Genomic DNA, 144,179 nt, shown 5'->3' with positions numbered 1-144,179 from the left:
CCGTGTCAGTGCAGCAAGAGTTCTACTGGGCCTCTTCCCCTCCCAGTATATCCTTGCCATAGCATGTTTTCCTAGATATTTAACTTCTTGCTTAGTCACCACAGCAAACTCTACTAATTTAGTCTTTATGTCAACTAGGACCTGAGTATTTATTCTTTGCGTAGGATGTTTCCAAAGAACAAATTTTGCTATCTGTGAAGGTTACTGTGGAGTGTCTTTTGGATGCATGATGTTTGCATATACATACACCTCTAATGAATGCTTTTTAAGCATCCTAGATGGTGCCTGCCTGACTTACAGAGACTAAGTAAAAGTATTGATTGATCTATTTTAACTCTTCATGGAATGCTGTGACATTGAGTGCCAATGGTGTTAGCCCCTAGATGAATGCACTGTGTTGGGGGGATGGACACTAGTTTGACTGGGAAGTGCTCTGAAGATGTACATAAGAGGCGCTCAATAGAGTTGGTCTATGTCCAAATGTCCCAGGTTCCCAGCCAGTAATCTAGATGTAACCAAGAGTTGTGGGGGAGAGTTGTGCCCTCTCTTCAGTTGAAATATCTGCTGCCCTACATATCTGACAAGCCATATGTCTCTTTAAAGTCTAGAGATTCTGTGCCAGTGAATAATATGCCTGGTGTGAATGATGTAGTTGTTTAATGAGCACAAAGATAAATTCACCCGCCCACAAAACAGTCTGAAGCATAAGGAAAAAAACAAAAAACATTCCAGGTCTGCTCCATGAATGCCAGGTCTTTTATGCTAGTGCCATAGATTTTTATGACCTTGATATGTTTACTGTGGGGCATAGCCTGCACTATATTATACCAACCTTGGAAGTCGCATTTAGTCTTAAGAATCAAAAGGGAATGCAACAGTTACTTAGGACAGGTGTGCTACTGGCATACAAGGATTAGGTTGCCAGAGTATTGTATGCACTGCATTTCAGAAAAGCTTTAGGGATATCTGCACTGCCAAGATGTGTCTCTTGAAGGAGCGCTATATCTATTTTGTGGTGGTCTAAGTATGAGATCATCTGCCTATTTTTGTTGGGATTGTTTAGGGCCAGTGCATTAAAGGTTAATCTACTGACAGGCATCATTTCTCTACCCGCCATCTATCACCAAAAAGATCATCAAGAGAGCACATAGGTGAGTACCATGTGTCTTCACATACAATCTAGTGATGATATCCAAAGCAGAAGGCTTATTACCGTAAGGGAGGTTCCAAACACTGTACTACAAGAAAATGTGCCCAACATCTCTACCCTCCACGCTCACCAGCACCCCAACCAGCTAGTGGACACTACCCAACCACGGAATTATATAAACACAATAAAATCCAGAGATTACGATTCCATCATAATATATACATCCTACGATTACAGGTTGAAATTACAGAAAAGATCCGGATGTGGTATAGAATTAAAACTAACCAATGTTAATAATTATACAAAACAAATTATTTAGGAAAAATAATCTCCAAAAAACACATTTAAAATACCAAATACACGTAAATACCAATAAGAAATCACGGGCTACATGTACGTAGCATTTTTCACATCGCAAACAGCGAATCGGGCCGTTTGCGATGTGCAAAATGCACTTTGGCATATTTTAATCTCTTTTTGCGATTCGATAAATAGTTTACCGAATCGCAAAAATGGGTTGGGAGTTGCCTTCTGTAAGGAAATGCCTCCTTGGCATGGTTACCCCCTGACTTTTTGCTGATGCTATGTTTTGAATTGAAAGTGTGCTGAGGCCTGCTAACCAGGCCCCAGCACCAGTCTTTCCCTAACCTGTACTTTTGATTCCACAATTGGCACACCCTGGCATCCAGGTAAGTCCCTTGTAACTGGTACCCCTGGTACCAAGGGCCCTGATGCCAGGGAAGGTCTCTAAGGGCTGCAGCATATCTTATGCCACCCTGGGGACCCCTCACTCAGCACAGACACACTGCTTGCCAGCTTGTGTGTGCTGGTGAGGACAAAACGAGTAAGTCGACATGGCACTCCCCTCAGGGTGCCATGCCAACCTCACACTGCCTATGCAGTATAGATAAGTCACCCCTCTAGTAGGCCTTACAGCCCTAAGGCATGGTGCACTATACTATAGGTGAGGGCACCAGTGCATGAGCACTGTGCCCCTACAGCGTCTAAGCCAAACCTTAGACATTGTAAGTGCAGGGTAGCCATAAGAGTATATGGTCTGGGAGTCTGTCAAACACGAACTCCACAGCACCATAATGGCTACACTGAAAACTGGGAAGTTTGGTATCAAACTTCTCAGCACAATAAATGCACACTGATGCCGGTGTACATTTGATTGTAAACTACACCCCAGAGGGCACCTTAGAGGTGCCCCCTGAAACTTAAACCAACTACCCGTGTAGGCTGACTGGTTCTAGCAGCCTGCCACACTCGAGACCTGTTGCTGGCCACATGGGGAGACTGCCTTTGTCACTCTGTGGCCAGTAACAAAGCCTGCACTGGGTGGAGATGCTATCACCTCCCCCAGGCAGGAGCTGTAACACCTGGCGTGAGCCTCAAAGGCTTACCCCCTTTGTTCCAGCACCGCAGGGCACTCCAGCTAGTGGAGTTGCCCGGCCCCTCCGGCCACGGCCCCACTTTTGGCGGCAAGGCCGGAGGAGATAATGAGAATAACAAGGAGGAGTCACTGCTACAGGGTAAAAGATAGAAGATTTGTGGGCTCTTACTATCGCAGATGCTCTATGTTGTAATAATAACTGGCTTTTAGTAATCTACGAGGAATTCAACAAATTTGCCAACAGTACTCCCAGGCAATCAAACCCCTTCACTCCCTCCAATGCAGTCCCCACCCCCACCCCAAGTATATCTTTCTCCTAAAGGATCTGTGAATATTTATCAAATAAGATTTGCAGATCCATTGGAGTTTTTGATATTAATAAAGTGTAATCTGCAAATGAGAGTAGGGATATTCTGGTCACCCAGAGTAGGCAAATCATTGTTACAGTCACATAATTGGTCAATTACCTCATGTATATAAAGTTTAAACAATGTGGGTGCTATAATGCAACCCTGATGGACCCTGCTTTCTAAATGAATTCTGTCAGCTCGCCCTTCGTGCCCCATCTTACTTGAGCATAAATGTTACTGTAGAGATGCATAATTCTTCTGGCATTACCCTATTTGTCAGTACAAATCACATCTTTGCCCAGGGAACCAAGTAAAAGGCTGTCAAAGTCCATAAAGATCACATACAGATGTTATCAACTTTCCAAACCAATATAATGAAAAAGAAAACTTGATCTGTAGTGCCTGTGTGGGGCCTAAAGCTTGCCGAAGAGGAGATGAAACATGTGATCCCTTTATCCAATCCTGTACTTTTTCTCAAATTTGTCTGCTAAAGATCTTTTGGATGGTATCAATCACACTAATTGGTTTATAATTTGCAGGACGATCTACTCCGTTTCTCAAACATAGGGATAATCTCTGCACATCTCCAAATACCTATAATCTCGGTTTCTGTCGCAGTTCCATTCGTCCGCACATTAATATAAGGCACTCGGACAACAGGCTCAGGATGATAAAGATCCACAGGAATCATACCCATTCCATTAGCTTTTTACACCTTCACAGACTCTATAGCTGAAATTGTATCTTCCAGTGAAAAATAAGTGTGATTTGATTTTCTGTGCTAAGGGAAGAACACTGGGCACCCACATCTTGATCTTGGGCTTTATAGCGGTCTATAAAAAGTGATCGCCATATCTGTGGTTTTATATCAAATTATTCTTCCCTATGTCCCTCTTGGTTAAGATCGGAGAAGACCTGCCAACATCCCTGGTTTCTGTACTTTTTTATTGTGTCAACCAAATTTTGCATTTGTCTTCCATCCACTGCATCTTGATAGTATTATGTACATACTTGTAGTCTTTCCTAGAGGTCACTATTGATTCCTTGTTACCAAGTTTACAGCCTCAATTATTTTGGCTTTAGTTTGCCTACAGCTATTATTGTACCAAAGGCTTTCCTTGTCTTTATACTTCTAGATTGGGGGCTTTTTTTTTAAATTGCTCTCAGAATCAGCCATTGTTATTAGGGTTACTACAATAAGGTCCTAGTAGTAGAGCTGCTATGGAATAAATGGTGAGGTATTTTCTAGGCCATTCCAAAATATGTGACCGTCGTTGACGCTCCTCGTTACTAGTGTAATAGATAGGCATTACTGGGGCATCCCAAGCTGAAAGATCTAGAAACGGAATGTTCATTAATTGAGAGAGGGGGAATTATTGTCACTATCACCTCTAATTCAATCAAATTGCTCACATTTGACCACAAGCTTAACAGTATATAGTTAATATTACTTATTGACTTAACTCTTTTAAAGGTATGCATAGTTTATCGGTCGGATACACAAAGTGTATTGGAAGCCCAAATCCCATGAAGGAGGGAAAATTATATTTGTAGGTCTACTGGGTTTGCTTTATTTAGGAATGGGGCTTTTATCTTGGGAATATTAAATTCTTTATCCTCCTATTTCATTAGGGCATGGATTTGCACTTGGGGGATCAAGGGTCTCACTGAAATCGTCTGCAATCAACGGACAAGTTATGTTATGTTTCAAATATTCATCCAGGATCTAATGGTAGGTGATTCATTATTCCCTCTGGCGCTATGGTTGTACACATTAAAAAAATATGCAGATGACACGTTATTAATATCCCTGGACAAAGAAACGAGTAATTCAACTATACCAGGAGACCTTATTTAAAGGAGTTTCACTTTTAATAGCAAGGCAAGTCTTTATCCAAATAGTTAATCCTCCTGACAGGTGCCCAAATTATGATAGTTTTGCTTCAACACTAACATTGATATACTCCGATCTGTAGATGTTACTGCCCACATTTCTTGGAAAAGGCATATTTGGTATTCTTCAATAAAGTCACCCTTATGTGTGGCCCTCAGACCAGCCACATTCCAAGATAGCAGCCTAATCTTGTAAAAATCTGATATTGGTTCAGAATCATTTAGGTTGAGGCATTGATGCTTGCAGCTCTTACTATTTGGAACTAGAATTCCACACCCAGTGATATAATCCCTAATCCTATCAAATATTCCCCCTCCCCACTGTTTTCAGTTAGTAATAAGCTCAAATAATACTTACAAGTGTCCTTTTACTAGATAGCTAGTGGGAATGAGTCAACTGAGTCAATCCATGTTTAAATTTGGACTCAGTCAGCATCGCATTGGGGTGTTTACTAAAGTTGCTCAGCAATCTCATGGCGATCACTCCTAGATGCAAAGGTAGCTGCGTGGATGGGTAGACTTTCATGTGTGTGACATCCTTCATTCCTGGCAACACCAATAATTTTATAGACACCATCTATGCTGACATGGCCCGAACAGTCTTTGCACCTTGTGCGACTAGTTTAGGAGGAGTCAAGTGTTTTCTCTTCCCATCTGTCTCTGGTTCAATGATACTACAGGGCACACCACCCTGTACCTCATTTGAATTCTTGTCATTAGTTATCAAGCCTTGTAGTTTTGCTCACATTAACAGACAGTTCAAGAACAAAGTCTCTCAATTGCCTAATTTCACTCCTGAGGGGTATTAAAAATATTCAAGTCCCCATTAATAAAATGAACGGCTACACTATCACACTGCCCCCCGTCTCTTTGTCCTGTATTTCAACACTGGGGGACTCTTGTCATGAATATTTCAAATCTGTTATGGCACTTGACATTTGGGACACTTTCAATTTCAAGAGTTACAGGCAATTCATGGAGCAAGCCTATACTTCTTACATGCAAATCATTTGGTCTTGAGATAGACTCTAAATAATTAGTAATGTGCTCAGCCCTCTCTGAGTGACCCTTTTGAGCACTGTGGGCCATCTTACTCTCAGTTATCTTCATCTGAGTAGAGATATCAGCAAGCCTAGGGCACTTTGGTGGGACTTTCATAATTTTCCAGAGGGTTTAAAACTGATTTGACCTCTTCTATTAGGTCATCTATAAAATAATTCATACAATTACAAGCTGCATGTCTCACTGTTTCTTTTAGTATTCTCTGCCCCCGGGGGCTATCATCCACTTTCCTTTTACGCATCTTACACTCCAGGGAGTAGAGTAAAACAAAATACCTCCTCAAAGGAGGCAAGAGAGTTTGACACTCTAATGTCAAGAAAAGTGACCACCACTTCAGCAACATCAGACGGTTCCTCAAATTACAAACTGGCAGTGTAAAGAACCTTATCCGTGAAGAAAGTACTGCCTTATAACAAGAGACAGAAGATTGGCAAATAGTTAGATCAAGAGGGGTGCACTTCCCTGCCCCTTCCTGTTGCTGATTGGTACAAACAGGCCCTCTCTTGGCCCGGTAACACGCCTGGGAACGTGCTGCACTGCAGGTAGTGCTTTAGTGGTGCATCATTGAAGCCCACCTCCTGGGCTCAAGCAGTGAACTGTGGGGATTGAGTCCCCACACAGCGGTGTTAAAAATCACATGCTGAGGGCTGTCCACAGTTCTTCAGTAGTGTGTCGTTGGAGCCCTTCCTTTGACTCAAGCAATGAACTGTGGGGGATGAGTCCCCACACTGCAAATATATTGTAAGTGGGAGGTTCATGCGTACTGTTTGTGCAGCTGCCTCTGTATAGCCAGCGTGGTTGTGTAATAACAAGGTCTTGTGAATCGTAGAGATCATGTTGATGAATGTAGGAAGGGGGCTGTAGACATAGAAAATATATACATATATATATTTCCTATTACCTACTGGAGGTCGCCAGTATGTAGTTATAGTTAGGACCTAGTTTCCATAGCAAAATCGGTTTTCGTTTTGCCAATAACTTTGGTGGCGTTTGACGAATCTTCACAACATTTTCGAAAACTAGATTGCAACTCACTTCAGCTGCTGCATTGAAAGTTTCAGGGTGATTTGTCAAGCGGGGCTAGAGAAAAAGGGGGTTGGGAGATCCCAAAAGGTGTTTTTCCCATAGGGTCTTTAGACACGACTACAGCCTGAATCGCTGAATGGAATTACACCAAAGTCGGAAGAAGGCTAGATCCTGGTGTGCATATTGTGCTTTTTGTTATTTGGAGTAAATGTGTTCAGTACCTTTAGAGTATTTAAAGGAAAACCAGATTCATATATCTAGAGGCGCAGATACTCTGTGGATCACGGAGATCTCATGTTGAGATATGATTGGCTGCCAATACTTCAACCAGAAAGTGTTAGCTGCCATTTTTGGAACCTGCCTCAGCTAAGTCACCATAAAAAAGGAAATAAAAAATAAAAGGGGGCAAGATAGGAATACCCTGGCCCCCAAACCTTGGTGCTAAAATCCTCCTGACCCCACCAGGGCCAAACATTTTTTATTTCACCAAAAATTGCAGAAGATCCGCAAATCTGGTGAAAATTAAAACACGGTTGTTAAACATTTAGCCCCCAGTTGGCCAGGTCTCAAGAGCATGCCAGTATAAAACAAAAAAAGGAAGTGGGGCCTGAGGCCTCCCCTCCTAGCGCTCTTTTGAGCCCCGGGTCCACCACCTCCCTGGGGCTTTTCCCAGATATTGGAGAGGAGCCACCCGTTCCCCCTCCACTGAGCTCTTATACTACTAATAAATCTGCATTACAATATGTAAGTGGACAAGCAGGCACAGGCGGTAACGCTTTGTTATTAAAGTAATTACTGCTTATGTGCATAAAGTTACAAGCTCTAATTTATCTTGTGTAATTGCTGCTCCTACTGGCTTAGTAACATCAAAAGAATTACCTTACATCAGCTACTCTTCCTACCTGTGGAGCATGATAAACTGGAATACTTAACAATTATACTAAATCATGCCAAGAAATTTGTAGAGTCCTTCTAAAATAAAAAGTTCATGATGGCTACTACCATATGATCATCCTGAACTGGAAATGTTTTAAATGATGACACAGTAACAGGAATGGTAGTTGTGTGAAAACACATAAAAGGGGAAAACAATGATGGATTGATTGTGTTAGGTTTATTAAATAAAATCAGGTATCAATGTAGTAGTCTATTATTAACCTACAGTCTACTAAGTAGCGACCATAAGGCACATGTGTAACTCACCTTATACGTACCATTTAGCTCTCAATTATTTACAATTTCGTATTTTCAATATCTGAAAATATATGGTTAATATTGGTAGCTCGTTATCTTTTACGTTTTTTGGTTAGTTTGCAAAAAACTTTCTTTTTTCACATTTTGACTGAAAATTTTTTTTTTACAATGTCAACATGACCAATCAAAAACAACAGTCGGAACAGGAGGCCAACAATAGCACAAAAAAAATAATAAGGCTCTTGGGAAGGACACTGGTGAGCCATGACAAGCTAATGATAGATGGTCAAATTTCTCTCTGGCAACAATGACATTATTGCAGGACACAGTATGTCGCTGTACTGCTACACTGCTCTTTAATTTCCCGATTCTGCCTCAAAAGATGTATTGGCACCGTGGTGCCAAAAGCAGGTACCGGTGGAGGGACAGATTCAGCGGGTGTTGGTGAAGGTCTTGATGGACCACAAGAATTAGAAGGTGCTACTGGAGGGACAGATGCAGCAGGTAGTGGTGGAAGTGCTGACAAAGCAGAAGACGTTCAAGGTCTTGAAGCAACCAAAGAAGTGGCCACTGCCAATGTTCCTGCTTCATCCTCTTCCATCTCCTTTGGATGCCTTTTTAAGCATGTCCTTGCTTAACTTATGAAATGAGGTGGAGATTGCAGGTAACAATTTTTAAGTCCCCCTTTCCTCTCTAGGTGGCAATGAAAAACCACCCCTCTGCTCCACCTCTGCTTCCTACTCCACCTTGAGACCCTCACAAGTGAGTAGTGCGCTTTACAAATCCTCTTGCAACAACACAGGATAATCTTCTTCAGCCATTCCAGTTCTCCAAAAGTTCAAAGGTGGCTTCAGAAAAAAGATATTCACTTAGCAAAAGAGTACAACCTTCTCTTTTGAAGGTATGAAATTGAATGGTGCTAATGGGTGTACACTTCTTGTTTCCCACAATAGACAGATTTCTAAGAAAATGAAATACTGTTTTACAAAAGTGAAAGTACCACAGTAGTATCTATAGTAGTACTATTGCAGTACCCATATAATTAACAAACACAACCAACACTTAAAATATTAACACACATACCACTAAAACATAACTAGTCACGAAACCCTGAATCCATTAAAAAAAATACAAAATATTTCTTGCGTGTAAGTATCACATGACAATTTACGGAGGTACTTTGGTACTTTTGATGAAATGTAAGTGAAAGCAACACAATCATGCAGATGAAGCAGACGCGCTTAATGAACTCTGACCGTTCTCAAAAGTACTACGGTACCAAAAAATATATTTTTTTTAAACAATACCATAATAAACAACATTTTATAATTAATAAACTTTGTTAAACCAAAAATACAAATTCAATAAAAACAAAAAAAAACCAAAGGTTTACAAATACTTAGAGGTTAGGAAAACAGTTTATATTTTCTACACAAAGCCAACTTAAACTGCACAAACCTTGGAAATTCAAAAGTTCTAGCTATAACTTAATAGTTATATACCCACACCTTCCCCAGGTAGTGCTACTACACCTTCATATTACATCACTTGTAGCATATTAAATCATAGTATTCATAACAACACTCTTGACATTGACAATCACATCATTTATGATAGCACTGTGCATGGTAGAGGGACAAGTTCAGCTAATTTAGTCTGGCTAGCAAGTTAACAACACTGTGCACCAATGTGCTAGAGTTAAAGTAAGTTTTGCTTGGGGTGTAAAGTATAACTTTGTTATAACTATGAAAGTTAAAACATAACTTTTGAATTTCTAAGATGGAGTTTAAGTTGGTTTTGTATAGAGATAATACAATTAATTTCTAACTATGACTAATCTTGACCCTTTGTTCTTTTTCAATATATATATGCATACATACACACACACACTCACCAGTTGCAGTTATCTCAAGTAACTGTAACTCATGCTCTAAATTAACTATAATTCAAGCCTCGCCATGCATACTGTTGCCACCAATGATGTAATTTCAAATGTTGCAGCCATGTTATCAATGATGTCATAGAACTTGCCACAAGTGATGTAATATGGGAGGTCATTAGTGCATGTCGAGGGTGTTATCACTGGTTAGCAGCGTTGTTTGAGGTTGATAGAATCTGTCTAATAAAAGGGTAAGCTCTGGGGTATTGAGAATACATGTGTTTTTTTCCAAAGGGTGATCCTAAGATTTGCAAAATAGCACCACATACTGTATTCCCACCTGTCGCAGTTTGCGTTTTAGAGGTAGATATTCATGCCATGCTTCTTGGACAGCCATGTAGAACCTGGATACATTTCTATATAGTTTATCTCATCAGAAAGTGTTCAGTTTCTCACACTCCATGTTTCAAATCTTGTCTTGAGGAACCCTGCTATAAAGGGATGGGGAAGAACCCCGGCAGGAGGTAAGAAGCAGTGCATCCTCCTGATCTCGAGCAGGCGGAAAAAGAGGGCTTCACCAAATAACTCCATTAGTAAAGGTTTGACACAGTCCAGTACATTACCAGTATTGATGGAATCCAGAAGGCCAACAAGGCACAAGTTATTACATCTGGATCAGGCTTCCAGGTCCTCATTTTTAACTTTGATAACATCCAGGACTTTCTCCACGTTCAGCAATTCTTTATTTGACTGCAATGTATGGTCTTGCAGTATAGATAAGATAGTTTCTACTGCTGAAATTCTTCCTTTGTGTCTTACCTAGTGTTGCTTTCATATGGCCTACACACAATATGTTATCAATTATTCTTGGACTTCTCAGCAGGCCTGTTCGCAATGACGAAACATCAGATTCCCTTATATACTCTTGCAGCTCTGGAGTATCATCAGGCTCACCTGTGGTCAAGGATTCCGCCAAGCGCTGGGGGGGTCAAGTAACAGTTTAGCCAGTTTAGGTTCATGTTTATCAGCATTAGGTCCCAAAAGTGCAACCATGTAACTGCATACCTCTACACACTGCTAAATAGTTGAAGTTGGGGAAATCTAACCCTACTATTCAATAATATGGTATGCATTACAAGTACAAGCTTGCTGATTTATAGTGTTCATACAGGTGATATCAGAGGACATAATTGCACCCTATTGTCTACTGGACAATAATATCCCTCTTCCAGAGCCTCAATAGGCATCAAACAGTTTGTGGCCTCTTTTGTGGTCCCTTAAGTACTTTGTGGACCCGCAGGGAGGACAGGCACTTTGGGAGTCCTTCTCATAACTGTGAAGAGAAGCTGTATTGCAATTTAAGTCTACAGAAATGGTCAGGTATTGTGATGCTGGCTTATTAATTACAAAACAAATGATGACCCTCTACCGCCATAAGCCATGCACATATCTGATGATATGGCATGCAGTCCTGGTTCATTTATATGTTTGCATGTGGAAGGGCCACAGAGATCTACACAAACCAGATTATTATTATTATTATTTTTTTTAAATGTGAGCTCCGACTCCAGCTTACAGAACTTGCATTCCCCAGGGAACCATCCTTTGAGGTCAGCGCAGCCCCACCCTTCGCCGTTACAGAGACTCCGAAGTGCATGACCCACTGCCCCTGAACAAAGGGCATTACTCACTATGGAGTTGTAGGATGATATTCACCAGGATTCCAGCATCTACTCCATCAGCAGCCCCTAATCCATCAGGAGTTTTCAGTCTCCAACCCTGCTCAGCAACCTCAGACAGTCTCATCTCTACTGGGCTTGGATGTTTCCCAGGCACCTCTTGGGGGAGGGACTTACTAGAAGCACCTCACACCCCCTTGTCTGGGTCAGATCTGAAAAGGGATGATCACCCCTGCTAAGACACCTGTTGTCTCTGCACAGATCAGGCCCGGGATGTACAGTCTTGTCAACTCTCGCCATCTTTTTATAGTAAAATAAAATAAAAATAAAAATAAAAAACAGGCCACCTTCTGTAAGGGGCATTCACACCACCCAGGAAAGACAAGTAATACAGAATATACACAATATGACTAGGATATTAACGGATCTTTATCCTGGAGCAAGGAGCCTCAGACCAGTGTGGCCATCTTGAAATAGGCACTCAGGCACCCCACTTACAATGATGGTTCAACGGGCAATGCCTTAGTCAATTCAGCTGCTAAGAATGCCACACTGTCTAAAACTGCTGATGTTACTATACAGGTAATAGGAACCGATACATTTCCTGTACCCACTTTAAAATCCTGGTCTCAATTGCAGGAGCAAGCCTCCAAAAACTAACAAGCATTTGCTATGCAATAGGTCTAGCATTTGCAAGAGTTAGAGCTATTGGTGTTGTAAATTATAATGTATTTTACCCACGTGTTTTTGTTTGGTGTGTTGTGGATTTGTGTGGAGTGGAAGTAGGCGGTACAGAAATACTGTAAAACCAATTAACATATGTTCCTTGTCGATAGGGCTGGGGACAAAGCAGGCATTAATACAGCATATACATATAATAAACCACTGTTTTTTAATAGTGGTGGAGATGCGACTATTGCCACTTCTGGCAAAGGCCTGTAAAGCAAGTGAAAGGCAGTGAATTGTGAGCAGAATGGGTATCCGGTAACCCATGCAAGGTTTAATAAACCAATATTATTTCTTCATAAGAGGCTTTTAAAGGATACCCGATGAAATAAGAACAGAAAACTAAACAGAACAAGTTATACGTAATGGATGCAGCGTCTCTCAAAAGCAGTAAAGCTGTATATACTTAAAGAATTTTAATGAAAACCTCTGCTGGGTAAGTAGGTATGTGGAGGAAGAAGATAGTTCTAATTCAGTTATATATAACAAACCACTGCTACTGAAGAGGCAAAAGGGGTGGGAATGTTAAAAATACAACATCTTACAACGGCCTTTAAAGCAATTTGAAAAGAAACGGAACATGCAGGGCAGAACCAAATATATGCAATGGATGCAGCATCTCAAAAAAGCGTTAAAGCTGCACAAAGATAAAGAATGTATTAATACTGTTAGACAACACTTTGTAAACAGTAACTGATTATATCAAAACTGGAAACATAAGCATAACTTGTATGGTCATAGGTCATAGACATAGCCTTTAGTTATACAGCCTTGTTCCATCCTGTAGCACCTCCATGGCATGTAGAAAGAGGTGTCAACGATTCCTTGTCAACTGTGTTTAAGAAAGACAAAAGGCTGGCTTCTACAGAAAGGTGGAGAGCAACCTCCTGCAGCACCCTTTTTCCACCAAATGCATTTACTTTAAAAAAAGTAGTTTTTTTACAGGGTGTATTGTCTGGCTACTAGATATTTCCTTAGCATCTGTAAAGGGAGAGCTTGTGTACGACTTTAAGCGACACTGCGTTTAAATGGGAGGTATTATTGAGTCTAATTATTAATCTAAGTAAATTTTTGTTAAACGGTGCAGCCAAAGGAAAAAAATAACTATTTACTATGACTATGAGAAAGATTTGTGTAGTAGTAAATATTTATTGAAAAAAAAGTATCTTTGCCAGCTTTGTGTGGCAATGGAAGAAGTAGGCACTATTATGGGTGGAAGTAAATAAATTAAATGTGTATGCAGCTTAAGGAACATTGCTGTGGAGTTAGTAAGTGTTGAACTCGATTTGAGATTTATTATTATGTTAACATTCTGTGTTTTTGGGTAAACTAGTTAATATTCCTCTGACTACTAAAACGGAACATGTACTTTATTAATGTAATTGGTGCTTATGTAATTCGCACCCAGCATCTTGGAAAACCCAGTAAAACTGTGCAAACGTAAACAGTTCTAAAGACTACCTCAGCCCTGTCAGTAGAGGTGGGGGACGAAGCAGGCACTAATAAAGCATTTAAATATACTAAACTGCTGCTTTTAAATGGTCAGTAGTGTTCTGGATGTGAGATTTGCCGCTTGAAGCAAAGGCCAGTAAAACAACTGAAAGTTAGTGAATTGTGAGCAGAATGGGCATCTATTAACTCAATGGGAGCAGGGCTGTCCCAGCATGTGTATTTTGCTCTGTTTAACTATGACTAATCACGGCACGATTAGCATGTTCTGTTTCAGCAATAAACAGCTTACTGCGTGATCACAGCAGTTCTGCAAATAACAATGGTGTATGCGGCTCGTGCCTGGAACGGGTGTCAGTAGTTGCATAAGTCACAATGAAGGTGTGGTGGCACCCTTCAGTGGACAGAATGGTGAACTGTAGGGAAGCCTTGGCTGACTCATTTGTCGACTAACCACGTATCGTGGTGTGTTGAATAATAAACAAACAAATGGAAGGATAAAACAAACTGTGATGAGGGCGTTTGTTTTATGACCCCAGTGTCTGAATGATTAGCAAATGTGACCCACATAACAGGCTGATTTACAGCCTTGTTTCCTGAAACAGCGTTGCATCGCAGCTAAGCAGAGAGCAAGAATGCTCTGTAATTGAAAAGGGAAGATTCACAGAACACCAGCAGGAAACAAAGAAAAAAAACATAAGTCCCCCAAAGGACAGATAAACATGACAAAGTGTAATTATTCAGAAGCTGGTCCCTGCTCCTAAAGAGAAAGGGTGGGGGTGGGGGGGACAAAGAGGCATGACTGACCACTGGCAAGCAAGGATTTTTAAATGACACTGAAACAAACAAATGAAAGGCCTTTAAGCCCACAGAAGTATACTTAAAAGTATATGAGAGGTCGTACGCTTACACTCAACCTAAAAATAGCTCAGGATCAAGAAGCAATGTAAAAGAGACCTTGAGGTTATGTGGATAGACAGTACTAGGAGTGTGTTTGCACCAAAATTGCTACCACTAACCTCGCCAGGTTGTCTCATGGTACAACATATGTTGACAGTGACGGCGTAATACATGCTGCTGTAACCCACTGGTATGCACCATTCTTTTCCTCTATAGCACAGTTAGTGCCAATAATGTGCTACATGCCTGTCACACAATGCTGGAAAAAAGGGTTTAAGCTACCTCTGCTGTTCATACTCCCCCTTGGGGCCACTTCCTGCACATCCAGATAAACTTTATTTAGATGCCCAAACATGCATATTATTCCTATGTCCTTGTGCTGGGTATCTTTTCAGGATATATGGGGGCATTTCCTTGTGCCTATGCAGATGCCAACACAGTAGCAAAGCAGTATCCCTCGTTTGGGGTGATAAGCTGACTCAGTGGTAATCAAGGAACGCACTTCGTGTCAGCACTACTGCAGACAGTTTATAAGGCAGCAGGAATATACCAATATTTTCATTGTGCCTTTCAATCAGAGTCCCATGCAAGGGGAAAAAAAAGAATAATAGAACCCTGAAGAACAAGAGAGCTAAAATATGTTCAGCGACCAACTCAAAATGGTGAGATGATCTGCAATCAGCACTTTGGTCTCCAAATGCGATCCCTTCCCAGAAGGCAAAAATGAGTTGGATGAAATAGTCATGGGCCATCTCATGATGCTTCCATTGAATCCCTGTATTTCTCTTCTGCCAATAAGATTCATAGTTAAACGATGTTGCTGCCTTTCAGTATTGCAGAAAGCATATGAGGTCTCTACAGTTTCCATTCCAAGGTTCAAGTAACCTTAGCTCAGTGTCCAATTGAGGCCTCCAAGTTCCTCCTGCCCAGGGAGTGGATCCAAGTTTTTTTTTTCTTTTCTAGAAGAACGCCTTATAGTCCCACAGGCACAGATCATACCAGATCTTGCTCATCACTAGCTGTTAAATGCTGTGGTTTGGCACCAGGGGTCAACACATTTCACTACAAACGAGGTACTTCTGCTACAGTGCCTGTAACTGGATTATCAGTTACAGTTTCTACAGCAGTCTCATCTATTAGTCTCAGTGCTCACCTTCTTTGCTACTCTACCACCAGAGCCAGATGCTCCATCACCAGCCTCTCACAGCAGCTGCCTCCAGTCTAATATACTATTTTCAGTGCGTGTTAGCTTTCTTGGTAGTTTGGCAGATGGCTGGAAAACACTTTCTTTCAAGGGTAAACTCATTATTACTATTGCTACTGCCTTTCAACAGATCCTTTTTGTTGGAAAGACATTACTAAATTATCTATTATTGCTCAGTGGTACAAGATATCCTTTAATTAAATGGTCATTAAAAATTCCTGTTTGTGGTCATGTTTTCCCTTCTCAGAATATGCCAAAATATTCCTAATTGTACAACGTTAAAATTGCTAAGCCTTCACACTAATTTACTGGTGCTGTTCATTTTTGGTTAATTTAGTAATTGTTTCCAAGATTTACATCCTGATTGCCATATTTTTCTTCCCTTACTTTTGTAGGTAAATTGAACATCCTAATCTCTCTCCTCTTTTCCCAATAACATTTAATCGTTTTCTCTTTGCATTTATTACATTGGTCGTTCTTAAGTCAAGTAATTATTTTTGTATTCATGCTTTTTTAGGTCACAACTTACCAGACAGCGCAGCTATCTGGTTTGCTAAAGACATCTTGGGGACATTCAGAAAGCAGACCTTTGAATGCATTCTGCCAGCTGTTTTTCATTGGCTTTCGGGTTTGTAACTCACATTTTCTTGCTTTCTATTTGCTGGCTTTGTTTTAGGTTCTCCAGCTTGAGTTCGTACCTTCCCATACCCAAACCTTATGTACAGTATATCTTTCCTTTAAATCTTGTTCTTATCTTGTCACATTTGCTGGTCATTCAAAGACCGAGTGGCAAGAGGCAAAAAGACAGGGGAACCCATGCCAAGGACGCCAGGCCTAACACATGTCCCCCCCCCCCTAAGCTGAAAGTGGGGAGAACTACCCAACCACATGGGAGTTCTCATCACTGAGGTGGAAGAAACTGGACAGACCATCACCATATGCCTGTTCTGTACCAGGGCGGTGTTCCACTGTTAAGTCCATTCCCTGAAGAGAGATGGATCACCTCAACAGTTTTGGATACTGCATTTACCATCTGAGGTGCCTGTGGTCTGTCTGAACCCAGAACTGAGTCCCAAACAAGTAGGATCTTAGCTACTTCAGTGCTCAGACTACAGCAAAAGCTTCTCTCCCAAATGCACTCCACTTCTGTTCCCTGGGGAGTAACCTCCTATAAATGAAGGCTGCAGGCTGGTCTAGGCCCTCTTCGTTTAGCTGGGCACCAAGCTCTGTAGTGTCAGTCTGCACAACAAATTTCTTGGAGAAGTCGGGTGCCTTCAGCACGGTTGCCATGCACATGGCTGCCTTCAGGCCATCAAAAGCGGTCTGACAAGCCTCAGTCCAGATCACTTTCTTGGGCTAATTCCTGGAAGTCAGCTCTGTCAAGGGAGCAACAATGGTGCGATACCCCTTGACAAACCTCCTGCCGTAACTGGTGAGACCTAAGAAGGCTCTCACCTCTGTCTTGGTCTTTGGGTGTTCCCAAGCCAGAATGGCATCAATTATGAGTTGTAGGGTGGCCACCTGTCCACTCTCCACCTGGTGTCCCAGGAGAACCACAGATCCCTGCCCTATTTGGCACTTATTAGCCTTAATAAAGAGGCCTGTTTCTGCAGGACCTTCATCACTTCACAGAGGTGCTGCATGTGTTCCTCCCAGCTGGAGTTGAGTATTGCAATATCATACAGGTAGACTACGCTGAAATCCTGTAGCCTAGCCAAAACCTAGTTGACCAACCTCTGAAAGGTGGCAGGGGCATTTTCAACCCAAATGGCATGACCCTGAACTGGTAGTGCCCCTCTGGTGTTGAAAATGGTGAGCTCTCTTTGGCCCCATCAGTCAAGACAATCTGCCAGTTCCCAGACGTTAAGTCAAACGTGCTAAGGAGGACTGTCACCAGTGTCCACATCATGTGCACACAAATGGGGGACCCCTGTGGTCAAGGAAAACAGATGCAAACTGTTCCAGCAACTGGTCACAGTCCATCTGCTGTTCCAGGGTCAGTGTTCACATCCTCCACAGACCCATCTTCGTCTTGAGCAGACAGAAGGTCAGGAAGAGATTCGCACCTCTTCCTACTCCTCCTCCTCCTCCTCCTCCTCCAGCCCATCATCTGTTGCCAAGAGCATGGTCAGTTCAGACCTCTCAAAATGTGGTTTGAGGCGGTTCACATGTAGGACCCTCAAAGGGTTCCTGGGAGTCTCCAAGTTCACCAGATAGGTGATGTTACTTTTGCGCTCTACCACCTCAAAAGGCCCAGTCCACATGTCCTGGAGAGCATGAGGCTCCACTGGAGCCATGACCCACACTTTCTGGCCAGGCTGAAACTCAGAGTGGCCATTCTGGTTGTACCACCGTTTCATGTCCTCCTGGCTGGCTTCTCGGTTCGCCCGAGTGAGTTTTCTAAAGCGGGCAGCCTGGTTCCTAAAGACCATCACATACCTAAATACGCCCCGGGGTCGGTGGGGAAGCTACTGGGAGCTGCCTACCAGTTCTCCTTCACCAGACGCATAGGTCCTCTCACAGGGTACCCATACAGCAGCTCAAAGGGGCTAAAACCAAATCCCTTCCTGAATGTAAAGAGAAGGCATGGGAAGAGGACGCCTCCCTTATGCCTCAGACCCACAATCATGCCTTTCAGGGTGTGGTTGAACTTTTAAACCAATCTATTTCTTTGGGAGTGGTAAGGAAGGGTGACCTTGTAGGTTACCCCACATTCCTTCCACAGAGACTTCATATAGGGAGATATGAAGTTGGTACCCCAGTCAGATATCACTTCCTTGGGGAACCCGTGCGGGTAAACATCCCCATCAATGTCCAGCCCACCAGAGGCTGTCACTGACCTCAGAGGGATGGCCTTCGGGTACCGGGTGCCATGGTCCACCAAGATTAGGATAAACCTGTAGCCCATGGCTGTCTTGGGGCCTAGAGGCCCCACCATGTCAATTCCCACACACTCAAAATGGGTGCTGACAACAGGGAATGGTTTGAGGGGAGTCTTGCATCTCCCCCATTCTTGCCACTTGCCTGGCAAGTCTAGCAAAACCTACAATAGGTGTCACAGTGCCTGAGCATTTGGGGCCCGTAAAAGTGGGTGACAATCCTCTCAAACGTTTTGTCCTGCCCCAAATGTCCTGCCAAAGTTACATCATGAGCCAGCCCCAGTAGAAAGGTTCTGAAGTGCTCGGGTACCACCAGCACATGGGCTGCCCCAGGCTCAGTAACCTTTGGTTCACTATACAGGAGGCCATCCTTCCAGTAAAGCCAGTGTGATCCAGACTCCTTGCCAGATGTCTGGTCTGCAGCCTGTCGCTGCAGACCCTCAAGAGAAGGGCATGACTTCTGCACTTCGCAAAACTTCCTGGTGGTACCCCCTTCCTGCTGCCAATAGGTCAGCTCAGGCACATCCCCCATTTCACCCACTGTTCCCCTGAGGACTCTGGGGCGTCCCCTTCAGGTGCACCCTCCTCCCAGAGCATGCGAACTCCAGGGGCAGGTTTCCCGCACCCCTTGCCCTTTCCTCTTCCTCTCCCTCTCCCTGGCAGGCACCGGGGCCCCTCTTTCAGGCTCCAGGGACTCTGAATCACACTGACTGGCTGCCATAGACTGGATGGTAACGCATGCCCACCCAGGCAGACCCAACATCTCCAAGTGTGACCGGCGCTCCACTTCATTCCAAAGGGAATCCGCCAGGTCATTACCTAGCAGACAATCAACAGGCATGGTCAGACTCACAGCTACCCTCAAGGGACCAGAGACCCACCCCCCATTCAAAGGGAACCTGCACTACCTGACACAGGCACTCTGAGTTGTCTACTGCAACTATTTGGTAAAGCACATTGGGGACCACTTGCTCTTGAGACACCAGGTGATACCTGGCAGTAGTCACCCCGACTCCAGTGTGTCTCGGATCCTCCACCTTCTGTCCATTGATGGTCACCCACTCCCTGTATTTCTCAGTGTTCTCCGGCATGAGGGCCCTCTGGACCATCTACTAGTCCCCCTGTGAGACATGGGTCATCTCAGCTGGCTCCCACACTTCTCCTGGAACCAACTCCTCTCCAAGCGCTACACTGACCAAACCCTGTGACTGTGCACCAGGATCCCCCTCATGTGACCCTCCTAATCCATGCATGGGACGTACGGGGACCCCTCTCTGCAGCCTTCCCTGTAGAGATCCATGGCTTTTTCTCACCTGGGGGAGGGGAATCATTATCCTGGGAACGAGGTTGGGGCCCTTTAGAGTACTCCCCTGTTTACCCTTACCCCCCCTCTTCTTCTGATGGGGACCCTGCCCACCCTTGTGGAGTCTCCTCCATACTTCTTTTGAACCCTGGTGCTCTCCCACAGGTCTGCCTCTTGGGCAAGCTTCCTGGGGTCAGTCAGCTTGCTGTCAATCAGGTGTTGGCGCAGCTCTGGAAAACAAAGAGTATACAAGTGTTCCCATGCAATCAGACTGTAAAGCCTCTCATCCAGTGCTCTGCAAAAAGAATCAACACATTCCAACCAGGTCTGAGAACCCTCCCCCCCTCATTTGCGTAAGACCTGAATCTCTTCTTGTACTACTGTGAAGCGAGACCATATCTAATGAGTAGGGCATCCTTCATGGTAGAGTAGGTGAGCCCCTGAATATCCCCTAAGGCTGTCAAGGTGTCCCTCCCTTCTACCTCAAAGTGCTTCCACAGACCCACCCCCAAGTGTGCCTCCGGGACCACATTCATGTGAAGAGCTGACTCATACCCCTTAAAGCACAAGTGTATGTCATGCTCCCACTTATAATCCTTTTCCAGATCTTTGGGAATGTGCACTGTCTTCTCAGGTTGCACTGGGGTACTGCTGCCACCATCTGTGCTGGAACTGCCTTTCCGATCCAGCTCCTTTAAGCTCAGCTCATGAGGTAACAATATGTTTCTCTCCTCCATGGGCATTGACATTTTCTTTGCCTCTGCCTCTCTATCTAGTTTGGCCAACTCCAGCTTGAGCTTCTTGAGTTCCAAATGATGCTTTCTCTCTGCTTGTCTGCCCCTCAGTTTCTCCGTGGTCAGACCTCTACAAGAAACATTGCTACCTGCCTTGGAGGCCCTCCCTCCAGGCAGGTCCAGGTTACCCAACGAATTACCATGCATGCTCTGTACCTCCTTAAGCACAGCCTTATTCTCCTCTGCTGTGTGCCCCTCAGCCTCCTTTCCTACCAACCGCCTTTTGCATCTCAACCTTTTTGATAGAGCTTTTGATTGGGCATTGGAACTCCTTACAAAATTGCTTGAGCTGAACCACTGTGTAATTTTCCAATTTCCCCAGCCCAAACAATGCTTTTGCAACAACTGTTTGTGGACAAAAGGTTAAAAAAGGTGCAACGTCTCAAAAGGCAGAGAGATTCCAAAAAGGACAAAAAGAAAAACAAAATAAATCCAAGAGAAAAAAAAAAACAGTACACGTTTCTGTAATAGCCTGCAATAAAACAGTAGTGTACACCAATCACTGTATGTCAAGTACAAATACAAGTCCTATCTTCACTGCTAATCATTAATATTGGAATTTGGGTCTCTAGTTGGCAGTCTGTTTTCACCCTGTCCAAGCAGGGACCCTCACTCTAGTCAGAGAGATACACAGCTCAGATAACTCCTGCTCTTCCCCCCTTGATAGCCTGCCACAAGCAGCCAGGCTTATTTCAGAGACAACGTGTAAAGTATTTGTACCAACACATACAGTAACACAGTGAAAGCACCACAAAAACACTCAACACCAGTTTAAAAGTGGCCAATATTTATCTGAGCAAAGAAATACCAAAACGACAAACATCAAACATACACAAGCAAAGATACAAATTTTCAAAGTTTAAACTTCACTATAGCGCTTAGAAACACAACAGCTCCAACTTGGGCTATCACAGCGTCGTTGACAGAGTCGTTCCCAACAATCTGACCCAACTAGTGAGGAGGGTGGCGCTGGTCACGGAGTCACACAAACCCCCAGGTACAGAACCTTTAGAAATGAGGAAGCAAGGTGGTGCACGGAGTCGGGGAGGTGAGGCAAAGCTGGATCCGGTACGGCGTCGTTTCCTTACTGCAGAGCAGAGGAGGTGATGCAGCGTCGGGATGAGGCAGCAGTCCGTGACGATCTGGCAGGTCAAGTTGCGATGGGTGACCTCTCGGGGTCGCAGTCACGCCACGGTGCTAAAGCCCTGCTGCGGAGTCACAGACATCGGTTACACAGTACTCAGGACTCACTAAGTTGCATGATGTCAGTGGGGCTGTAGCGGCGTCGGGCCTGCAGTGTGTCTCGGTTGTCACATTCCAGCAGGGATCACCGCTTCGGGTGAAGGCAGCATCGCAGAGTCGTGCAGCCGTGTCAGTCCTGGAGTCATCTACAGTCTGTACACCTGGTTCTTCTTGTTTTCAGGCCAGCTTCCACTCCCTACGGCCCAGAAACTGGAATAGGCTTCACCTGGTGAGTTACGGCCCACAGCAAGCAAACCCAGAGGTTGGGAGGTGAAGTCTTTGATGTCCCTGAGACTTCGTAACACAGGGCAAGCTCAGTCCAAGTCCTTGGAGAAACTTCACAAGCAGGATGAACAGCAAAGTCCAGTCTTTGTCCTCTCTAAGGCAGAAGCAGCAACTGCAGGCCAACCCAGCAAAGCACACACAGCAAAGGGGCAGTACTCCTCCTCCATCTCTTCTCCTTGGCAAAAGTTCGACTTATTCCAGAAGTGTTCTAACAATCTGTGGTTTTGGTCCACTACTTATAGTCATTTCTGCCTTTGAAGTAGGCAAACTTCAAAGGGAAGTGCTGCTGTTCACAAGATCCTGCCTTGCCCAGGCCTGACCCCAGACACACACCAGGGGGTTGGATACTGCATTGTGTGAGGGCAGGATCCTCCCTCTAGTCCAGGAAGACTCATCAAGATATGCAGGACACACTTCAGCTCCCGTTGTGTCACTGTCTAGAGGGAATTCACAAAAAGCCCAACTGTCAGTCAGACCCAGACGTGGATTCCACAGGCAGGCAGAGGCACAGAGTGGTAATGCAAGAAAATGCCCACTTTCTAAAAGTGGCATTTTCAAGCTGACAAACAAAGATTTATTTTTAAATTATGAGTTCAGAGACCCTAAACTCCACATCTCTTTCTGCTTCCAATGGGAAACTGCACTTAAAAGGTAAAGGCAGTCCCCATGTAAACGTATGGGAGAGATAGGCCTTGCAATAATGGAAAACAAATTTGGCAGTATTTCACTATTAGGACATGTAAAACACACCAGTACATGTCCTACCTTTTAAATACCCTGCACCCTGCCCATGGATTACCTAGGACCTACGTTAGGGGTGACTTACATGTAGTAAAAGGTAAGGTTTGGGCCTGCCTGTTAAGTGGGTACACTTGCCGGGTCGAATTGACAGTGCAAAACTGCACAAACAGAAAATGCAGTCTCAAATCTGAGACATGTTTACAGGGCTACTTGTGTGGTAGCACAATCAGTGCTGCAGACCCACTATTAGCATTTGATTTACAGGCCCCGGGCACCTGTAGTGCACTTTAGTAGGGGCTTACTAGTAAATCAAATATGCCAATCAGGGATAACCATTCATAATCACAATGTATACAGGGAGCACTTGCACTTTAGCACTGGTCAGCAGAGGTAAAGTGACCAGAGTATCAAAAACCAGCAAAAACAAAGTCCAGCACACAGTCAAAAAGAAAGGAAGCAGAGGCAAAAAGACATGGGAAACCACACCAAGGATGCCAGGTCTAACATCGAGGGGGTGCTTGTTTACTTTTTTCTGTGACTGCAAAGTGATGTGATAATCTTCATGGATACTGAGGGAGGAAAGAGTTTTTTTTTTCAAGCACACAACAACACATAAATGAGCTGTTTAAGTATTTCAGAATACATCAGAATTAGGAACTTAAAGCAAATTTTTTGTTATTTCTGCAGTGTTTTGGAAACAAATACTTTAATATGATCAAAACAAATCATTACACTAGGTGATGTAATTTCCAATCGTTTTCGTCTGTGCACTTTATAGTTTTATTAGTAAGACTGTATGTCTGTGCAAATGTAATGGTCATTTCGATTGAAACTGTTATGTCTGTAACGGCGGTGTGCTACCACACAAATACTTTACTCTGCACCACTGAGCACCACTGCACTCTGCACCACTCCACTCTATGTCACTTAACATTATGCTCTCTACTCCACCCTGTACCACTCCACTATATGCCAATGCACTCTTCTCTACTCAATAGCAATGCACTCTTTACCGCTGCAGTCTACACCCCCTCCCCCCCCCCCCCCCAGCCTAGGCCACACCAATCTACTCTACACCACTGCACTCTACACCACTTTACTCTGATATTACACTAGATGCTACTCTATGCAACTGCAATCTACCCTGCACCACTCCACTCTACTTCACACTACTCTGAAACAATCTACTCTATGACACTGCACTATATGCCAGTCTACTCCACTCTGTGCCACTCCACTCTACGCAAAATGCACTGTCACTGCTATCTACTCTGCATCACTGTACTTTATGCCACTGCTTTCTACGCCACTCTACACTATTGTGCTCTGACACTCTACTCTGCAACTCTGCGCTCTCCGCCACTGAACTATCCGCCACTCTACTCTGCACTACTCCACTCTATGCTACTTCACTCTACGGCACAATACACTACTCTGCACCACTCTAAGACATTACACTCTATCCCACTCGACTCTACTCTGCGTCACAGCCCTCTGCATCACTCAACTCTATGCCACTCCATTCTGGAACACTCTATGTCACTTCTCTATGCCATTGCACTCTACTCTGCACCGCTGCATTCCACTGTACACCACTCTTATCTACACCACTACATTCTATGATGCTGCATTGTACACTGCTGAACTCAATGCCACTGCACTCTACACCACTATACGCTACAGCACTCTACGCTAACACATCTACACTAGTCCACTCTACGTGACTCCATACTATGCCAGTCCAATTCATGACACTCTCTGGCACTCCACAACACTTTACTCCACTCTTCGCCATTTCACTCTATGACACTCCAGCCTACTCTCCCCTACGGCACTAACATTTAGCCATGCTGAACAGCATCCACGCTGGTGTACAACATGGCTAAGACACATTGGCAAAGCCAAAAACTCTTGCACAGGCAAGAGCTTTTGGCTTTGCCAAAGCTTGTTATGATGATGCTTCTCTTTTTTCTTTGTAATGTGTTTTACTACTCTGGACAGCTCGATTTGTATTGGTTTATACTATTTTCTAATGGTAAAAATTGTTTAAAACAAAAAAATAATGCATTTGAATATATACTAAAATTGTTTCATAGGAAAATCAACAATGCACTTAAGAGTTTGAGCTTTGTTTTTCAGTTTCATCACCATGTTGTTCTCCAATCCTGTGTATAAAAACATTGGATATTGTTGGTCAAAATGCCATTCATAGACATGATCAAAGCTAAGGGGGGGGAGGAGGGGGTTATTCGCTTCATTCACATTTTAGCCTTTTTATGATCACGGTGTCTGGTTTTTCAAATGGGTAGTGCCAGGTAGTCAACAATTGGAGGATTGTGTAATATGTTGGTGCCCCCTTTAAGCTTCTACAGTTCTTATACTTCACCACAGAACACAGGGTGGAGGATCCAATTTCAACAACTTGTCAGGGAGCTAAAGAAAATATAGCTTATGGGAACCACATGGCACATCTTAATGCTCAGGTTAACCGCTATGTTTCTCCTTGTATGCCTCACAACAGACATTTCCTAAAAATAATAATCTACTACAAACCGTATCATTTGTTGGAAGGCAAAATAAAACAGAGTTAATGACATCCACAATTCATCGCGAGAAAATTCAAGGTGAGGTTTTAGCAAAGGAGATGGGAAGGCAAGACAAGGAGGTGAATCTCAGGGTCATCCAAGGCAGAGGCATCGTTAGCCACATGACTCAGCAGGTACCACAGGCATGGCGTTTTCTTTACAGGCCTCTTCTGTCAGCTATTGGGCAGACAAAAGCTCATAATTAATGTTGTAAGAACAATGGGTTGATTGAAAAGGGAGAGAAAGCTGGAAGGTTGAAAAGAAGGAAATGTGAAAGTAACTATGGGATAAAGAAAGGTAGGAAGTGTGATGGGAACGATGGAGGAGTGGGTGAAAATATGGGTGAAGGGACAGGTGGATGCACAGATGGAAGGAGGGCAGAGTAAAGGGAAATCAGTATGAATGGACAGACGGAGGGTTTTACTGATGAATAGGTGTGTCAAAGGATGGGCTGTACAGATGGATGGACACATGCATAGAAGAATGTGTGGAGAGATGGATAGAATAGCCAGTGGATAGATGGAATGGAGAAAGACTGAATGACAGATGAAAGAATGAAGGGATGACATTATGTAAAGGTGAACTGGTGGATGAAAGGGTGAAAGGATGAATGAAGAGACACTTGGATGGAAGAGACAAGGAAGCTCTTCTAGGGAGGGTAGGGCTCACTTTCTTAGCTTGTTTGGTGCCATGAAAGCTCTGGTTGAAAATTAGGGATATTTTATTTTTCTGGACACATCTGTGATTTAAGGCTAGCGAGACTGTGGGCCTGCCCAAAAGTGTCAGTATTCTCAGAATGCTAGGTAATCTCCAGAGTGCTGAACAGTTTTATGCAGTATTTTAGATTCTTGTGGCATTAAGCTTCATGAACACCTTAAAGGCACAGTTATTCATTTGACCAGAACAAAATGCCTATGAAAATACATTTTTTCTAAACCCTTGCCCCTAGAAATGCATCTTGCAAGGACTGGCATAAGTGCTTTTCATCTTTCTGACACTCGACCATACTACTCAGTTTATTTTGCACTCTTGACCAATAATACTTTTTAACACAAGCATAATGATGCAATATTTGTTCTTCAAATTACAGTTGTGCTCTATAATTGAAAGCAACCCAGATTCGAGACTCGGGAAGCACTATTTTGGAGCAACTAGCCTTTTTTTTGTTTTGTTTTTTTAAATTTTCGGATGGGTACCCCCAAAAAATACATTATTGAGTATTAAAAAAAGGATTGGGCTCTCTGACAACAAGGTGATGGATGAAATGCTTAAATTATTCTCTGCCATTGGCAATTGCTTGGGCCACAATCCAGTGCATTGTTTTTTCACCCACTAAGCAACCCTAGACAAAGGCTCACTTTATGCAAATCAGTATCAACCCTGCTTCTAACGAGAACAGTACAGCCTGAATTGCGAGGCGAGGACCCCTCCAGAAGGGATCACAGCCATATAGTTATGTCTAAACTACTGTGGCATGGTATGCAAAATATTGAACTTGGATGCAGCCCTGGATAATTACCAGTGTGGTAACAAAGTTTCTTAACTTGACATGAGGGCTCTATTTTGTATGCTATTTGATTTCTCTATGTATGGACTACGTGCAGAGCTGCACCTTGCATGCGACGGCAGTTGCTCTTTTTGACCTTAAGACCTGCTTTACTCAGAATTTGTTTGCTCACGCTTTGCAGATGGTCTAGGCTGCTGCTTCCCCTATTCTGAGATATTTAGTCTGCATCCTGTTAGTCTTGCGTAAACGTGTTTGGGGATGGGTCCTGCACTTTTGTGGAAATAACTAAGCACGCACGCAGTACGAGGGGGGGGTGGAAATTACAGTATAAAGGTATAAAGGTGACCAGGAAAAAGGGTTGGGGGTTTCTACTGCTTTGCATGAGGAGACGAAGTGATCCTGTGCTTGTGACCCGCTGCAGGGAATAAATTGATGCAATTGAAGACCAACGCTGACTCTTTGTATTCTATTAAGCAAAGCTTGGTGCGCTCCCCTACTGGAAGAAATTTAGCCCTAACAAATGGAGGCACTTCTGCTGAGATCCTCATGGCAAGAAATTCGACAGACTAGAAGCCTGTGACAGACGGAGGAGACCGGAGACAGCGGATCGTGGGGGCCCCTTCCATAGGACGAGTTTCTTGCAGCTACCATCCGTCGCCAACATCCGTCCATCTGTAAAGAATTTCTTCCACTGAGAACCAGCAGGAGGATAGACGAAATTGCGTCTCAAGACTATGAAGACCCGGCCCCTGACTTGACCACGTCACCTAACTGCATTTAATTAGTGAGACTGTTCTATGTCACTTTGTACCTTTTGGAGTGTTTTGACGTCTTGAATACTTCGCTCTGAGATACTGTTGACCTAGGCATTTGGTTTGGTAAAGGACCTTCTCAGGTCCATAATCCGCTTTTGGGATAAGGATGAGTAAGCTCAAGAAATGCATTTCCAAGTGTTGTTGTTTTGGGACCTCCAGTCTGGATGATCAATACCCGTGCCAGATGAGGGAAGCCCGGCTTGGTTTGTGTTAAAGAAATATGTTGCGGGCCTGACCCTCTGGCACAAATACACAAGAAAAGGAGGGGAAAGGCAATGGCCATTAAATGACTCTTGGGATGATGAAAAACTGTATTACCTTGAACAAATGTTAAATAAACAAAGTACAGGGAGCTATGTAGGATAGTTATCGTACCTGGGAAAAAGAAGCAAGAAAGGTTAGAATGAAAGAAATGAGAAAACGAATGAAAGAACAAAACAATTCCCCAGCCCAAAAACTTGCTGATTATGCTAACCAACAGAGAACACAGAATATAGAGAAGGGCAGTGCCCAACAGTTGAAAGAAGTGGAACATTCAACAACGCTTGACCCATTGTTGCAACATTTCCTTGATAACCCCCCTCCACCTTACACCCCTATTATAAATCAGGCACCCCCAAATGTAAATGCCAATGCACAAGAGATACCTGGCCGCCAAAATGTGTCTGACGGTCCCCTCCCAGCCACCTCTAACATATAGCGTTACTTCAGCTCCTTCCCCACCTACTACCACTAGTACCCCCTCTTCCTCCACTGCCACCAATACCACCCATAGTGTCCTGTCTGGCACTGGGGGATGAACATTGTTGGGGGGGGGGGGGGGTGGAAGAGTACTTCGCGCTCAGTTCTATGTCATGAGAAAAATGACCCCGAAATAGAATTTCCAGTGCTCAAACTTAGTAAAGATGGTTTGACCTCCCTAATGTTGCAAAGGACTAGATGGATGAGAATAAAAAAGTACATGTAGCAGAAATACTACATCAGTGCAAAGATTACAATGATGTCCAACAAGGTATTATACTTCAAGATGTGTATAAAATATTGCGAGGTAGATGTGAGGAGGCAAACATTGACTTTCCTGCAAACATATAGGAAGATGAAAACAGTCTGTTTGGGACTGAGACTGGATTAGTAGAGAGGTGTAATGCCGTGGGACGATGCCTCACACATGCTCAGGCTGTAAAGGCACTATGTTGCCAACTCCCCATGTGCAAACTTCACCCTAGAGCTGATGCTACAGCTGACGGAGGTTTCATTTGTCAGTATGTACATACCCCTTGGCAACGTTCAGATCTCCTCAGTATTAGAAAAAGTCTTCCTGAACAAAACCCTACTTTGTTTTATGAGGAATTAGAATCCGCCAGCAGGATGGCCATTCTGACATAAAGATGTAGAGATGTTTTGAGATACATTACTCCTGCTCACTATTTGGCAACAAATAAAAAAGGTGAACGATGCTACTATATTTGGGGCTACTTGGGTGGAGTTAGAAAGGGATGGCGCCGAACGGCAGCCAGGCACCCTCCCCAGCGAACGTTTGCGCAACCTACCCCAGCGCATTATAACTCACCTCCAGGCCATAGTGCCTCGCACACATGTAGATTGGGACAAATTAGCCGCCTGCAAACAGAAGGTAGATGAGAAAGTGTCCGATTTTTTCACCAAATTTTAGGAAACATTCTGTTTCTTTAGTGGGCAGGATATTGATACACTGACAGGACAACGAATGTTTGCAGATAAAAAAAAAATCTAATTTACAGAAGGATGTCTGTAATGCTATTAAAACGACAGAGTAAGTAGCAAACAAAGAATCTGTCTGAATTGTTAGTTATAGCCACCTACAATGAAAATATGTCTAAAGCTAGAAAAGAACATACAGATAAAAAAAAAAAAATGAAGGACTTAAAAACAAAGGCGCTTATGGTGCAGGCATTTCCCCAGCAGTATCAAGGTAATAACATGGGACAGAGGGGAAGAGGACGTGGAAGAGGGGTTGGTCGGGGGCACCCAGTGGCCCTGGTGCAACAGGGACAGAGACCAATAGGGCCAAACGCTTGCGCCTACTGTAGAAAAGAAGGACTTTGGAAAGACACTTGTCCCGATTTACAGGGGACCACACAACAAGGTCAGAGAGGAAATGGACGGGAATACCAGACAGTGAATAGAGGGGGAGTTACCAGGCATGATTTTAAAGCACACGCTGAATTTCAACAGCCACGCCAAAATTACTTTGACAATTCCTACACTGTGGATGTTTATATTGACAATATGTCATAGGGGTGCCCAGGAGAGCGTGGCCATACCTGTTGATCAGCGAGGACCCTATGTACCTGTGAATGTAGAAAATAGGGATCATTCATTTCTGTTAGACACTGGCGCTACACCTACTTCGGCTATGCGCTACACTCTCCCTGGGGCGCCCCTCTCTGGGTCTACAAACATTTCACTTGGGTTCGCAGGAACCAGTACACAGCCCTATTTCCACGCCACTTGACATCACTGTAGGACCTTTTTCCGTCCCACACTCTTTAGTCCTAATTGAGGGGTGTCAGGAGAATTTGCTTGGTTTAGATCTCCTCAAGAAATTGCATGCTCACATATATTGTTCCCCAGACGGAGTATATGTTACCATAGCCAATCCCAAAACAGCACGCAACTTTTCAGTGTCATCCCTCCTAGATGCACATTCAGAGCTGCGTACCATAAACGTTTCCCTATGGGCTACAGACAAAAATTACATCTGCACTGTAAAAATGGACCTCCGTTACAATCCGGGTAAAGGATGGTGCTCCTCTACCTCGTATCCCCCAATATAAGCTAGCCCCAGAAGCAGAAGAAGGGCTGTTCCAAGTCATTCAACACATGCTGCGCCAGGGAATAGTAAAGGAAAGTTTTGGAAGCCCCTGCAATAGTCGTATACTCCCCGTGGTGAAGAAGACGGCACCTGATGCCCCACCTGAATATAGATTAGTTATTGATTTACGTGCCATTAATAAAATTGTAGTACCACAGTTCCCTTTTGTTCCCGATGTCACAACATTATTCAAAATGATTCCACCCACAGCCAAATACTTCAGTCATCGATCTGAAGAATGCCATCTTCAGCATTCCTTTTGATGAGGAAAGCCAATACTTGTTCTCGTTCACCCTAAGACACAAATGTTACAAGTTTTGCAAGGCTCCTCAAGGGTATACTGAGAGTCCGTCCATTTTCACACAGATTTTGAAAAATCAGTTAGATTCCCTTCAGCTCCATGAGGGCACAGTGCTATTGCAGTATATTGATGATATACTAGTGGCATGTGACACTCTTGACGAATGCAAAGACTCTATACTACAGGTTTTGACGCACTTGTCCACATTGGGTCACAAAGTATCCCTCTCCAAATTACAATTCTGTCAACAGGTCTCCTACTTAGGGCACCTCCTGTCGAAGGGGGATAGGTGACTTGATCCACAAAGAATTTCAGCCATTGGTGCCTTGCAGAGACCCCGTACACAGAAAGAGGTGAGAGCCTTTATAGGAATTACCTCATATTACAGACAATGGATACCAAATTTCTCACTGATAGCCAAACCATTAGTACCTCTCACTCTCAAGGATGTACATGTAGCCTCACAATGGGAGCAGGAATGCGAGCAGGCTTTTGAACAATTTAAAAGGGCTCTATGTAATGCACCAGTATTAGCCACCCCAGACTATCAGAAACAATTTACGCTTTTCGTACATGAAAATGAAGGATGCATGGTGAAAAGAACAGACAATGTGCGTACTTCTCATCCATGTTGGATCTGGTGGTCCGAGCATTGCCTCGATGCTTAAGGGCAGTAGCAGCTGCTGCGGCTGCTGCGGCTGCCGTCAACCAAAGTGAGGGGTATATATTGGGCCACCAATTGACAGTCATGGTACCACAGGCAGTAGATGTTTTATTATACAAAACAGACTAAACATCTGACCAATGCTAGATTGACTGGATATGAGTTGGCGCTATTTGCACCCCATATCACCATCAGAAGATGTAATGTCCTAAATTCAGCCACCATCTTGCCCCTCCCAGACACAGATCCCTCTGACGAACACATTCATGACTGTATTATCACCACTGAGGAAGAGAGGAAAGGGAGAGCTGACCTTACCGATCAACCACTGCAAGATTGGGAGGGGGAACTGTTTGTGGATGGGTCTTGTTTCAAATTGCCCAGTGGAATGGTTACTGCTGCATATGCCATCACTACACTAGACTGTAGTAGAGACTAAAAAAATCTCTCAAAACTCTGCACAAGCAGCAGAATTGATAGCTCTAATAAGAGCCTGCGAACTGAGCCAGGGGCTAAGAGTAAATGTCTACACAGATAGTCTATGTGCTTTCAGGGTGGCACACTCCTTTGGAAAATTGTGGAAAGAAAGAGGGTTCATGAAGTCGCATGAGACGAAGATACAACATGGGGACTTGATTGTGCAATTACTTGAATGCCCTGACGCTACCCAGTAAGACTGCTGTGATAAAATGTTCAGCCCACAAGAAAATAGAGAATGACGTGGGAAGAGACAATGCTTATGCTGATCAGATTGCGAAAGGAACAGCTCAGAGTGAGCAGAAACCCATGTATGTGGCAGGGACAGCTAGATGGATTCCAGAGGTAGGCATGATGGATCAGACAATAAACAGTGTAAAAGATATCCAGGGTGCAGCGACACCGGAGGAACTTGAGTAGTGGCATAGTACCGCCACCTTGGACAGAGAAAGGTGTTGGGTGGATAAAACAAGGAACAAAAGGTGGATGTTACCAGACGCCTATGTAAATGTTATTGTTACTTCAGCTCATGTACCAGCTCACATCAGTGCACAGGGTATAGTGGACACGCTAGACCAGGTCTGGTGTAACAAGAATATTCCTAAATGTGCACGATCACATGTGCAAAGATGCATAATATGACAGACATACAATGTAGGAAAAGGTGGCCTTGTCCCTAAGGGAAATTTTGCACCCCCAGACCTTCCGTTTGAAGTTCTACAGATGGATTTCGTGGCAATGGAACGAGTGAACATGAAAAGGTACATGCTGCTAGTGGTGTGCACTTTCAGCAGATCGGTGGAGGCTTATCTGCTGACCAATTGCTCCGCTGCCAATGCGGCCAAGGTACTGATGAAAGAGTACTTTTCTAGGCATGGCCTGTCTCGAACAATTTGGAGTGACAATGGCAGCCACTTCACCGGACAGGTGATGGATTTGGTCTGTAGGGGTTTGTAAATACAACAGAAATTTAATTGTGCCTATCATCCAAAAGCAACAGGCCTAGTGGAACGCTACAATGGTGTCTTAAAGAGCGAATTGGCAAAGATATGTGCTGAGACAAAATTTAAGTGGCCAGAAGCACTCCCCATAGCACTCTTGTCCATTATAAATATGCCACATTCTAGATCGAAGGAGTCGCCTTATGAAGGGATAATGGGACGACCAGACAATCTGTGGGGGCTGCCTAGGAAAAAGGTGTTCTCTGACATTGATTATCCATTATTCTTGGATTATTGTGTGTAACTCACTGAACAAGTGTGTTCTATTTACGGACAGGTCAAGGAGACACTACCCAGGAGGCACGAGGGGGGCGGCCATTCCTTGCGGCCAGGGGACTGGATATTCGCGAAAAACTTCCAGAAAAAAATCCAGCCTTGAGCCCAGGTGGAAGGGTCCGTTCCAGATCCTCCTAGTCACCCAAACAGCTGTGAAGTGTGAGGGTAAAAATAACTGGATTCACGCCTCACATGTGAAAAAGTGCCCTTTGCCCTATGATCAATGGGTGCTTAACAACGTGCCGGACTCTGAGACTGAACACATTCTCTACCAGACACCTTTTGGAGAAGGAGAAGTGGTTCTGAACGGGGCGATAAGGACTCTTGAGGAACACGCAAATAAGAGCACTTCTCCTCTTGAGTTGTTTGAACAAGAACTAATCGGACCTAGATATTGTCTGAGAAGGAAAATTCATGTGAATTATAAAGAGACTTAACAGAAGAAACAGTCCTAGAAAGGACTGCACCCCCTGCCGGTGGTGAAGACCCCCAACGACCGGACCTGTACATAAGCGGACCAGTGAGGCTTTCCAACAAAGGACACTGGGGATTATTGTAAATAGTGCCTGATAGAGTAGATAGGGAAATGGATAGGTATAGCAATGTTATGGAGGAGAAGGGTGGGGCGAACAAGAGAAAAAGGGGTATTGTATTATTTACATTACTTTCTGTATGCTCCCTTGCATTAGTGGCGTTTTTCGCACTTGAGTGGCATGATCCCATGCATAAGAAACTACCCACAACTGCTTCCCCTCCCGAACATCACTTTATTACGTTAGCAACCCACAAGGAAGCCCATAGGGCGGATTATATGAATAACACTTTCATTAAAATGATGGGGGTAGTTGAGCAAATTTGTAATAAATCTGATTGCTACGTTTTTTGGGTTCCTTCCCCATTCTACTTGGAGTAGTATACCGTTTGGTACTCTTTCCTTTTCATTTAATGGTACATGCAGGATAAGTCAGTTCGTGGCAATAACAGCACTTCTTTTAAAAAGGTCCATAGCAAAAGAAACACCTGGGTATCTTGATTTCCTGTCAAAAATAAATAATACATGTGGAATAGACAGTGGGAGGAGGGGCTATGAACTGGAGAAAAGGGAATATGAAAGTTATAACAGCTCCTACACCACATCACAGATAAGGAAGGGACTATGAAGTAAAGTAATAGTGACCAGTGTGAAGGACCCCTCTCTTTCTCTCGCCAGGGACAGAAGTGGACTGGCCAGAGAAAATGTAGGACATCTATACATTTGAATGAGACAGGCCCTCATGAATTTGCGGCAACACCAGCTACAGTGTTTGTGTGTGGGAAGAACGCCTATATTCTCCTCCCACCAGAAGGGTCTGGTGCTTGCTATTTAGCCTTTCTTACACCCCCTGTATATACTGTGCCTCCTAGCTACCACAAAAACAATCACCTGCAGAAGAGAGAAGTTGACCAAACAGACACTACAGGTGAGGTAGCTACGGATTTCTTCCTAGCCCTGTTCTATCCAGCAGGAGCAGGCCTTGCAAGTAGAGACATTAGGAGACTCACCCATGTGGTTGAAGCTGTCATAAACGAGACTGCAGGAGCATTAATCAACATAACTGTTGAAATGCAAGCCAATAGATTGATGACTCTCCAACACAGGGTCACCTTAGACATAATACTGGCTGACCATTGTGGTGTATGCCTCAGAATTGGGTCTTCCTGCTGTGTATATATACACCGGATAATGCCCCTTCTGTCCACTTGAAAATAAATAAATTACATGAAATAGCTGAAGAAATACATCAAGATACCAGGACATGGACAGTGTCAGGATGGTTCTGGGGAATTCTTACTACTTGGGGCTGGAAAGTGTTGATAGGACTACTCATAGTTGCAGGGGTAGTGCTAGGATGTTGCCTTTGTATAAATTGTCTGCCAGTCATTTGTACCACATGTATGGGAGCTTATCGCCCACCCCCGGTTAATATACGTGCAACAAATGCTTTGCTTGCTCAAGAAGGAGTGTTTTACAACATGTGTAACATAGAAATTTAGATGAAAAATGTTCGCCTCATGGCAAAAAGGGTGGTTTGTGGAAACAGAAAGTTTCTTAACTTGACATGACGGCTCCATTTTGTATGCTATTTGATTTCTCTACATATGGACTACGTGCAGAGCTGCAGCTTGCATGCGATGGCAGTTGCTCTGTTTGACCTTAGGACCGGCTTTACTAGGAATTTGTTTGCTAATGCTTTGCAGATGGTCTAGGCTGCTGCTTCCCCTATTCTAAGATATTTCAGCTTAAAAATGTTATCCGTATCTTGTTAACTCAAGGCGCTTCAGTGAAGATATTGCCTATATACTGTCAGTTTGCAAATGTTTTCTGATAAGACGATATCTGTATCTTGTCAGTTGAAACCATTTCTGTGGAGATGTAATCTCCATTAGTCTTGCATGAACGTGTTTGGGGATGGGTCCTGCACATATATGGAAATAACTATGCACACATGCAGTGCGAGGGGGGTGGAAATTACAGTAAAAAGGTGACCAGGGAAAGGGGTTTGGGGGTTGCTACTGCTCTGCATGAGGAGACACATGTGCGGAGATGAATGCTGCCACAGGATATAAGCTGGCCCTAGCTGATGAGCCCCAACCAGGGCCAAACCGGTCTTGTGTTGCTTGTGCTCGGATTCTGTGAGCAGCTGACCTGGTAGTTTGAGCTGGACTCTTCCTATTGGAGGAGGATTAAGACTCATTTACATATGGTTGGGTCCAAACTGAGGTGGCATGGTGTTCAAAATAACAATGGACTGTGATGTAGCCCAAGTAATTACCAGTGGCTGAGGTTAATTCAAGCAATTCATCACTTACTTGTATACTTGAGTTCTCTGAGGCACCAACACTGAAAGTGTCTTAGTTACTTGGGTCGAAAGGTAAATTCACAAGCTTATAATTTGACATAACATATCCTTATTTAGGAGTAATCCGCAGCATGGTCTTGCCTGAAAAACTGGACTTGAACTTCAAACAGCTGCTCTTTTATAAAAGAAGAACATTATAAATACATCATCCAAAACTTCCACACAAACAAATTCAGGTGCAAAGTGGAATGTGTGCCCAAATTTTAATATTTCTCCAAATATGCCACTTACAGGATTATTAACTTTCTTGTGAAAATGAAGCACTCTCAATGAGAATTTAAATATATAACGGAAGGGGAAGAAAGTGTGAGCTATGGGTAACAACAGACTAATTTGCATACCAAAACAAATGGCTGCACATCAGAAAATACGTTACCATATTTTCTTTCAGCAGCAAATATATTATCTACAATTAATGCTTACAATTGCTAATTTTAATTGTGTGCACCACCTGAACAAACTGGTTGAAGAGAGAATGACAAATATATTACAGTCACCTAGGGCAATATAGACGAACGTTTGGAATTGCGATTTCCTAATTGTGAAGCCATGCAAATCATAATTAGGAAATTGCAACGCCAAATGTACGAAACTCTATTGAGTATCTTTTGCAAATCCCAGTGGATCGCAAATAGACCTACCTCATTAATATTAATGAGGTCGGTCGCAATTTGCGACTCACTGGGAAGCACAAAAATCACAGGGATGGCGGCCTGCTGGAGTCAGCAGACCACCATGTCTGTGACTGCTTTTAAATAATGCATTTAAAAAAAAAAAAAAATTTAAAGCAACCTATTTTCCTTAAGGGAAAACGGGATGCATTTAAAAAGCAACACATTAAACGTTTTTGCATGCAGTCTCAAAGGGGAAGAGGTCCCTTGGGGATCCCTTCCCTTTTGTGAATGGGTTACCACCAATTTGAAATTTTTTTTTGCATCCGCATTCACGTTCACAAAACAATCATACATACACCACTGTGAGTCGCTATTAGGAAGAGACACCTTTGGCACACCTCTTCCTAATAGTGAGTTGCAAACCCATTTTGCGATTCGGTAAATAGATTACCGAATCGCAAAATGGGCTTTGTGCATTGAAAAATGCTTTTATTTGGTCGAAAATGCCCAGATTCTGTGAATTGGGCCGTTTGTGACCAAGAAAAAGCGACATACATCTGGCCACTAGTGTCCCTCGCAACCCTTATGGTGCAGCTACTATTTGTATTGAACCACTAACTTGCTGGGGTTATTTTTTTGTCTTTTTCTTACACTAACACTACACGGCTTTCAAACCACCACACCATCTCAAACTTAACACATTTCAAATTGTACGGCTACTGGGGCAATTCAAAGTTCAAATCTAAGTCTAGGTCAAAGTCTTTTGTTCCTGTAACAGTGTGACTTAAATAAATGTATCTTTCTGATTTCAGGACACTTTTTGGCATAATTTAGATCAGTCTCCCATCTCGGTTTTGTGATGTATTCCAATTTGTGATGCATTAAAGCACTGTTCTCAAACAAGAAATTGCACGGTTTTTAAGGCATATTATAAGGCTACATTCCTTCACACTCAATCTCATTCAAAGCACAACAGCAACACAAAAAACAAGCACTGGCAAAGCAATAGGTCTCGCCTTTGGGACCTACTAGCTTTGCCGCTGGTTTTCGCAATGCTACACATCATCCCAAATGCTGTGCAGCAGGATTTTAGAATCAGGAAAACAAAAAAAAACAAAAAAAAAATAAAAATAAAATAATAAAACCTTTTAACGCATAGATCTGCGGTATTTTATAGGCACGCGTATCACGAATGTGCCCACCTACAAAATAACGCAAGCACTTATTATTTTTTTTAAAATATATGATCAGAGTTTGATCTGTAACTAGAATGGAAAAAAATGCCCACAGGAAAGCAAAACAGGGTAATCAAGGAGGCAGAAAAGAAAAACAGGGGACATGCCCGGCACCAAAAAACACAAGCAAATGACACAGTAATGAGCCCATGTTGCAGGGGTGGGTCAAACTTGCGATAAGGAAGTAGAGCCCACACAATCCATGAAAAAAAGACGCAAGTAAATGAGTATGGCAATAAATCCAACCAATAGTAGGCAGTGGGGTGGCTCTAAGACACTATAAGCAAACAGAATGCCTTGCAACAGACATTGCATGCCTTAGGCCACGACTAGAAATGAGTCAGTCATCATGTAATATGTACATAATAATAACAGAGAATCTGGTTAACACTTTATAGGTAATAAAGTGAAAAGGCGGTAAAAGACTACAGAGGGTGGGATGGGAGTTCATGCAAACAATGAGCAGATGCAATAGGTGGTGCCCTGCCATATTAATGCTGCCTGGTCTGACCTACTAAGAACAGACAATAAAGGTAGTGTCAGAGGTTTCAGGGCCAGTGAGTGATAAATATGTACCCTACACGAACAGGATGAAGCATCCTCATGGTCTGCAAGGCAGATCTAGCATGCAATATAACTTATTAGTAGAACGACAACTAAAGCACAATATAGAAGGAGGTGCAGAAACAAATGTTTATGAATCCTTATGGAAAAATGTAAAATGGCATCTTGCAGCAGAGAAGCATTCTAGCGGTGAAAGCAGAGAGAACACATTCCTCTTCCAAGGAGCTGGGTACTTGCTAACCAACTCCCCCCTTGTCATTATCTACCAGTTTCTATCTACTACCTCTGTACAACCCCGTTCCTGCCCCCCCCACACCTTCCCTTACTCCTTCAACTCTAACTGCTTCTTGGAGGGTTTGGGAAGTTCTGAAAAGAGCAGGACCAAGCTGCACATAGATATGCATCGCAGGTGATCAGACAAGGAGCAGACTGGCAAGATCAGACATTATGCACAATCAAGCTTCACTCCCTGCTTCTTGCAGATTAGCTATACCCTCCTAATCCAGAGCTTCACATAAACTTCACATAAAAATAATAAAATCCAAGGTCTACCACAGCCCCTCGAGACAAAGTACCACCAGCTTTACTCCAGCTAACTAGAGGTTTAAGCCCGACCACCTCCACTGCAAGTCCGTCTCAAACGCATACCACCACTTTAACCATCAACCGATGTAAGTGACATTGCGAGTCCCTCAGTCAATTTCTTCCATATCCACTTATGTGCATAATCAGCAGTTTTGTTTTCAATGCCATTATTCGTGGTATGTTATATCAATTATTAGTCAAGTACTAGTACTGGAAAAAATAAGGAATATCACTTCTGAAATTGCAATAAAACTTGCAGTAGAGGTTTATTTTTATGCGGCCATGATATTTGGTAAGACTTACAGGAGTAACAATATTAGGTCTGTAAACATACTTTTTGTATTTCCTATACTGGAGTTCCACTACGCCGGCCAAGCAAGGATGGTTTATGCTGAGGTCTAGTGCAGCATTTGGAGTACCAGCAACCAGTTTCTAGCTGGAAGCACTGGGCCTATAATAACCACTACCCAATCACCACTCAATGCACTCCATCGCACATTATGGTTTAAGCTTTCAAAGCGTTAGTATTCTTTAAAAGCGAAATATTTTACACAAGGACACATTGCATTCAGTCTTTTCGAGAATCGTACAAGGATTAGTGCATGAAATGTGTACCATTTTAAGAATGCATTACATATGAAGCTTTGGAGTGTGGTAATACTGTTAATTAAATACGTGTGAACGCAAACGTACGTGTGTACTGGAACCGTTACTGTCTAGTTCCTTTGGGAAAATGGGCAGTGCAATTCTCCCTCGTTACAAACGCAGCTGCTCTTAAACTATATAACGTGCTAAAAAGTAGAAAACTAATTTTGCTTTACAAGGAGGCAGCAATCCACAACGGTTAGATGAGTGACACACTAAGCTGGAAAATTGCTTATACCACATTAAAGGAACAGTCTTTTACAATCGCACGCCAAGAAACAAACATAAAAAACTGCACACCAGAAAAAGACTCTTGCCCAGAACTGAAACTATGCTTTCATACAAGCACCCATTCTTTCAGAACCAGTCATGCCCTAATCGCCCAACGTTAAAAGCGCTTTCCAGTCACGTCACCAAAAACGCATTCCACTCAAAGCTGACATGCAGATGCAGGGATTCGTGCCACTATGCAGACAATAGACAACTCTAAAACGAGGGGATCGGATTCGCCTATATGTATACCACATGAATTTAGATTTTCACCTTGACAAAAACAACCGAAAGCCCATTTTCACACAAAAGTATTTAAGGTAGTGCTGCAAAAAGTCTATTCAGCTGTCTTGCAGTAGCTGAATTCCGGATGTGTGCCTTCTAGCAGGTTTGATTTTATGAGCACTGGCATTCAGTATCCATATTCTTATGTCGAGGAAGTAACAGTTGCCCGTGAAACCTTAGTAATTCGAAAAAACTTCGCAACAGTACCAGACAATCAATCGCTACGAACATTTTTCAGAGTTGGATGAAAAAAAAAAGAATCACTAGTAAATCTCCCTCACACTGGACAACCAGAACGTAGCCTATATTGATTCCAATATCCAGTCGCTGTTGGAGGTGGAGGGCACCGGCAGCGAAAGATTCATGTGCATACTGTCATTTCCTTCACTGATGGGTGTGCCCTGGTCCTGGAAGTACTCTTCCTCTTCATCAAAGTATCCATTTTCCAGCGCATATGAACAGTCGGCATTTGTCGCAGCCTGACATGCACCTTTGTATTCTTGAATGGACTCGTATAGAGAATACAGCTGACAAAGCAAAGACATATCCAGCTGTCGGAGGCCAACCTGGAACAAAAGAAAACCGGAAGAATTAAAACTGGAATTAAACTGTGTGTACAGTTTAACAATTATTTCTGAGCTAGGAAAAAAACACAAACCCAGCCCTAAACGTTTGTTTTTGCTCATTCCACCTTCTCCTCGGCCACTTACACACCTAATCTGTCACTTGGTGCCAACATCCAAATGAAATCCAGGTGCTTTAATCATGAATGAGACACGGGGTACTCAAAGAGTACTTCTGTCTCATACAAGTGCAGTATAGGAGAGATATCTTATAAGAACTGTGCAGCACAAATCAGTCAGGGCCCCTAGACAAGGGCGATCCATCCACCACCAGAGGGGTAGTCCCACTCCATTATGGCACCAAAGGAACATTTGGTCTTTCACCACTATCAACAAACATTTGCTAACACAAATAGCAAATGCCACAGGAAGATATTCCAGGCTAGCATGGTTATTTTGCAAGAAACAAAGGACTGACAGGAACAATCCCATGACTGGAAGATTGAAGGTGTGGAACACCTTTAGTCAAACAATCTGAAGATAATCTGCATACGCTAAAACTTATTAAACACGAATACAATTATAAAACAAAAAAGAAAGAACTTTCTTTAATCTATGGATTTTCTTGTCAAGTACACTCCTTCACTGATCATGTGTCATGGAACTGACAACAGATAACTAATCATAGGCACAGTTTGCGTAAGCCATGAAAGAGAATGCCAGCTGTTCACAGCAACACAAAGACCTTTATAACAAAATACAATTTAAAGCCCTGCAGATAAAGTGGCACAGAGAAGAAAAGGCATTGTCTTGAGAGGAACTGATTAAACCAAAAATTGTATAGCTTGGTATAAATCGGTATAATAAGACTGGTCTGGATTGGATTCAGTAACAACGGGAGGACAATAGTGCTTGGTGATCCAGTTTTTAATGACAAGTTAATGAAGTAGCATCCATTGAGCTCAGCAATGGCACTGCCTGATGGATCAAAGAAGCAGGAAAGTGGCCAATCTCGTAAGAGGTTGAGCTCATACTAGCTGATAGTTGTAGGGATTTTAGGAGTCTGATCATATACTATCTTGATATCCTGACTAAAACCATAACCCTATCCACACCGAATACGTTTTTTTTAAATTCACAAGAGCTCTGTGAAACAAAGTACTGTATGTGGCTGAGTAGATGGATATTACTTTGGGCACATACACACTATCTCCACTCAGTAGCAAAGGCTGGCAATATAGATGCATCCTGTATTTAAGTGCAAAGCTGAGGCTGGAGGTAGTTACACAAAGCAACACAAACTACTGGTTAGGTTCAGAAATTTGGAGATTTGCAGAAATAGCAATGCAACGCTAAACCCAATCTATCGTGCATCATTAATATTTAAAGAGACAATTGATCTGTTTAAGTAACTACTGAATGTAATGTTTTTAACATTTTAAACTTTGTAAGAGGGAGAGAGTTTCAAAAGGTAAAGCCTGCCCTTACCAGAGTTTCACTGTAAGGTGACCAACTATCTACTAGCTCTAATTAAAAATCAAATCTTTACCAAAACCAACCCTTTCGTGCTATTGCCTGGCTTTCAAATTGACGATGCAGCATCAAAAAAGAACCACCGTAATAAAGGAAATGCAATACTTGTAGCTCTTCTGGGGTCCTTCACTGCATCTCTAAAGCCATTCTTCAAGCCGCTTGCAGTTTTGTTACAACAGAGAGAGAAAAACAGCTCGGTACTCTTGGGAAGCTGTGTATAAATGTAGTAACTTCAGTGAATTGGAATAATTCTAGTAAGGTTCCAACCCGTGCAGTAAACTCCAAACAAAACACATTTTTGTATAATGAGTTTAGGATAAGGAATATACTATTTGTACAATCGATTTGAATTTAAGTAGTAGGTCTTCCATATGAAGGTGCAGGGTAGGCGATTAGTAAAATATGCAACAAGTGGGCAGCTAAACAATGGAAAAGGAAACAAAAAAAAACTAAAAATATTCGATGCATCAACAGTTCTCTTTATATGCAAGGGCACACAATATGATTCAGGCTTTTTGTTAGCACAATACATGCTTAGCCAATAAATTAAACATATCAACATATCATATCATAACATATCAACGTTCAACCCAGTAAATTAAAAAGGTTCCTTCAAACCTTGGGGATCACAACCCTATTGAGGTAGAACCAGCCAACCACAGACAGCTTAAGATGGATATGGAGACTGCAGGATCCTGCAATGTTTTTTCAATAGAGTGGTTAGCGGAAACATGGATTTGATAATGGCATGCCTAAAAGAAGAGGATACAGAGCAAAAAGTAGTTGGTGCTTTCAGTGAGCTCTGTATAAAGATAAGGAACTAACTACTTAAACAATTCTGTCCAACTGATTCCAGGCCTAGGTGGCTTAACCTTGTGTTCTCCGGCCAACAGACAATTGAGTAAGGCCGTTAAGGCAAAACCTAGGGACCCTTCGGAGGTACAATATTTACGCCGACAATACAAGGAAGTCACTCCCAGGAGGAGGAGGAGTCATACTAGCCCCAAAATGGAATTCTTTATTTTTGGCAGCAATCAAAAAGGACAGTAAAACTTTTTGGTCTGCGGTTTCAGATAGGAGGTGTTTCAAACAAATAGGGACTCCGATTCGTTGTCATATTTCTAGTGAGACATAGGAGGCACATTTTGCAAAGATTTATGCTGTCTCAACAGTTCAGACCGACCTTACTATGGCCCTGAATTGTGCAGGTAACATTGAGTGAGGTAGAAGATACCATAAGCCAGTGCTACTGGCAAGGCTCCTGCTCCAATGGTGTGCCAATCGATCTTATAAAGTCTAGCCGTGATTTTTGGGCCCCATTATTAACAAACTTTGAAAATAATTTTGCCCATTGTTCTCTATCTAGCTCATGGACAACTTCCATTATAGTACCCATCTTTAAAAAAAGCAAACACTCACAGCCAGGATGCTATAGGCCTATTTCATTAATTGATACAACAGTAACGATCATAGGAAGGGTGCTGTATAACAGAATTAAAGAAAGATTAGAGGAGGCGTCTATTTTGTATCACTGTCAGTATGGGTTTATGAAACAGGATCAGACAGTTGAGTAATGTTTGAACCTGAAACTGGTTACTGAAAAATACACTGCGGCTAAACAATCTCCTGTATATTTGGCCTTTAGGGACTTCACGTCAGCGTTCGATTGTGACAACCAATCAAAATTATGGGCAAATCTCCAACTACGGAATGGACGAAGCACTGGTGCACTCTTTAGCTTAACCCCACCGGGATATGAAGGCAAGACTTACGATTAGCACCTATGGGGACATCTCTGGTGACGTAGGAGTTTTTTGGGGAGTGAGACAAAGGTGTATTTTAGCTCCACTTTTAGGTATTTTGTATATTAATAAGCTTCCCCCCTTCTTTTTTAAATTTTAATTTCCATTACCCAAGATGTCCACAAGGTTAATGGCTTATCCCGCCTACTCTCCTGAATGAGGATGACGAAGTGCTGATGGCACGCACACCAAAAGCCCTGCGCCTCTTAGTACATGCTTTAGTAGATTTTATGGGTGCACTGGATTTGCAAACCAACCTCCCCAAATCCTAAATCATGGCATACTGTACTAAAAACCACCAGTTGACCTTTTTTGCTATTGGTAATATCTTAAAATGCACTAGCACTTTCTCGTATCTGGAGCTGACCTTTGCAACACTGCAACTTTGGATCAGGGGCTTCACACAGTGCTCAGTGTAGGATTAAATTGACCAGGGCTATTGGCACACTATTTAATCTACCGCAGCAGTCCCGTTTGGGGTGGGGGAAGTGGTGCCCTTATGCCACTGTTAGAAATATATAAAACACAGTGTATTCGGATAGCAACCTACGGTTCAATAGTGTTCAGACTAAAGAAAAAAGGTTTTGCAGAAAAGTTCTCAAGGCCCCAATTGCATCCCGTCATGTAATTTGCCATACAGAATTGGGCATCCACTATATAGAAGATTATATTAAATTGTGCCCTACATTACTATGGTTAGAAATCTGGAAGGATAAATCAGACGATTCTCACTAGAGATAATATTAGGGACGGCCTCAAGTGTGACAAGAGCCTTGCGGTCCCAAGCTTAGCAGGTGTGGAATCAAGTTTTGGAAGGATTGACCTTCAGCATGTTTTTACTGATCCCGATACTAACAGCCAGCAAAAAAATATGTAAAGCAATCCCTATTTAAGCATGCTTACACTGAAAGAATGGCCGTAGAGTGGAAGAAGAAGAGTGTGGAAGCTTATTTGCACATAACAACACACAGTCCATCTGCAAGTTATATTAGAGCGCCAGGCTGCTGAGAATGCAGCCAACTGTTGCACCACAGGGCTGGCACAATGAAATACCTGCTTTATTTTCAGGTGGGATTTCAACCTAGCCCTGCTGCCCTGCCCTTGTGATGGGAGATTATATACAGTGCTGCTTTCATTTGTTAAGATGCTGTCAGACAGGACATTTAATTAGGTGTAAACTAATCTAAGTACAACCCCACCACACTTCGTTCTCAGTCTAGCAAGAAGTCCAAGGAATATAAGGGAGGTAATCTGTCAGAGATAAAAAAAAGTGCAAAAAGTAAATATGTGTAAAGCTCTGTATCTGGCTGTATTCAACCTTCCTGGATGGGCGATTCAAGGGAGGACCAAGAGCCAAGACACTACCTATAAACCTCCCTCTGATTATGAATATGCTGGCTTATCCTCATTACGACCTCCCATCAAATAGATGGCACTGCGCAGAAAGAATATCAGCAACCTCCTGCTAAACAGGTCACACATTTTTTTAAAGGCAGCCCAGTCTCCATTCCTCCTCAACTGTGTCTAGAGCTACACCCTCCAGCTCAGAAATGCACGCTATAGAATTCCATTATCTAGGGAAGCTGTATCATAACCTTCATATTGAGTCATATTAAAAACAGGGGCAATCTGTAATGGATCCCACTCGGTACAGCACACACAAAAAAATGGAGTCCTGCTGCCTGGCACCATACACACTAGACATAACACATTGGGATGTCAGCGCAGGGTCTTGGTATGGCGCACAAACATAATCGTATACATCTCGTATTCTGGCTTGGAACAGGTAAAAAGGCATGTCCAAACACTATGGATTCAAAAACAGTATGTTGCCACCACCGCTCACTGTACATGTTCCAGAGGTGGTCTTGTGTCACTTAGAGAGGCTTTTGGAGAGCACGTCCCTTTAAAATCAGAGTCAGATTTCGAACCTTACCACCAATTTCAGGCTAGATTCAGTGCCCATGAGGAATTGCATGCATGCTGGGCGAAAAGGAACAGGATATCGGATACACGTGCAGGTTGACTCTGAGCAGGGAAACGTGTAGGTTTATCATGCAGTAAATGTTTCCTTTCTAGCAGTGGGGTAACAAAAACACACACACCACACACACACACACACACACGATATAGGGGTAAATTACTCATATCAGAAAAAACACGGAAAGCAACAGAAGTAGATGCTGGTCTACTCTGCTCACTAAGTAAAATGGAACTCTTGAGAAAACCGGAGCTGGTAGAGGCTCATATACATGTATGGATAGCCAGGAGCTGCAGAGCATAAAGCACTAATCTGAGCAAAGTCTCTGGATTTAGAGCCAGTTTCCAGTTCCAGGACTAGGTGGAATGGTGATCAGAAAGGTGAGAATCGGAAAGACAGGCTATAAATAAGGAGTCAGTAAGGAAGCCTGTGGCAGGACACATTTTACAATATGACCACTTCGGAACATGCACATAAGATGATGAAAAAAAAGGTTATCCTACAAAGACGTGTAACATCTTTGTAAGCTGCATGCATTCATAGATTTTTTTTTGTAAACTTATGTTTTTAAGCTTACAAATTTGGCATTCCAATGACCTTGATGAGCGCCACCTTCTTAGCAATGGCCACACACTTCCAGTTATATGCTCTGCTACGGCAGGAAATCTTCTCTGTAGTTTGACACCATCAAGATGAAGACTTTTGAAAGTGTATTCTGGGCACCAAAACTCCAATGAGAAAGCTTCACGCCAATTTAACACACATAACTGAAACCTACACGTTCTATCTGACTAGTGCATTAGTAATATTATGATTAACATTATCTATTGGCAAAGGAATTCTGGTTAAATGGAGCCCCTGGCGTTAACTTCTGTTTACACTTATGACAAATCCAAGGTAAGAACTGTTAAATCTGCACACATCTCAAGATCTGGGCTGCTTCATCTGTAATACAGCAACCCCGCAAACAAGGAAGGCATATTGGCTCAGACACCCAGCTAAATAATTTATATATTCATTAACACAATTCTCCCGACTTTCCAAAGGTAGTTTGGTCAAGCAGTTAAGACTTACTTCAGGAGGTGAAAAAGGTCAGCAATGGCATGGCACGTAAATCGGCCAACAGAAAAAAAAGATGATTAATTGTCCAACCATGATTATTTGTTATATAAGTAACGGGATATAAATCTGGATTGGGCAGGGCATGTAAAAACAAAACCCACATTGAAACAAAAAGCCCTAACCTCTTCTGACTGACAATCCAACACACGTAGAATAAAACTATGAAATTAAAAACTAAGCCAAGAAAAGCAATGTCAATAGCTGTTCAGTTTTCTCCTTGGATAACAGACCTATAATGTTTCACCTAATCAAGGCTTACAAAGTACCCAAGGTGTGGGGATAGGTTTGATCTGTGTCCAAGATTGAAAGGTATACTTTGCAGTTAGAATCCACGAGTGTAATAAGCTTTAGCTTCCTTCATTTAGGAAGTTCTTGGACGAGGAAAAGATGTGGAGGGGTCACTAAATCACCATGGCTCTGCCGACACAAACATGCTAATTAGAAATTATTAATGAATGTTTACGTGTTTTGATTAATGAAAAGTTCGTAGAGAAATTAATTGTAGAGAAAATAAAGTGCACGTTTGAAATTGTGGCCATGGGGAGTGGCACCCACATATACGAAGTTGTACTAAAATAACTAAAAATGTGTGAAATAATGAAAATGTCTAGGAATAATGTAGTAATATGTCATATTAAGATGTATAACCTATGTTAATTTGTAGAATTAACTTAGCTGCGGTTACGGCCTAGTCCTTTCCAGGCCTCACACAAGAAACTGAATTTCTAACACACTGTAGAGAAGCTGATGTCTTAACCGGACCCTGAACCACCCGATGATAAAGTTGCTTAGCTAGAATTTTCTGCACTGTACCGACAGACAGGAGATGATGAAGTCAAATTGATACATTTATGTGTAGAGTAGACTAAATGAACTTTCCCAGGACTTGAACAATGAGAGCACTGACTGAAGAGGAACAGGCAACATTTTTGATACTGGAAGAGCCGGATGATGAGGACATCGTACAGTGGACCAATCCGTGTACTGTGAAAGATGAAAAATCAGAACTCATAGATTTGAAAAATTAATATTATAGGTTAGAGTCATATCTGCTGACTCACTGACCAATTGGGAATAAGGGGGATGGACTGGGAGACCCTAATAAAAAGTCATGACAAGGGGCTAAAATCTCAGATGCGAGGGGAGAATTGCGGACATCAGGAGACGTGGTTCGAGATTCTGTCGTTGGGCTCATACTCTTGAGAGCCTGATGCATTGCTGATTAATGGATGACCTGAAGATGAAGACTGACTTTGCTGCTGATTCACTCCATGGATAGGTAGCTACGACAAAGTGACTGATTAACTTGTGCCTTTTCTTCTAGGTACCAAGTGTGCTGTTTTATAGTTTTCCATCTAGCTAGATGGTTTTCCAAATTCACGTTTTTCCAAATTGTTTTAGCATGAAGCCCCACATGCCAATGCTAACCTGGGTTAGGTAGGTTTCCTATGGGTGACGTTTGACAGTGACAAATGATTGACGGACTGTTATGCTGAACTCCGCAATTAATGCCATTGCATTCACCTCTATTGGCTTATGTTGACGCATTCAAGCAGATGTTTCCTCAAGTTCTGATTAGTTTATGATATTGATGATGACTAATGAACTAATTCTGCGTGGAATTAAGTAAAGTTTGATTTAACTTGATGACTTACTATTGTGACTAATAGGGAAAATAAAATTTGTTAAACGCTTTAACAAGTTGTGGTTATTTATGAATTGATGGTTTTAGTTGTATTGATTTTAAATGTTATTAATTGGTTATGCTGATTATTGATGCCATTAGTCACTACATAATTAGGATATTCCATGCGATCCAAAAGGTTAAATCGGCCTATACGCGTCCCCTTGTAAGTTTACTTACTGAGGACCAGGTGCGCTAACAGCTCCCAATTGTCTGTGTGGTACCCATGGGGGAAAACTGGCCCTGCCCCCGCAAATCCGTATTAGAATACAATTAGACATGCAAATCACAGTATTTCAAGATCTTTGAAAACAGAATGGAGGCTCCAAAGGTACAGCGTTCAAGTTGGCCAACATTAACACATCTCAGGTCAATCTAAAAACGAGAAATACCCCAAAATTTCCGATGAGCTCTAGAAGTGTTATTGAAGGTTCTCACAAAGTCAACTGGGTTTAGTGGCCTTAAGGCCAAGTCTGTTCACTATAGCTTGGGGATACCAGGTGGACATTACCAGCCAATATGACGACGAAAGAGGAGAAGGCTCTGTCATTCCTATAGACTAAGGTTCTGGCAAGCCAGAAAATGGGAGGACAAGCAACACTTGCGTTTTTTTATTACTACATTCAGCAAAGGGTACAGAACAGCAAACTATGCACATTAATCTTTCTCTAGGCATGCTTGAGGCTTTTGACTCCTGAATACAGCCATGTCCCTTAGGTATCCTCCCAACACTTCCATGCTTTTTTTCCTTATTCACACAGTTTATTGAAGTTAGTCAGTTAGGTAAATATAAACAATGTAAAAATATATGAAATAACTTCTTCTCCACCCTCTCTTCGCCCAAGCAGTAAATAGACAGCAGCTACAACAATGGACGCATAGGATGCAACTGCCTAGCAGTGGGGAGTTAACTCCCTCTCCATCTCTTAAAAAAAAAAAAAAAGAGACACCAAGATACCCCCCAAACCAGGTCCACTGGCATTATGCAGCAGGGAAGGAACACATTATGCAGCAAATTTCATTAAATTATGCAGTAAGAAAAGGCAACATATGTGACCTAATGTGACATATTTTGTGATATTGTTGCATCATAATTGACACTTTTTTCACATGTTAACAGTCTGGACAAAGGTTTCACCTTATTAGTGCCCATTTAAAATCCAAATACAGTAAAAAGCAACTGAAAGAGGACAACCTTTGCATAGATATTCCTCGGTGTTGCCCTATGGATCACCACAATTTTAGAAACGTTTAGTCCATTTAAGCTGGAAACTTTTTTAGTTAAAATGTGCAGATTATGCAGCATTTGATGCATTATGTGGTGAATGATGCAAACAGATAATTATGTGGAAACCACCACAGCATCTCACAAGTAAGTTTAGGCACTCATTAACATCATACATTCACCATGTCACTTATCCCTGCCCTCATTCATCCACCCACTGACTTATTCTTGTATTAACCTTCCATTGATCAACAACAAAAACCTCACCTGCAGGCAAACTCAATATAATGTGCAGCATAAATTAAAAGAAGAAAACTTTTAAAAAATTTACTATGCCTAAACCTGGAAAGCATATACTTTCAATTCAAAATAAGTGTACAATCTAACACAGCTTTGGGTGGCCATCTTTGATGGTTTTGTGCACAGTGTGTCGTTGTACCAATTCATGATTTCCAACATGTTGGGGGCCAGCTTGCAAAATAAAACAATGACATTCTATGGATGATGCCATTCCAAAATGGCCACCTGGGATGGCGCAACTGCAGATGAAATGACCAGCAAGCAAGCAGCCCAGTAACGCCATCTGGGGGAGTGGCCGGCACTTTTAAGGTACAAGAAATAACAATAACAAGCATTTGCAATACAACGGGTCTCGCGTTTGCTCATGTTAGAGCTGATCGCGTTGTAAACTCCTAACCCGACTTTTAATCTATCGGCAGAAGTGCTTTTATGTACGTAACCCGAAAAATAATTAACTGCCAAGCGAAACCGCGCTAGGAAAATAGAGAAAAAGTAGTCCACGATCTGACAGAAAACAGCGAGCCTCGCATGTTTTCTGTACTTGGTCGCTGCGCTCAAGGAGGGCTAACCACAGGAAAAGGCATGACGTGTGCATGCCTTCCATTAATGAAAGCAAGCAGATTTTACTAGGCAAGCCCACGAACCAATGAAACACACTTACATGACGTCGACAGGGCTCCGAGCCCTTTTCTAGTAACTAAAGCGTCTTGCTGCGATACGCATGCGCGAGCGCATGCAACGCAGGCTCGACCCTAAAAAGAAGAAACAATGTCTTTAATTTTGTGATTTGAACTTGCTGGCGATTCAGAGCTTGTTTGCATCTCTTGAAAAAGAAGCTGAATTACTGCCCTCATCGGAAACAATGAAGGCTGGCCTGTTTGTCCCAGATAAAGATGGCAGTCCCGACTTAGTCGTCTCCCTCCACTTTCACTCACACTTGCTTGTTTGGATAACAGGTATCAGAGCCCATGCTATCTTTTGTGCAGTCTAGTTTCACATTTTATTGATGCATCCCGACTTTCAGGCAACAGCTCAAACCTTGTAGAGGGCATTGGTATTAAGATAGTTCTGACAACCCTGACAGGGAAAACTTCCCATCTGCACTCCAGAGGACAGAATACCTTACTGACAATCCTCTGTTTCGCTCTGACAGTTCATTTGTGGAATTAATATGGATTGGTCTGTGAAAAGAGTTTGTGAGCAAGTAATCACTTCTTTTACGCTGCTTCCTCAACAAATATACAGTCTGCCACAGAGTGATATTTGACATTTCTCTATATTTGGTGTGGGAGAGCAGAGAATTTAAAAATTGAATCTACTATTTTCATTCTCTGCAACTCTTGGCCGATATAGGTGTGGATCTTTGCGATAAGTGAGGAGGCAGGAAATAGTAGATGAAATTTAGAAATTCTCCCCTCTCATAAAAAGTTGGTAGCAGAGGTAAGGTTTAGATAATGATGAGGAGAAGCAGAGAATTTTTTAAAAAAGTGCCCAGATTAGATACAAACCCAATTATCCAGAACCCAATTTAAAAGTCTGATAGAGTGCAGTTTCTGAAGTGATTGCCAATATTAGGTGAAGACTAGTGATTCAACAAGTGTGAGTACCAATAGGGTGATGCGTTGAAATTCAAATGATTGAGATTTACGTAACATATATTTTGTATATTGACTTTTGTTAATGATGGTTTTAACTACACTGTTATTGCTTACATGTTATATGCGCTTTTGCTGAAGAGAAAACATTTTATCAGACTAAGAATTAGTCCACGATCCTGAGAGGGAGAGAGTCAGATAGATAGATACAAATATACATGCATTTGGTATTCTTGTCTGCTAGGAAACATTTAGGTACTGAGACGTTCACTACGCGATTAGATCGGTACATAAATTGCGTGATTGTACTAATATTGGTTGGTGCTAGTGAAACTTGATGCACAAATATGACACTACATTGAATAGATGATTTCTCTCTGGCCGAGATTTCATTGATATAGGTGAAGAACTCCTGCTGACTTAAAAGTCGGGAGGTGTACAAAAGCTAAATTCCAATTGATTGTACTATTGTTTTCATTAGAAGAAGCAGATGTTATTTTAAGTTGGTTTGCTATCAGAACTAAAGTTTTTGTATTGTGAGAAGAAATTGTAAAGGAGGGCAAGCTGCTGCAAGGAGTGAGTTGTTGAGTCACATTGTGCAGTGCTGGTCGGTTGGTATAATGCCGCGTTGTGATTGATTGATTTACATCGAGTCGCGCTGAGACAGGTTGATTGAATAACTGAATTGCATTCTGATTTGAGAGGAGGGTTCTGAGGTTTCACGTATATGAACAGTTTAAAAACAAAGACGCTTTTATCTTGATTTCTGATCTGACGAAATAAAATCAAAATCATGAAATGCTTCAAAGCGGTTAGAAGCTTAATGAGAGGTGAGGTGGTGACCAATAATGGAGGGTGAGGAAGCACCGCCTGAGGATATGGCTGCATATCATATGATGATTGCGGAAGAGTTAATATATACATGGGTATGGCTTCGACAATGATTTAAGATCACTAAGAAATAAGGTATATTGAGCTTTCCTAGCAGGAGTACATTTAATTTAAGGATTATTGACAAATACCAAGAAAACCTAAGTGAAACAAAGCCACATTCTAGACCTACGCAGGTTTGAAGCATTTTGTAATTGCGAGAAAATGGCACAAAATGAAGAGAGCAAGAGATACCAAAGAGGAACAAAGAGAGCAATGAGAAATTATGCTGATGAAATTTGGGGTGACCAAATTCAAAGATGGAGATAAAGTATAAGTAGAAGATGCTAGATTATATCCTGCACTTGCTAAAGAAAATAAAATAAAAGTTGAAATTGTGAAAAGCCTGAAAGGAAAAAGATGAGAGGGGACAGAGAAATAAAAGATTAAACGAAATCTGATAGTGATTCGGATAATGCTCTTTTAGATATGCGACCTCCACCTTGATGGGGCCTATACCAAATTATGAAGCTCAATTGACTCAATGTGAAAATAGCTACAGCTCCTGTAGTTCCAGTTGTTTCACAGTTTAATAGTCCAACAGAAATGATACAGCCAGTAGTTGTACAGCCTGTATCAATAAAGCTGATTGTTGCAAAGCATGTTATTGCACAGCCTGTAGCTCAGCAAGTGGTTACAAGTATTCCAGCACAAAAGGGAACTGCTCAAACTGTAATACTCATGAATGCTACAGCTTCTGTGATTATGACTCAAGCCAAAATTACTGAATTGGGTCCAACACAATCAGTGTCCGCACAAGTTGTTTGCAGACTAGCTACAGCAGCTCGAGAAGTTACTGGAGGTACTGTAAATGGGTTTATCCCAACATCACAAAATTCTCAAGACTGTGTTTTGGACACCTCCACAAGCTATTCAAGCATTGGGAGAAGGAAGACGATTTGTGCACACAACTCAAACAGTGCAAGGTGAAAAGAATTTGCTGGAGGATGGGATATTTACCCCTTGGTTTGACGAGGCTGCCAGAAATTGTGAGTTTAAGTTCAAATCCTAGTCCAGATTCAGAAAAAGAGAGACCATTATATGTTTCAAGATTACAAAATAAATTGAAAGATATATTCAGAATATGTTTAGATCTCAATCATATAAATAATAATAATAATCAAGAAAAATAATTAATTTATTTGTGCAAGAAAATTACAAGGAGAGCTGCAACTGTCCATGACCAATTGGCAGAATTAGCACAGAAATATGATGTAGATATCTCAAAGAGCATTCCATTGCAGAAAAGCTTCAGGGTAAATCTGGGTGATCAATCAGTTGAAAACATGCTTTCTTCAGGAATGTGATTACATATGCTTTTTATTAATTAAGTAATACTATGATAGAGTGAATGCTATAAATTAGAAGACAAAAAATGAAAAGAAAAAGAAACAGGCTGAAGATGATGAGGGGAAAAAGGAAACGAACCACAAATTATGAAAAAGATGAGGAAACTGCTGTCAATCCCTTAAGAGAAATAACAGGTGGAAGCTATGTTTATCTCCCTTGCAGTAAAGGAGACCTTGCATCATTTACAAACAATTTTCCAAAGTTGAGGGAAAGTCTTCTGTAATGGTACACACAAGTTGAGAGATCTCTCAAAAATTCAAAGGTGCTGTGAATTGATTTGAATAAGTTTTTGATATTGTGGTTAGAAGTGATTTATGAGCAAAATGTAATATTGCTGTTCTACGACCAGATGGAGAACCAGCTAGAGATTCTCACACTAATGCACCATCACCCCTTGTATGACCAAGTAGAATGAGGCAACAACATTCTTGAAAGGCAGAGTTCCACCCATGAATTTGGATTATTTGTGAATAAAGTAAGTTTAAAAGGAAGTTAATGAGACTGTGCATGAATATTATGAGAGATTGATAAAAGCATTTCAGTAGCATACAGGACAAATGCACCTTGAGCCAACAGATATGTGATTTTTCATTTTGCAGACTGTACTTGGTCTAAGGTTAGTCAGTAAATACAACAGAATTTGATTTGCTAACAGAAACAGTCTTTAGATGAAATTTTGAAATACGCACAATATTGCAGAGCTAAAAAATCAGAAACTTAAAGAGAAGTTTATGTTGGTGCAGAAGAAGTTTTCACAAAGAGGGTTTCAAAATCAGTTGTTTGCAAGAAATGGTGGTGCAGTTCAGAATGTGAATGGCTTAAATGGAATGTAAGCAGCTGGTTTTCAAGCAGGAACGCAAGGAGTTTAAGGAGGAATGGTAATGTCTCAGGGGAGGTAGAGGTGTTCTGATTGATCCAAGTACTGGCATTTATGTTGCCATGCTGAAGAACATTTCTTCTTGTCATATCTGCAACAGGGTGGGCCTTTGCAAGCTCAAGTATAGGTTCAAACCAGCTAGAGTAAACAGAGAAAATCTAATGCAGATGGCAAAGTGTTCCTATGCAACAAGTCCAAGTTCTGCATGGTGTCGCGCCCCACAAAGGTATTTCGACATTCCTTCCATTTTCAAACAGATTTTGAAATCTAATCTGGAATCATTGATAATGCCCTTTAAATCAGTCCTGGTGAAGTACATAGACGATTTGCTTGTCACATCAGAGACAAAAGAATCTTTCAAAAATAACAGCATTCCACTACTAAATCATTTGGAAGAAAATGGACAAAGTTTCTCCAAACAAATTACAATACTGCCAAAAAGAGGTCCCATTCTTATCATGGAAAAGAAAAGAGAAAAATGTTGAAAGAGAGTTGTTACAGCCATTTTATGAATGAATCCTCCTAGAACAGAAATGGCAGCCAGGATGTTTTTGGCAATGGCTGGCTACGGATACCCAACTTTTCCTTGGTGGATAACCCTTTACCGAGGTTGGCGCACAAAGATGCACCATATCTGGTCCCATGGGATAAAGAATGCATGAAAGTGTTCCTGGAGCCGAAAAAAAGTCTCCGTCGTGCTCCAGCACTGGGAATGCCTTATTATTCAAGAGATTTTATTTTGTTTTAGAGTGAGAGGGAGGAATGCACTCTATAAGTGCTTGTACAAATGCATGAGGGATGCCAAGAGACCAGTTGCCTATTTTTTGGTGACCCCTGATGGCTGTCTTAAAGCAGTAGCTGCATTAAGTGTGAGTTTGGAAAGATGTCAAAACATAATGATGGGAAATCCTCTAAATGTTCTCATTTACTCATCAGAACAAAGACGACTTAGCACAACTAATACCAGACTAACAAAGTATGAGCAGCAAAATCTTCAAGGAAGTAACATTGCGCTGAAGAAATGTCAAATCTTAAGTCCTAGCACACTGTTGTCCATTCCACACAATGATGAATTTGAAGAAATTGAGAATGATTGCCTTGATGTCACAGACCAAGACCAGACATAAAGAATGAGCTGTTAATAAGTCCAGATTATATCCTATTCGTGGAAGACGCATGCTTCAGAACAAATGAAGGATCTTTGAGAGCAGCTCATGCTGTTTGTGCAATTCAAGAAATAATGGAGGCTTCATGGCTTCAAGGAATTCCTTCAGCTCAAGTTGCAGAATTGATTGCTCTTACTAGAGCTTGCTGTATGACAGCCCAGATAAGAGTGACTATATTTACAGATAGTCAATATGACTTCTTGTTGTCCAGGACTTTGGGCAATAATGATCACAACAAGGTTTCATGACCTCGTCTGGTTAACCAATAAGAAATGGTGAAAATGTCACAAAGCTTTTGGAAGCTCTATAACTCCCAACTGAAATTGCTGTGGTGAAATATGCAGCACACGGAAGTGACAATGGTTATGGGATGAATTGAGACGAAGGGAAGAAAATGTCCCTGAAACAGAAAAACAAGGATGGTTTAGAGCAGGATGAGTAAAAGATAAATACAATGTTTGGGTATCAGTAGATGGAAGACCGGTACTATCAGACAGTCTACTGTCTCCAATGACCAGACATTTCCACGGACCAATACATTTAGAAAGAGCTGCCACGGAGTGAACATTTAAACAACACTGGTTTAACCCTAGATTTAGAGCTCAAAGTGACGAATTGTGTCATTGATATGGGACATGTCAACAGAGGAATGTAGGCAAACGAACACAAGTTAAACTGAGTCACTTAGGCGCATAAGGTGGTCCTGTTCACCACCTGCAGGTGGACTTTATCAAAATGCCTGTTTGTAACAGGCTGAGATATGTCCTGGTCATAGTGTGCATCTTCTCGAGATACCGGTAGGAAATAACACTTGTGATCATGAGTTTGAATTGTCTGGAGGATCATGGCAAATATTACAAGATGAGCCAACCACACCTGGAATATATTTCATTTACGGAGAACATACTTATTTTAGATTACCTGTTAATTGGACGTTTGTTATTTAGGGTTGCTTTTTCAAAATGCATCACATACAGAGCTTAGATGCATTAACACAGACACCTGCGCGTTGATATACACGTAGTGTAAATGAAGGAACACAGTTAGTGGGAGATATTTTTGGAACAATTAAACCTGCTGTAGGTGTAGTACTAAATAGCGGAAAGATTAGAAAGCTTTCAACAGTAGTGGATAGATTAGCTTCTTCTACTTCTGGAGCTTTATTAGAAAACACTGAGATCATAGCAACTACATCTATGGTTTTGCAGAATCAACATTTTACTGGCAGAGAAAGGCAGAGCCTGCAAGATAATGAAAATTGAAAATTGTTGTATTTATATTTTTCATGAGAGTAAGAAAATAATGGATTATGCTAAAAATATTTCTGATCTGAAACATGACTTAGAACCTTCTAGAAACCACTAGCAAAGTGCAAAGCTCAACACAATGGATTTCTTCAATGGGGAACTGGCTTAAGGCAGTAGGAGGAGGGATTTTGGAAACTATTTTAGTTCCTATAGTAATAGTATTAGCTTGTATATGTTCCACCTTAGCTTTATACAAGATAATACAGATGTTATTGCTAAAGAAAGAAAGAGATTTTAATGCCAATCAAAAGAGAATTGGAATTAAATGAAACAGAAAATGAAGAATAAGAAATTTAAGGAGAAAATTTGAATAAGAAAAGAAGAGATACTGGAGATGAGGAAACAGAATTCTGACATGCATTTGTGAATGCCATTTTTGTGATCGTTCCAAACCATCAGTTGGAGAAAGTTAAGAGATTTTAATAAAAGTAAAATAAAAATGCATTAAAAAAAATAACTTGTATGAGTGAATTATAGGCCTAAATAAACACTGGATATTAAACGTACATTTTCCTTTCCAAACTCTGCACGACTTGTACTTAGCTAACTTGCTAATGCTGACAAATTCCAAACTGCTATAGCTCAGCTGAAATGTTTCTTCCACGACTTTTTGCACATCTTCTTATGATGCAAACTTCCTATATAACAAAGAAAGTTATATTTCCTTTTCTTTTTAAATGCTTGACCTGCATTGGAATTTCTAATTTTCTTAATTAGTTTTAACATTTGTTTCTTCATGAATAGGCTTACAGTGTTAAGCTATGTGAGAAGAGATATGACAAGATGAAATATACAACTGACATGAATGTTTTGTTTTTAAAAAATAAAGGCGGCTGGGAACTTTTTCTTATTTTTCAAAGATATTGACAGATTAATAAAAATGTATCATGTATTTAGAGTGCTGTTTGCTAGAATACACCATTTCAAAAAACTGTCCCTGTCTCACGGAGCCTTTGATTACGGATTGGCTAAGGGAATGTTTTATCTGTAAAATTGTTTAAATTTTATCAGCATTGTATTATTTATAAAAATGTCCCAGGGAAAGAACAGGTTCAGAAGCCACACAATACACTAGAAAGCATACTACAAAGCTTGTTGCAGACACACACTTCCTTGACTGGCTTATTTCTTTCATTTGCAACTGAACAGCCTTAGAGCTTATACAGACTCTCAGAAACTTATTCATTTTTGCTATTGTATATTCTATTTCTTGATACTCTCTGACTCAAACAAACCTTATTTGCCAAGTCTTGAATGTTGCCTCATGAGAAAACACTTTATGGCTTACTCAACTCAATGGGCTTTTCCCTACTTTAGAAGAGAATTAGATTAGGTTTCTGATTTATGGGACACGCTTTATGCTATGTTCTGTAATTTATATTTAACCTAATAAAGACTAAAGAGATTTGAGAATTCATGATTATTAAAACTCTAAAATTCAAATACAACTCTCACGATTGACTCCAATACTGAAAATAAGTGAGTCGAAAGAGTTTATTAATGCTTTAGAATTGCAGTTTTCTACCTTCCCACTCATCGCAAAGGTCTACACCTATATGGTCCAAGAGTTGCGGAGAGTGGAAATAATAGATGAAATTTGAAAATTCTCAGCTATCGCCAGAGTGTGTCAATGATGGTATAGATGTCCTTTTTAACATCTCAGATACATTTGTTTGCGCGTTATCTGTTGTTACAGCACTCTCTTCATTCTTTGCTGGCTCCTTGTTTGTATATGAATGTGAGCTATTAAGGGCCACGTTTCTCCCGGAAAGCATGGTTGAAATGCCATACTCACAAGCTTTAGCTGGTATTTAGTCTGGAGCCTCCTCATCTACTAATACTAGTGCTCCTGGGGTCTTTTTGCCCCTGTTTTCATTGCAGCCATTATGAGTCATCGTAATCACTCTTTGGGTAACTTGCTTTCTGTTTAAAATATGAGTCTTCAGTTTTAGAAGAAAGAAATGCAGAACAGTTTTATTCAACATCACCCTGCAATGACAGTTGACAGCTCCACAAAATGTTTGAAGGTAAAGACAATGGCAGGGGGGAAGAAAGGGAGATACCAAGGGAGAGGGGACTAACAAGGACTAGGATACAACACATGCATCTTTCAATGGGAAACATAGTAAATACATTCACGTAACCATAAATAAAATAGTTACAAAATATGGAAGATATAAAAATGAGCGAAGTGGTAACCAGGTGAGCCTTTAAAAGGTGACTTAATAGTTGATAACATAATTCTTCTGCCATCTTTGTAAAACTCATGTTTTTCTCAGATAACTTCCTACCTTTCTCTGTAATATCACTCCCGTCCTCAGGTATTCAGGGGAACTTGAGATGAAGGATTGTGCTTGGATACTTTGTCAACGCTCCAGTATGAACCATATTCTAGTCTGACAACATTATGGCATATATGGATGATTCTTGGAGGACTAGAACATTTGCCATCATCTTTTCTGGAGATACCAGGCAGTCTCACTTTCACCCAATCCCCCACGGCAAACAAGGGTTCCTTTACACAATTAAAACAATTGTATTGCTCTTCATATCTATTCTGATGAGAAACTATTTAACCCATGTCTTCTTTTCAGTCTACTCATCCCTTTTTCTAAACCATAACCGTGTGATGTTATTTTTGGGATGTATGCCCAAAAGGGATAAAAAGGAAGATATCCCAGTAACACTGTTAGGTGTAGTGCAGTTTGCCCAGATGGATTCCTGTAGAACTTTTGTGGCAGGTAACTTCATAACTTAAGGTCTCTGTAAACAGTCCATGAGCATCAGATTGATTCTTTCTACTAATCCATTTGCGCATGGGCAGTATAATGCAGTTTTGAGATAACGATTAGACATTTCCTTTAGTAAATTCTGCGTGGAAATGGATGCAAACTGTACCCTATTGTCCATAATACGTACTTCTGCGATACATTCCTTAAGAAAGCTGTCACACAAGAAAATGATCAATACTTCGGTAGTTCTACTGTGCACACATTTAGGTAACACCCCAACTGTGTGGTAGTCAACCATTACCAAGGCATAGCAATCTTTGTTGAATAGGGCCCATTTTGGCTAGTGCCAATTGAATTCAGGGTCTGTTTGGCAATTCCGTAGGGAGGAGGCAGCCTTCCCTAAGCGAGTGTGGTTTGTCATTTACAGAGCATGCTAGACAAATTTTCACTTAACTATCAATTAGGCTGTCCATGCCTGGCCACCATTATTAAGGATGTCCCTTACTATTGGTCAGACTGCAACCCAGATGCACCAATTGTATGATTTTTCTTTCATGTTGCATGGGGGACTAATTTATTTACATCTGCAAACAGTTCCACTCACTATGCTTTTTTTACAATTAAAAAAAAATCTCTTATTGGAAATAAACAGAGAAGATGTCACTGTGGCAAAACATCGGACATATTAGGACCATGGCATTGCCATCAGGGGTACTTAAAACCAACATACATGGAAAATGAAAAGAAACCCTTCCTCCCCTCTCCCACCCATTGTTACAGTCCACAGAGAGTTCATGCAGGAGGGCTCTCCAATTGTAGAATCTCATAGCTCACAGCCTGAACCCACAGGGGAGGGTGCAAAGACCGCCTCTGCTATTGTTCCATTGTCCCCTGATCTTAGTCCACTTGTAGTGGCAGCCGCTACCTTCATAGACCGAACTTTTGACCTACATGGTCCAGTCCATTTCCTTGGTCCAATCCCACTACTTTGGCGCTGGTTTGGCCTTCCACATACGGACAATATTACGCCTAGCAATTATTAATCCCAGGGTTGCCCCCAGTTGGTCCATCCTGGCAAGATCTGCCATATCCCATATATTTAGGAAATACCAATTTGGAGAGGCCACCACAAAACCAGTTTATCCAGCTGATCACCCCCTCCCAGTACTGCGTGATAAGGGGGCAGCTCCATAGTATGTAGAAAAATGTTTCCTCTTGACCGCGTTTCTGCCAACAGATTGGGGAAGCAGCTTTACCCATTTTGACAAGAGTACTGAAGGCATAGTAGCTCCTGTGTAGAAGCTTCAATTTAATTAAATGCAATCTAGAATAAATAGTCACCTCTCTAGGGGAAGCCAGAGCCTCACACCATTCATCATCATCATCATCATGCAGTCCCTCGATATCCTGGTCCTATTGTTCTCTCTGGTGAATGTGTGTCAGAGGTGTTGTTGATCAGTTTGGGATAGGTGAGGAAAATCGCTTTTTTGGGCATGTGTTCATCTGGGAGCCTGTCCTCAAGAGGTGAGGTTACCGGGAGTTCCTAACCCTAAGAAAGCACTTGTTGCAGTGCATTCCTTATTTGCAAGTAGCAAAAGATCTCGGTGGGCGCCAGCTGGTATTCTTGATGGAGGTCGGTAAACGGGATTACCCAATCTGGAGTCCATAGATCCACCACCCTGGAGAGGCCAATGAGGTCCCACTCGTCAAATCCCAGTCGAGTCCCTAGTACCTAATTGAGCGATGTCTAGAGAGCGGTAGCCAGTGTGATCTTCTCTCCCCATCCCAAGGTTTTGAGTGCTGTGTGCTACAGCGACAGTGTGACAGCTGTCAGAATAGGTAAGGCAGTGGTGCGTGACCTTCCATATATGGCCCCAAGGTACCCCCCGCTCATGACCAATCTGTCCATACAGTAGGCGGGCTCTCCCTACAGTAGATAAGCCATCATTTTAATTAAGGATGCCTTCCTAAGCAACAACTGAGGGAGCGCACTCCAGTGGCAGATATCTCTATGGAGTGGGGGTTTAAGATTGTGTGTAGAAGAGGTTAGGGTCAGAGTGATGTATATCCCCAAGTAACATAAGCCCTCCTCCACTACCTTTGCAGCACAATCTCTGGGCAGGCGTGGGACTTGCCCATATAGGGAGTAGATGAGGGACTGGTCCCAATTAATGGTGTATACAGAATGTAGATGGTATATGTCTAGGATATGCATTGCTCTATCCAGGGTGTGTGCAGGGTCAGAGATGTAGAGCAGAATATTGTCAGCACATAGGGAGATTCTAGCCTACCAATCTTTCGTACATCACGGACCTCTAATCAGGGGAGTCACCTCTAAACCAGGCCGCCATGGGTTCAAAGGCAGGGGCAAATATTAGGGATGGGGGGGGGGGGGGGGGGAGAGAGGGCATCCCTGCCTTGTTCCTCGTCATAGATTAAGGGCAGGGGATGTGCCCTCATTTACCATCAACTGGGCCAGGGGATCAATGCAGAGTAACCTCATCCATGATATAAAACGCGGGCTGAAGCCCAATTTGGCTAGAACTTCAGATAGAAATGGCCATTTGACAGTATCGAAAGCCATACGTGTGTCCAAAGTAAGTACAAACACGTTTTCCCTGAGGCGTGATGCACATCACAGGACCCCATGCAGGCGTCAAAGATTGAGGTAGGTGCTTCTGCCAGGCATAAAGCCGGATTGGTCTGGATGCACTGGAGAACCAATTACTTTAATCAACCTGGTGGCTAGTAACTTGGCCGAGATTTTTCCCCCCAAGCTTAATAGTGAGTTAGGTATATATGAAGCACAATGTTCTGGAGGTTTGCCCTCTTTATGTATAACCACTATGGTCACTTGTCTCTGAACCCTGGGCGGGGTCCCCTTCTCATGGTTTCTGTTGAACAATCACTGGAGATAGGGTGCGATTGTTGGTGCAGTGAGTGTGTACAGTTCAATGGGCAGGCCATTTGGAGCACACTGCCCTGCCTGAGGCCAAGGCTCGGATCCCTTGTATCACCTCAGCTTCCGTGACCTCCTCTTCTAGGACTTCTCTGTCAGGCTGCAAGAGTTTTGGGAGCTGTATGTCAGTCAATAATTCATGGCACTCAGGGGCTGATGCAGACTGTGTCAGCAAGTAAGAGTTGTGTAAAAAGCTGCAATGGCGTTTGTAACGCTCTGTCAGTCTTTCACCCAATCCCCATTTTCATTTAAAATTTTCCAGGACCCATTGACTAGATGCAGTTCCTTCATCCCCCCAGGCCAGGCGTTTCCATGGTTTGTCTCCCACCTTGTAAAGGTGATGTTGAATTGCACGGCGATTAGCCCTGGCTGCACCCATCACTACCCCACTATATTCGGATTGTTTAAAATGTCAATAAATGTGTTTGGTTTTCTTGCTCCCCATTCAGGAGCTCAGCCTATCTTGAGAAGTTGTCGCTTCAGTGTCTCTAGCTTGCCTTTTCCTTTTTGTACCCTACTATTAGTGAAAGACCATGACCCTTTATGACTGCCTTATACGCCTCCCATAGGGTCTTGGCTGATCCTATGGAGTTTTCGTTTTCTTGAAAGTATTTTTCTGTTGCTTCTAATAGGCTCATGTAAATGCGGGGTACTTTTAGGTACCAGGGGTAAAGCACAATACGTCTAGGGCCATGTCGATCCATTGAACCATAGCTCGCCCAAAAAGGAGAGTGATCGAAGATCCCTCTGGCCAAATGCTGAACATCTCTGAAGCCTGGGATCTCGGTGGAACAACGTATGGATGTGGTCTATGCGTGAGAGGCTGCCATAAGCCCCAGAGTGGTTTGTGTATTGTAGTGATGTAGGATTAATGGCATGCCATGCGTCTATAAGGCCCAGGGCAGTCTGCAAGGGGAGCTTGACTGGGTCTCACTCACCTAGGAGGGAGTTGGTCTCTGCAATCACACATGGTGCAATTAAAATCACCCCCCATCACTAGCCCACCTTTGGAGAGGTGAAGTAGGAGGGCACTGAGCTCTGGGAGCACCTAGTCACGATGCCTCAGAGGGACGTAGACCGAGATGATGTTGAGTGTCTTGCCATCTCAACTTCCAGAAACTGCCATGTGCTGCCCTCGAAAGTCAGACCACGTGTTGTGTATAGTAAGAGTGAAGGATCTGCGGAGAAGAATACCTTCTCAACTAATGTGCTTGCCATGGATACCTATCAGAGAAGACCAGTATATGAGAGAGGAAGGGTCTCTCTAGCTGAGTAGTTGATCTTGGCCATGGTATGGTAGAGGAGCTCGCACAGTGCATCAAGAACAAAGTTAACAAAAGGTGAAAACATCCCCATCCAAACAATCTCCCATCCCGGTCACCCTCCATAGCGGACCTAGAACTGTCTGTCACCAATTCTGCAGAGCACAAGTCCCCCTACACAACATAATTAACAGTAGGTGGCTGTGTCCAAGACCTAAGGGGACGCCTGCCCACCCCCCCAAAATAGGTTGAAATTCTTTTTACTAATGGTGTTAAAATTGCAGCAGAGTTCTGTTGTTTCTTAGAAGAGAAGATCTTACATAGCGGAGTGGCCATGTAGAGTCCAGCCTCCACAACGCCTGCTAGTAGTTAACTGCTAACTTATTGCAGCCCAGTAGGTGGCCACCAACATTGAGAGATTCAACAGAGTTAAGTCAAATGTTTGTCATCATGGAGCTTGTTGTTGCAGTGATCCATTACTTACTCATTAGCTGCCACAACCAGTTTCCAATTCCAACATGCCCTGGTCTTTTCTGTGCCGCTCCAAGCAGGCCTGAGGCCTGGGTCCACCTGCCTTTCTCCAACCATACAGCCAGTCAAAGCCTCTTCAGGTGAGGAAAAATACCAGGTCTTTCCTTGAACGAGAACTCGAAGTAGAGCATGGAGTACTTGCTCTCTCCCTCTCTCTCGCATAGCCTTCCTAACTTCAAAGCTGTGCCACGTCTTCTGAACTTTCAGAGTAAAGTCAGAGAAAAAGGTGATGTTGGCATTCTCATAGGTGAGCAGCGGAGCGTTCCTTTTTGCAGTATGACATTGCGGTCTCAGAAGTTAAAGATTCTGGCAATTGTTGGCCTGGGAGGTAAGCTAGGGTTCGGTGGGGTACCGGGGAATCTGTGTACCCTCTCCATTGAGAAGTAGTCAGAGAAGCCTCTAGGCTGTAGTTCTTTCAGAATTAAGCCTTCTACATATTTCCAAGTAGGTCAACTGATGGGCCCTCTACCCGCTCGGGCACCCGAATTATTTGAATGTTATTGCGCCATGATTGGTCTTCGCAGTCTTCCCGTCTGGCTTGCAGGGTCCTTGTGGTGGCTCACAAGGCAGTGACCTTTGCTTTTAGTGCTAGTGTGTCGACCTTGAGGGAGGCCGTGGAGTCCTCTATTTCTTTGACATGGGCCCTCAAATTTCTCAAATCTCCTTTGACCGGTCTTACATTCTTTGTTATAGATTCACTTGTGGCCTTCAGAGAGGTGCACTCTCTCTGAATTGCCATCATAATGTCCCACAGTGTGAAGGAGTCCTTTACTGGGGAGGGTGAGCCCATCAGGCCTATGTGCAAGCGCTTGCATGTCGTGGGTCCCTCCCTGGGACCAACACGATTTGGTCTGCTGAGTCTCTCGGGCACCGAAGCCACCCGTCATGCTCCCAACTCACACGGTCGATCAAAGCAATCAATTATAGCCGCTTGCTGAAGGGAGAGAAGAAAGGAAAGGGGTCCACAGTAGTGCTCTCTGCCACCTACCTAGGGGCACTTAATGAGCACCTAGTGGCCTGTCAGCTTTCCCACCGCTGTCCCTCAAGCCCTTCCCAAGGGATGTCCCACAGCGGCACCCGGGATCTAAATAGTACGAAATTGTGATGGCATGTAACTCCTCAAGGTCACTGCACTCAAGGGCTCAGTATCTAGAACCCTACCACTCGTCAAATACACTGTGCGATCCACCGCTCTAATTCACCCATGGGTCGTTTCGAGTACCTCACAGTAGCTCAGGCCATCCCAGCTGTCTGCCTCTTTTGGGCCCTGTTCCAGCCCCATTCCGCCAGACAATGCCATTTAAAAAGGGATGCAAATTAACTCCCGGCTGATGTTAAGGAGCACCCCGTTGTGTCTGACTAAGCAGGCTTCCGACTGGGCCTGCCTGAGTAAAGCAAGTCCGACAATGTCTCTTTTAGCCCCGGGGGATCTTACTCACTGTGGTATTTGTAGCTGTGTCAGTGTTGCCTAAAATCTGTGGGGGGAGTGGCTCAAAGGTTTAAAAAAAAAAAAATTACATCCGTCTTGGAACCCAAAGGGCGGCCATGCTGGATCACGCTCTGCCTTGTGTCATCTTGGTGGCACCTCGTTTCACTTCAGCATGATGCGCACATTGGGCGCTCTGACATTTTAGGAATCCATGGGGAGCTAAAAGCCTCCTGGCAGCAGCGCTGCGCTTCCCCCCCCAGGATGCTCAGCCACGGTCGATGCTGCACCATGCCCCATAGGCCACGTCTCGTTTTTCTCCGCTGGTGTGCTTTTTGCACAAGGGAGTTCATTTTTCTCCTCCAATTGCTATAAGGTGGGAATCCAAAGGTTTTGTCCACTGCTCCAGAAGGAGATACCATTCAAAAAAGGAGGCGGTTGGCATGCTAGCAGCAAGCTTGACAGTATAAAAGGATGGCAGGATAATACAAGGATGAAATTTGTTATTTTTGTTAGGAAAATGGATGCAATGGTGTAATGCAGCAGGATGTGCTGACTGAGCAAGCACAGTTAATTCCTATTGAAGGTTTAAACAGTAATCAAGTTCCTCTATTTTTTTTCTAATGGACGAAGGCATGGACATGCATGAAAGGAGATGAGGTGAGATGACTCACAGCTGAGGGGATTGGAGAAATATCCACAAGGAGGGATGCATGTCAGGAGAATGCAGTAAGAGAGAGCAGCCTACCTCGTTAGATAAACTTGCCTAAAGTTGCACGGTGAAGCCAGACGAGCAACTGGCCAACACACACCACCGTCAAGGACTCCATGAGGTAGCAGTATTCCCACAATGGTCCCCTTGAGTAGACTCACACAATGAAGCTCCCTTGTAAGGGAGGAGATGGTGAAGAGGCACGATCCAGGATGAGCCACAGCTACCACTCACTGAGGGGATAGATACACAGAGCTCCATTAAAAGAGGCAGTTAAAGCATCCGGTGCAACAGCAGGGGGGCTTTCAGTGAGCCCCCCTCAAAAAGTAGGTTATTGAAAGAACAAACTGCGACCTCCGGCAGGATAAAACCTTCAGGGAAGGTGTTACAAGTGCGGACAAGAGATGAGGGAGCAATTATAAATGGCAGGGTCGAAATGAGTAGAAAAATTTCAGATACATAATGGTCTATAAAGAAATCTGACGGAGTACAAATTGGGGAAGGATGGCAATGCCGTCCCCACACAGAACTTACCACTAGTGTTGAAAAGATTTAGAAATTCAGAAAAGTGTTTTTCCACATCATCAATTGCAGTCAGGAGAGTAGATGCATACCATCTCAGTAAGACTCCAGATCTGATGGAAATGACAGTTGACAGCTGCACTAAATGTTTGAATGTAAGGACAATGGCGGGGGAAGGGGAAGAAAGAGAGATACCAAGGAAGAGGGAAACAAGGACTAGGATACAACACTTTCCTATCTATTTGACTGAACATTATAGGCCTCACTATTCATCCTTTTTTATATAACATACCTTTACGGAGGCCTTTCCCAATCATGTGTAGAAGGCTCATGATCACAGCTGTGCGAGCCCACTTACATGGCACCTATCTCTTTTAAAAATGTGTGCGCTCTTCAATCATTACTTCCGAGCTCTAAAGTGTGAACAACTGGTCATTTTGTTCACCTCAATCCATGATCACTGCCTATTCCGAATTTGGATGCTGAATGTCAGAGTTGCTCAAGGCTGACTCCAAGTTTGCCTCAAAGAATATATGCACCATCACATTTGGCACTGCTGCACCTTCAATGCATTACTTTCTGTAATCTGATACACATTTATGCATTTCTATGGTTTTGAAAGTTTTATGGTAAAGGTTTTAGATGGAGGTGCTGGAGTATGGTCATAGGGAGGTGGGTGCCTTGCTCTTATGCTGACACTCCATCCAAATTAATATTAAAGGAGGATTAACTAGCAGGAAAGGATAAATCCAGAACAGAAATACTCAGCCAAGAACAGTTAAGAAACAAAATGTGCACTACTAGGTTTCTTCAGTTCTTACTTTGGCAGATGTATTCAAATATCAAAGTTATCATCAAAGAAAACATGTCAGCCATACTCAGGGAATTATCCTAAGTCAAATCATCATAAATTCTAAACCTAAAAGGATCATTTCTGATGAGCCATGGCTAAATGAACTGAGCTAGGAAAAAAAAAAAAAAAACTAACAGCACTTTTAAAAATTGTAATACAATGCAAAAACATCTAAAGTCTAAAGATCATAATGTCTAAGGTAAAATGTCTAAATCAAAAAAATGTTTGCTGATCCTGTACAATCTTTCAGAAAAAGGCAGAAAACGGTTTCATGGAATGTTATTATCTAGAAAGGTGCTACTAAATGCTACTTACACAGCAAACCAATCAAACTGTTAATATCCTTTAATTGCAAATTATTTTCATTGTACAGAAACATGCAAATGCAACTTAATAACAAACTATTCTGCACATTCATAACGACAAACATAGCAGTGTAAGTTTAGTACATAACTGTAGAAAGTTGGCTCTGTATGCACTATTTCAAAGTAAGGAATAGTATGCACAGAGTCCAAGGGTTCCCCTTAGAGGTAAGATAGTGGCAAAAAGAGATAATACTAATGCTCTATTTTGTGGTAGTGTGGTCGAGCAGTAGGCTTATCAAAGGAGTAGTGTTAAGCATTTGTTGTACATACACACAGGCAATAAATGAGGAACACACACTCAGAGACAATTCCAGGCCAATAGGTTTTTGTATAGAAAACTCTCTTTTCTTAGTTTATTTTAAGAACCACAGGTTCAAATTCTACATGTAATACTTTGCATGAAAGGTATTGCAGGTAAGTACTTTAGGAACTTTGAATAATCACAATAGCATATATACTTTTCAAATAAAACACATATAGCTATTTTAAAACTAGACAGTGCAATTTTCAACAGTTCCTGGGGGAGGTAAGTATTTGTTAGTTTTTGTAGGTAAGTAAACCACCTACGGGGTTCAAGTTTGGGTCCAAGGTAGCCCACCGTTGGGGGTTCAGAGCAACCCCAAAGTTACCACACCAGCAGCTCAGGGCCGGTCAGGTGCAGAGTTCAAAGTGGTGCCCAAAACACATAGGCTTCAATGGAGAAGGGGGTGCCCCGGTTCCAGTCTGCCAGCAGGTAAGTACCCGCTTCTTCGGAGGGCAGACCAGGGGGGTTTTGTAGGGCACCGGGGGGGGGGGGGGGGACACAAGTTAGCACAGAAAGTACACCCTCAGCAGCACGGGGCGGCTGGGTGCAGTGTGCAAACACACATCGGGTTTTCAATTGGAATCAATGGGAGACCAAGGGGTCTCTTCAGCGATGCAGGCAGGCAAGGGGGGGGCTCCTCGGGGTAGCCACCACCTGGGCAAGGGAGAGGGCCTCCTGGGAGTCACTCCTGCACTGGAGTTCCGATTCTTCAGGTCCTGGGGGCTGCGGGTGCAGGGTCTTTTCCAGGCATCGGGATCTGAGAGTCAGGCAGTCGCGGTCAGGGGGAGCCTCGGGATTCCCTCTGCAGGCGTCGCTGTGGGGGCTCAGGGGGGACAACTTTGGTTACTCACAGTCTCGGAGTCGCCGGAGGGTCCTCCCTGAAGTGTTGTTTCTCCACCAGTCGAGTCGGGGTCGCCGGGTGCAGGGTTGCAAATCTCACGCTTCTGGCGGGAAACACGGTTGTCTTTAAGTTGCTCCTTTGGAAACAAAGTTGCAGTCTTGGGTGAACAGGGCCGCTGTTCTCGGGAGTTTCTTGGTCCTTTTAGAGCAGGGCAGTCCTCTGAGGATTCAGAGGTCGCTGGTCCTGGGGAAAGCGTCGCTGGAGCAGTTTTCTTCCGAAGGGGGGAGACAGGCCGGTAGAGCTGGGGCCAAGGCAGTTGGTGTCTCCATCTTCTCTGCAGGGTTTTTCAGCTCAGCAGTCCTCTTCTTCTTAGGTTGCAGGAATCTGAGTTCCTAGGTTCTGGGGAGCCCTTAAATACTAAATTTAAGGGCGTGTTTAGGTCTGGGGGGTTAGTAGCCAATGGCTACTAGCCCGGAGGGTGGGTACACCCTCTTTGTGCCTCCTCCCAAGGGGAGGGGGGCACATTCCTATCCCTATTGGGGGAATCCTCCATCTACAAGATGGAGGATTTCTAAAAGTCAGAGTCACCTCAGCTCAGGACACCTTAGGGGCTGTCCTGACTGGCCAGTGACTCCTCCTTGTTTTTCTCATTATCTCTCCTGGACTTGCCGCCAAAAGTGGGGGCTGTGTCCAGGGGGCGGGCATCTCCACTAGCTGGAGTGCCCTGGGGCACTGTAACACGAAGCCTGAGCCTTTGAAGCTCACTGCTAGGTGTTACAGTTCCTGCAGGGGGGAGGTGTGAAGCACCTCCACCCAGAGCAGGCTTTTGTTTCTGTCCTCAGAGAGCACAAAGGCCCTCACCACATGGGGTCAGAAACTCGTCTCTCAGCAGCAGGCTGGCACAGACCAGTCAGTCCTGCACTAAACAATTGGGTAAAATACAGGGGGCATCTCTAAGATGCACTCTGTGTGCATTTTCTAATAAATCCAACACTGGCATCAGTGTGGGTTTATTATTCTGAGAAGTTTGGTACCAAACTTCCCAGTATTCAGTGTAGCCATTATGGAGCTGTGGAGTTCGTTTTTGACAGACTCCCAGACCATATTCTCTTATGGCTACCCTGCACTTACAATGTCTAAGGTTTTGCTTAGACACTGTAGGGGCGTAGTGCTCATGCACCTATGCCCTCACCTGTGGTATAGTGCACCCTGCCTTAGGGCTGTAAGGCCTGCTAGAGGGGTGACTTACCTATGCCACAGGCAGTGTGAGGTTGGCATGGCACCCTGAGGGGAGTGCCATGTCGACTTAGTCATTTTCTCCCCACTAGCACACACAAGCTGGCAAGCAGTGTGTCTGTGCTGAGTGAGGGGTCCCTAGGGTGGCATAAGACTTGCTGCAGCCATTAGAGACCGTCCCTGGCATCAGGGCCCTTGGTACCAGGGGTACCAGTTACAAGGGACTTACCTGGGTGCCAGGGTTGTGCCAATTGTGGAGACAATGGTACATTTTAGGTGAAAGAACACTGGTGCTGGGGCCTGGTTAGCAGGGTCCCAGCACACTTCTCAGTCAAGTCAGCATCAGTATCAGGCAAAAAGTGGGGGGTAACTGCAACAGGGAGCCATTCCTTTACAATAACTATCAAACTGTTTCAAATATCTCTTCTCGGCTAAGAAAGCTAAACAATACTTCTGCACATACAAAGCCAGAGACACAGCGTAGTTGCAACTACATTTGGATTTTATTTCTGAAAATCTAATGGAAAGATATGCTTGTGCACAACATTTAAACATGCACTTTTAATAATACGGCCTAGTTGTACTAACTGAACCAAACTTATATTGGAGCTTTATTTTTGTAATGGAGAAAGCATTATAGACACTTACTCAATAGACTGTCAGCCTGTGTTAGGACCAACCTCCTCCCCCCTCTACCGCACTCCTTACCATTTGTTACAGTCGATACTTCCCATCTTTCTAGAGGACCTGCTGGAAAGAATTCTATACATTTCTAGGCCCATGGTCGTGGCCCACCGTTTGTCACTAGGGCCTAATCACCCTATTGATTCTGAACTTGAATTGCTCTTTTAGATCCTCTTTTGACCAGGTCACCATCCCTTCAGGTTTCAGCCCAACTCTTCTCGCACTGTGTATCTGCTCACTAGCTGCCAACCCTGGTCTCAAATATCCATCCTAAAGCTCTTCCACTTGCAATACGGGTTATGAGTGGCAGGGCCACCACCCGCAGCACAAAAACAGACAGGCTAGGTTCCTGGTTACTGGCATCGCATCATCAATTAGATCCTGCCGTTTGCTGTTACATCAAAAATGTTCTCCTTCAGGTAGGACTAACCAATCCATATTGCAGGTAGGGCAGCATTTATACAATCTTAGTAGCCTTTTATTTCGGGGCTTTTGGTTCATAAATCGTAACAAATCCCTGCTTTCTGCATCACTGTTCTATCTCATCATTCTTTTCACAGTGTTATTCCTCGCAGTAAAAAAAAAAAAAACTCAGTCTACCAATGGTTGAGGGTGGTGCAGGCCATGGGCAAATCTGCAGGAGCACACAAGGTATGCTCCATCTGTGGCCACATCTTCAACCAATTATACAACATCAACAAGAACACAATAAACGTTAATCATTGCGTTTCCAAAATGGTTGAAAGAGTGATGCATTTGGAGAAAAATGCAAGGGCAGCCACTAATACTTCTAGACAACTTAATGATTAAATGGCTGGCACTGAAGTAGAGCTACAGGATTGGGAAAGCTGCCAAAAGGTAAATAAATATCTTTTGGATTCTATGATAAAGCTGGCAACATACCAGCTACAATGGCTAGGAATCCTGATGCATGAAATGAAATCCCTTGCAACCATAACTTTTACAAATATTTGCAGAGCTGAACTCCAGTTTCCATGTATTCCAGTTTTTTTTGTTTTTGTTGCAATAACAGTCCACTGTTAAAGGCATATTGTCTTGAACATATCTTTTCACAATGTAACTAGGTTAACTCTCCTATTGTCGTTGAAACTTTTCATAATAAACAGATCACAACTATGGCAACTGACCTGACATAACCGTTCGCAATGAACCACTCAGGCAAACATCATTTACCTGGCACAATAACCAATTGAGATCTACTGTATTGAAAATACACTGTCACAAGATATCCATCAGACACACAGTAAAAAAAACAAAAAAAAAAAAACATACAAAATGAACACCTGAAATAATATGCAACTCCTTCTAAAAAGGCCTAAGAATGACTATTACAGAGAAAATCTTCTAACCCTCTTGCCTAATACGGTATGTTGAAATTCCATGCATAAATATATCTATCCACAGGCTTTAACAGTGCAATAACAATCTGTCCTTTAAGGACGACTATCTTTAGCATACGTGCTTCACAATAAATAATTAAAACCCTATTATTGCCTTTAGTGTAATAGACCTACGTTATCTGACATAATATTTCCCAATGAACCATTTAGGCCAACTACATTCATTAATGGTTTGTCACGATAACCAGCTCAGGTCTATTGCACTGAGCATAATCTTTGCAATGCTAACACGCTTTCAACAGAAACACAGTCTGCCCTGTCAAAAGCTTACAGAGAAAATGAACTTGTGTGCAGAGCCTAAGCCACTCTCTCACTACTGTTAAATCTATTTCTGGTGATCACATACCAACAGCGACAAATGCTCTGTCCGGTCAGACCTAAAAAACACACCCCGTGTCTCAAGCCCTGCAACTGGTGCACCATGTGTTAAATTGATGCAATTTATTTGTCTGGATTTAACGGAGTCAGGATTAGCTTCTGTAGCCATTAAGAGTCACAAGTGCATAAATCTCTTGCAGGTATTTGTCGCTTTATGTTAGCACAGATTCAGGCTACTGCAGATTATGGCACAAAATTAATCCAATAGATTTAAAGCATTCCACAGTAGAAATTCTCATCACCCAAAATCCGAGTACACGTTTTTGACAGCCAAACATCACTTTATTAAAAGCAGGAAAACCAATATGTTCTTAAAGAAATGAGAAAAAAAAAAAAAGTTTAACCTCACTTGGAAATCCAGACGTTGTGGCGTATGTACCCTTGTCACATAGATTTTTACTACACTCAAGAGTGCAATTATTTTTCATTTTTTAAATATTCACTTAGCACTAGATTCAAGTAGCCTAGCTGAAAGATTTGTTTTGTTATGTAATTTCTATACCAAGTTTACATGAGAAATGTGACATGGCCTAAATTACCTAGATGACGTCTATCAAACTTGGGGAAATGAGCAGAATGCTTTCATCAAGATCCACGAAATACAGCCCATGCATCTGCCTTTACCAATACAGAGATCATATGTAATGGTTTTGTACCACTATTTCTACAAACTGCAGGTCAATATTTACATTTGGGTGTTCCCAGATACCTCCTTATCCATTTCTTCAAAGCCATTTACTTGGCCATCATTAGCCATTCAACAGCCTTTGAGTTGGTGCCTGCCTTTTTCTTGTCAGGTCTGTTCTCAGTTCATAATACAGTTTTGTAAAAATTTCTTACACCCTCAATAAGGCATGACACCATGACAAATACTGCCTCTCTCCCACTAATATACCTTGTGCCCCACCTAGATTCTGGGCTTTTGACTTCTGATGTAGCAGAAAATTTAGTATTGTCCCTTATGTCACAGTGATCATCTATATGTGACAATCTATGCATTGTGTTAATCAGAGTACTAATAGTTTGATGGTAGAGTGACGCACTGAGAAGCCATTTTAGACTGCATTTGTTTAGGTTAGAGACTTATACAGAGGGGGTATCTAAGTTTAATTAAATGTTTGAAAGATTAAACTGATCTTATGGTATAATTTAGAGTCTGAACTAAGTCTGCATTGAAACAATATTGAATTTCATATAATTAATGCTTTAAATATGTGTGCAAAAATACAGAAATGCAGTTCTGCGTTATACCTACAAATGTGATAACCATTTTGTTTAACGTTACTGTAACATGAATGCTGAACAAGAATTATTAATGCAGAATTTATAGTCTGCATATTAAAAGGTGTTCAGTTTAATGTATAATGTGCTGTTCAACTCATTAGCATTAGCCTAAGTGAGGCCTGCTAGGTCTCTGTATTTTGCGACTTTGCAGAAAATGTCAAGTCATCTTACTAATGTGAACACTTCTTTCAGATGTCATTTCCATGAGAAGATTAGTTTGGTAATAGATGTCTATTGTTTTACACACAGAGAGTTGTAAAAACTCGACACTGGATGAGGAACATCCTGGAAACATTTGTTTAAATCTCGTGTGGAGCTACTTAAAAAGGATGGTGCGCTCATGACAGACTTGGGAAAACCTGACAATGTATCAAGTTGGAGTTGTTTGATTGATTTCTATTCGATGAACTGTATCCCTGACTAATCAGATTGCCATATTGTCAATAACCAGTAGACCTTTGGTCAGATTCCCATCAGAATTTAGGCAGATGCCTTGCAGAACCCTTACAGATGAAGAACTCCCAGGCCGATTCCCTTGGACAGGAATCTTCCTCTCTGTTTTGCCTCTTTGAAATGCCTTGCTGTGACTTGGGAGATTTTCTACCCTTACAGGAGGCTATTGTCTGAGCTTCTGACATTTGGCCCTTTTCCTTCTTTACCTACTTTCTGCCCACCTTAGATAGCAATTTGTTGCCCGAGATTACCTTTTTCCATTTTTTTTTTCGTCTTTTGCCCCCATGTGTTTCGCCACACACATTTATCCCTGATTGGTTAAACTGCAGGGTATCCTCGTACCCAGCCAAATTGAACTTTGATGATTTAAACTGCCTTAATGCTTATCAAAACTGAGCAACGTTTATTTTCCATCCATCAAATCATCTTATTGATGTTCTGCACTGTCTTTGTAAAGTGTCTAGTTCTCCTGATGTTAGTTCGCCTGAACTTGTTTTGTTGCCTTGGTTAACCCTTGGTGATTCTATATCTTTATAACTTTGTCTTGCCAATTGTCTACATGACTCTGACCTTAAATTTGTAGTAAATTCATTAACTTTATTCTTGCCTGGAGTCTTCTTTGCATTTCCACATTAGTCATACTGTGTAACTTAATTGGTTTGTATTGAAATGTTTTCTTATTGTTTTACCACATCCTACGCAGGGTCTAAAGATCTGTTGAGCATTGATTTCTGCGAAAGATGAAAATGCTCCAGCACTTCTCAGCACCCCACCTCTAATATATCTTGTGCACCTCCTAGATTCTGGGTTTTGGCTTCCTGGCACTCCTCATAAAAAAAATGTATTCTCTCTCAGCAATGACTACCTTGCCTGGGAGGAATTCCCTTCAGCTGGAGGATCCTCAATGAACCCCACGTAGGCCAGTTGATAATCTCATGCAATGTCAGTATGAGCAGTCTCAGAAATTGTATGAAGTTCTTGCACTGTTTTTTTTCTGTGGAGGCATACAGCTATGTTTTATCTTAAGTACACATTGGACCATTAAGTAAAAAAAGGGCTGCTGCCTAAAGCGTCAATTGCATGAACTTTTCTCCTATGTTCATCCTCCATGGTGTGTCCACCATTTTTTTTCTAGGGATATTAGCATGACCATAGAGGTGGGGAGAATACCACCCTCAGCTTACAAAGCATGACAGGGGACATTTATAGGAGGGGATTTATTTAGATCCCTAAATTTCACATATAATACCCAATGGTCTCCCCTTCTCCTCTACAAGAATTTAGGACAAGTAACAGCTCGGAGAGTGTGGGGGTGCGTGGGAGACCTCAATCAAAGTGATCAAATCAATTTCCATTGATGTCTTGGGGCTGCCCTTCCTGGGGCGCTGGTAACGAAGCACAAAGTACACCCCATCAGTATTTGACTCCCAGTGTAACAAGGCAAGCAGTCAGACGATCATTCTAGAAGGAGTGGTGTTAAACACAAGGAACCCAGCAAATCATACAGACTGCCCAACCAGTGCTTTTACATAAAAAGTAAACATTTTGTATTTTACCGCTACACAATACTACACACAATAAACCTATGGGAAGCAAGAGTTAAACAGTTACAATAACTCTAATGGCTAGCAGAATATAGGTAAGCTAGACAGGTGTTGGCTAACTGGCTTTACCAGCTTCCTTTGTAGTCAGTGACCAACAGGTCAGAGTGCATCACTCATGTAGAGGTCCTGGAAATTGGCTAGTTCAGGTTCAATGGTTCTTCAATCTAGTGCCTGGGCTTAGTGAAGGAATGTTTACCTGGCAGTGGTTCAGCAGCACTTAATTTCTGGAGCTGCATCAGTCAAGAGCAGTCACGGTATTGAGTTACCCCAGGCCCGCTTTCTGCTGGCTGACAGAGATGTGAGCCTTCAAGAGGGCAAGGAGTTCTAATTCCTGGAAACAGTGGATAAGGCCCAAACAAACCCACAACCAAACAGGGAGCATGAGGAGGGGCAAAAGAACTACTGATGGCGTTAGAGCACATGTTCTAGGATCCTTGGTTCAAGCTGAAGGGATGGAAGATCACATAATACACGTCACCATTAGGGGAAACTGCTGTTTTGCCTTTTAGTTTTCTTTATCACAGTGTGCCTTGGGTTACCCAAAACCCAGGCAACTCCTAAGTAGCGTCCATGCAATCTGGACTCCCCACAGTCCACCCTGGTAAACCCCACTTATCTCACCCAGCCCAGGAAGGACAGACCTCAATGCCCCGTTGGTGTTTACCAGGGACATACACTGAGCAGCAGGGGATCAACGGTCTTCTTGCAATTTCACAGTCCTCCAATTAAGCAGCAGTCTTCTCTTCAGCATCAGTTTGCCTCACTGGCCAGCTCCTCTATAAGGCAGCTACACCTCAGCATCTACTTCGGGGAGGTTAATCCAGCAAGGCTACATCCTGCATCCACGTCTCTCAATAAGCAAGGCAGACTTCTTTCTAAGATGATCCACTGCATATCCAGGACATCACTGCCGACTTCTTCAGGTAATGTCCCCTCAAAGGACTGGGAAGCTGAATGTCAAAGACAACTGCCCTGTAACTCTGATGATTATCCAAAATATTGTAGGGGCTCAACTACAGTGGTCAGTGAGAAGTCCAAGAACACTGACAGTTTCAGTCCAACTCTAAAACAAGACTTGCACAGCTTGTGTATTCCAGGGGTAAAACACTTGGAACTCATTAACGTGGTTATGCCACCCTGTATATCTATTTTAAGAAAGGTCAGAAACAAACATTTGTCTTCAAGTGAGGGTGGCCATGAGAGGTTTAGGCAGGAAGGCTCCACTAGGAGAAACGCCAAAGAAGGGCTGTCAGTAATTGTACTCTCTGAGGGCCACAGATGATGCACCGCCACACCGGATATCTGGTTTGTAAGGTCATAATGAAAGCAGATTTTAGCATACACACAATGGCTGTGTGCATGGAGGCCAAAATCATAATATTAATCATCATAAACTTACCAGAACTCAATGTTGGATAAGTCATGGCAGGATTGCACGCTCATAACATCATGCAGAGGGCCCTCCAGTACGAACAGACACTACAGAGGCAATGGTACTCCATTTACACTACCTCAGAGAATGCACGTTAGACCTAACAGCTTCTGGAGTGATATTTCAGCAAACTGTATGCTTTCTCCATTCCTGTTTACTGAAATGGTCATAGGATTCTGTGTACTTTACCACTGCTAACCAGTGCACAAATTATTGTGCTCACTACTCTAACCATGGTAAAACTGGCTTACACCCAATTGGAACATTTACTTAGAAGTCCCTAGTAATGTGGTACAACATGTACCCAGAACCTGTAAATGAAACTAGTGGGTATGTAGCACTTATTGTGCCACCTACTTAAATATCCCTTTAAAACATGTCTCAGGACTGCCATTGCGGCCTGTGTGCATTTTATTTTTAAAAACTTAGCTTGGTATTTATTGCCCTGAGATATAAAAGCCCTAAATTAACTCTTAATACCATGTAGTTGTTACAGGGCCTAATGCACAATTCCAGGTCTCTGGTACTGTATCAAAACAACAATCTTTAACAGCAGGTTACATCCCTGGTGTGGGAGTTACCTTACATTAGAATATTATCAGCTTTTTCTGAATCACTCTCAGGTGCGTAAAGCCTCATCAAGCAGGAGGTATGCAAAGGATCTGACATAACAGTGGCTGGCAGACTGTACCCTCTCTCTCTATCTCTTAGCATATGTTATGAATGGCAGGCAGAGTCTATCCCATTTGTACATTCTCCCTGCTAGGACTGCAGTCAATCGCTCCATTCCATAAATGTGCCAGACTTTGGATCACCACAAAAAAGGCTTAAATGAAGCAGTTTCTCCAAGCGTGGGCAGTCGAAAGTCTAGCTTCCAGCAGAAGAAGAGTCAAGATGTTTACCTCTAGAGGTGGTGTAAGGATGCATCAAATCTTTTATAGACTCCCTTAAGAGTAATGCAAATGGATCGGATGGCAAATCTACTGCACAGATCGAGCAGATTTGCAGAACTTTCACCAAGAATCGATTCACTTGTGTACATTGCCACCACATATGGAAATATGAGCCTTTGACTCCCACAGCCTCTCCAAAAAGACCAGCTGTTCCAAGAATTATGTGGAACCTTACCAGTGTAAAGTACCAACAGGTGAGAATCGTGTATGCATTAGCCTTGTATTGCAAACATATCGAAGACTTAGCAGCGCATGCACAAATCTGCAACAGGGTGGGGCGTGGCTTTGCTCCAGTCAAGATGGACACACACTGAAAATGCTCTGAGGCACACAAGAATCTAACCCCTGACATCCGCCCTTAAATCTGCACACATCTGCCCTGAAAGTGCGTTCCTAGCTATACCCAGGTGTCTGAGAACCCTGGGGGTGTTTTTAGAACCTGCACCTGCCTTGGGACACGGAGATTGAGAAACTGGGGGCCAAGTATCCACGCTGCGACATAGGCCGCACGCTTATGAGTCAGCCCATAGATGAGGGAGAGCCTGGTATCTTGCAGCAATGGGGCGGCTGCCTGAAGACAGAAGCGAAGTCCCGGCAAATCTAGGGACTCCACTGCTGATTGCCCGCAATGGCGGAGGGAGAGAGCCTACTGCCCCAAAACCAGTCCCCGAGCGGGCCCACCATGCTGGCAGTGGGCCGCACCTGTCGGGACTCATTGAGACCAGCTCATCGCTTCTGAGGTGAGGAGCAAGGCACTGTGACTGGGAACGCTGGGGCACGGGTGGTGAGGGGTTGCTCAGCTGCTACTGGGGCGGCATCGCCATCACTGAAGATGCTCCGGGAGATCGGGCACTTAACTGCCCAGTAACTACAGCCACTGAGATGCTGTGGAGAGGGTATGAGAAGTATAGAAGACAAGCTGGTCCCCCTCCCGCACAGAACTTCTTTAAGAGTCCGAAGGCTGGTGGGTTCCGGGTGGGGCAAGCATACTGACCAGAGGGTAACTATACAAGACTTGAGGGCCAGGACTCAAGCTAGAGCTTATTGCTCTAGGGGCTGCCTGTGTTCCTGGGACATGACATAGTGAGGGCCTGATTGTATGGAACCACCCCTCCTCCCCCCCGAGACCAGATGCTTGCTATATACAGAGAACCAGAAGATTACCAGCCTCCATGCTTACGGGGAGTGGGCCCAATAGCTGAGGTTTGAAACTTGAGGGCCCTCAATAAACCTGCATACACACTACCAGGCCAGGACTAGATAACCCCAGCCAGGCCCTCTGATCATCACGTGGCGTGCAAGTGCCCTATGGAAGAGTGGGTGGGGGTCAGGAGGGTTGAGTGACACCTGTGTGGTGCAGTGCAACATATGGGCCCCTGCCACAGCCTGTCCAAATACTGGGACCTGACAGTTTCCTAGCTGATTCTCCACTGGACATTTGCCAAATAACACTGGAAGTTAAAATGTCCCCTCCTTCACTTTGTTGCCTTCCCCCTGAGACAATAGTGAAACCTAAGGGGGAAGTGCAAACGCAGTCCAACAAGATGTATAAGTATGCTGTGACTAAACAATCTATGGAGACCGATGAACCAGCCACCGAGGCACCGGGGGAGGTGGAGCCCTGACTTGGTGCCACTGTGGCAGCAATTTGTGACGTCCAGAGTATCCTTAAACCTAAAATAGACGCTTTGACTGTAGACGTAACTCTTTTGAAGGCTGATTTTTAAAAAATGTCAGAGAAAGTCATAGCAGCCGAAACGCTCATCCACTTGTTGCAGTTCACATCTAAAAAGCTGAAGGACCAAGTCCAAAATCTCATAAAACAACACACAATTATGGCAGCTAAAATAGAAGACCAAGAAGGCAGGGCAAAAACGAATAACAGAGTGGTCTGGGGTCCCTGAGGGGGCGGAGGGACCCAGTATGGACCTCGTTCTCAAAGACCTAATTGTCAACACCCTCCACCCAAAGTTCCTCTCAAAATTCTTCTCAATTGAACAGGTGCACAGGAACCAAAACCATCACTGAAGCTGGGGACCTCTCTGTGGAGGATTATAGCCAGGATTATTAATCACCAGGATCAAGATGATATCCTGCAGGCAGCTCGCTCCCACATCGATCTGCCCTACGAAAATTCTGCAACACGTTTTCCACAATGCAGGAACAGCGCCAACACCGCAGCTTTGACAAAGTCGAGAAGGTACTCTGCACTAAAGAACTAAAGTGTATGATGCTCTATCCGGCAAGGTTATGGGTGGTGGTGGAGGAGGGCAAATCATAGTATTTTACCACACCAGCTGAAGCGTGGGACTGGATGGAGGGCTGGTGCACTCCTGTATGGCAAACCCTCCGAGAGGCAAGAAGGGGGCGCACAATAAGCGGATGATCAGTTGGTGCAAACCCAGGAACAACATGCCGAGGATATTGTGACCGATACTTCTACATTTGGACACACTAGGTGAGACTGCCACATTACACGACACCGCATGGGGCCTCCAATGAACTCTGCTTTAAAAGTCATGACATGGAACGTCAATGGCCTAAGCAAAACAATTAAATGCTCCATTATTCTTGCAGTATAGCTGTAGACACGCCCCAGATGTTGCTCTCCTACAGGAAACTCATTTGAAAGGAAATCACTACACGGCACTAGATTGAATTTGTTACTCTCTAATAGCGCATGCAGGCTTCACCTCTAGCCCTAGGGGCACGGACAGTCTCATTAAATAATTGTTACCCTACACATCAAGTCGAAAACGTAATGACCCACTAAGTAGATCTGTGTCACAGACCTGCACCTGGGATGGCCATACACTCAACCTCTGATCGGTCTACATGCCGCCAAAGTTACACGCGGAAACTTTACCAGCAATCAGCACATTGTTGCTCGAAATGCCACCTGGCACCTTGCCACCAGGTACCCGGAGAGGGATAGGATGTCTTGCACCCTCGGGGATAGGACGGGTCCACTCCGGGCATTTGCAGATGCGATGGGACTAGTGAACTTGTGGCGTGAACACAAGCTGACTGCGATGCAGTTTAAATACCTCTGCGATGCAGTTTCTTCCGATTAGGCTACATATTCACCCATCATAAGTATGTTGGCCAGTTTCACATTGCATCACACCTAGCACACTGCATCTCAGATCACTCCTAGGTGGAGAGGTCATTCACTGGCCTTACTCGCGACTCAACGCTGGCCCCTAGGATAGATTCATGGCACCTTAAAGACAAACATTTTCAAGACAAACTTGGTGGATGAACAGACAAATACTTTCAGGACAATCAAGAAACAGTTCACTCTTCCTGCATCCTATGGAAGACTTTCAAGACAGTATTGCGCGGCTATGCCCAGGCTCCAACAGGGAGGTTGAGAGAGAAAGGACTTATCAAATGCAAGATGCGGGAGAAAGTACTCGCCACACTTGAATCAGAGGTTTTGGGGGTGAGGGACACCTGACACTGGACAGTGCCATAGGGTCCGGCAGCAGGAGCTAAGAGACCTGGGAGAGAACAAAGTTCAAGCTGATGCGCTAGCCCTACAGAGGCGCTTATCAAACACTGGCAATAAGGCTAGTAAGCTCATGGCCTGGCTGGATAGGTGAGACAAGGGCAGACATTGGATAGAACTCCAAGTCTCTGTGGGGACGGCACCTACTACTGGGGAGGCCTTTGCCATAAACTATGAACAAATGTACTCCTCTACGACTATTCAATCTGATGAAGGACTGTGCTGACCACCTTAAGGAGCCTTCTCTCCAGGTTCTATCCAGCGAATATAGGGACGCACTAGAACTAGACTTGACGATAGAGGAGGTGGGGCGACTAGAAAGAAAAGGCACCCTCTCAATTAGCTACCATCGTAGTAATTCCTAAAAAAAGGTAAACCACCCACAGCCTGCAGCTCCTACCGGCCTATATCTCTTCTGACCAGCCCGGGTTTATGGTACATAGGGGTGCTAGATTGAATTTAAAGCACCATTACGGGGTCCTGCCCTGGACAGGGGCACCCTGCAACGAAGATGCTGTTTTGCACTCCTTGGACATGAGGATGGCATGTGATAGCTTTGAATGGACTGCGTGTTCGCAGCCCTCGCCAGACTATGATGTGGCTCAAAGTTCTGTCTGGATTAAACATCTGTATCAGGACCCTTTGGCGAGGGTGAGAGTAAATGGTGTACTATCCTGTTCTTTCGACATTGGGGTTAGAGGGCACAAGGCAAGGCTGCACTCTATCCCCAATGATTTTTGCTTTGGCGTTAGAACCATTGGCTGCCTGGATGTCTCAAGACCCTCTCAGATGGGTTATCGAAGAGGGAGGGAACTGGAGGAAAGAATCTCCCCTATATGTGGACGACATCCTATTATATGCTACATGGCCGCGCGTTATTGTGGACAGAATACTCTACATTTCCAGCTGAGTGGAAGGTATTCTGGACACCAGATTAACTGGAACAAATCCCTTATCTTCCCTGTTGCGGGGGTAGGCCGGCACTTCCCTCAAGGTGCGTGGCCCAGTTGCAACAACTGTTTCCAGTATCTGAGTAATCATGCAACGCAAATTACCATGGAGTTCCTGGGGAAGAACTTGCTTCCTGAGTTGGAGCGCCTCTGCAATGATGTTGCTCACTGGCGGGCACTCCCTGTGTCCCAAATGGGATGGGTCATACTCTTCAACATGATGGCTCTTCCCCGCCTATTGTATGTCCTTTAAAATACGCCCTATAAAGTGCTGTCCAAATTCTTTCAGAAGGTCAACAGTGTGCTGCACAAACTCTTATGGGACGGGGCTAGTTTGCATATTTCCCTAATTAAGCTCCAACAAGGGGTATTTGAAGGTGGACTGGTGGTATCTGACATACGCACCTACTGCTGGGCAGCGCAATTGATTACAATTAACAATGTGTGGATATAGAGGACCAGGCTTATCGAGTCGACAGAGGCTACGGAAGGAAACGGGAGGGTCGGCTACCTATACACACTCAAACAGTAGTGAGGGCATGGAGAGAGGCCACCAAATTTCTGGGATGGGAGGACAAGCTTATAAACATGCCCCCACTCTGGGATAGCGACCAACTGAGGGAAGTCAGGAACGTGAAGAGTTTTCATAAATGGGGGCCGATAGGTATTGACAATGTTGGAGATTTTTGCAGAGGTGGGACTCTACTGACATTTGAGGACCTGAAGAGGGACTACAAGATGGGGGAATCTGAATGGTTTAAGCATCTGCAGTTACGACATGCTTTGAGATGTCATGTAATGAAGGGAGAGCAACTGCTGCAGTCAATCCCGTTGCAGGACCGACTACTTTTAGACCCAATGCCAGACAAAGCCATCACTTTGACATACAGAAAATTAATTAACAATTCCCCTGACCCTCTGTGGTTGCTGTGAGAGGCCTGGGAGGGCGACATAGGACTAATTGAAGATGATGACTAGGTGGAGGCACTTCAGAGTTTGCAATAAGAGTTTGCTTCTGTTTAATACAGCTCAGGATACTACAAAGATCATGCTATTCCAGGTCATTTTTACATCATTTTGGGCGATGCGACTGATTTGTGCGCTAGAGGGTGGAGTATGGTGGGGTCCTTTTCTCATATTCTTTGGAAATATCCCATAATTCAGCAATACTGGAAGGCGGCGACGACAATCATGAGCCAAGTTACAGGTCTCTCAGTGCCACTGGAGGCCAGATAGCATATATTACATATAACGGGGGAAGAAGAGTGGCCCAGATATCGGAGGGTCTGCTTAATGCTGGCAGCCAGGGTGGCTAAGAGGAACACTGCGAAGGCATGGGGAGCAAACAGACTCCCGAATGTCCGAGATTGGGAGAATGATTTAGATTGGTGCTAGCAAACAGAACAGGTGGTATATAAAAGTAGGGTTTGTCTGAAAAAATAGGAGGTCTGGAATCAAATCAATCATTCAATGTATTTGTAGAGCACACTACCCACCCGTAAGGGTCTCAAGGTGCTGAGGGGATGGGGAGGGGGTGCTGCTACTGCTCGAATAGCCAGGTTTTGAGGCACTTCCTGAAGGTCAGCTGGTCTTCGGTCTGTCTTAGGAGCAAAGGAAGGGTGTTCCAGGTCTTGGCAGCGAGGTGGGAGAAGGATCTGCCTTCGGTGGTCGCTCTTCAGAGCCGGGGGATGGTGGAGAGAGGGAGGTCGGCTGAGCAGAGTTGGCGGGACGGGGTGTAGAAGGTGAGGATGGACCGGTGTTGTTGAGCGCCTTGTGTGCGTGGGCGAGGAGCTTGAAGGTTATCCTTTTGTTGATGGGGAGCCAGTGTAGGTCTCTCAGATGGGTGTGATGTGGCTGTGGCAGGGGGCATCAAGGATCAGGCGTGCATAGGCGTTTTGTATGCGTTGCAGTCGTTTGAGGAGTTTGGCCGGGACTCCTGCGTAGAGGGTGTTTCCGTAGTCAAGTTTGCTGCAGACGAGTGCCTTGGTGACTTCTTGTATCTGTGGGGATCCATCTGCAGATCTTGCGGAGGGTGTGAAGCAGGATGAGGAGACGGCGCTGACTTGCTTGGTCATGGAGAGTGTTGAATCGAGGATGACGCCCAGGTTGCGTGCGTGGTCGGTGGGTGTCGGGGCTGCTCCCAGAGCAGTCAGCCACCAGGAGTCATCCCAGGCTGAGGGGTTGAGGATGAGGACCTCCGTCTTATCTGAGTTCAACTTCAGTTTCTGTTCCTCATCCATCCGGCGATGGCCTTCATTCCTTCGTGGAGGTTGGATTTGGCGGTGAGGGGGTCCTTGGTGAGGAAGAGGATCAGTTGGGTGTCGTCGGCATAGGAGATGATGTTGAGGTTGTGTAGCCGGGCGACGTGGGTGAGCGGGCCATGTAGACGTTGAATAGTGTAGGGCTGAGGGATGATCCTTGGTGGGACGCCGCAGATGATCTTGGAGGCTTCGGATCGGAAAGGGGGGAGGCGGACGCTCTGGGTTTTGCCGGAGAGGAAGGAGGTGGTCCACTCCAGAGCTTTGTCCCAGATCCCTGCGTTGTGGAGGCATGTGCGTAGGGTGCAGTGGCAGACGGTGTCAAAGGCGGAGAGGTCCAGGAGGATGAGGGCCGCAGTTTCGCCATTGTCAAGCATGGCCCTGATGTCGTTGGTGGCGGCGATGAGGGCAGTTTCGGTACTGTGGTTGCTGCAGAACCCTGACTGGGATGGGTCCAGGATTTTGTTTTCTTCGAGGTAGTGGGTTAGTTGTCTGTTGACGATCTTCCCAATGACCTTGGCGGGTAATGGGAGAAGGGAGATGAGACGGAAATTCTTGAGGTCCCTCGGGTCCACCATGGGTTTCTTGAGTAGGCGATTGATCTCAGCATGCTTACAGCTCTTGGGGTAGGTCGCGGTCTCGAAGGAGATGTTGATGACTTTGCAGAGGTGGGGTGCGATGGTGGCGCTTGCTTTGTTAAAACTGTGGTGTGGGCATGGGTCTGACTGAGATCCAGAGTGGATAGTGCTCATGGTTTTGATTGTGTCGTCTTTGTTCATGTTGGCCCAGACGAGCAGGGGGTTGTAGCGGAGGGTGGGTGGAGAGTCTGAGGAGTCGGTGGTTGGCAGGGTGGCCTGACTGTTGAAGCTGTCATGGATGTCTGTGATCTTGTGGTGGAAGAAGGTGACGAGGGAGCTGCACAAGTCTTGTGATGGTGGGGTGTTTGTGCTGCAGCTGGGGTTGGCGAGTTCCTTCACGATGTTGAAGAGTTCCTTGCTGTTGGGTGCGTTGTTGTCAAGGCGGTCTTTGGAGGAGGTTTTTTTTTTTTGTTTTTTTTTAAATTTATTTTTTATTAGAGAAAAACATAAGACGATACACAGTATGCATTGAAATTTTTCAGTAATCCGTGGTTCAGATGATAATTTTACAAATGATATCTGAATGTACATTGTCTAATAGGTACATTGATTCGTCGACATAGACTATGGTTTGAAAATTAGGAAGGGTGCGGGAAGGGGGGTAGAGTTTATTGGGGGGTCAAATTGTAATAGAGGGGAGCAGGAGAGAGAGAAGAGTGATAGAGAGGAGAACGGGGAAGTAGGAGGGTTAGGTAGAATATTAGGGGGGAAAGGCAAATATTTTGGCTCCGTGCTTCTGGGTTATTAGATGAATATTCCGGTTGTTCCTCGTCATTTGCCGACGATCTTATAGGATTGTGCCATGTGATACATTTATCAATGTGTATTGTAGGATGGGCCAAGAGGATATATTTATGGGGGGGGGGGGGGGAAAGAGGGCCATTCCAGGGGAGGGTAGACAAGGGAGAGTATCTGTGTGGATTCAGGATTAGATGTATAAAGAATCCGGTTTTGCCTACTAATGTTGGACAGTTAGCCTCTGATCGAGCAAAGCCAGGAAAGATAGTTTCTAGTACGTATTTAAGCGGGTCGATATGGCATGGTGTAAAGGATGTTCTCTGGGATGAATAGTCTCTGGAGTGGCGGAAAGGGGTACGAGAGCAGGGAGGGAAGCGAGGGAAGGAGAGAAAGGAAGATGGTGGGGTGTCAACTGCCATCCACTGACCATCAGCCAGCTGCCTCATGGTCTTGTCAGGAAGGGGCTCCAAATTTCTGTAAATAGGGCCGCTTGATCCTGTAGGTTATAAATGACTCGCTCATGGGTAGCTGTTTGGAACATGGCTGTCATCCATTCCGTTGGTGTTGGGGCAACAGCAGACCTCCAGTGTCGAAGAATACAGATTTTCGCTGTGGCAATTGCCGTGTGAAGTAGTCGTTTATGGGGGCGTGATAGGGAGGGGTATGGGCGCATGTCGTGTAAGATAATGAGTGTTACCGGTGACGGGTTTGGTATTGATATGAAATCCCTAAGTGTCTGGAACACAGCTTCCCATAGGGGCTGTATCGTCGGACAGTGGCACAGAATATGAAGTAGATCACAATGGAGCTCTGCGCATCGCCAACACCTCGCATGTGGTATAAGACCTGCCCTGAAGAGTTTTGTGGGGGTCCAGTACCAGTCCTGGAGGATTTTGAAGAGACAGAATTTCAGGCGGGCCTCTCGGACCCCTCTGTCTTGGGCTTCGATTATGTCTTGCCAATCTTCTACTATGTAGGCTATCGCTAGTCGATCTTGCCGTCTGAGACGCAGTCGTTCTAGAAGGGGGTTGCGAGTAAAGATGGTTCGTAATCTCTGCGTATAGACCGGCCATAACTCCTCTGTGCCGGCCCCATTTCTGTAGGTAATTGACAACGGGTGAGGTTTTAATCGTCCACGGGGGGGTCCTAGGGCCTTGCGCATACAGTGCATGAGTTGCCTGTACCTCCATTCATGATTTTTGTGGATTCCAAACTCTTCCTGTAGGGATTCAAAGGACCGGAAATCATTGCCATCTATTATTTGAGTTATGTTGTGGATACGAGCGTCGTTCCACTGGGGCCATCTTAGGGTACTTCCCCCTATTTTTATACATTTGTTTCCCGCTAAAGGGGCTTGAGCATGTAGAGAAGGGTGCACTCCCAGTAGCCGGTGGGCTCTGCGCCACGCTGTATTTGTGGCCGCGAGGATAGGATTGGACGAATGAGAGTAGTCGGTATATATCCCGCCTAGTTCGGAGTGTTGTCCCTGTATGTGTTTCTCCGTGATTGTCCATTGTGGGGGGTCTGGAGTGCCTGGTAGTGTGTAGGCTAGTTGTGATAGTTGTAGGGCTAGAGCGTATTGTTCTACTGAGGGTAGACCTAGTCCTCCATAGGGTCTGCGCGCTAATATTGTCCCCGGTTTTAGTCTTGGCCGTATAGAACCCCAGACAAAGGACCTTATCAAAGTATCAATCCTTCGGAGAAGAGAGAGCGGAATCTGTAGGGGGAGCATGCCTAAAACATATGTGAAGCGGGGAGGGTGACTATCCTAACCGCCTGTGTTCTGCCCCGCATAGATAGGCCGAGAAAGGTCCACTTGGCAAAGTCCTGTTTCATCTGGGATGTAAGAGGGTCTAGGTTGTCCCTGACCATGTGTTCTAAGCCTCGGTTAATATATGTCCCCAGATATTTGAGGTGGGTTGGGGTCCATTTGAATGGGCGGCCATGGATTGCCGCTCTCGTTGTTACGCGAGATAGGGGCAACGATTCACTCTTGTCCCAGTTTACTTGATACCCGGACAAGGGTGCAAAGCTTTCTATGATAGAGAGTAGGGATGGGATGGATCTCTCTAAATCAGACAAGGTTAACAGAATATCGTCTGCATATAGATAGATTTTGGAGGAACCCCCTGGTAAGGGGATACCGGTTATCTGTTGAGAATTCCTTATAGTTGCCGCCAGCGGTTCCATTGCTAGTAAGAATAAGAGCGGAGACAAGGGGCAGCCCTGTCGAGGGCCCCTTCCGATGGGAAATGGGTCCGACAGAAAGCCCCCGCAGTTAACTTGTGCCGTAGGGTGATCGTATAATAATAGGACTTTAGAAATAAATTGATCTCCGAGACCAAAATGTTTCATGGTGGTGAATAGATCGGGCCATTCGATGCGGTCGAATGCCTTCTCCGCGTCGAGGGATAGTGCCAAGGCTTCTTCTGGTAGGTTTAACGATTCAAGCAGAGTGTGGCATAGTGTGCGCATATGGTTTCTGGAAGTGCGGCCCGGTACGAATCCCACCTGGGTATGATGGATTAGGGACGGTATGACTTTGCGTAGACGTGCTGCAAGGACATTAGCTAGTAATTTAACGTCTCCGTTTAAAAGGGAGATGGGGCGATAGCTACTGCAAAGTAGGGGGTTCCTTCCAGGTTTAGGCAGGACGACAATCGTGGCCCTGTTGGACAGGGCACCCAGAGAGCCCTCCTGGCACGCCTCCATGAGTGCCTCGTGTACTGCTGTGGTTGTCTCCTCTCCTGACCATCTGTAAAATTCTGCTGGGAATCCATCTTCGCCCGGGGATTTATGGTATGGGAATTTTGTGATAACCTGTATAATTTCTTCCTTGCTTATATCGCCCTCAAGGAGAGCTCGGCCGGCTTCTGATAGGCAGGGCAATTTTGCCGCAGTGAGAAATGCCTCTGTCTGTGCCTGGTTGGTCGGGGTTTCGGGGTTGTAAAGGAGTTGATAATATGTAGCAAATTCATTCACAATGTCTTGCGGGCGGGTCAGTACTGCTCCGGAGGGAGACATTATAGCTGGGATAGCTGAGGCAGCATCTCTGTCGGAGCTGTGCCGCTAAGAGGCGTCCGGCCTTTTCTCCTTGTTCATAGTGGCGGTGACGTAATCTTTGTAGTGCATATTCTGCATGCGTTGTGTAAAGATCGTTGTGTGCCATTCGGGCTTATTCGAGGGAGCGGCGCAGCGCTGGGGACGGTTGAGTAGTGTATTGTTTGGTGAGGCGTTGGATCGTGTCTTCTAGGGTGCAGTAGCGGACCTCCCTATCTCTATTGGCCAGTGCTGCGTCCCTCATCATGTTCCCTCTCAGAGTGGCCTTAGCCGCTGCCCATAAGACCCGCTTGGATGTCACAGAGCCTATGTTTTCAGTCATGTATGTGGATATGTGGGCCTTGAGTTGCTCTTTCCCCTGGGGGGAACGGTATCTGTGTATGGCAACGCGCCATGGTTTACGACCAGGAGAGGTCAAGCCCACCTGAATAGAGAGTGAAATCGGGGAATGGTCTGAGAGTCCGCTATCTAAGATGCTAGTGTCTAGTATTTGGGGGATTATGGTGTGTGATACAAGAAAATAGTCCAGGCGTGATTGGGTGCCATGAACGGACGAAATGAATGTGAATTCCTTGTCCTTTGGGTGTGTTAGTCTCCAGCAGTCGACTAGACCTACATCTGCTGTGATGTCCGTCAGTAAGGCCCTATCGGGATTATTGCCCACATCGATGGGGCCTGTCCTGTTCAGTATGGCATCTCTAGTAAGATTCCAATCCCCTCCGATGATATAGCGTGTGGTCCCTATTTCGGTCAGTACGCGATTGAGTTGTAGGAAGAAGGAACGCTTTGGTCCGGTTGGTGCATAGACAGAGCCCACACATAGGAAGGTATTTCCTATTTTCAGTTTGACAAATGTATATCTCCCTTCTGTGTCATTCCATGTTTTAATGATCGTGATCGGCAGGGATTTACGTATTAGTATCGCTACGCCACATTTACGAGGAGTGCCTCCCTCGATTCCCTGATCTTCTGGACAGCAGCTGAAGAGGACCTTTCCTACCCAGTCACGTCTAAGTTTGTCAGACTCTATATTATCAAGATGCGTTTCTTGGATCAGGGCTATGTCTGCTTTTTTAGATTGGAGATATGACAAGATCTTTTTCCGTTTGATGTAATTCGTCATGCCATGAACATTCCATGAGAGGATTCGTAGAGGGTGTACTATGTGGGAGGTTGTCGCTGGCATACTGATTTAGAGGAAGGAATTTCAGCAATACTGGGGGTGGTAATCGTGTGGTACTGTGTTCGCTGTAATATGAATATTTGGGAGTTCGAGGGGTGAGACAGAGGCAGCTGATGAGGGTCGGGTGGGGGGGGGAGAAACAAGAACGTGTAGGGGTTGGTGAGGGAGGGGAAAGGGATAATATGGGAGGAAAGAAGGCTAGAGTTAGCGTTTATCTGTAAAGGGGAATGGATGTGATGATTAGGAGGGGAAGAGGTTAGAGGGATATAGGGAGGATCGGGAGTACTATGCTCCCTTAGGGACGGTCTTGTAAACGGCGAGTCCGAGTCCTATCCGACCTCCTAATGCTGTTGATGCAGCCTCTCTGCCGAGGAGGCGGCGTTGGGGCAGGGGGAGGCCAGTATTGATCCAAGGCAGTCGAATGCACAAGTTCTGAGCTGAGCTCCGGAGGAGGGGAACAGATATGGGGGGAAGCCATGGGCATATTATGGAAAGGGGGATGGGTGGGCCGGGAGAGGGTAGTAGCTATGTTGATGAGGGAGGGTATGATGTGTAGATAATGGGGGGGGGGGATTTGGTGACATAATTTTAATATGGCGAGGGTGGATACAGTGGGAAAGGTGGTAGAGGGGGGAGTTCGCACTGGCCTGGATTAAGAGATGGAGAAGGATCCAGTTGATACCTCGCAGTGTCCGGTGTCTAAGTTAATAGGGTAGATGTTTATCCTATTTTCGAGTGGAAGGGGGCTAGCGATCACTGTACTTGATGTATGTCATTGCAATGGGTTCTATGTTGTGAGGGTATATATTGGTCGAGGAGAGGGGGTTGGTGTGGATCAGGGTGTGTATTTGTAATCATGATTATAATGATAGATATAAATGTGGTGATGGTTGTAATGTAGATGTTACCGTAGATGTTGGTATTTGTGTAAGAGGGGGGAGAAGTGATTTGTGGGATCAAGGGGTGGGTGTCTAAAGGGCCGGAGGAGAGGGCAAGGGGGGGGGGGGGGGGATAGGGAGCTAAGTAACATAATGCCGGTTCAGATCAGGATATTGGAGTACATTTGTACATAATAACAGTTGAAATATTACTATACTTATATAGCATAATATCGTTATGTCAAACAACATAATGTCAAACTGCATAATGTCACTGCAATCTGTTAATTTGTATAACATAACATAGTATAATATAGCATAACGTAACACAATATAACTTATTTCCACACAGGTAATCTTATTGCATTCTATTAGTTTATATGTCGCGGGACCAGCCCCGGCGTGGATGTTGTTACTGAAGGGTGGAACATGGGTTGTGTATACAAGTGGTTGGTCTACTGCTCATCATCTACGTGGTCAGGTGTCATCGCGAGTATTTGGGGGGGTTGCATCCCCCTCATGGGGAGGATTCTGGGGAATACGTATGAATGTCGACCTGTTTGTCATGTCTCCATGGAGATATAGTGTTCCCGTAAGAAGTAGTGGTGCATCTCCGTAATATGTAATGTTGTGTTGTATTATATCTTATCGTCCCCTGTGGCAGTACTCTAGTGATCGTCGGGATGTGTATTATTGCATGTAGATTATATTACATTCGTTTCGTTTCCCGGAACGGCCGTTTAAGGGAGAAGTGGAGGGTGGTAGATTTAGCTGAGAGGGGACAGCGTTACGACTTGTCTGCAGGATCGGGCCTGTTCATGTAGTCTTGTTGTTATTGTGTGGTGTTGTGTTGTCAAATATTCTATATTGTAGTAGTGCTGTGAGGGGTTGAATGGTAGCTTCTCTTTAGGTGTTGGAACTTGTCCCTACTGAGCAAGGTCCCGATGTATGTGTTTGCATCACCTGTGGGGTCTGCAAGATCCGGCTTGTGCGTTTCGTGTTATACAGTGGATATCTATGCACCAGTGTTATAAAATAAGCCCCGTGTTATCTTGTAGAACATGTAAACATAATGGTCGTCTAATGTTGTTAAAAAAGGTTATTGACGATTGTTAAGTAATAATGGTTATAAACAAAACCCGGGCTTGTACTCATCCTTCCGTGAGTTCTCGTCGTTCCGGTTTCAATGTCTTGTAATCATCTCACATGCACCCAACGAGGGAATCGGTGTTTCAGGGGGGTACAGTCATTGGTTTTAGAGGTGATCTGGATTTGTCTCTTTCTGACAGTTGGGAGTAGGTTGCCACAGCGTGGAGAACCGGACCCCTGTCGTCGTGTAGTCTGGCTAGCCTCTCTGTGTCCCTGCCCCTTTGATTGAGGTCGGTGTCATGATGGAGCGGGCCTTCTCTCTCTGGGCCCGGGGGTAAGAGTCCTCCCCCTTCGTTTTCTCTCCCGGTATCTTGTGAACAGTCTGGATTGGTAGAGTCCATAGGCTGATGTTGAAAAGAGTCAAGGAAAAGGCTCAGTTCGTCTGGATTATAGAAGTCTTTGGATTTACTGTTATTGGTGACCCACATTCTGGCGGGGTCGAGGAGGCCGAATTTCATCCCCATTTGGCGAAGTCGAGGTCTTAGAGCTAGGAAGGCTTTTCTTCGTTCGTTGGTGTCCTTGGAGTAATCAGCTGTTATTCGGATGTCATGTTGGCCTATCCGGAAAGGGCCCTGTTTACGCGCCGTTTGTAATATCTGTCGGGCATGGTTGTGGCGTAATAGACAAGCGATTATCGGTCTGGGTCTTAAAGATGTATCAGAACGTTTCGGGCCTACTCTATGTGCTCTTTGGAATTCCAGCGGTGGGTCGAAGTCCAGGGAGGTTAGTTTGGGGAGAACGGAGCCCAGGAAGGCCTGCATGTCTGTACCTTCTTCATGCTCCGGGATTCCCAGTAGGCAAATGTTATGTCTTCGGCTCCTATCCTCTAGGTCTGTGAGTTTACTCCTAAGGTAAAGGAGGTCTTGGTCTCGGTCTCGATAAGTGGTCATCTGCGTTTCTAATGAGCCCATGCGGTGTTCCAGGCCTGTCACCCTGGTTTGAAAACCTGCAATGTCTAATCTCATAGATTTGGTTTCCAGGGTCAGTGAAGACAGAGAAGCGTCCATTCCCTCTATTCGGCGGCTGACAGCGGTGATCTCCTGTAGTATTTTTTCTATGGTTATTGATTGTTCCTTGTCAGACATTGTGGTGGATTGTGTTGGGGAGGGTGGTGAGTGAGGTCCCATTATCGTAGATATTGGACGCTTGTGATGGAGAGCTTCGGAGAATAATAATTGTCGTGCCGACTTACCAGTGGGTTTCTGGTTTGTTTTGCTGCCGGGCATCGCCTTGTCCGTCTGTGTGTGTTGTCCAACTGGTTTCGGAGTTTTCCTCGAAGTCTGGCGAAAGCAGTGTTACGCAGTCAGCCGGCTCTTGTCGTGTTCTGACTTTTGATGTTCTCCCTTTTTTTTTCCCCTTTTCTTTTTCCCCTCCTCTTCTTTTTTGTTTTGTTTTGGGGGGATTTTAGGGTTGAGGCGGTAATTTATTTGGTCCTTTTTCTGTTCCCGGATGTGTTGGGGGGGGGGAATTTTTTGGTGTGTTTCGTCTTTCTTTCTGTCTTCTCCTCCTGTTATGTTTTTCTTTCCCTCCTTCCCCCCCTTTCGCCTCCCCTCTCCCTCTTGGTTTAGCTTGGTTCTTAGCTCTCTTCTTCCCCTTTTCTGTTTGCTATTTCTTCCTCCTTCCCTTTATGTTTCCCTTACTCCCCTTCTTCTCTTGTTTCCGTGTCTTTATTCCTTTCTATTGTTTACTGTCCTGGTTCGCCCCTCCTCGCCTCCTCACCTTGTTCCCCTCGCCGCTCCGCGGCATAGTCTTCTTCTCCCGGGCCAAATAGAGGATAAATGCTCACCGCCTCCCTTTGGAAATAGGATGCGAAGGACTGTGCCTGCGACTCCAGTCGCCGTAATGGTAGGGAGGCCGGCTCCTCTCTCGGCTCGAGAGCGCGGCTCCTCCCCCGCAGTTGGGCCTACCTCGATATTGTGCACCATAGGTCCCCTGATGCTCCGGAGCGTGTCCCCACTCAAGATCGGAGGTCCTGGGCTTTGGGGAGCTCCTCAGGGTCTTCCAGACTGGGTTCCTCCGTCCTTAAGAGAGCCGGTTTTCTGGTCGAGGAGACGCGGCTCCGCCCTCTCTGTAGGCCATTTTTCCCCCTTTCCCTCCGAGGCGTGCTGTCGGCCGATAGGGTCTCGGCGGGCAGTTGTTGAGGTTCGGACGGAAGCTCAGGGTTGTGGGAGGGTTTCGGCATGCGTTAAGGCAATTTTTCGGCCTCCATAGGGCCCCCGCCGCCTCCTCGGGGCCACTGCGGCGCGGAGCTCGGGACTTAGGCGCCCATCTTCTTTCGTGGCCCGGCCACGCCCCCTGGAGGAGGTTTTCTAAGCAAATCTGATGAGGTGATGGTGTTTGCGGATGGGGTTCTTGAAGGCAGCATGGTTGTCCGGTGTCTGTTCGAGGAGCCACTATCTCTCCAGTTTTCGTCAAGTTTGCTTGGAGGCTCGAAGGTCTGAGGTGAACTGTAGCAAAGTACCATCTTGCCTGGCATGTTACCCCCATTTTTCACTGTATATATGTTGTTTTAGTTGTATGTGTCACTGGGACCCTGGTAACCCAGGGCCCCAGTGCTCATAAGTGTGCCTGAATGTGTTACCTGTGTAGTGACTAACTGTCTCACTGAGGCTCTGCTAATCAGAACCTCAGTGGTTATGCTCTCTCATTTCTTTCCAAATTGTCACTAACAGGCTAGTGACCATTTTTACCAATTTACATTGGCTTACTGGAACACCCTTATAATTCCCTAGTATATGGTACTGAGGTACCCAGGGTATTGGGGTTCCAGGAGATCCCTATGGGCTGCAGCATTTCTTTTGCCACCCATAGGGAGCTCTGACAATTCTTACACAGGCCTGCCACTGCAGCCCGAGTGAAATAACGTCCACGTTATTTCACAGCCATTTTACACTGCACTTAAGTAACTTATAAGTCACCTATATGTCTAACCTTTACCTGGTAAAGGTTAGGTGCAAAGTTACTTAGTGTGAGGGCACCCTGGCACTAGCCAAGGTGCCCCCACATTGTTCAGAGCCAATTCCCTGAACTTTGTGAGTGCGGGGACACCATTACACGCGTGCACTACATATCGGTCACTACCTATATGTAGCTTCACAATGGTAACTCCGAATATGGCCATGTAACATGTCTATGCAGGGATGTGGAATTCCTATCGCCCGACGCCCGGGACATCTTGTTTGGGGTCAAGGGCAACAAGTTTTTATGTTCACTTTGTCCTTGGGACAAGTAGGCCCAACCCTCTGCAGCACAAACCCTTTGGCTGCCTGTTTACAGAGAGTGGAACTCTCTGCAGTTGAGGTAATGTGTTTCCAAAAGATAATGCTGTTCGAACTTGTATTTATGGTTCATTATTTGAAAACCTTCATTATTAGGGTGAGTGCTGTAAATAAATATTTTAAGGTCACACTTCACTACGGACGTTAGTTCCAGTATAAAAGAAAAAAACGTGTATACACGTTTGAAAAGTTTAGGCTATGAGGCTAAGTATAATGCTCCCAGAATGCTCTCTGATTAGATGCAAATGAAGTGTCATTTAGTAAAATGTTTTGATGCATGCTAGTATTTCCCAAAAATGTTTCTAATGGAAAATCAGTGTAACCATTTTCAAAACGATTATGGGAAGCATGAAAATAAACAAACACTGACAAAGCCAACTGATCTGACATATTTTTATAAGTCTTTTAGTTTCATCAATGAGTGTCTTGTTTTGACATGGCTTTTGTAACACTTTATTGTTGTGGGAGCTACCAGGCCCTCAACATCGTAACAAACACTGGCAAAAAAAAACCAAAATGTTTTTGAACTTTAAAGCACACTTTGCCACCAGTGGCATAACAAAAAAAGGCCCCGCAGCCGCTCTCCAGGGGACCCCTTCAGCACAGCACCTGCCCTGAGTGAGTCTGGAGAGGGGGCTCCTCCATGTTCTTTGCAAAGGGGCACCCTCCAGTTTCGTTACGTCACTGATTGCCACTGTTGTTCCTGACACTGAACAAAACTACTTTGTGTGCCAATATGCTCCTTGTGGAAGAGAAGAATGCGATCATTCACAGTAAGCCAGCCAAAAGAGAGAGAAATAGAAGTTTAATAAAAACAAAATGTCTTTGTTAACACCAGACCTAATTAGGGACCAAGACCCACATGTAGGTAGCTTTTTGCATGTCGCAAACAGCGACTTTCACTGTTTGCGACGTGCAAAAAGCACATTGCGATGCACAAACCCAGTTTGGCGATTCGGTAACCTGGTTACCGAATCGCAAAACGGGTTTGCGACTCGCAATTAGGAAGGGGTGTTCCCTTCCTAATTGCGACTCGTAGTGCAATGTAGGATTGTTTTGTGAACGCGGGCGCAAACCAATCGCAGTTTGCACCCATTTCAAATGGGTGCTAACACTTTCACAAAAGGGAAGGGGTCCCCCTGGGACCCCTTCCCCATTGTGAATGTCACTGTAAACATTTTTTCAGAGCGGGCAGTGGTCCTGCGGACCACTGCCTGCTCTGAAAAAATGAAACAAAAACGTTTCATTTTTCGTTTTTGTAATGCATCTCGTTTTCCTTTAAGGAAAACGGGCTGCATTACAAAAAAAAAAACTGCTTTATTGAAAAGCAGTCACAGACATGGTGGTCTGCTGTCTCCAGCAGGCCACCATCCCTGTGAGGCCGCCATTCGCAAGGGGGTCGCAAATTGCAACCCACCTCTTGCATTTGCGAAGCCCTTGCGAATCACAGATGGTGTCAGGGACACCATCCTACATTCGGATTTGCGACTCGCAATTTGCGGGTCGCAAATCTGAACCTACCTACATGTGGCCCCAAATTCTTAAAGAAAGTCACAAAAGTGCACCCATGGTATATGTCGTACCCCTATAAAATATTTGTGAACTGTATTTTAGCATGGGTAAATACGCATGTATAGATTTTCTCATGTGAAAATCTATTGAGCATTTGCAAGTTCATTTTCCCTCCAGCCACTTTCTTCTCAACCCTGGAAGAAGTTCTAATTCTGCCATTGTCAGGAGTAAATGTCCAACCTTTCTTATTATGGGAAAATATTAGAGAGAAGCTGGTGAAAATCTTTAAAACATGCAGGTTAGTAGGTTTGCAGACTCAAAGGCATTCCAGCCCTGGAACTATTGCTTACTGCTTCCTCCAGCCCCAGTATGCAGATCTGCAGAAAGGTGGAAAAATAAGGAAATTGCTACAGTAGGGATTGAAACTGCAAGTATTCAAGCCCTACTATGGTAGTAGCCCATGGCATAATCAGAGAGGCTATTATCAGAGCTCTTACATAATGAGATTGCTGCCATAATTTGGCGCCACACTACATGGCACCAAAGGGACAAGTAGATCTTTTTACAGGACAAGTAGATTTGAGAAGCAGCCTGTCCCCTGGACAAGTAGATATTTTAATAAATTCCACACCCCTGCTATGATCATGGAATTGCCCCCTCTATGCCATCCTAGCATAGTTGGCACAATCCCATGATCCCAGTGGTCTGTAGCACAGACCCTGGTACTGCCAAACTGCCCTTTCTGGGGTTTCACTGCAGCTGCTGCTGCTGCCAACCCCTCAGACAGGCATCTGCCCTCCTGGGGTCCAGCCAGGCCTGGCCCAGGATGGCAGAACAAAGGACTTCCTCTGAGAGAGGGTGTTACACCCTCTCCCTTTGGAAAATGGTGTGAAGGCAGGGGAGGAGTAGCCTCCCCCAGCCTCTGGAAATGCTTTGTTGGGCACAGATGTGCCCAATTCTGCATAAGCCAGTCTACACCGGTTCAGGGGACCCCTTAGCCCTGCTCTGGCGCGAAACTGGACAAAGGAAAGGGGAGTGACCACTCCCCTGACCTGCACCTCCCCTGGGAGGTGTCCAGAGCTCCTCCTGTGTGCTCCAGACCTCTGCCATCTTGGAAACAGAGGTGCTGCTGGCACACTGGACTGCTCTGAGTGGCCAGTGCCACCAGGTGACGTCAGAGACTCCTTCTGATAGGCTCCTTCAGGTGTTAGTAGCCTATCCTCTCTCCTAGGTAGCCAAACCCTCTTTTCTGGCTATTTAGGGTCTCTGTCTCTGGGGAAACTTTAGATAACGAATGCAAGAGCTCATCCGAGTTCCTCTGCATCTCTCTCTTCACCTTCTGCCAAGGAATCGACTGCTGACCGCGCTGGAAGCCTGCAAACCTGCAACATAGTAGCAAAGACGACTACTGCAACTCTGTAACGCTGATCCTGCCGCCTTCTCGACTGTTTTCCTGCTTGTGCATGCTGTGGGGGTAGTCTGCCTCCTCTCTGCACCAGAAGCTCCGAAGAAATCTCCAGTGGGTCGACGGAATCTTCCCCCTGCAACCGCAGGCACCAAAAAGCTGCATTACCGGTCCCTTGGGTCTCCTCTCAGCATGACGAGCGAGGTCCCTCGAATCCAGCGACTCTGTCCAAGTGACCCCCCCCAGTCCAGTGACTCTTCAGTCCAAGTTTGGTGGAGGTAAGTCCTTGCCTCACCCCGCTGGGCTGCATTGCTGGGAACCGCGACTTTTGCAGCTACTCCGGCCCCTGTGCACTTCCGGCGGAAATCCTTTGTGCACAGCCAAGCCTGGGTCCACGGCACTCTAACCTGCATTGCACGACTTTCTAAGTTGGTCTCCGGCGACGTGGGACTCCTTTGTGCGACTTCGGGTGAGCACCGTTTCACGCATCCTCGTAGTGCCTGTTTCTGGCACTTCTCCGGGTGCTACCTGCTGCTGAGAGGGCTCCTTGTCGTTCTCGACGTCCCCTCTCTCTCCTGGTCCAATTTGCGACCTCCTGGTCCCTCCTGGGCCACAGCAGCGTCCAAAAACGCTAACCGCACGATTTGCAGCTAGCAAGGCTTGTTGGCGTTCTTTTGGCGGGAAAACACTTCTGCACGACTCTCCACGGCGAGAGTGATCCGTCCACCAAAGGGGAAGTCTCTAGCCCTTTTCGTTCCTGCAGAAACCTCAGCTTCTTCTGTCCAGTAGAAGCTTCTTTGCATCCACAGCTGGCATTTCCTGGGCATATGCCCATCTCCGACTTGCTTGTGACTTTTGGACTTGGTCCCCTTGTTCCACAGGTACCCTAGATTGGAAATCCACAGTTGTTGCATTGTTGGTTTGTGTCTTTCCTGCATTATTCCTCTAACACAACTTCTTTGCCCTTAGGGGAACTTTAGTGCACTTTGCACTCACTTTTCAGGGTCTTGGGGAGGGTTATTTTTCTAACTCTCACTATTTTCTAATAGTCCCAGCGACCCTCTACAAGGTCACATAGGTTTGGGGTCCATTCGTGGTTCGCATTCCACTTTTGGAGTATATGGTTTGTGTTGCCCCTATCCCTATGTTTCCCCATTGCATCCTATTGTAACTATACATTGTTTGCACTGTTTTCTAAGACTACACTGCATATTTTTGCTATTGTGTATATATATCTTGTGTATATTTCCTATCCTCTCACTGAGGGTACACTCTAAGATACTTTGGCATATTGTCATAAAAATAAAGTACCTTTATTTTTAGTATAACTGTGTATTGTGTTTTCTTATGATATTGTGCATATGACACTAAGTGGTACTGTAGTAGCTTCACACGTCTCCTAGTTCAGCCTAAGCTGCTCTGCTAAGCTACCATTATCTATCAGCCTAAGCTGCTAGACACCCTATACACTAATAAGGGATAACTGGGCCTGGTGCAAGGTGCAAGTACCCCTTGGTACTCACTACAAGCCAGTCCAGCCTCCTACATTGGTTGTGCAGCAGTGGGATAAGTGCTTTGAGACTACTTACCACTCTTGTCATTGTACTTTTCATAAGAGAAAAATATACAAAACAAGGTCAGTGTATATACACATAGCCAAAAAGTTTTGCATTTTCTCTTTTCACTCTTTTCTAAGTGCTGAAAAGTACTTCTAACTTTCTAAAAAGTTCTAAAAAGTTTTAAAAGTTTTTTTTCTCAGTCTTTCTAGAAGCTCTGACAAACTTTTTATCTTTTACTATCACTTTAACTCTCTCTAAAAATGTCTGGCACAGGCCAAAATGTTGATCTGTCCAAACTTGCATATGACCACCTTAGCTGGAAAGGAGCAAGGAGTCTCTGTGTAGAGAGAGGTTTGAGTGTAGGGAAGAATCCTTCCTTGGAACTGTTACTTAACATGCTTAGAGAACAGGATAAGGCTAGAAGTGCCCCATCTGTTGAAAAAGTAGCTAATGGTTCTCAATCTGATCCAGGGACTCCCCCAGGAAAAGATTCTGGAAAGAAACTTCCTAGCCTGCCCATTACTAGACAGTCTAGCATAGTTGGTAATGATGATGAGCCACACCATATAAATAGTGTTGTCTCACATCATAGCAAAAGCATTTATTCTCACCATACTGGTAGTGATGTTTCTGTTAGCCAAACTGTTAGGGTGGCTTCTGTAAGGGACAGGTTTCCTTCTGTCCATTCTCACCATACTTCTGTTTCAAGGCATGTCCCTCCCAACCACCCTGATGACAGATTGTTAGAAAGGGAGCTCAATAGATTGAGAGTGGAACAAACCAGACTGAAGCTCAAGAAGCAACAGCTGGATTTGGATAGACAGACTTTAGAAGTAGAGAAGGAGAGACAGAAACTGGGTTTAGAAACCCATGGTGGCAGCAGCAGTATTCCCCATAGTCATCCTGCAAAAGAGCATGATTCCAGGAATCTGCACAAGATAGTTCCCCCTTATAAGGAGGGGGATGACATTAACAAGTGGTTTGCTGCACTTGAGAGGGCCTGTGTTGTACAGGATGTCCCTCAAAGGCAGTGGGCTGCTATCCTATGGCTATCATTTAGTGGAAAAGGTAGGGATAGGCTCCTTACTGTGAAAGAAAATGATGCTAATAATTTCCAAGTTCTTAAGAATGCACTCCTGGATGGTTATGGCTTAACCACTGAACAATACAGGATAAAGTTCAGAGAGACCAAAAAGGAATCTTCACAAGACTGGGTTGATTTCATTGACCATTCAGTGAAGGCCTTGGAGGGGTGGTTACATGGCAGTAAAGTTACTGATTATGACAGCCTGTATAACTTGATCCTGAGAGAGCATATTCTTAATAATTGTGTGTCTGATTTGTTGCACCAGTACTTGGTGGACTCTGATCTGACCTCTCCCCAAGAATTGGGAAAGAAGGCAGACAAATGGGTCAGAACAAGGGTGAACAGAAAAGTTCATACAGGGGGTGACAAAGATGGCAACAAAAAGAAGGATGGTAAGTCTTCTGACAAGGGTGGGGACAAATCTAAAAATGAGTCTTCATCAGGCCCACAAAAACACTCTGGTGGGGGTGGTGGGCCCAAATCCTCTTTTAATCAGAACAAGGAAAAGAAACCATGGTGCTATTTATGTAACATAAAAGGCCATTGGACAACAGATCCCAGTTGTCCAAAGAAAGGCACCAAGCCTCCTACCACTACAACCCCTACTGCTACACCTAGTGTCCCTACTAATAGCAGTGGTGGTGGGAGCAAACCTACTAATAGCCAATCCAAGGGAGTAGCTGGGCTCACTATTGGTAACTTAGTTGGGGTTGGCCTTGTTAGGGAGGCCACAGAGGCTGTGTTAGTCTCTGAGGGGGCTATTGATTTAGCCACCTTAGTTGCTTGTCCCCTTAATATGGATAAGTACAAGCAGCTACCCCTAATAAATGGTGTTGAGGTTCAGGCCTACAGGGACACTGGTGCCAGTGTGACTATGGTCATAGAGAAACTGGTCCACCCTGAACAACACCTACTTGGTCACCAGTACCAAGTAACCGATGCTCACAACAACACACTTAGCCACCCCATGGCTGTTGTAAATCTCAACTGGGGGGGGGGGGGTTACAGGTCCAAAGAAAGTTGTGGTAGCTTCAGATTTACCTGTAGACTGTCTATTAGGGAATGATTTGGAGACATCAGCTTGGTCAGATGTGGAGTTGGAGGCCCATGCAGCAATGCTGGGCATCCCAGGGCATATTTTTGCTTTGACCAGGGCTCAGGCCAAAAAGCAAAAAGGACAGGGAAGCTTGGATCCTGGAACAATGGACCAAGTGCTCCCTAAAGCTAGGGCTAGTAGAAGCAAACCACTTCCTACTATCCCTCCCTCTACAGTGGATTCAACTTCTGAGGAAGAAGAATTCCCTCCCTGTGCAGAACCTACACCAGAGGAGCTGGAAGCAGACACTGCTGAGCTTTTGGGTGAAGGGGGGCCTGCCAGAGAGGAGCTGAGTGTGGCACAGCAAACCTGTCCCACATTAGAGGGTCTCAGACAGCAAGCTGTCAAACAGGCTAATGGGGATGTCAGTGACTCACACAGAGTTTACTGGGAGGACAACCTCTTGTACACTGAGCATAGGGATCCTAAACCTGGAGCTGCCAGGAGATTAGTGATTCCTCAGGAGTACAGAAAGTTCCTCCTAACCCTGGCACATGACATTCCCCTAGCTGGACACCTGGGTCAAATGAAAACTTGGGACAGACTGGTTCCATTGTTTCATTGGCCTAGGATGTCTGAGGACACAAAGGAATTTTGTAAGTCCTGTGAAACCTGTCAAGCCAGTGGCAAGACAGGTGGCACCCCAAAGGCACCCCTTATTCCACTGCCTGTGGTTGGGGTTCCCTTTGAAAGGGTAGGAGTTGACATAGTTGGCCCCCTTGACCCTCCTACTGCTTCAGGCAATAGATTTATCTTGGTGGTAGTGGACCATGCCACAAGATATCCTGAAGCTATTCCTTTAAGGACCACTACAGCACCTGCAGTGGCAAAGGCCCTCCTGGGAATATTTTCCAGGGTGGGCTTCCCAAAGGAAGTAGTATCAGACAGGGGAAGCAATTTCATGTCTGCATACTTAAAGGCCATGTGGAAGGAGTGTGGTGTAACGTACAAGTTCACAACACCCTATCATCCACAAACAAATGGACTGGTGGAGAGATTTAATAAAACTCTCAAAGGCATGATTATGGGTCTCCCTGAAAAACTCCGCAGGAGATGGGATATCCTTCTACCATGCCTCCTTTATGCCTACAGGGAGGTACCCCAGAAAGGAGTGGGCTTCAGCCCCTTTGAACTTCTTTTTGGACACCCTGTTAGGGGTCCACTCACACTTGTAAAGGAGGGTTGGGAACAACCTTTAAAAGCTCCTAAGCAGGATATTGTGGATTATGTACTTGGCCTCAGATCAAGGATGGCTGAGTACATGAAAAAGGCCAGTAAAAACCTTCAGGCCAGCCAAGAGCTCCAGAAGCAATGGCATGATCAGAAGGTTGTTTTGGTTCAGTACCAACCAGGGCAGAAAGTGTGGGTCTTGGAGCCTGTGGCACCAAGAGCACTCCAAGATAAATGGAGTGGACCCCACACAATTGTTGAAAAGAAGGGAGAAGTCACCTATTTAGTTGACTTAGGCACTGCCAGGAGTCCCCTTAGGGTGCTCCATGTCAACCGCCTGAAACCCTACTATGACAGGGCTGATCTCACCCTGCTCATGGCAACAGATGAGGGACAGGAAGAAGACAGTGACCCTCTACCTGATCTCTTCTCTTCCACAGAACAAGATGCTCTTGTGGACGGTGTAGTTTTGGCTGATTGTCTTACTGCTGAGCAGAAAGACAATTGCATAAATCTCCTAGATCAATTCTCTGAACTCTTCTCTACTGTGCCAGGTACCACTTCTTGGTGTGAGCACACTATAGATACTGGAGACAGCTTGCCTGTCAAAAGTAAGATCTATAGGCAGCCTGACCATGTCAGGGACTGCATAAAGCAAGAGGTCCAGAAAATGTTAGAACTAGGAGTGGTTGAGCACTCTGACAGTCCATGGGCTTCTCCTGTGGTACTGGTACCAAAACCCCATTCCAAAGATGGAAAGAAGGAAATGCGGTTTTGTGTAGACTATAGAGGTCTCAACTTGGGAACCAAAACTGATGCTCACCCTATACCCAGGGCAGATGAGCTCATAGATACACTGGCATCTGCCAAGTATCTAAGCACTTTTGATTTGACTGCAGGGTATTGGCAGATCAAATTGTCAGAAGATGCTAAACCTAAGACTGCATTTTCTACCATTGGAGGACATTACCAGTTTACTGTAATGCCTTTTGGTTTGAAAAATGCACCTGCCACTTTTCAGAGGTTGGTGAACCTAGTCCTGCAAGGGCTGGAAGCTTTCAGTGCAGCATATTTGGACGATATAGCTGTCTTTAGCTCCAGCTGGGATGATCACCTGGTCCACCTATGGAAAGTTTTGGAGGCCCTGCAAAAGGCAGGCCTCACTATCAAGGCTTCAAAGTGCCAGACAGGGCAGGGTAAGGTGGTTTATCTGGGACACCTTGTTGGTGGGGAACAGATTGCACCACTACAGGGGAAAATCCAAACAATTATTGATTGGGTTCCCCCTACTACACAGAATCAGGTGAGAGCCTTCCTAGGCCTCACTGGGTATTACAGGAGGTTCATTAAGAACTATGGCTCCATTGCAGCCCCTCTTAATGACCTCACATCCAAGAAAATGCCTAAAAAGGTATTATGGACAGCAAACTGTCAGAAAGCTTTTGAGGAGCTGAAGCAGGCCATGTGCTCTGCACCTGTCCTGAAAAGCCCTTGTTACTCTAAAAAATTCTATGTCCAAACTGATGCATCTGAATTAGGAGTAGGGGCAGTCCTATCACAACTTAATTCTGAGGGCCAGGATCAACCTGTTGCTTTTATTAGTAGGAGGTTGACCCCTAGAGAAAAGCGTTGGTCTGCCATAGAAAGGGAGGCCTTTGCTGTGGTCTGGGCTCTGAAGAAGTTGAGGCCATACCTGTTTGGCACTCACTTCATTGTTCAGACAGACCACAAACCTCTACTTTGGCTAAAACAAATGAAAGGTGAAAATCCTAAATTGTTGAGGTGGTCCATATCCCTACAGGGAATGGACTATACAGTGGAACATAGACCTGGGAGTAGCCACTCCAATGCAGATGGACTCTCCAGATATTTCCACTTAGACAATGAAGACTCATCAGGTCATGGCTAGTCTTATTGTCCTTCGTTTGGGGGGGGGGGGGGGGGTTGTGTAGGAAAGTACCATCTTGCCTGGCATGTTACCCCCATTTTTCACTGTATATATGTTGTTTTATTTGTATGCGTCACTGGGACCCTGGTAACCCAGGGCCCCAGTGCTCATAAGTGTGCCTGAATGTGTTACCTGTGTAGTGACTAACTGTCTCACTGAGGCTCTGCTAATCAGAACCTCCGTGGTTATGCTCTCTCATTTCTTTCCAAATTGTCACTAACAGGCTAGTGACCATTTTTACCAATTTACATTGGCTTACTGGAACACCCTTATAATTCCCTAGTATATGGTACTGAGGTACCCAGGGTATTGGGGTTCCAGGAGATCCCTATGGGCTGCAGCATTTCTTTTGCCACCCATAGGGAGCTCTGACAATTCTTACACAGGCCTGCCACTGCAGCCTGAGTGAAATAACGTCCACGTTATTTCACAGCCATTTTACACTGCACTTAAGTAACTTATAAGTCACCTATATGTCTAACCTTTACCTGGTAAAGGTTAGGTGCAAAGTTACTTAGTGTGAGGGCACCCTGGCACTAGCCAAGGTGCCCCCACATTGTTCAGAGCCAATTCCCTGAACTTTGTGAGTGCGGGGACACCATTACACGCGTGCACTACATATCGGTCACTACCTATATGTAGCTTCACAATGGTAACTCCGAATATGGCCATGTAACATGTCTATGATCATGGAATTGCCCCCTCTATGCCATCCTAGCATAGTTGGCACAATCCCATGATCCCAGTGGTCTGTAGCACAGACCCTGGTACTGCCAAACTGCCCTTTCTGGGGTTTCACTGCAGCTGCTGCTGCTGCCAACCCCTCAGACAGGCATCTGCCCTCCTGGGGTCCAGCCAGGCCTGGCCCAGGATGGCAGAACAAAGGACTTCCTCTGAGAGAGGGTGTAACACCCTCTCCCTTTGGAAAATGGTGTGAAGGCAGGGGAGGAGTAGCCTCCCCCAGCCTCTGGAAATGCTTTGTTGGGCACAGATTTGCCCAATTCTGCATAAGCCAGTCTACACCGGTTCAGGGGACCCCTTAGCCCTGCTCTGGCGCGAAACTGGACAAAGGAAAGGGGAGTGACCACTCCCCTGACCTGCACCTCCCCTGGGAGGTGTCCAGAGCTCCTCCAGTGTGCTCCAGACCTCTGCCATCTTGGAAACAGAGGTGCTGCTGGCACACTGGACTGCTCTGAGTGGCCAGTGCCACCAGGTGACGTCAGAGACTCCTTCTGATAGGCTCCTTCAGGTGTTAGTAGCCTATCCTCTCTCCTAGGTAGCCAAACCCTCTTTTCTGGCTATTTAGGGTCTCTGTCTCTGGGGAAACTTTAGATAACGAATGCAAGAGCTCATCCGAGTTCCTCTGCATCTCTCTCTTCACCTTCTGCCAAGGAATCGACTGCTGACCGCGCTGGAAGCCTGCAAACCTGCAACATAGTAGCAAAGACGACTACTGCAACTCTGTAACGCTGATCCTGCCGCCTTCTCAACTGTTTTCCTGCTTGTGCATGCTGTGGGGGTAGTCTGCCTCCTCTCTGCACCAGAAGCTCCGAAGAAATCTCCTGTGGGTCGACGGAATCTTCCCCCTGCAACCGCAGGCACCAAAAAGCTGCATTACCGGTCCCTTAGGTCTCCTCTCAGCACGACGAGCGAGGTCCCTCGAATCCAGCGACTCTGTCCAAGTGACCCCCCCAGTCCAGTGACTCTTCAGTCCAAGTTTGGTGGAGGTAAGTCCTTGCCTCACCTCGCTGGGCTGCATTGCTGGGAACCGCGACTTTTGCAGCTACTCCGGCCCCTGTGCACTTCCGGCGGAAATCCTTTGTGCACAGCCAAGCCTGGGTCCACGGCACTCTAACCTGCATTGCACGACTTTCTAAGTTGGTCTCCGGCGACGTGGGACTCCTTTGTGCGACTTCGGGTGAGCACCGTTTCACGCATCCTCGTAGTGCCTGTTTCTGGCACTTCTCCGGGTGCTACCTGCTGCTGAGAGGGCTCCTTGTCTTGCTCGACGTCCCCTCTCTCTCCTGGTCCAATTTGCGACCTCCTGGTCCCTCCTGGGCCACAGCAGCGTCCAAAAACGCTAACCACACGATTTGCAGCTAGCAAGGCTTGTTGGCGTTCTTTCAGCGGGAAAACACTTCTGCACGACTCTCCACGGCGAGAGGGATCCGTCCACCAAAGGGTAAGTCTCTAGCCCCTTTCGTTCCTGCAGAAACCTCAGCTTCTTCTGTCCAGTAGAAGCTTCTTTGCATCCACAGCTGGCATTTCCTGGGCATATGCCCATCTCCGACTTGCTTGTGACTTTTGGACTTGGTCCCCTTGTTCCACAGGTACCCTAGATTGGAAATCCACAGTTGTTGCATTGTTTGTTTGTGTCTTTCCTGCATTATTCCTCTAACACAACTTCTTTGTCCTTAGGGGAACTTTAGTGCACTTTGCACTCACTTTTCAGGGTCTTGGGGAGGGTTATTTTTCTAACTCTCACTATTTTCTAATAGTCCCAGCGACCCTCTACAAGGTCACATAGGTTTGGGGTCCATTCGTGGTTCGCATTCCACTTTTGGAGTATATGGTTTGTGTTGCCCTTATCCCTATGTTTCCCCATTGCATCCTATTGTAACTATACATTGTTTGCACTGTTTTCTAAGACTACACTGCATATTTTTGCTATTGTGTATATATATCTTGTGTATATTTCCTATCCTCTCACTGAGGGTACACTCTAAGATACTTTGGCATATTGTCATAAAAATAAAGTACCTTTATTTTTAGTATAACTGTGTATTGTGTTTTCTTATGATATTGTGCATATGACACTAAGTGGTACTGTAGTAGCTTCACACGTCTCCTAGTTCAGCCTAAGCTGCTCTGCTAAGCTACCATTATCTATCAGCCTAAGCTGCTAGACACCCTATACACTAATAAGGGATAACTGGGCCTGGTGCAAGGTGCAAGTACCCCTTGGTACTCACTACAAGCCAGTCCAGCCTCCTACATGAACCAGCTGGCTCTCTTGTTGTCGCCTCTGTTGGAAGGTGTTTTCAGCGGGCGAGAGTGTTGGCGTAGTCGTCGATCCAGCACCAGAGGTTGCAGGCTGCGAGGTCGGGATTGGTGGGTGGTTTTCAGGGGAGGCTGGTTTTTCAGCTGGTCTTGGCTGACTTTGATCCAGTTGCAGCGGGGGATCTGTTGGGTGCGGTGGTGCGTGGTGGGTTTCCGGAAGGTGAAGTGGATGCAGCGGTGGTCGGTCCATGGGAGTTCGGTGGTGTGGCTGAAGGTGACGTGGGGGCTAGCGTAGAAGATGGGTTCCAGCGTGTGGCCAGCGGAGTGTGTTGGAGTACTGACGAGTTGTCCGGGGTGGAGGTGTCGACCAGGTCCCAGAGTTCGAAGGCATGTGAGTGCGGAGCAGGTGTTTAGTAGGATGCATCGGAGGTAGTTGTGGTCTGTTTCGGCGGGTGGTTTGGCGATTTGGAGGCTGGTGAAGCTGCAGTTAAGGCAGGTGAAGGGTCCCTGGGTGTGCTTAGGGGAGGCCAGGAAGCAGGCGTGTGCTCGTCCGGTGTTGAGTGCGAGGAGGGTGATGGTGGTGTAATGGCGCCGATTGCCGTGGTGGTCTTGGAGAACAGGGGTTCTAGGGCTGGGCGCAGTCCGGACGTGGAAGGGCACAGACGGGCTTGCGTTAGGTGCGCCTTTGGCGCGCCAGCGGCACGGCTCCACAGCAGCTGCCATATAAGGGGAGGTGGGAGGGAGGGGCAGCTGGGAGGTGGGAGCACGTCAGCGAATGGGCGAGTGGGGGGCGGGCCGCAGGGACAGTGGCGGGAAGAGGAAATCAAGGAGGGGGGGCGGGGCCGCAGGGTCACAGTGGCGTGGATAACGAGGACAATGAAAAAAAAAAAAAAGAGGAATCCTGGAGCAGCGGCAACCGGCACAGGGTGCAGGGGGAGCAACCTGCCTGAAAGCAGGGTCAAGGGTCGCTCCCTTCACCACACAGCAGCTGCCATATAAGGGGAAGATGGAGGAAGGGGCAGCTGGGAGGTGGGAGCGGGTCAGCGATTGGGCGAGCGGGGGCGGGGACGCAGGGACGCAGCAGCCGGGATAACAAGGACAATGAAAAAAAAAAAAAAAAGGGGAGGAAACCTGGAGCAGCGGCAACCGGCACAAGGTGCAGGGGAGTGACCTGCCTGAAAGCAGGGTCAAGGGTCGCTCCATGGAACACTTACAGGGAAACATGACTAATCAATGTGTGGCGGTTGGGGAGCATTAATGGACAGTGTGTTTCTAATGTAGGTTATATCTGTTCTGGATCAGGTGTGCATGCTTATAATTCATATTATTGTTTGACGCTAGCCGCGATTGTAAAGATATTGTGCCTTTTCTCTGCGATGCATCAATTTAACTGTCCAAGAGGGTACCAATGTTTGTACGCTGAGCAAATGTTGAATAAAAAGACTTAAAAAAATAAAAATTATAATCTGTGACCAGGTTTCTTCTGCAATCGGTTTATCCAAATCTTGTTCCCAGTTCAGTGCATGACTGTGCCTTTGCACTGATGTGAGCATGCATAGTGTAGGATATAGCCAAGTGATTCCTTTCCTCATCGAGTCCTGGGTGTACAGTTGTTTAAGTGATGTTTTGGCCCTGCTGCCTTTAGTCTGGATGGTCTTCGTGTTTGCGGAGTGGAGTAGCTGGTTAAAAAAAAAAAGAACTTAATTTATCTACTGGACAAGCTCTTTGCTTGTAGGCCTATTAATTGTGTCTCCTTTGTGGTAGAGATAGCACAGGAGCAGGGAAGCAGCTCTCAAAAAGTTTGTACATTAAAACTGGGTGGAACTCTTTTATTTTTTTGTTTCAAACGATGGGAGAAAGAGGGGAGAGGTATGTGGTCAGTGCATGCTTTCTATTAATCTTCCCCCAGCTTCTTGATACCGTGGTTATGGCGTCTTGCATGGGGAAAGTGGTCTCATCTACAAAATCTAATGAAGAGGGAGGAACACCACTTCCCAAACAGCACTTAAGGCATAGAGTAGGGGAACTGGTGTCAGTCTACGGCAGATTGCCGTAGGATGGCACAGATAAAATTAGAGCTATCAGGAAGTCCCAACCTTTCCTTTGACATTTTTTTTTTTTTATATAGTGTGGTTTTTGACACCCTTGTCATTCCACACAAATTGGAACAAGTGCTCCTGTATATGGTTTAGAGTCTAGTTGGAGAACCATAAAGGGCGGGTTTGTACTACATATAGCAGCCCGGGCAAAAAAAAATAATAATAATAATTTAATACTATTTGTTCAGTCTAGCCGGGATATTTCTAGTCAGGGACACAGTGCATTCGTAGAGGCTGCCAACAGTGTTAGTAAGGAACACACCTAAGTACTGTATGGATGTGCCTGCCCACATTAAACTCCACATGGAAATCAAATGTTGAGAACTGTATTGAGTCAGTCACTCATAGATTTCACAAAGTTAATGGGAAAACCTGAGGCTGCTTCGAACTGCCTCAATTTCTCTGGAAGGCATGGGAGGGATGTGTCAGGAAGCACAGCACATCCTCTGCAAACCGGGCCAACATGTACTGCTCCCCATCTTCCTCATTCCCCTCGATATTAGGGTTTGTTTCGAAACTGTGGAGCAGTGATTCCAACATTAGTGCAAATACCAAGGAGGAAAGGTGAAAACCCGTGTATGGTTCCCCTACCAAAAGGGGGGGGTTAGAAGGGGACTGAAAGAGTGAGCTCTGTTAACTTTGAATCTAACTACTGGAGTAGCATAATTTGCCAATACATGGATAATTATATGGGAGCCCAAAAAAAAACAAAAAACAAAAAACAAAAAAAAAAAAGAAGTTCTGAGGTAGTGCCAGGCCACTCTATGGAAAGCCTTCTCACCACTAAGAGAGAGAGGGATGTTCTTGGTCCGCTCTGCTATATTGACAACATGGACTGTTAATCTCACATTATCTTGGGCCCATCTATTCCTGTAAACTCAGGGCTGGCAACTCTACCAAAGCAATGGCCATGTTGTGTGTAGCCGAGAAACCAGAACAGAGGTGAATTTTTTCACATTAAAATTGAGCAATGGAATAGGTCTATAGGAGGAGCAAGCAGATGGATTCAATAAAAGCGTAACCACAGACAGTCATGGCAGGGGTAACTGACTCTGTGGAGGAATAAGTTGAAGACCTTGACCGAGAGCTCAGCCAGCAATTCACAAAAGGTAGACCTGTTTGGTCCTGGAGTCTTATTGGCTTTCAAATTATGTATGGCTATCCTTAATTCTTCTGGTGTAATGGGATCTTCTAATTCTTGCAATGAGACAGGGTCTGGTGGCACGGGGGAGGCGTGGGGGGGGGGGGGGGGGAGGGAAGGACCCTTGGAAATAAATCTCTTGGTTTTCAATAGTTGTGGGTTGTTCCTGGGATAGGGAAGAATAAAAAGCTGTGAAAATGCTAAGGAGATCATCAGTGTCTATGTAGGATCTTCCTCTGTCATCTTTAATGGTAGCGATATGGTTTCTAGTCTGTTTCTGTCTCAACTTGTATGCTAGCATCCGGGGAGCCTTGTCTCCTTTTTCTTAATATTTTTGGTTGATCCCACAGTTTCTGTGCTACATCGTCATGTAAAACTGTTCCAGCTCTCCCCTGACCAGCCACAGCTGTCTATGCACTTTGTTTGAACCAGATGCCGTGGGTTGTAGGCTCAAATTGGGAGAACTGGGCCTCGAACTGGGCCAAAGCTTCCTGTATCGAGTCCTGCAAAGGCAAGTCTCGAAATGGTTTACGAGAGGAGATATCTAATTACTGGTCTTAGACATGAGGAAGGGCCTTACTGCACTCCGCGCAGACATCCAGAAGGAGCTTACCAAGTTAGATCACTTGGTGAAGAAGGTGGAGTCATGACTGAAGCTGGTGGAGGTAATCGTGGCACAACAGAATCAGGCACATAAAGACTTGCAGGAAGGCTCACAAACTTGGAATCTCAATTCACCCACTGAGTAAAACTGTCCAAGAGCACATACTGACACGCTTTCATAGCTGTTGAACATTCTTAGTTTTTCAGAATCATTGTATAACTAGAAGATTTTATGTGGTTTGATATACAAGAAGATAAATTCCGAAAAAGAGGTGCATCTGCAAATTATATTTAAAAAAAAACCTAAGCGCCTATATGGTTTAGGTTCTTTAGGTGAAATGCTTTTTATTGTGACAAATAACAGCATGGCATAACCCTTCCCCCTGCCCCCTCTAATAGAACAGAAACACGCCTGCATTTTCGACGCACAAGTACACAAAAAAAGTACACACAAATGAAACACAACAGGTGAATTCTGTTTGATATTTGACATAACACATATGTATTAGTTTGGTGCATTGCAAGTCTGGAGAAGATGGACAGATACTGGAGTTATTTCACCACGCCTCTGACATCACATATGCATTATGTCAAATATTTAATTTACCAAAAATAAAACTGAATTCGCCTCTTGTGAACAAGAACACTTGTGGTTCACCTGGTAACGTTCGCAAACCCTGCCTCTGCGGTCTTGTGACATAAACACGGGCAGGAGCGCTCACTTTCTATTAGTGGTAGGAGGAGTTTTCAGCATCGGGCAGAGTGGGCACTTTAGTACATCACCTGCTACTCAAGGTTAACTACTCTTGTGGAAGGGCACTGCTCACCTGCCAATGATGAGTGACCGGAAGCTGTACTTCGGCGATGCTCCAGTCCATGGCAAGAACAGAAAGCAGAGCAGGAAGTCCTGCACAGTGAAACCGGACGACGAGCTAAAGAAAAAGAAGTAAGGAAAAGAGAGATATGTCGAATATACCCAATGGTATGTAATGGTAAGTGATGGGTGGGCTCAAAGACCGTTTTTTTATTTTATTTTTTTATTTCCATGAGATTTTGCAAGCACAGCATGCAAACAAGTGAAACCTAAAAATATACTAACGGATGACAGCAAATTAAAAACAAAATGCAAGCCTTCAAAGGACTACACTAATGTCATGTAGGAATGCATATTTATTAGTATGGTTCTAAATAACACAAATTATTTTAGGCCATATTTATTTTATTATATATATATATATATACACACACACACACACACACACACACATATATTCTGCACCACTGGTACTTCGAGGTGAATCGGAGAAGAAGATTGTACACAGGGCAGAAGAAGAGAGTGCACAACTACCAAATATTCATAAGAAACCTTTGTTTGTATCGGTATTTGTAAAAAACGAACGTAGCTAGGAAGCAACAGAGGGCTTAAATCTGCCTTGGCAAGTTTGAAAATAACTAGATAGTGGCAGCAGCAGGCCTGTGGAACAGCTGTTTCATGAGATAACATTGCTTTCTCTCGGAGGAATGTACAAGAGCAGAGAGCATCAACTCAGCAGATGTCCACATAGCAAGTCTTCACATGTCGAGAGTGCGCGTGAAAAACCTCCTGGCTGTTTCTTCCTGAAAGTTATATTTTGCAGTTATATTTTTTTTCCTGAAACTCGGAACATTCGGATGAAGGTTATGGAACATGGTGACTGTTCCAGATAATATTAAGTTTAAAAAAACAATAGATGCTTAACAAATTAACATAAATTAGTTTTTGATTGGCACTGTGTGACTACCACTATACAAAGCAGCTTCTTACACCGCCTGAGGCCAACAAAACTATAAGCAAACAGTTGACGATTTGAGCGGGTTATCTGCAATTACAGAGGAGTTATGGGAAAGCTTGTGACTCGGATCTTAAGCGTAGTTTTATTCAAACAACATGTCGACGTGCTTATTGTAAGCAGCAAATGACATGATATTTCACAATTGTTCTGCCAACTCCTTAATCAATTCCGCATCCTTCTGAACAACTAAAAAACATATTACAATAAACATGAAAAAAGCACCGATGTCCTTTAATGTTATGTGGCTGACATGCTTCTGTAGTATGCAGGAAAATGCTACCACTAAAAAAAATAGAGCAGTTTAAATAAATTAAAAAAAAGCGTGCCTTAGTGAGCTCTTGTAAGTCTACTGACAATTCAAGAGGTAATGACACTTCTATTTAAGTAAAACAAATTATGGATCAAGAGTTTTGACTGTTTATATTTATGGAGTAGTATTCTGTTTAGAAACTGCTTAAACAGGGGAAACTGAATACTTCCAAATTCCTTCACCAATGGATGAAGCTTAAGTTCTACGTTGAAGTTGGAGGTCAGGTATCATAAAAGACTGTGAGGCCACTATGGTAGGAGTCCAGTTCTTTATTTGATGTTAGGTCCCTAGGTTACAACAACGGTAGGAGAATTCTGTCAGAGCTCCAGTCTCCTTCCATGTTCATCTAACCCCATTTACCATTCCACACACTACATTCTATTGCATCGTTCACTCAGCTTCCAAACAACAGGGATGAAGTCTCAGTGTATGCTGTGGAAGGGTAGAAGACAAAACAATGGAGAACACAGTTATAACTGGACAGTAGCATAATTTAATGATTTTATTTTTGCTCCTCAGAAACTCCCCAATGACAGAAAAACTAAAAGAAAAATAGAAGATAAAGATGACATTTCCAGTGTGATCTGCAAAACTGAGGTAAATATTTGAGGAAACCTCAACCTTAAAACAACTGAATATATGCAGTCCATTGCATACTTCTTTCAATATTTTGTTAGTCAAAATGTAACCTCTCAGTTGCTGAGGCATCCACCCATCCCCCACTCGCACCCATCCAACCCATTTCTCTTGGCTTTTTTTTTTTGGTGGGGGGGGGGGGGGGGGGAGGGGGGGGGGCACTTTACGCTTATGCCTTCATAACTTTTTTTCCTCCCACAAAAGGTACTGAGGCCAGATTTGCATCCTTTTTACCCCCTCACAATTTGGGATTCTAAAGCTATCCAGGGTTTTTGGATTCACTTTGGGGAGGAAAACAAGAAATTTGCCAAAACAAAATATGTCTTTTTAAATGATGAAAAAGGGCTGCTCAAGAAAGCATTTTTTTTCTAAAGATTAACAAAAGATCACCATCTTCCATGCATTCAAGAACATTTTTTTTTGTGTTTTTTTACAAAACTACATTTTGTAGTGGGAACAAATATGAAACTCCCCGCTGAACCAGGAAAGCTGTACATTTTGGAAAACTAGACAAAATTCCAAATTCAGCAAGATAGTTATTTGTGTAGCTCGTTTAAGGTTTTAACCCAAAGGAACAAATGTTGAAATGAAAAAATTATGAGAATAAGTATGAAAAAAAATAGCAATTGGAGACAAGCTTTCATCTGTAGTTTTTTTTGTCCTGATGGCACATTTACAAAAGTATTATACCGTTATGTCCATCAGCTCCTTCTTGCTGCCTGAATATATAGTGTTTATTGGTTATCCAAAAACACTGTGGTACACAGAGCCAACCACTGAGCTGCAGCTTATAATATTTCTTTGTATACCCACCTTGAAGCAATAAATAAGGTAAAATCAAATAAACAGCAAATGGGTATGAAGGAAACCTTTGCATTATTTAAATATACTCAGGATATGGACTTTTGAAATTGTGAAAATTTGAACAACTCAATTTGCGATTAGTAATACAATCAAAAGGGCATTTTCTTTAATGTGTTCTTTCTTGCATACAGGCTTACATTTAGAAGCCAAAAATGGAGACAAATTCAATTGATAATAATAAATGTTCTACTAGCCTGTGTTCCCATGCTTCACACAATAAAATCTGCGCCCTATATGTGTAGATGAGCTTATCACACGGCACAACAGGCCCCAAAATGCTACACTGAGCCATTAAATTGTTGCCATGAAAATTGAGCCATTTTGGCAATGTCGGGAGCTGCGTTATTTGCGCCTGGGGTCTGCCACCCTCCAAGGAGACCCACTCTTCTCAACTACTCACCCAGGAGAGTCCAGGATGATTTGATCCTCATGAATGCCACTATGTTTACTTACCCAGTTTGCCTTGCAAACCTCAATCTCTGGCTAATCTAAGGCTGTCGGTGGCAGAGTCCTAAAAGTAAAATAAAATCAAGACGGAAAGCAACAATTTTGGCAATGTCAAGTACTGTGCTAGCAACCTTGAAGCGTCTTTTTTCGGCAGAGTTGCAATATTGAGAGTCAAAATACAGTCACTCATAATGCAAGAGAGCCAATGGCTCAAAAAGGGCTGCCCAACTGCTGCCATGCTTTGTGCTGTAATTGACAGAAAAACTCTAAATGACAGCTGGACAGGCTAATATAAAAAGAGGTGTTTTAGGCCAGCCCCGCTTGCGCATGTATTTATTATTATTTTTTTTTAAATTTATTAACTGTTTTTTCCTACGACGGGCAATCGAGGCGATAAATGCTAACTCAGAACTAGACTTTATACAAAAAGACCCATAAAAAAAAAAAAAAAAAAAAAAAAAAAAGACCACAATGCAGTTAACTGATAGCTGCTAAATCATTCCTCAAGTCTGATAACCATATAATTCCTTTTAAATGTTCATATAAAAATACACCCACTTGATGTTCCAGTAGCTTTCAAGTAAAGAACAATTTCAAATCAATTAAAAACAGGCAAAGCATAGCTCAGGAAGAGCGGCCATACAAAACAGGGGTGTGGAATTTATTAAAATATCTACTTGTCCAGGGGACAGGTTGCTTCTCAAATCTACTTGTCCTGTAAAAAGATCTACTTGTCCCTTTGGTGCCATGTAGTGTGGCGCCAAATTATGGCAGCAATCTCATTATGTAAGAGCTCTTATAATAGCCTCTCTGATTATGCCAGGGCTACTACCATAGTAGGGCTTGAATACTTGCAGTTTCAATCCCTAACTGTAGCAATTTCCTTATTTTGCCACCTTTCTGCAGATCTGCATACTGGGGCTGGAGGAAGCAGTAAGTAATAGTTCCAGGGCTGGAATGCCTTTGAGTCTGCAAACCTACTAACCTGCAGGTTTTAAAGATTTTCCCCAGCTTCTCTCTAATATTTTCCCATAATAAGAAAGGTTGGACATTTACTCCCGACAATGGCAGAATTAGAACTTCTTCCAGGGTTGGGAAGAAAGTGGCTGGAGGGAAAATGAACTTGCAAATGCTCAATAGATTTTCACATGAGCAAATCTACACATGCGTATTTACCCATGCTAAAATACAGTTCACAAATATTTTATAGGGGTATGACATATACCATGGGTGCACTTTTGTGACTTTCTTTAAGAATTTGGGGCCACATGTAGGTAGGTTCAGATTTGCGACCCGCAAATTGCGAGTCGCAAATCCAAATGTAGGATGGTGTCCCTGACACCATCAGTGTTTCGCAAGGGCTTCGCAAATGCCCACCTCATGAATAAGGTGGGTCGCAATTTGCGGCCCCCTTGCGAATGGTGGCCCTCACAGGGCTGGTGGCCTGCTGGAGACAGCAGACCACCATGTCTGTGACTGCTTTTCAATAAAGCAGTTTTTTTTGTTTGTAATGCAGCCCGTTTTCCTTAAAGGAACGTTTTCGTTTCACTTTTTCAGAGCATGCAGTGGTCCGCAGAGCACTGCCTGCTTTGAAAAAATGTTTACAGTGACATTCATAATGGGGAAGGGGTCCCATGGGGACCCCTTCCCTTTTGCGAAAGTGTTATTACCCATTTGAAATGGGTGCAAACTGCGATTGGTTTGCGCCCGCATTCGCAAAACAATCCTACATTGCACTGCGAGTCGCAATTAGGAAGGGAACACCCCTTCCTAATTGCGAGTCGCAAACCCGTTTTGCGATTCGGTAACCAAGTTACCGAATCGCAAAACTGGGTTTGTGCATCGCAGTGTGCTTTTTGCACGTCGCAAACAGCGAAAGTCGCTGTTTGCGACATGCAAAAAGCTACCTACATGTGGGTCTTGGTCCCTAATTAGGTCTGGTGTTAACAAAGACATTTTGTTTTTATTAAACTTCTATTTCTCTCTCTTTCGGCTGGCTTTACTGTGAGTGATCGCATTCTGCTCTTTCACAAGGAGCATATTGGCACACAAAGTAGTTTTGTTCAGTGTCAGGAACTACAGTGGCAATTAGTGACATAACGAAACTGGAGGGTGCCCCTTTGCAAAGAACATGGAGGAGCCCCCTCTCCAGACTCACTCAGGGCAGGTGCTGTGCTGAAGGGGCCCCCTGGAGGGCGGCTGCGGGGCCTTTGTTATGCCACTGGTGGCAACGTGTGCTTTTAGAGTTCAAAAACGTTTTTTGTTTTTTTTGCCAGTGTTTGTTACAATGGTGAGGACCTGGTAGCTCCCACAACAATAAAGTGTTACAAAAGCCATGTCAAAACAAGACACGCATTGATGAAACTAAAGGACTTATACAAATATGTCAGATCAGTTGGCTTTGTCAGTGTTTGTTTATTTTCATGCTTCCCATAATCGTGTTGAAAATGGTTACACTGATTTTCCATTAGAAATATATTTGGGAAATACCAGCATGCATCAAAACATTTTACTAAATGACACTTCATTTGCATCTAATCAGAGAGCATTCTGGGAGCATTATACTTAGCCTCATAGCCTAAACTTTTCAAACATGTGTATACACTTTTTTTTTTTTTGTACTTGAACCAACGTCAGTAGTGAAGTGTGACCTTAAAACATTTATTTACAGCACTCACCCTAATAATGAAGGCTTTCAAATAATGAACCATTAATACAAGTTCGAACAGCATTATCTTTTGGAAACACATTACCTCAACTGCAGAGAGTTCCACTCTCTGTAAACAGGCAGCTAAAGGGTTTGTGCTGCAGAGGGTTGGGCCTACTTGTCCCAAGGACAAAGTAGACATAAAAACTTGTTGCCCTTGACCCCAAACAAGATGTCCCGGGCTTCAGGCGATAGGAATTCCACATCCCTGCAAAAGGATCTCATGTTAATACATGGATCATTTATAATACTTTACTGCTGTACATAAAAAGGTGCCTAACTTTGGGTTTTTGAAATACATCTTTATAATATTCTAAGCAAAAAATTAACACAAGTGACGGCAACAAGATTCACCCCTGAATATGATGTGAAAGTAGCATGCTTCAGTTTTGAAACGTCAGTGATCAAGTATCTATACAGGTAAACAGCTAAATATGCATATCCAAACTTTAAAACATTGATTTTCACTGCCACAGTCTATCTGAAACCTATTCATTTCCTTTTCAGTTTAGTTGTCTATTAAACTAGACTTTTGATGTTGGGCTCTTGCCTCAATCCTTCACAGATTGTGTCTTCATCAAGCAATACAGTATTTGGCTAATCTGTAAACCTTGGTAATATTGCACTGCCAATGCTGACACGAATTTCAAATCGAGATTGCCGATTAGCTACTTTACAAGCCAAATGACAAAGCCAAAGGTTTCACAAAGCTGTAGTTCCATTTGCCCAATATACCGCAGTACTGGAGTTACTTCTATCGGTGGAAGACTACGTTACCTTCGTTTCTATGAAAAGCAATGGCAGCATTTGTACGTGTACCAGATCTCTGCACCAAATGAAAACACGCTAAGCGTGAAATGAATAGTCATTTTTAGGCCTCCATTTTTTCGATGTCCAGCCGGATTCCACATATTTAAACTGATAAATCCTCAGTGTACAAAAGCAGACAATGGACTTCAACACTGAGGGCTGCAGCATTAGTTTTCTTTTTACAAACGTACGGCCACGACCAATTGAAAGAAACCTGAACTGAGCTTGTCGATTTTCCTAGGAATACCTGATGTCTAGGAGAGTCAGGGTGGTTACAAAAGGTTCTAGGCAGGCTGCTAGGAGTTTCTGATCACCTGAATACTCGAAAATGCACAAATATGATTTCAAGCTATTGCTTTGGTATGTTTGAGGTCAAACTTTCTATACATCCAGAGGGGTGCCAAGTAGGTTAGAAAAAAAATGGAAAAAACGGGCTGCAGAAGAAAGCACCTGTTTTTTTCCCCCTGCAGGTGGCAGCAATGAAGGGTTTGTAGTGCTAAAATTACCATCTTCCTAACTTTCAGGAAATAGGAACACAAGAATTGGAAAAACATTTTTCAGCATAGTTTTGGCATCCTATTTTTTGTGATTTCAACCTCCTTCCAGTTCAGGGATGTGGAATTCCTATCGCCCGACGCCCGGGACATCTTGTTTGGGGTCAAGGGCAACAAGTTTTTATGTTTACTTTGTCCTTGGGACAAGTAGGCCCAACCCTCCGCAGCACAAACCCTTTGGCTGCCTGTTTACAGAGAGTGGAACTCTCTACAGTTGAGGTAATGTGTTTCCAAAAGACAATGCTGTTCGAACTTGTATTTATGGTTCATTATTTGAAAACCTTCATTATTAGGGTGAGTGCTGTAAATAAATGTTTTAAGGTCACACTTCACTACTGACGTTGGTTCCAGTACAAATAAAAAAAAAACGTGTATACACATGTTTGAAAAGTGTAGGCTATGAGGCTAAGTATAATGCTCCCAGAATGCTCTCTGATTAGATGCAAATGAGGTGTCATTTAGTAAAATGTTTTGATGCATGCTAGTATTTCCCAAAAATATTTCTAATGGAAAATCAGTGTAACCATTTTCAACACGATTATGGGAAGCATGAAAATAAACAAACACTGACAAAGCCAACTAATCTTACATATTTTTATAAGTCTTTTAGTTTCATCAATGCGTGTTTTTGTTTTGACATGGCTTTTGTAACACTTTATTGTTGTGGGAGCTACCAGGCCCTCAACATTGTACCAAACACTGGCAAAAAAAAAACCAAAACGTTTTTGAACTCTAAAAGCACACGTTGCCACCAGTGGCATAACAAAGGGCCCGCAGCCGCCCTCCAGGGGGCCCCTTCAGCACAGCACCTGCCCTGAGTGAGTCTGAAGAGGGGGTTCCTTCATGTTCTTTGCAAAGGGGCACCCTCCAGTTTCGTTACGTCACTGATTGCCACTGTAGTTCCTGACACTGAACAAAACTACTTTGTGTGCCAATATGCTCCTTGTGGAAGAGAAGAATGCGATCACTCACAGTAAAGCCAGCCGAAAGAGAGAGAAATAGAAGTTTAATAAAAACAAAATGTCTTTAACACCAGACCTAATTAGGGACCAAGACCCACATGTAGGTAGCTTTTTGCATGTCGCAAACAGCGACTTTCGCTGTTTGCGACGTGCAAAAAGCACATTGCGATGCACAAACCCAGTTTTGCGATTCGGTAACCTGGTTACCGAATCGCAAAACGGGTTTGCGACTCGCAATAAGGAAGGGGTGTTCCCTTCCTAATTGCGACTCGCAGTGCAATGTAGGATTGTTTTGCGAACGCGGGTGCAAACCAATCGCAGTTTGCACCCATTTCAAATGAGTGCTAACACTTTCACAAAAGGGAAGGGGTCCCCCTGGGACCCCTTCCCCATTGTGAATGTCACTGTAAAAAAAAAATTCAGAGCAGGCAGTGGTCCGCAGGACCACTGCCTGCTCTGAAAAAATGAAACGAAAACGTTTCATTTTTGTAATGCATCTCGTTTTCCTTTAAGGAAAACGGGCTGCATTACAAAAAAAAAAAAACTGCTTTATTGAAAAGCATTCACAGACAGGGTGGTCTGCTGTCTCCAGCAGGCCACCATCCCTGTGAGGCTGCCATTCGCAAGGGGGTCGCAAATTGCGACCCACCTCATGATTATTCATGAGGTGTGCATTTGCGAAGCCCTTGCGAATCACACATTGCGTCAGGGACACCATCCTACATTCGGATTTGCGACTCGCAATTTGCGGGTCGCAAATCTGAACCTACCTACATGTGGCCCCAAATTCTTAAAGAAAGTCACAAAAGTGCACCCATGGTATATGTCGTACCCCTATAAAATATTTGTGAACTGTATTTTAGCATGGGTAAATATGCATGTGTAGATTTGCTCATGTGAAAATCTATTGAGCATTTGCAAGTTCATTTTCCCTCCAGCCACTTGCTTCCCAACCCTGGAAGAAGTTATAATTCTGCCATTGTCAGGAGTAAATGTCCAACCTTTCTTATTATGGGAAAATATTAGAGAGAAGCTGGTGAAGATCTTTAAAATATGCAGGTTAGTAGGTTTGCAGACTCAAAGGCATTCCAGCCCTTGAACTATTGCTTACTGCTTCCTCCAGCCCCAGTATGCAGATCTGCAGAAAGGTGGAAAAATAAGGAAATTGCTACAGTAGGGATTTAAGCTGCAAGTATTCAAGCCCTACTATGGTAGTAGCCCTGGCATAATCAGAGAGGCTAGTATCAGAGCTCTTACATAATGAGATTGCTGCCATAAATTGGCGCCACACTACATGGCACCAAAGGGACAAGTAGATCTTTTTGCAGGACAAGTAGATTTGAGAAGCAACCTGACCCGTGGACAAGTAGATATTTTAATAAATTCCACACCCCCTGCAGTTAGTGACAGAAACTGCTGTGAAACCAAGGTGGATCTCGGTAAGCTATACATTTCTAAGAACTACACACTTCTGAATTCAACAATGGGTCCTCTGTCTAGATACTTCAAGGTTTTTCTATAGAAAGTAACAGTTGAAAGAAAAAAATATATATATGAAACTGAGTTGAGAAAAAAAAAAGAAAAAAAAAAAAAAAAAACACAGCCATTTCTGTCTACGTGTTCATCTGTAACTTTTTCCAACTATGGCAGATTTTTGAAAGCAATATACCCTTACGTCCGCTGGACCCTTCTGGTTGCAGGGATATAAAGGGCTTGTAGGTTCATCAAGAACGCAAGGTACCCAAAGCCAATAAATGCTAAGACAATTGGTAGTAACACTTGTTCTGCTATTCTGTGTTCCCCTAAGTCTCCCAATAAAATAGGTACATCACTTGTGTGGGCAGGCCTAGTACCTATGACAGGAAACGTTTCAAAATGCAACATGGACATATCACATGTTTCCACTGAAAACCGACGTGTTTTTGTAAAGTGCTTAGCTGTGGATTTTGGGTTCTAGTTCAGCCCGCACCTGGGGAAATCTATCAAACCTGTACATTTTTGAAAACTAGACACCTAGGGGAATCCAGGATGGGGTGACTTGTGCGGCTCTCACCCAGAATCCTTTGCAAACCTCAAATTTTGTCTACAAATACACATTTTCCTCACATTTCAGTGATGCAAAGTTCTGGAATCTGAGGGGAGCCACAAACTTCCTTCCACCCAGCATCCCCCCCCAAGTCTCTCCATAAAAATGGTACCTCACGGGTGTGAGTACGCTTAGTGTCTGCGACAGGAAATGGTGCAAAACATATTGTGGAGACATCAATATAATCAACCTTGTTTTGCAAGGGGTAACCTGCATTTTCAGTTCCAGGCTCGGCGGCCATCTAGGGAAACATACCAAAACCAGATATTTCTGAAAACTAGATATCAGGTGAGTCTAGCAAGATGGGGCCTGCTTTAATCCCCCAATGTTTTCTTACCCAGAATACCCTGTAAACTTCAAAATTAGCTATTAAGTCACACTTTCCTCATATTTATGTGCAGAAAAGTTGAAGGATCATCGCGTCGGCACAAATTTCCTACGACCCAGCATTCCACTCAGTCTCCCGATATGAATGAAACCTCACTTGTGTGGGTGCCCAAAGCAGACTCGGCCTAAAAACGTATGTAATGAAAAACTGAGGAAGAACCAAAGTGGGTCCAAAAGGGCAATCTACAGGTTTTTGGCCCTTACCTGTCGCAAGTGCTTGGTCCTGTCACTTGGGTCCACCCATCTGTGCCAAGTCCCTGCAACAAGGAAGGGCCAAAAACGTGCAGATTGCCCCCACCCCCAGATCTATATATAAACGAAATTCCTGGTTTCTACTGGGCTTTCTTTAATTCCCCCCCCCCCCCCCCCCCCCAACCACTAAAAAAAAAAAAAAAGTGGGAGCAAAAGCCCTTGCTAGAGGGGCCGCTCCACCCTCCCTAGGGGTGGATCCCTGCTTGAGGATCGCCCAGGGAGGGTGATCCCAAAGCAGGGATCCACTAGGGAGAGGTGCCATTGGAAAGGGGAGATTTTTCCCTTTCCAATGATACCTCTCCTGTCTGCCTCTGTGCTCGGGCCGAGATTGCCCCCTGAGCACCGATGCAGGGAAAGTGAAATGATCCAATCGGCTCATTTCACTTGAATTAAAATGACGTCAGAGCGACATGCATGCTGATTGTCATTTCAATGTAAACAAAGAAATAGCCTCAGGAGATGGTGTAGCTCTCTCCATTGCCCGAGGCTGTTTCTTTGTAAAGTTTCAAGTGCCATGTGGTCGGACGTCCGGGAGCCATCCGACGCACACGAGCACTGTAGCGTCGGACAGCTCCCGGCCATCCGACACACAGAAGGGATTAAGGAAAGATGTCAAAATGTCACTTTCACATAGAACCATGAAGAGTAGTGGCACAGTGGCTATGGCAGCTGCACTGCAGAACCGACTGTAGATGGATATGACAGCACTGACCACAGCAGGTCCACCATGATGTTTTGGCAAATGCAGGTGGGAATATGGTCCGATTGCTTTGGAAAACATTGTGTCACTTTAATACCAAGTCCATGTGCAGTGGCTTAAGTTGGATACTACAATTCATTAAAAAAAAAATTCTAGATGCTGCCTGGTCAAGTTAGGGTTTTGGTCAGTTTTCAAATGAAACATGAGGTTTGCTGCTTTTGGCCCCACTGGTATTTTGGAACCTTTTAGGAAAATGGGGTATGCTTAAAAAATGAATGTAACCAATGGCTGTAAGCTGAAAGACAGACTGCTAAAAGGTTCTGGTAAGAGGTAGGGTTTTCAACCAATGAACAGGATGGTTCTGTATACACTGGAGGGAGGTCTAAAAATGACAGAGATGAGGTGGTGCTTCTCGATTTTCCTATGGGTAGATTCTAAGATAAACACAAAGCTATGTAGTGGGACACTGTGTGTGGAACAAAAAAACAGCATGTCCAGTCTGCACTTGGGGGGTGGGTGGGGTGATTACTAGGGCAACCTCATCATGCTATTAAGAGTTAGTAAAGCATCTGGGCCAAGCACGAGGCACTTCAGTTATACATTAAAGTGAGATAATTAGTGGCCACAGTTTTACGACTGTTTCAAGTCTAAAACAAGGGTGGCTGCTGCCTCTAGCAAGACATCTTAATAACTGTATATTTAATCTGATGCACACAAAGACAGAAAATGCAGAGGCTATACCCTACACTAGACTAAAGAAAGAGGAACAAGAACATGTATGTATGTACATAGGTGTACGACAGAAGACCTTGCCATTTTTTATGTTAACTGGACACACCTGTAAGTTTAACTCCAACTTTAAATCCCAGCTTTCAGCCAATTAAATATGGGAACTCATCTGATTAAAGCTGGGAACTATGGCAATCACACACCTAGAAAATGCAGGATTCTAGAAGGTCTACTAGAGACAAGTTTCTTTAAGTAAAGAAAGTTCTAGTGTATTTGCCATAAGAAAAGGGATCTTACTATTTATTTGCAGACACGTTCCATAGTTGATACTGCTGGACAAAGGAGTAAACTTAATGAGCAAGGATTCAGATTTTAATGGCTTTCCTGGATTTAACAAGATTTGCTTTTTTGTGAGGAAAGCTGTGGGTCGTTTATTCCAAAGTAGAGCAGTTTGAGCAAATGATTCAGAAGGTGGCCTGAGGCCCAGTGAGAAGCTAATTCAGGTGTCATTCCAAGGTAGTTTAAGTAACCTCTGGAATTCTAGTACCAATGTGAGGTGATAGAGTCCATGTAATGAGGAACCAATGAATCAAAGTCAGTTATAGACCCACATATAAAGTGTTAGGTGAACCTCTACAATAGCAAGAGGAACCATACTCAAAGGTTTCTCTTAGAGGAATGGTACAAATTATCTAAAGGGTTTAAAATAACAAGATGGCCTAACCCTCTGAAGCAATTCAGGCTGACAGAATTAGGGTTCATCCAAGCCTGTATATCCTTGAAGATGTTTTGAACTAGCAAGATCCAAGGATGGACCATCCAGCAGCTTCAAGATAAGCTTGTCGACAGTGTGACAACAACTGCCTGGATATAAATTCATGCACTGGCTAAAAGTACAAACAAGCTAGGTGGAAAGACTAGACCACAAGTAACCACTATCCACTTTGAAACAAGACACCCAATGACGAGAGGGATTAAGTCTATTGAGTTAAGGCAGACAAGATAGCTCTGCAGATGAACCCTTGCTACAGACTTTGGTTTTGATGTCCAGGTCACAAGTTTGAATGTGGGCAAGAGCTTCTCAATCTTTCATCCATCTGGGGTCAGATGATAGGTTGCCATTAAATTGGGTAACAATTACACCTATTAATTACTCCATTCAGAATTGGGAGAGGTACTGCAGAGAAAGATGTATAAGGTAACTTAATATTATTTTCTGGCTGCCCGGGCATGACAAAGTCTGTAAAAACATAGTTGGTGGAGGATATTGAAAGCTCACTTAAGTCAAGCAAAAACGACATTGCTGCCTTATCTCCTAAAGCAGCACATCCAACGGTGCTTTCCATTCCTCACCCAGTTTAATAACCAGACCAATGGTTACCCGATGTTTGAAGTATGCTTTAATATCCTTGAAGAAAACAATATTAGAAAGGTGTTTGCAGACACAAATTTAAAACAAGGGAAATTTTCACTTATGACCATAGAAAGCAGTAAAATGACTTCACAGGATAGGCACAGACAGGTAAAAACAGCTACAGACCCTGTCTGGTAAAAGACTTATCCTGAGTGCAAAAAAAGGAAAAGTAGCCAACAAGAAAGAAAACAAACATGAGGATGGAGTTCCAGATAAAGACAGCTTTTAAGAGGCAGTCTACTGTCAACCATGCAAATGTTATGACTTTAGGCTGTGTGAGTAAAGAGCAGGGCTGAAGATATTAACCCCTCAAAATTAAAGTAAGAATCCTGCAATTACATTTTCAATTACCCTTAACAAACCCAGCCTTCCACCCTTGAATTATTTTGTGAATATGTGTAGATGTAGGAACAGCTTTTCTTTAGTAGGGATCTCCCAAGAGCTTAAGCAATGCTCAAGGACTCTTGTCCCTTAGGAGAGCCCAGCAGAGTATGGATCCATGCTGTATTGGTGTAACTATGACACAATATGCAAGACTGTGCACAAATACCTTTTGCTGTACTTTCTACACAAGTCCTGCCTACATCCTTGGTTTAGTATGGAGAAAAAAAAGGATGCAAGAGGATCACATTAGGATGTACAGAGAATGAATATAGCAAAATGTGTACTGAGAGGCTGAATACTGTGTATATGATGGGTGGTCATGTTTGTTGCATGGGACCATGTGCATGTAATTTCCACCATGCTTAGGAAGGAGGTATGAAATTAATGGGATTGACCATACTAAGGAAGTCAAAGGTCACCAGGAACCGGAGGTCAAATCTGTAGATCTATACTAGACAAGAATTGTACGGAGGTGACCAGGCTCGCTGTCACAGGGTGATCTTAAAATGTGAATAAATACTTGTCCCCAAGTATGAGAGTAGAGAAGTTTAATACGTTACAAAGGGAGCAAGGCCCTGTTATAAGTGCAGTATTAACAGTAAAACGCTGCTGCCATAAACAAGCTATGACAAACCAGGGTGTAAGGGAGAGGCATGAGGAAGACACTGATGTAGCTTTTTTAACAATAGTATCCATTCAGGCCCATTGAGGTGGGTTCCTATTAGATCAGCCTTAATTTAGCATTTCAAACATAAACCAAGTCACTTATTTTAACATAGCTGCCAATTATAAAGAGAAAACATTGCCAAACCACAAAGGAAGTAAATAAATAAGATTACAAAAAACGTGAGAGAATAGAAAAATGACAATGTTCACAAAACAGAATCAATATTTAAACAACAAAAATCATAATGGAGAAATGCACCCATTAGAAGAGTTGAATAACTCACTGAAACCAGAAATACTGCTGGTAGTCCAACAAACGTTTATTCCATTTATTTTGTAAACTGCATTGCAGCTGTAAGAAAGAAGTCTTACCACTGTACTTTCAGATACATTCCATATTTGATGCTGCTAAGAGACAAACAAGTAGAATTGCAGAGAAAGGAGTCAGGTTTTAAGGGCTACCCTGGATTCAACCGTATTTCTTTTTTTTTGGCAGAAAACTATGGTTTCTGTATTACAAAGCACAGATCTTTGGGTCAACAAAATTGAAAAATAATGTTCTCGAAATTAGAAAGGGGTTTAATAAATAATTTTTTTTTTAAAACACACACACTAAGAATGTGCATGATGTTGCTGAGATTTTCTCATTAATACATTCCTACTCACTGCCCAAGTTCCTGGCCATTCCGACCTGTTGCAAAAAAGTAACAGACAACTTTGACTACATCGGACTGAACAAAAAGGTTTTACATTAACTTTACATCCAAGTAGAAGCCATCACAATATTCACACCTGAAGAAGTGAATTTCATTTGCAAACAACGACGCTTACTCACAAAATGTGTAAAAGTCTACGTTTAAATAGCACATACACTGTATGCTAAATCTGTAGCAAGTAATCGTACCTAAATGTTTTAAGCCTACAAGTGAAGTAAATAAGTGCCGATTTACGTAAGCCTCTTGATGCCATGTTAACTGAAAATATTGCATTAACATTGAAAGATCTGTTCTCCATGTTTTCTTTATTTTCCAAAAGATGTTTTCTTTCTGCAGATGTTGTAACTTTCCAGAAGCCTTTATTAGGTAGTGGATAGTCATTTAGGATGACTCAGCAGAATAACTGTCTGGATTGTAAAATGTGGACTGTGTGTATTTTCAAGGACGAATGTCTACAGACTACTGTGCAGTTGCAAGAAGATGGGTATTTTACCTATTCCTAGAAGTTTGCTAAGATCCTACTGGATGTTGTGGAAAGAGGAACACATGCTGCCATCTACAATATTTGTGTTTATAATAGTGCATGCTCTTAGAGCAAGAAAGGACTTTTTCTTTGAGCTTTTGTCATTGAGGGCTTTTTGACATTTGCTAGAGGCTCATCTCAGAATTTGTTCTACATCTCTTCATAAGAGTCTGCTTATCCTATTTCTTTGATGTCTGCTGATTTCGAGCTGAAAATACTAACCAGCTTGATATGCAAAGGCTTTATGGATATGCAAGGATTTTCTCCTTAGTACTCTTTATTGGTTATTTGAAATGTCACCTTATTCCATTTGAATTCAATTTAATTTAGATTATGGAATTTCCTTTATGGAACACTCTAGATGTTTTGTTACAATATTAACTAATTTTAATAAAAACTGTATTTTTCCTTATATTGAAATACCGATTAGTGGAATATATTGCCTTTTAGTTCTGATACTGAAAAGAATAACACTTATTGAATAAACAATGAGATACCAAAAAGTTGAAAATAACACCCTTTAACTCACACACATTCTCTTTACTGACTGTACCAAAAGTAATTAATGATTTACCATGTCATTGGATTAGTGTACCTGTTTGCTTCTTGTTATTTCTATGTCAACAAACAAAGGTCCATAAAACCAGTGGCAGGTGTTATTTAATGATTTCTCCTATATAAAACTTGCTCAGTCATACCTCAGTTCAGTTTTGGATAAATGGAGGTTCAGTGTGGATGGTAATGTTACCGCAATTATTTTATACCGATCGCTTAAACACCATATGTTAAGATCTGCCTTGCCTTATTCAGCAGTCATGGTAAAGCATCTAAATTAATTTGCCCCTTTCTGACAGATTTCGGCTCAGAGAGTTTGATATTTCACTATTAAAATGTTAATTTCTTTGTTGGGTTCTGCAGGTCCACCCCTTGTTGCACTTTTGTTAACTACAAAGTGCTCTGATACTATTATTCAAATCTACCATTTTCATTCTTACATGTGAAGCCAGTAGACTCTCCTTAAATTCAGGGAGAGGACATATTAAAAATGCTACGTTAACCCTGGAGTCAGACGTCGGTTTGATCTCTTGGGTTGCTTTTCCAGTTATGTTTACTTAGTTACACTCTACACTACTTCACATTTCCTTACAATTTTCTTCCTGCCCTCTTAAACATCCCCCAAGCTTAGAGAGTCCTGAACCAGACAGCAGTCAAAGTGAAGTGTTTTGACCACACCCTTATGTCCTAAGCACTCTTTAGTGCGTAGTTGCAAATGAGGGGAAATTAAGTGTTTGTTATACTAGGTCTTTTACTATTCAGGTCCATCTCGCAATAATGACCCGTTTCAGAGGTTTTGGTTGGATGTAACTCATAGGAGGACTCTAAGTTATTTTCCTCCTGAACACGTAGCTACCAGGCCCATCAGAATGCCCAGGGCCTCTAGCAACTAATGCACAATGTACTAACTTAAAGGGGAACTCACCCCGCTTCCCTGACCCTGTGGGTGTGGAAGAGCAGAAAAGGTTTAACCCTTGGGAGAATGGTGGGGAGAGAGAAGGGTGGCACAGTGAGGTGAGGCACGGGTACAGTGCAAAATCAGCTAAATCTATACCTAAATGTGGCAACACCGCACAGTGTGCCGGGAGCAACTCTCCTTACAGTAAGACACCAAAACCAACGTTACATTGCTCAGTGGAAATTGGGCAGAATTAAGTAAAGATGACTACTCAGAGTCACTTTAGACAACGCTTCGGTCAAGTATAAGTTGAACATGTTTGCTTCTATCACAATTATTGCTGAAGCCTTAAGGACGATGGACAAAGTAGGAGGGGGGGGGGGGGGGGGCAGTTAAATGCAAAGCTGGTGGAGAGCTTAGTTGTTAACATGACTACTTACCGTTCCATGCGGGTTTTGGTGATTTGAACACCAGAGTGCCAGTTATTCCCCACAAACTTCTAAAAGGAGAAATGCACCTGATTAATAACGCACCCTGTGGTATTTTAGATTTATCAGGTGTCCTATATAGCATTTACACTCGTAATCAGGGGCAGAGTACTGGTTCACTTTCAAGGTCTAATAGCTTTGTCTGTCAGAGCCTGTGCAGAACTGGGATAAATTATGTGGACTGGAGATAGTATAGGGAGGAAAAGCTCTGTGATAATAAAAATGGTCAATAAAATGATAAATGATGCACTTTAAGAGAACAGTGACGAAAACGGAGCTGGGGGGAAATCACAGACAATTTTGTGCTAAATATAGACACTGGCAATCGCAGAGGAGCAATTTAGAAGGCATTTAAGATGGTTATACCTGGTGTATTAACTAAAAAACAATCAGGGATCCTGAGAGCCATTTGAATGTGACTCTCCAAAGGTGAGCAAAAACGTTGAGAGTTAGAATCTGATCTTGCAATAACTATAGTAGGACAAATCAGGCAGCCGTTAGTGCTACCCAACTGAGAAATAGAGAAGGGACTGTTCTAGAGGCAAAATTCTTAAGTAAATATGCAGAAGTTAGATCACATGGCAAAGAAGATAGGCCAGGAGAAAACATAAGCAAATACGTTTATGAGAAGAAAAAAAAAAACCTTACTGTGAAGTTCAACAAGAAATTTGATTAAATATTGGATCCATGCCTCCTCGCATTGTTTGAGAAGGCAAGAGTCAGTGGAAGAGGCCTCCCACAAAGCAAGAAGCAGCAATTACTACATTAATCAACCCACCCAGACAAGAACCACTCCAAATGAAAATCCTATAGACCACTGTCCCTTATTAATAAATATTTATCATAAGAACTTTGCCAAGTACTGACAAACAGACTAGGCCCAATACTACCAGGGCTAGCTAGCCTTGCCTGACCAGTATGGCTATACGTCCAGCCAATTTACATCAACTGATCTATGCAGGCATTCCTGTTCTGGGTGTTAAGGGAGGATGGATCTAAGTAATGAGGTGTTGAGCTGGATCATGCTTTTATACTCCCAATCTATAATATATTCCTTGGTAAGAGTCCATAGTGCTGTATTTGCACCGTTCGAACTAAGCAGGGGATCCAGGAATCGGTGTCCATTGTCAACAATCATATGTGCTGCAGCGGCAGAGCCTAGGGCCTGCATGCTTCAACAGCACCATTCTGCATGTAGGCTCATGTTCAGATTGAACGAGCTACTGCCAACTATGTACCCCAATTATATTTTATTATTTATCAGAGCGTTCTTGTCTAATCCAGGCCTTGTTATTTGTGAGATCATCAAATGTGGGGAATTTCTGTGCCATTACAATTAAACGAGGAAGGTAATTCATTTACCCACTGACAAAGGGCACTAAAACAAAAATAATGCACCATTACAATCCCATTTGAGTGGGCAGGGAGACAGTTAAATAGCTTGGGATCACTGTACATTGTGCTACAAAACAGGTCATCACAGACAACTATGGAAAAACGTACACAAAGGGGACAGAACAAATCACTGCCTATCCTGTTTTTAGTAACCCGAATTATATTAATGAAAATAGTTCCTCTACTGAAACTTTTGCATCCATTTTATAAGCACCCCATGTCCCCAGCCACGTCTAATTTTTTCTTTTAACTGACGCTGCTCAAGATCAAATTAACATGGGGAAGCAAAAAAACACATTAAATGGGAAACGCTTTTGCTATACTACTAAATGGGCAAGTTCACAAGACCGAATTCTGAGCCAACGCTATGTGCAGGCACAAACAGACACTACTGGTTCCACCAGTGACCCAACCTACCACAGCTAGTGGTGGAGCAGGACTCTGCCCGCACAATTTCACTCAATACAATTATTGAACAACATGGCAATATATTACTGGGCAAGTCTAACTTAGTCGCCTGACCAGATAGCATGGAGTAGACTCAATTTAAGAGGTGGAAACACATTATACGCACTGGCTAAACCACTACTGAACTAACCTGTATTGCCATCAAAATGTGAAACAACAACAAAAGCATGAATGCTTAGCAAAACAAAAAGAAAAAAAGAAAAAAAACGTATTTCCATATGGTCATTTATTGCACTTTAGGTGATTACTAGCAATCAATCAATCAATCAATCATAGTATTTATAAAGCGCGCTATGTACCCGTTAGGGTTTCGAGGCGCTGAGGTGGGGGGGGGGGTGGAGAGGCTGTTTAGCGGTCGAAGAGCCAGGTCTTGAGGAGCCTTCTGAATGTGGGGAGGTCCTGGGTCTGGCGTAGCGGAGTGGGGAGAGAGTTCCAGGTTTTGGCGGCGAGGAAAGAGAAGGATCTGCCGCCGGAGGTCTTGCGCTGGATTCGGGGTACGATGGCTAGGGCGAGGTTGGCGGATCGGAGTTGGCGTGTTGGGGTGTAGAAGTTGAGTCTGGTGTTGAGGTAGGAGGGTCCGGTGTTGTGAAGCGCCTTGTGAGCGTGGGTAAGGAGTTTAAAAGTGATCCTCTTGTCTACTGGGAGCCAGTGGAGTTCCCTCAGGTGTGGGGAGATGTGGCATCGGCGGGGTATGTCGAGGATCAGTCGGGCGGAGGCATTTTGGATCCTTTGGAGTCGTTTGATGTCTTTGGTAGGGATGCCTGTGTAGAGTGCGTTGCCGTAGTCAAGTCTGCTGCTGACGAGGGCCTGGGTCACCGTCTTTCTGGTTTCTGTTGGAATCCACTTGAAGATTCTGCGGAGCATACGAAGGGTGTTGAAGCAGGAGGAGGAGACGGCGCTGACCTGTTTGGACATGGTGAGGGCGGAGTCCAGGATGAAGCCGAGGTTTCTTGCGTGGTTGGCAGGGGTGGGCGGGGGACCAAGGGCGGAGGGCCACCAAGAGTCGTTCCAAGCCGAGGGAGTGCGCCCGAGGATGAGGACTTCCGTCTTGTCGGAGTTGAGCTTCAGGCGGCTGATGTTCATCCAGTTGGCGATGGATTTAAGTCCCTCGTGGAGGTTGGTTTTGGCGGTGAGCGGGTCATTGGTCAGGGAGAGGACGAGCTGGGTGTCGTCGGCGTAGGAGATGATGTTGGCGGGCCAGTTTGGCGAGGGGGGCCATGTAGACGTTGAACAACGTAGGGCTGAGGGAGGATCCTTGGGGGACGCCGCAGATGAGGTTGGAGGCTTTGGAGCGGAACGGGGAGAGGCGGACTCTCTGAGTTCTGTCGGAGAGGAAGGATGAGATCCAGTGGAGGGCTTTGTCTTGGATCCCAGCTTCCTGGAGGCGGGTCAGTAGGGTGCGGTGGCAGACTGTGTCAAAGGCGGCGGATAGGTCGAGGAGGATGAGGGCTGAGGTTTCGCCCTTGTCCATTTGAAGTCTGATGTCATCTGTGGCGGCGAGGAGAGCAGTCTCAGTGCTGTGGTTTCGTCTGAATCCGGATTGTGAGGGGTCCAGGATTGAGTTGTCTTCGAGGAAGTGGGTGAGCTGAGAGTTGGCGATCTTCTCGATGACTTTGGCTGGAAAAGGGAGGAGAGAGATCGGTCGGAAGTTTTTGAGGTCGTTGGGGTCAGCCTTGGGTTTCTTGAGAAGGGGTTGGATTTCTGCGTGTTTCCAGCTGTCCGGGAAGGTGGCGGAGGAGAAGGAGAGGTTGATGATCTTGCGGAGTTCGGGGGCGATGGTGGCGTTTGCCGAGTTGAAAACATGATGAGGGCAGGGGTCCGTAGGGGAGCCTGAGTGGATGGTGTTCATGGTTGTTATGGTTTCTGCATCGTCCACGTGGGTCCAGGCAGTGAGGCGGCAGTCGTGGGAGGAGACGCCGGGGTGGGGTCTGGAGGTGGGCTGGAGTTGAAGCTGTCGTGGATGGTAACGATTTTCTGGTGGAAGAAAGTGGAGAGGTCGTCGCAGAGTTTCTGGGAGGGCGGGATGTCGTTGGAGTTGGCTTTAGGATTTGAGAGTTCCTTCACGATCCCGAAGAGTTCTTTGCAGTCGTGGGCGTTGTTGTTGATGCGTTCGGTGAAATGGGTGCGCTTGGCGACGCGGATCCGTTGGTGGTGTTCACGGTTGGCGTTTTTGAGGGTGGCGAGGTTGTCGGGTGTGCGATCTTGGATCCATTTCTTTTTGAGCTTCTGGCAGATGCTTTTGGAGGTTGTAAGGTCATCTGTGAACCAGGCTGGTTTTTTCTTTCCTTGGATGGCGGTGTGTTTCTTTAGGGGGGCGAGGGTGTTAGCGCAGTCGAGGATCCATTGATGGAGGTTGATGGCGGCTGTGTTCGGGTCGGTTGCGTCGGGTGGAGGGTTGTTGGTGAGGGTGCTGGCCAGTTGGTCCTGGGTGATTTTGCCCCAGCGGCGGTGGGGAGGTGGCTGGATGCGGTGATGTTCTGTGATTTTCTTGTAGGTGAAGTGGACGCAGTGGTGGTCGGTCCAGTGGAGTTCGGAGGTGTGGCTGAAAGCGATGTGGTTGCTTGAGGTGAAGAGGGGGTCCAGGGTGTGTCCGGCGATGTGGGTGGGAGTGTTGACTAGTTGGCGGAGTCCGAGGTTGAGGAGGTTGGAGGTCAGTGAAGTAGTGTTAACGTCGGAAGTATTTTCTAGGTGGTAGTTGAGATCTCCCAGGAGGATGTAATCAGTGGATGCTAGGGCGTGGGAGCTTGCGAGGTCTGCGATGGTGTCGTTGAAGGGGGCTCTTGGTCCTGGAGGGCGGTAGATCAGGGTTCCTCTGAGGGTTGTTTTGGGGTCCGTGTGGATCTGGAAATGGAGGTGTTCGGCTGTTTTGAGGGTGTCGTCCGAGTGGTTGTGGATTTTGAGGGTGGCTTTGTGAACGATGGCTATTCCGCCGCCGATCCCGTTGGTCCGGTCTCTTCTGGTGATTTTGTATCCGTCCGGTATGGCGATGGCGATGTCCGGAGCAGAGGAGTCGTTCCACCAGGTTTCGGTCAGGAAGGCCACGTCAGGTGTAGTGGTGTCGAGCAGGTCCCAGAGCTCGATGGCGTGTTTTCGTGCGGAGCGGGTGTTGATGAGGATGCAGTTCAGGTGATTGGGGTTGAAAGTTTTTGTAGTTGGATTCGTCGTTCTGGTGCAGGAGAAGTTGCAGGTGCGACAGGAGAAAGGTCCTTTAGTGAGCTTCGGGGATGCCCGGAAGCATTCAGTGGAGGGCCCGGGGTTGAGGGCGCGGAGCTCTTCGGCCGAGAAGTGGGCGCGGGAGGCGCGAGGACCAGGGGGGGTGGCGCTGGGCGCGGTACAGGCGCGGACGGGCGCAGACGGGCTTGCCTCTGGCGCGCTGCGCGGACGCGCAGCGCCAGCCATTAAGAAGGGAGGGGGGAGGGAGGAGCAGCTGGGAGGCGGGAGGGAGCGGCAAATGGGGGCGCGAGGGGGGCGGGGCCGCAGGGAAGCAGCGGCTGGGGTCGAGGAGCGCACAAGGGGCGAAAGGCACAGAAATCGGGCAAAAACAGTCACAAATGCAGGAAAAAACACAATATGGACACAATACTGGCACTAAATACGAACGGGGAGACAGCAATCAGGGGGGCACAATGGGGCAAAAAGCGCCGGCGGCGAGGCGCAGAAAAGCGGAAAAAAGCTGAAAAACAAACTTACGGGACGGCGGAAGCGGCACTCGGGTCAAGTGAGCCCACTAGCCACCAGGGATGAGGCGCAGGAGGATGCCTGCGGGTGGAGGAGGGCCTCGAACACGCAGACGGCAGCGTGGTCGTGGGGCAGAGGCAGAAGGCAGCAGGTTGGTGCTGCGGTCGTGAGGGGCGAGTTCAGAACGCTTGTTATGTCCCACCGGACAAACGTAAACATTACGTACCTGCTGTCAATTCAAATTAAAGGACTCTTCAAGAATTTCAACTGTTTCTTACTCAACAAAATGATCACCACAAGCTCAATAGCCGGTGCCAGATTTCCAGGTTATTTATACAAGTCATTCCAAGATAAGATAATGTTTGTGATTCCTACTAGCGAAAGGTAAATGGGAAGCCAAAATGAGACAACAATTGATGGGTGACTAACATACATACTGTTCAGCGCTTATACAAATCTCTCACAAAAGGCATAGACAGATCTAATATTAATTCTTACAAATTATATACTACCCACTACAGAGCAGGATGGTAAATGGGCTGGAAGACTACTCTAGATGCCACAGCTGACTGCTACTGATGGTTTTGGCCTGACTATGCCCTAACATGGTAATATTTTGGAAGGAGGATTACTTTTATATTACCAGGTGAACTAAGACTTAATCTACTTCTATTTTTATCCCGCTTTTCAGGTTGCAAAAATGTGTGTAGTTACACACCTTTGTTGATATGAAACCCAACCTTCTATTTTTCGTCGTCCTACTTCACAATTTCGGATTTCTTTCAAGAACACATTTGATGTGATATCTCCCACTACTCTGGTGATATGGGTTTGATGTGGCATTGATGTTTTCCCGCTTGGGGCCCACTCTGGATGAACAGCTATGGCATTCAAAGAGTACGTTTCCCCTGGATGCCTGGACGATATTCTAAAAGCAGAAAACTGGTCAAGAGGTTTTCCTTTTAGAGCTTTAATACAAACTAGTAGAACATGTGTCTTGCAACAATACTGCTAAGCTTTAAACTAGTCATAGTTGAGCCTCCGGTTGTGTAACAGAATGGGAGTTCTCCCCCGCTAACGCGATAGACACAAAGTAAATATTAACCCTCCTTGCTTCTCCCTTGATGTACATTTTTTGTTTAATATGAAGTCCATAATCTTCTCCGGACAAGAGCATTTATTCCCCTTCTTGCATGCAGTTTTCAGTGGGATCTGATCCTCTGTTCTCATCCGATCTGACTTTTCTATTGAATCTTTATTGTTTGAAAGAAGAGGACGTCTGCGGTTCTTTTGGGTTTAGTATGCCCTTAGCTACGTTAGAATTTGTGGTTACTGTGACGTCATAGCACTACTGGAGTGTGGACCTTCATAACCTGTTGGACTGCTTCTTTTGTATTCCATGTTGGTTTTACAATATAGATAGGGTTTCTTTGATGATAGTTTTCAGTAAAAAATATACGTCACACCCATTGCCTCAATGCCTTTAGCAAAATCCAAACCGACTAGGACCTTGGGGGAGGGGGGGGACACTTTCTATTACTGTTTAAGTCACCAAGAACTTTGGCAATTTCTGTGCAACCCACACGAACATTGATAAGACATGCTTGCACAAAAAGATTAAATTGCGCATTTGGCTCAGCATTAAATGACAAAGGTTGAAAGATTGTTAACCCAAAATATCTTCACAACCACATATTTAACAGTAGCGTAGAAACTGCAATCATCGGTTACAGTGCATGACAGTTTCGTGCATAATCGATTGCGTACAGTGCATAACATTTTATAAGCTTCGACTTCTGAAACTGAGGCCCTTAATTAACAGTTAATTAAACAAACTGATGGCATTTAGGCACACATTAGGAAACAAAATATTCAGGTTTTCAAAAATTACCACAGAACGATAATGTTGCCCAACAAAGCGAGTCAATTTACTACTAGTAAGAAGAGGAATAAAAAAAATATATATATATAAATAAAAAAAAAAAGGCACACAAATTCCCTTCAACCCTAATCAACATATAAATGATGCCAAGAACGGATTCTACAAAATCGGGATCTCCCGATTGCACAATCAAAAGAAAAAAAAAGAAGAAATAATACTCTGTTTTAAGTAAATCCCTGATCCAATGACTGGTCAGTCTTTATTATGTACATGCTGGGGGCACTTCAAACCTCAAAAATAATATCAACTCTACAATAACAGTGTCGGTCGCTGTACTTCATAAACTCTGAGTAAAATAAACCTCGCCGCCAATACTCCAATTATTCACGAAATTTCTGCAGTGACCTCCCTGAAGTAAACAATGACTTTAAGGTTGTAAGGTGTGGCTCTTTATCATAGACCTAACCCTGAATCAACGTTAAAAAAATATATAGGTTTGCAAAATCCATTTAACTGATACAAATGTTCACAATCAGAAGGCAGACATTCTGAGATAACAATGTAAAGCCTTTGACAAAATAAACATACAGTTTCCCTAAAGTTCGTTAAAAAAAAATTAAAAAAAATACTTGTACCTACTTGCGGTGCTCCTTCCACCTTTCTAAGCAACACCGTGATTCTTATACGGGCCTACAGCGACCCTGCCTCGTTATCAAACATGCACATGGCATCAACACCCCACTTCCAGACCCCACCTGGAATACTCACCATCTCTTTTCTCAGCAGGGCCAAGGCAGCGTCCAAGTTGGGGGGCTTGGGAAGCAGCTGGGCGCTGCCTCTGGAGGGACCTCCGCGGCTCAGCTCGTCCTGGATGCGGGACTTTTGGGCGTAGACACGCTCCAGGTCCCGCCAGCCCGAGCCCCCACTGGAGTTAAGCAGCCCGCTCAGGCTCTTAGGCAACGGGGGGAGTCCGTCCACGGGAGGGGCCCCGGCCGGGGCCACGGCTGCCTGGTAAGAGCCACTCATGGCCGGTCAGCCTGGCTTGTCGGGGCAGCGGTTGGCTGAGCAGCCCCGAAATACACAGCAACAGGGGTCTCTGGAGGGGAGGAGGCAGCTGGTCTCAGTATTTTCAGCAGAGCCAGCAGCGCCGGCCTCCCTCTCAGCCTTCTAAGGAGCCAACCAGGGAGCGCAGGCTCACCGTCGCCCGCGGACAGTCCTCCTCTGTTCCCGATTTCCTTTCCCCGTTCTTTCTACCCAAGGCCTACGTATTTCCTTGAATTAACTTTTTCCCTTCCCCGGTGTGTGGCGAATGCGATGTGGCTGTGGGAGGAGAAAGGAGTGGATAACAACCCCCCGCCCCTTCAGCTGAGCCGAGGCCTGTAAAAGCAGCTCACAGTTTCCTTTGACAGAAACACACCGACACCTACAGGTCTAGCGTGCGAGGTAAATACCTCACCTACGTGAGAAGCGTCTGATTTTTGTCCTGCCTTGTTTTTCACGCCACTGGGAGGAGGGCAATACTTAATTGCCTATGTAATTGTGTTAGTGTTTTGAATTACCTTTTCGGACTGAGTAGGTGGAGCGCATCTGGTGTTATTTATAGACACGTGTTTGGACCTCCTTGGTCAACAATGCTGAAACTAAACGTAGATCTTAATTATTACTGAGTACTGTAGCTGTGAACGCTGGCTGACATTCCTTTCAATATTTGTGATGTAGAAATATGGCCATATATAAGACATAAAAGTATCCGTTGCGCAAGGCATATGTGTTTTTTAACAATATAGTGAAATTATGCCTCAGGAGAGCATTCATTTTTATATCAATTCTTTATTAAATTTTCAAATATAACAAAGAATAGCTGAAGTAAACATTAGTACAATATATATTCATTACAGAAACCCGAGGTGTACAGATAACATATAGAAATAATCATAAATGGATATAAAAAGAATAAAAAGAAATAAGTGACTGAGAGGTAAATTAATTGTACATACTAATATTATACATCCAGCTCAAACAGGTGATACGTTATTATAATCGTTTTCAATGTCAGTTCAAGCAAATATATTTAAAGAAAACAAAAAAACATCATATTGACAATATAACATGTAAAGAATAAAAATACTTTACAGTTCCAGAACAGGACCCCAAATAGAATCAAAATGATGTAGACTATCATTAAGCTTATATCTACAAGGGGGGGGGTGATTAACGAGTAAAAGGCGCTCCTACCCTCATAATATTAACTCTATTTATATCTTATAGTACACAGTGCAAAATACTGGGGTTACACCCTCCAATACCCCCAACAAAGTAACATAACGTTACCCAAAACTCCGCATAGGATATTCGCACACATGAACAAATTAAATTAAATTAAACACAATATAGGTAAGTTGATTCAGATATTATTATGTCCAAATTAATAACCTTTTCATACAACAGAACTTCAAAAAACACTCAAAGATACACAGTAAATCAAAAGTGCGATAGTCCTATTTTTGTTCTTCTATTAGTAAGGTTGGATATTCTATAGTCCATATTCCAGAACAGAAGTCATAACAGCTTCATAGTTCCAAATGAAGATCCAAGCTAATTCCAAATATCCAAACACGATCCAGTCCATCCAAAAATGTCCACTATTAGTATGTCCGTCCCGTCAACACGTGTTTCATCCGGGGAGGGCCCCTGGATTTCATCAGGACCCCCTACAATGGTATTTTCATAAACACTATTTTAGTATATCACATAAAAGTATCATTCCTATTTTTAATCTTCACAGTAATCTATATTAAATTTTATATGCAGTGGGAACCAAACTAAATCACACTATTTAGTAAGAATTTAATACTACCCATCTTACAGTACATCCAATTTGTGTTCCAGGTGAGCAAAAACTAGTGTGCATTATAAATAACATATCTGTGAGCAAGCATATTCAAAAACATAACACCACATTTGGGATAATTCCCCACCAAATGCTAAACATTCCCCATAAAGGCCTAAGTGTGAAATAAGATACATGCGATACACCCTACCTTCCAAGAGGGCTCCAGTTGTCTATATTAATTATATATCCCCCTGTATTCCCATGACCATTCTAAAGACTCTGCTGAGATAAAGTTAGATACTCAGATATCATGCTCCCCAATAATTTGATTAAAAATATTATGTCCCAATATTCCCATCTTATAACTCACCGCTACTAATACCTCAGAATTATTATTGGGTAGATTTTCCGTAGTCAAAATCTCCTATGATAAACACACAGACATATCTGATTAGCCATTCTGTGTTCAAAAGCAGTATCCTCAAATTCAAACGTATAGTCAAAAAGTGAATATCAGAGGTTCATAATCTAGCTTTAAACTCAACACCCGATTTCAATAACATGCCGCCTGCGAGTACGCTCCCAAATATCGAAGCCGAAGCTCTGCGGCTTCCAAAGATTTA

At 44.0% G+C, this 144,179-nt stretch overlaps 1 protein-coding gene across 2 annotated transcripts; it reads right to left on the bottom strand.

Annotated features, from left to right (window-relative positions):
- Window positions 1–36,721: 36,721 nt before the first annotated feature.
- On the bottom strand, window positions 36,722–142,204 carry FAM89A (family with sequence similarity 89 member A). Of its 2 annotated transcripts, XM_069235027.1 has the most exons (3): window positions 141,492–142,172; window positions 115,208–115,312; window positions 36,722–41,296 (listed from the first exon to the last, which is right to left on the bottom strand). In XM_069235027.1, exons 1-3 carry the CDS (start codon window positions 141,747–141,749, stop codon window positions 41,033–41,035), a joined length of 627 nt encoding a protein of 208 aa, XP_069091128.1. In that variant the 5' UTR covers window positions 141,750–142,172; the 3' UTR covers window positions 36,722–41,032. The 2 variants fall into 2 exon arrangements, with proteins under 2 accessions (XP_069091128.1, XP_069091129.1); XM_069235028.1 differs by lacking the exon at window positions 115,208–115,312 and having other exon boundaries at window positions 141,492–142,204.
- Between the last annotated feature and the right edge of the window lie 1,975 nt (window positions 142,205–144,179).

This window comes from Pleurodeles waltl, chromosome 5 (assembly GCF_031143425.1).
Source record: "Pleurodeles waltl isolate 20211129_DDA chromosome 5, aPleWal1.hap1.20221129, whole genome shotgun sequence".
Taxonomy (NCBI): Eukaryota; Metazoa; Chordata; class Amphibia; order Caudata; family Salamandridae; genus Pleurodeles; species Pleurodeles waltl.
Note: the sequence above shows the minus strand (reverse complement) of the source record. Positions and strands in the feature narration are given on the sequence as shown.

Bases quoted from the DNA above. Each gene is read 5' to 3' on its own strand.
- FAM89A (XM_069235027.1), bottom strand. From the start codon at position 141,749: ATGAGTGGCTCTTACCAGGCAGCCGTGGCCCCGGCCGGGGCCCCTCCC. The intron at 115,313-141,491 runs GTGAGTATTCCA...CTTTTTCTTTAG, and splicing joins CCCTGCTGAGAAAAGAGATG to CTCGTCGTCCGGTTTCACTG. The intron at 41,297-115,207 runs GTGAGCAGTGCC...CTTTTGTTCCAG, and splicing joins CGGTCACTCATCATTGGCAG to GTTGGCCTCCGACAGCTGGA.